This window comes from Candoia aspera, chromosome 1 (assembly GCF_035149785.1).
Source record: "Candoia aspera isolate rCanAsp1 chromosome 1, rCanAsp1.hap2, whole genome shotgun sequence".
Classification (NCBI taxonomy): Eukaryota; Metazoa; Chordata; class Lepidosauria; order Squamata; family Boidae; genus Candoia; species Candoia aspera.
Window position 1 is genome coordinate 16,897,004 of NC_086153.1, and position 144,179 is coordinate 17,041,182.

Consider the following 144,179-nt stretch of genomic DNA (forward strand, 5'->3'; position numbering starts at 1 on the left):
ACCGGGCCAATTGGTGCTTGTGCGACAGACCTTGGCTAAACAAACCTTGGCTTAGCAGGATAGTTAGGCCACCCGGTCGGACTTCACCACACGAGGCATCCCAGCCTCTGAACCGCGGTCTCCTCGAGGGAGGGGGATTCCCCGCGGGGGTGGCCGCGTAAGCCCTGCACTCCACCTATTGCCCTCCGGCCCCCGGCGCGCTTCATTCCGCCCGCCCGCCGGTGGCTTCGCAGAGGAGCCCATTGGCAGGGCCCTCGCCGGGCGGGTCGCCGAGGGCCCTCGCGGATTGGCTGAGGCGTCCTTCCGAAGCGTCGCTCCCTCCTCCTCCTCCACCGCTCTGTGGGAGGGCGCGTCGGAGGGGCTGCCGGTTTCTCACACGGTCGCCATGAACCGCCGGGCCTCGGTCACCGAGTGCCTCCGGGACTGGGAGGAGCTGCAGGACGGCTTCCAGAGCGTGCAGGTGCCCTCCGGAGGGTGGGGGAATGCCACGTCACGGAGAGGGGCGTTGTCGAGTGGGGACAACGGAGCGGGACGGAAGGGTCTGTTGGCGAGCGGGAGCGGGGAAGCCGGGCTCAGACCGCGGCCGCCTCTGGCGGGCTGGCAGGCGGCGTTCCTCAGCCGGGTATCATCTGGAGGAACGGGCTGCAACTTACTGCATACACACAAGCTGATATTGGGCTGCAAAAGCGCCTTTAAAGAGAATACCTCTGGGACTGGCCCGGGCAGACCGTTTTCTCCTCCTCGCTTGGGTGAAGGAGAGAGCATCCTTAAGCATGTGCAGATTGCCTGGGCCCAAAGCGGGGCACGAGCCGAGCGGGGACGAACTCGGGTTTCTCTAGCCGGCAGCTAGAAGTCCAACCACTGTATTAAAACAGAAAAGAGAGAAGAGAGTGTTTTTATATCTTCTCGTGCGTGCAGGAAGTAACAGCATCGCTGAGCATATGAAGAGTGCCTTCCCCTTGCGCTTTCAATTTGTATGAAGGTGGAAGCCTTTCTGAGTGTGCTGCATCTCTGTTACTGTATCTGAAGAGGGCATTTGCAGAGTAGATGACCTTATTCCTTCCTTTGTGAGTGGAAATGTAGGCTGTCCTCTGCAAAATGGGCAGGTTTGGCTGGAGCAGCCTCACTTCCAGCCAAACCTGCTTCCAGCCAAACCTTCCAGGTACACAGAAGACATGGCTATCCTTAGTTACTGCTGTTGTCCTAAGGGTTATAGATTATCAAGATCAAGGGCACTGTGCTGCTGGTACTGGTTGCTGACTAGTAATTATGAGAGATGGCTTTTGCTCTAATCACAAAGTCGAAAAGGATATCTAAAATAATCTAAATTACCTGCTACTAATATAAAAAAACCTACAGTTTATCTGCCAGTTCCTCATCCAGTCTCTGTTTGAAAGCTGTCTATTGAAGGAGAACTGACTACTTTTCCTGGCAGACTTTTCCACTATTAAATTCCATAGGGATTTAATTCTGTATGCTGGCCAGGTTCATAGAACATTATGCTAAGCCATTGTGGGTTTCTGGTTTATGGCATTGTGTGTATGCAGACCCAGCCAGCTGTGCTTATTCAGCAAACCATGGCTTAGTTTCAAACCTTTTCAGGCTGTGGAGTGTGGCTGTCTTTCTCTCTGTCTATCTGAATCCCCTGATCAAGAGAGAAAGCTATGTTCAAGTGAACTTTTCTTTTTGCCTTAGTGTCTCACGGAACCCCAGCAGGTTCTTGTGGGCCCTATGGTTAAAAACCAGGTTCTTTTAAAAAAAACCTGGTTAAATGAGTGGGAACCCTGGCTCTGGGTAGTTATAATCTCCTTTTGAGGAATTTGACCTGATTTTCAGTTTCCTGGAGGTGTCTGGCTGACTCCTTGGAAACAGGATGCTGGACTTCACAGGTATCTGTCTTGATCCAGAATAACTGGATCTTAGTTTTTCAACCAGTTTGCCTTCCAATCCCTTCCTTCTTTTTTCATACATTATTGATGGGAAGAACTGAAGGTGTTTGATGTAAGAGCTCCAGATGCTATGGAGAAATCCTAATACTGTGCAGGTGTGGATGAAGCTAGGCTGTTTTGGTTATGGGGGTTGTGAAAAGATGTGGCATGAAATATGAGGAAGCGTTATCTCCCTGATTCTCCAGCTTCTTTCAGAGAAGTTGGAATTGTTGGTCTACTTACTGAGGAGGAAGGTAAAGAATTTGGGGAAACATGTTTACTAAGAAATAAAAGGACTCTGGCCTGATTCACAGCAGTACTTATTCAAGAAGTTTTATGTGCCTAGAGTTTATTCTGGAGAAATGATAGAAGAATTTGAAGCTAGACCGTATCTATTTTGTGGCTTGCAGGAAAGCAGATTTAAGGCTGGAAACACAAGGAAGTTTGATAAAGGTAGAAGAATTTAAGGACATCAGGCAATATTTGTTTTTGGGATTAGTTGTATTTTCATTCAATTTAAAGATTACGAATGTGAATGTCTAAAATACAGTGATTGTGAGGCAGGCCTTTTTAGGTATTTCACACATACAGTAAGTTATAGTGGGTAAAGCAGAAGTTCCCCTTAAGACTGTGCTTGGTAGAAACAGTTTTTGAAAGCACTTTTATTTAAAATAATTCTATACATTCATTCACAAATTTGCTGTCGGACTAATTGGAGGTACTGTATCCCTTTCATCGGTCAAAGTAACTAAAGTAGGAGGCCCAATTTCAAAATCTCTGTTAATCACAGATTTTTGAAAAATACATGGGTTTAAAGTGTTCTGGCCCAAGAACTTGTCCTAGAATGCCAGAGCTAAATTGTGTTTTACATTCCTCTGTTTAGAAATCCATTGCTGATTACTACAAGGTTTCTCGACTTCAGCAGAATACGGTGGGAGAATCACTGACCAAGTTCACTCACTAAGCAAAGCCATGCTTTATTTAATCTTTTTGATGTGGCACCCATTCTGTAGAGCAGTGTTTCTCAACCTTGGCAACTTTAAGATGTGTGGACTTCAACTCCCACAATTCTGGGAGTTGAAGTTCACACATCTTAAAGTTGTCAAGGTTGAGGAACACTGCTGTAGAGCAAATGAAAAACAGTTGGTGTATGCTTTATGCATGCTAAAAACACTTTATTCACCATAACACTTTATATTTAATAACAGGATGGTTCATGATTTATATCGAATTGTATGATTTGTATGGATTTATAAATTTATTGGGTTTCAAATTGTATAAGAGGTATATTATGTTTCATACCACCTGTATGGTATGACAGGTGTTATTGAAATGTTTTCAATAATAAATATATCAAACAATATTTATTGACATATAAAATACATAGAATAAACCACAGTTGGCAGCCAGTTTGGTCTAGTGGTTAAGGCAACAGGCTAGAAACCAGGAGGCTGTGAGTTCTTGTCCTGCCTTCGGCAAGAAAGCTGGCTGGGTGACCTTGGGCCAGTCGCACACACTCAGCCCAACTCACCTCACAGGGTTGTGGGGGAAACAGGAGGAGGAAGGAGCATTTGGTATGTTCACCGCCTTGAGTTATTCATTAAAAAAAAGGTGGGATATAAATTAAATTAAATAAATTCAAAGCCATAAACTCTGATTTACCAATAGTGGCTAGGCTCATACAACATGCTCAGCCCAAACCATCAAACCACATTATGACTTAGCATGAAGTGGGACCATTTTGTTGCTATTATTAAAACATTAGGAGTCAGGATCCTTGATAATTTCCCAGAGATCTACAAGCCGTATCTTCTGCCTTTTCCTCCTCTAGGGGTGCTTGTCTGTATATCCCAGCTAAGAGCATGGGAAGTGGGGTTATTGACCAAGGTCGATCTGGGAGGCACACAGTGGGGTACGGCATCCCGAGGATGCTGTGTGCCTTGTATTTTCAGATTAAAGGCTTGGAGAGAAGTTGGTGGGGAGTCTGACAGAAAAAAGGCTTTGAGATGTGACCGTGCAGTGGTAACCTTAGAGATGTTCAGTGTTCATAAACCTTGAAACCTAGAAATTAAATGAAACAGAACTTTGGGGAGGGGCAGAAAACAAAACCACAGCTGTTTCTGGAAACTGTCTAGCATTTTTTTTCTCCTGGAAGCTAATAAATTATGGATGGTGTTTGGAGAAGCTATGACAATGTGGATGGGTTTGTACAACATACTTAGGGCTACTGGTTTAACTCTGTTTTCTGGAATTGTGCAATATATTGTGCATTCACCAAAGAGACTAAGTTCATGCAACAGCTAAGACAGAAAGACACTAATTGAGAATGAAACTGATTAGGCTTGGTAGATGACGCATATGCAGACATTTAGTGGACCTGGTTGTACAGATTTAGCTTCTGGTGAATTTATTTATTTACTAGATTTATATCCCACCTTTCATCAGGAGCTCAAGGCAGTTTGCACAGGAATTTTACCCCTGTGAAGTTGGTTGGGCTGCGGGAAAATTATTGGTCCCAAACTACCCAATGAGCTACAAGGGGTTGAGGCTGGACTTGAAATAGGATCTCCCTGATCCTAGTCCAGATGTCACAGCAGGTGGCAGCGTTTAGCTGACCATGGCTGCTCTTAAAAATATTAGGCAGGATCAGAGTTGATTAGTGCTTGGATGGGAGACCAGCAAGGCTGTAGACTAGACTGGGAAGTAGAAAAAATATCCTCAAAAAAGCAGTGACAACGCACTTCTATATTATTGTCAGGGAACCTACAGAGATGGAAGTCAAGCTTGACTTGAAGAAGTCTTAATTTAAGAACAACTTAATTAAAGAGAAAGAGGTCTGCGCACCTGGAAATAGTGGAGATACAGAGAGGAACATTGCAATGATACTTGAATGTGTACATGGTGGTTCTTCCTTTGTTGATAATCCAACTTACCAAGAGAATATTCTGTCTCCCAAGAATGGGAGTGGAGGGAATTCTCTGGGCTTTTGGCTTGGGACTCCTCCTGCCCTTTTCTAGCAGTTTTAATGTGCCAGCTTCCAATTTGATGGATACTTGCCAAGTTTCTGATTGTTAAAGGACAACAGTGGAAACAAGGGAACATCTGATACCACTGCACTTAGCCTTTGGCATATTTTCTACTGACCTTTGAATATAGATGTCTTCTACATCTACATACAAAGCCCAAATTCCGTGTCACTCTGTAATAGTAGTGGCACACCTCTTCAGATAGCACTGGAACTTGAGTAATGAGGGAGTTCACTTTATCATCATTCTGACTTGCATTTGCATCATGTGTCCTAGTTGAAAGGATGTTCCTCACCCTTGCAAAGTACAACAGATTGAGCAACATCTCCCAGTAGTGTGGGGCTCTTGAAGCTACGCCAAGCAAGCATAGATGTTCCCGCATTGATGCCAAAGTACAGTCTTGCTTAGTGATATTACACCACCAGTGTACAGGGCCCTTTCAGAAGAGGGTCAGTTCCTGGGTTACATCTTCTCCCTTTCCCCCATTTTCCACATGCAGAGAAACATTAGAAGCTTCTGGTCATAGTTTTCCACAAACTTTGGTTGGCTTAGAGCTGCCTAATGCCAGCTGGATTCATGAACCATGTAAAGTTGTTATGGGAGTTGTTTCCTTTGGGCTTAGCTTAATATGTTGTGTGAACTTAGCCACTGTGATTTCTAAATCAGGGTCTGTGGCTTAACATTTTTGTAACAAAAGCTAGTTGTAGTTTACTCAACAAACCATTGTTAAGCAAAGCATGGTTTAGCCCATTTTATGAACCTAGTCACAGACTCTTGGCTCATCTTCTGTAGATGGGGGTATTTTAGGCCATAAAGTGGCGCACAGCCCCATCTGAAGTCCCAGAGTTCACATCACAAAAATTCAGCAGGAAATTGCTATTTTCAGCAGCATAAACTATTATTCCTATTTGTAGAAATAAATAGTAAAATGGGCCATTAGTTTCCAGTAGGCTTAACAAATATCTTGCTTAAACTAACCTAGTGCACATTAAAGAGGCTGAAAATATCAACCAGATGACCTCTAATAAAGTCCCATGGCACTACCATCATGGCCTTAGAAGGTTGAATCATATTTATTTTAAAATATATTCAGGTTGTTTCTTTATTAAATTTATATGCCCCCCATCACACTGTATAAGTGACTCTAGGTGGCTTACAAGTAAAAAACAGAATAATTTTTTTTACAAAAATGTACGAAGTTGAAAAGACGGAGAGAGGATACTCAACCCACCAGCCATACCCAGGGATGCGTACAGCCACCGGATCCCCATAGTAGGTGGCAGAGCCAGGTCTTAACACTCTTCTGGAAGGCTTGAAGAATGGCGGCCAACCTCACCTCTTGGGGCAAGATGTTCCACAGGGTGGGGGCAATGGTAAAAAAGGCTCTCCTCCTGGACCCCGCCAGTCAGAATTCTTTAGCCAACGGGGTTCATAACATACCTCCGTTTGCCATCCAAAGGACCTTATGGTGGGTTATGATCTAGAAAACCAAAATATAACAAAGTTAGATTATTAAAACACATACAGCAGAGAGGAACTCTTTAAAGGCATGGTCAACTGGTGGTCATTAAGGTCCAAATGTGAGTGAAAAGCCAGGTCTTTGCCTGACTCAAATAAACAGATAACAGTGCTGTCAAGCATCTAGGAAAGGGTATTCCAAGGCCAGGATGCCATAATAGTGAAGGCTTTCTTCTGCACCCTGAACTAGCACATCTCTTCCAGCTGTGGGATACTAAGGAGGGCTCTGCTACAGTACAGGTCTTCAGGATCAGGTAGGTATATATGGGAAGAGGTTCTTCACGTCCCACAATCCTAAACTGTTCCAGGCTTAAAATGTGATTACGAGAACCTTGAAGTCCAACCAGTAATGTACCAGTAGACAATGAACTTTTTAAAGTATCTGTGGTTTCAGAAGGATGTGATTAATTTTTGGCTTAAAACAATATGTGGCCCCATGTATTGTGGCTTACATAACAAATTATGGTTTAATGTTATGTGTTTATAAATCATGGTTTGTAACAGCTTTCCCCAGCTTGGGCACTTGCTAGCTGTGTGAACCAGAACCGAGAATTCTGCAGTTGACAACTCTGGTGGTTGAAGTACAGACATTTGGCAAGTACTCAAGTTTGGAAAAACTGGTGTATAACTTAGCATTATCGATGAACTACATGACTATGGCTTGCTCAACAGATCTTGGCTTGAGGTGATTTTTGAAAGAACACTCGGGTCGGCTTAGATAAGTGGATGTACTGGCTACCTTTCTGCCCATGTCTATTATTAACGATGAAGCTCTCCAACTTTTTATTTTACCAGGTGTACTAACCTTCATTGTAGAGAACTGTCTGTCCTAAGCTGTGTTGTTACATTTGTTTTTTGGTTAGGAAACTCACAAGCTCTACAAACAGAAGCTGGAGGAGCTGACAAAGCTCCAAGATGGCATCTCCAGCTCCATCTCACGACAGAAGAAGCAACTGAAGGAACTCTCTCTGGTTCTTAAGAAGTATGTTTATAGTCATTATTCCATATTGTTTTCAACACATGGGTGGAGGTGTTTGGGCAGGTCATATGTGTTAACCACTGAGCAAGGAGATCCCTTTTGTATTACTCCTAAACACCAAAATTTGAATTATGAACCATGAGATTGAGTTGACTCTCTTTTCTTCAATTGCCACAGCTCCCTCACCTAGTCTAGCCTTTCTCAACCTTTTGACCTTGGAGGAACCCTTGAAATATTTTTCAGTCCTCAGGGAACCCCTGCACGTTTAGGCTCAAATATAGGCCTGAACTTTGAAGTTACAAAATTATTATATTTGTTTCATGGGTAGCCCTGTATGTATGCATTAACCGTGTTCTTAAACTGACAGTAAAGAATGAAACTTCTTTAATGTAAAGTTGCCTGAGTTTGAAATAAGTTTTAAAATAAATCGTGATCTTCCAGGGAACCCCTAGTGACCTCTTGTGGAACCTTAGGATTCCATGGAACCCTGGTTGAGAAACCCTGACCTGGTCTTTTTCCTTCCCCCTTCTTTTAAAGAAGACCCCAAAGCAACTAGGCTTGAAAATTGTTTAGCAGTTTATATTCTACCCTTCCTTTGTTAGTCCCCTTTAAGAGTGGAAAGGCTAGTGAAAATTCTTGCCCCACTTTGCTTCTATCTGGGTACTTCTGTCTCAGCACAGGAGTAGGAGAAGCTGGTAGAAACAGAAATTAAACCAGGGGTTGTCAATCTATTTAAGTGATGGGTGGGATAGAGTCGTGCTGAAAATTAACAACTAACATTATGTGAGTTTTTAGCATTTTGACCTGCATTTTGTGAGAGTTCATGTGAGAACATGGAAAGCTTGAGAGTTTGACCATTTTAATTTTAAACAAGTATTTAATTTCGGGGTTGGGGGTACTATGTTGCTGGCTCCTGAGTTAAGCTCACCAACCTTCTGCTTGCCTGTTCAACTTGCTGGCGGCATGTGCCCCGCTGCAAAAATGCAGCCTCATTGAGAAACTTTTCACTTAACGTCTTTGCTTGAGTTCAGGGAAGACCTGGGCCATGTATAACTTGCTTATCACATTCTGAAGTTTAGTGCTAAAATGATTTTAAATTTTGTTTGGATAAAATGCTGTTAAAAGTTTGGACATGTCTAAACATATCCCTTTTACTAAGAATTATGGGGAAACAGAGCTAAAATTGGTTTTGTTTCAGAGTGGATTTAAACAAGCTTGTGCCATTAGATATTGTACAATTTACATTATGCTTTGCAATGCTTCTGTGGTTAAGCCAGAAATTTGGGGTGTTTCTCCTGAATAAATCCACACATCAGCTGGCAGAAAGGTTTTAAATGGAGTAGGATTATAAAAGATTGAGCCTTTAGCTTTGAGGTTGAAGGGTTGATCTGTTTATGGGAACCAGGGAAAAGAAAGATAAAATGACTGAGTGTTGAGATGGCAGTGTTAACTATTATTAAAATTAAATTAATGATAATTGCAATAAGCTATATTGCTCTCCTTCAGCAAAGGATCATTACCTTGCCATGGTGCTCGAGCTTGAGCACCTCAATGATGCCATGAGCTAAACCGTGAAGGGCCACCCAAGACGGGAAGGTCATGACAGAGAGGTCAGACTAAATGCGATCCCTGGGGAAGGTAATGGCAACCCACCCCAGTATTCTTGCCGTGAAAACTAAATGGATCAGTACAACCAGAGATATGTCGGTATACCATCGGAAGATGAGACCCCCAGGTCGGAAGATGGTCAAAATGCTACTGGGGAGGAACAGAGGATGAGTTCAACTAGCCCCAGACGTGATGACGCAGCTAGCTCAAAGCCGAAAGGACAGCTAGCGGCCGACGGTGCTGGTGGTGAACGGCGAATCCGACGTTCTAAAGATCAACACACCTTGGAACCTGGAATGTAAGATCTATGAGCCAGGGCAAACTGGATGTGGTTATTGGTGAGATGCCAAGATTAAAGATAGACATTTTGGGCATCAGTGAACTGAAATGAAATGGGCCACTTCACATCAAATGATCACCAGATCTACTACTGTGGACAAGAGGACCACAGAAGAAATGGAGTAGCCTTCATAATTAATAGTAAAGTGGCTAAAGCAGTGCTTGGATACAATCCAAAAAATGATAGAATGATCTCAGTTTGAATTCAGGGCAAGCCATCTAACATCACAGTGATCAGGTGGGCAGTCAGATGACACCTGGAATGACAGGTAAGCATGGCCTGGGAGAACAAAACGAAGCAGGACATAGGCTGATAGAATTTTGCCAAGACAACTCACTCTGCATAACAAACACTCTCTTCCAACAACCTAAGAGACGGCTTTATACATGGACTTCACCAGATGGACAACACTGAAATCAGATTGACTACATCCTTTGCAGCCAAAGGTGGCAGACATCTATACAGTTGGTAAAAACAAGACCTGGAGCTGACTGTAGTTCCAAACATGAACTTCTTATTGCACAATTTAGGATCAGACTAAAGAGATTAGGGAAGACCCACAGATCAGCTAGATATGAGCTCACTAATATTCCTAAGGAATATGCAGTGAAGGTGAAGAATTGATTTAAGGGACTGGACTTAGTAGATAGGGTCCCAGAAGAACTCTGGACAGAAGTTCGCAACATTGTTCAGGAGGCGGCAACAAAATACATCCCAAAGAAAGAGAAAACCAAGAAGGCAAAATGGCTGTCTGCTGAGACACTAGAAGTAGCCCAAGAAAGAAGGAAAGCAAAAGGCAACAGCAATAGGGGGAGATATGCCCAATTAAATGCAAAATTCCAGAGGTTAGCCAGAAGAGATAAGGAATTATTTTTAAACAAGCAATGCGCGGAAGTGGAAGAAGACAATAGAATAGGAAGGACAAGAGACCTCTTCCAGAAAATTGGAAACATTGGCGGTAACTTTCAGGCCAAAATGGGTATGATCAAAAACAAAGATGGCAAGGACCTATCAGAAGAAGAAGAAGAGATCAAGAAGAGATGGCAAGAATATACGGAAGACCTGTATAGGAAGGATAACAATATCGGGGATAGCTTTGACCGTGTGGTCAGTGAGCTAGAGCCAGACATCCTGAAGAGTGAGGTTGAATGGGCCTTAAGAAGCATTGCTAATAACAAGGCAGCAGGAGACGACGGCATCCCAGCTGAACTGTTCAAAATCTTGCAAGATGATGCTGTCAAGGTAATGCATGCTATATGCCAGCAAATTTGGAAAACACAAGAATGGCCATCAGATTGGAAAAAATCAACTTATATCCCCATACCAAAAAAGGGGAACACTAAAGAATGTTCAAACTATCGAACAGTGGCACTCATTTCACATGCCAGTAAGGTAATGCTCAAGATCCTGCAAGGTAGACTTCAGCAGTTCATGGAGCGAGAATTGCCAGATGTATAAGCTGGGTTTAGAAAAGGCAGAGGAACTCGGGACCAAATTGCCAATATCCGCTGGATAATGGAAAAAGCCAGGGAGTTTCAGAAAAACATCTATTTCTGTTTTATTGACTATTCTAAAGCCTTTGACTGTGTGGACCATAACAAGTTGTGGCAAGTTCTTAGTGGTAGGGGGATACCAAGTCATCTTGTCTGCCTCCTGAAGAATCTGTATAACAACCAAGTAGCAACAGTAAGAACAGACCACGGAACAACGGACTGGTTTAAGATTGGGAAAGGAGTACGGCAGGGCTGTATACTCTCACCCTACCTATTCAACTTGTACGCAGAACACATCATGCGACATGCTGGGCTTGAGGAATCCAAGGCTGGGGTTAAAATTGCTGGAAGAAACATTAACAATCTCAGATATGCAGATGATACCACTTTGATGGCTGAAAGCGAAGAGGAACTGAGGAGCCTTATGATGAAGGTGAAAGAAGAAAGTGCAAAAGCTGGCTTGCAGCTAAACCTCAAAAAAACCAAGATTATGGCAACCAGCTTGATTGATAACTGGCAAATAGAGGGAGAAAATGTAGAAGCAGTGAAAGACTTTGTATTTCTAGGTGCGAAGATTACTGCAGATGCTGACTGCAGTCAGGAAATCAGAAAACACTTAATCCTTGGGAGAAGAGCAATGACAAATCTCGATAAAATAGTTAAGAGCAGAGACATCACGCTGACAACAAAGGTCCGCATAGTTAAAGCAATGGTGTTCCCCGTAGTAACATATGGCTGCGAGAGCTGGACCATAAGGAAGGCTGAGAGAAGGAAGATCGATGCTTTTGAACTGTGGTGTTGGAGGAAAATTCTGAGAGTGCCTTGGACTGCAAGAAGATCAAACCAGTCCATCCTCCAGGAAATAAAGCCAGACTGCTCACTTGAGGGAACGATATTGTCATGCGCTGCCTACTACTGAGTAAAACACAGACACTGATTCAGGGAAGAGCAGGTTCAGGTTTATTTCAGCATAGTGCATAGCTAGAAAAAGCTGAGAGTGAAGGGAGCGCGCCAGTGTGGGGTTTAAATAGCCCGCGCCGGTCAGCGCCCCCCCCACCTTGGGTTGTGTCATCCCCCCAAGTCCTGTATGCTTCGTTGCCGGTAGGTGAGGGGTCGCGGGGCCCCTGCTGGTGCCCCGGGCTTCACTCATAATCGTTTTCTTCCTCCGGCCGGTGATTGCTGTCAGCTGGGCGATATCCGTTGCGTTCCTGCTGACAGCTTCAGGTGTGCCTCGTGATCCACCCTGTCTTTGTCGTTCTTTCTTCCCCCTTTGTGTTCTAATGACTGGTTCTTCCGGCCGGGGTCGTTCCCTTCTCCTCGGGGTCTGTGTCTGTTGTTGTGCGTGCTTTGCTTATCTTTAAATCCCTTCCTCTAGTTTCCGAGGTATTGTCATGTGTGCCGTTGTGCTGATGCATTCAGCTCAACGGTGCTCATGACAGATATTAAAGGCAAAACTGAAATACGTTGGCCACATAATGAGAAGACAGGACACCCTGGAGAAGATGCTGATGCTACGGAGAGTGGAAGGCAAAAGGAAGAGGGGCCGACCAAGGGTAAGATGGATGGATGATATTCTAGAGATGACGGACTCATCCCTGGGGGAGCTGGGGGTGTTGACGACCGACAGGAAGCTCTGGCGTGGGCTGGTCCATGAAGTCACGAAGAGTCGGAAGTGACTAAATGAATAAACAACAACATATTGCTCTCCAAATATTTATTTCTACATACCTTGCATTTGCTTATCTACTAAAACTATATTGGTTTGTAAATAATCCTTGCGTGATTTATAATAATAATAATTAGGTTGGCACTTTGATGTTCGTGGCCTCTTATATAAAGTATTTTGCAATTTGATGTAACGAAAGACTTTCAAAGGAAACTTTTATTGTAGGCTCCAATAGCTTTCCATCTGTGTGTATTTCTTGCCTCTCATGGGGAAGAGGCAAATTTTCTGTCCTGACATTACATTCAGAACACCCTTCTGTTGCCAAATATTAGTTTGAGATGAGTGGGCTGGAGCTCAGAAACATGCAATGCGAAGGGCTTACAGCTACTGCATGGATATGGCAGGCTCCCTTTGTGACTTACCCCAGTGGTTCGCTTAAAATGGGAGCAGAAGATGTCTTGTTGTTGGGTTTTCTTCTTCTCCAACCTTGATTCTCCTCTGCTTCCACCACCTCCACCTGCAGCCGGGAGAAAAATACCTGTGGGAAACTTTTTGGGGAGCCATCTCAAGGCTGGGGTTCTGGGGCTTTGAAGCAGGGTCTGAAAGCTTAGGATGCTGGATTTGAAAGTTTAAAGGGAGATGTCTGCTGCTTATCAATCACTTGCTGCTTTCTCAAAAATGTGTTCCTTCTTCCCGGCCTCGTACAGGTGCAAGTCTTCTCTTCCTGACAAGGTGCAGAAAGAGGATGCCCTCAAGGAACTCCAGAATATGATCAAAGAGAGACAGAATGTCTTTTTTGAAATGGAGGCTTACTTGCCAAAGAAGAATGGGTAAGGGGTCATATTGAACTCAGAATTCCCCAAAAGTGGGAGTGGAATAAGGCTGATTTTGTTCTTAACAGTTTGATTGATTGATTGATTGATTGATTGCTTTAGTCACCTATCTCTTGTAAGTGACTCTAGGCAGCTTACAATAAAATAGATAAAATGCATAGTATAAATTATAAAACACATAGCAGCCAAGCATCATCCAGGCAACTATCAACATAGTCAGGAGATGGGCTCTGTTACACACCCAGGGTCCCAGGCTCAGGCACAAAATCAGATTTTCAAGGACTCATGGAAGACCAGCAGGGATGGGGCTAATCCGATCTCAGAGGGGCTGATGTTCCAATGGGTGGGTGCCACAGCAGAAAAGTCAACACTCCTTAGCTGACGGTATACTGTGAGCCATACTGCTCCTATAAAGGGAGATTCCATTTAGTTACTTTTAGCCAATAGCTGTTGAAAGTATAAGCAGATATTTCATCTCACAGAATTGCAGTGTGATTCTATACCCAAAGGTGTCTGTAGTTAGTTTGGTGCCACCAGCTCCTGGTAACTCTGAAAACAGATGCTAGTTGTGTGCTAATTATAGCAAAATCACATGTTGTACCCTGTTAATGCAGTGTTCTCACAGCTGCTGTCAAAAGGAACCAGGGAGCTCATCAATGTATTTTATTATGACTCCTTGCAGGCCAATTTGAGATGCTGAGTATGCCTGGAATGTGAGAGCAGTATGACTCAGGGTGTTGTTATGGAGGTGTACTTTTTCTCTCTCTCTGTTGTGATCCAGGTTGTACCTGAGTCTCGTGCTGGGGAATGTGAACGTCACTCTGCTAAGCAAACAAGCTAAGTAGGTGATAATTGATTATAGTTTATCTCATTGCTGATGTGTTTTACAGTCATACAGATTAGGAACCCTGTTTTAAATTTAAGAATATGCAAGTGAAGTTTCCCAGGGTGCTAAGCCACAAAACCAATCAAACAAACCAAGGTTAAAACTAACTGGGTGTTGTATGTTATATGAATGTGTCTTTTACTTTACAGGTAGTCCTTCACTTACAACAGCAATTGGGACCGGAACTGCAGTCACTAAGTGCGATGTCACATGACTGCATTGCTTAGTGATGGCAATTCCAGCAGTCCCGGTTGCTGTCATTAAGAGAGGACCTCACATGACCGAGACTTCCTGCCAGCTTCCCCATTGACTTTGCTTCTGGGCAGCTGGCAGGGAACATCGGAAATTGCGATCACTTGACTGTGGGGATGCTGCAACAGCCGGAACTATGAGGATCTGAAATGGAATATGTCTCTGAGGAGGGAGGTGGTGCAATGGAGGTCACAGGAGAGAAAGGAGGGGGTGCATTCTGGGGGAGAAACGATCTTACAGTGTGGAGGACCTTGGGCAGCCGGCCAAGAAGCTGAGACAGGGCCTGCCTCAGATTGCCTGGAGTATTTCTCCCTAGCACCTTTTGGCTTTGCTCAGTTTGGCAAGATTCTGTGTATGGTAGAAACAATAAAGACTACAGCTGAATTCCTGGCTCAGCGTTGTTGCTTCGCCTCAGCCCTGACAAGTACCATTTGTTCAGCACCGTTCGACTTTGAATGGTCACAAACAAATGGTCATAACCGAAGGACTACCTATGCAGAATCAGATTAATCTTAAACGGGTACAAACTAATGCTTGGTGAGACACAGGTGTATTCCTTTTTAAAAACAAACAAATTATACTTTCAGAACTGTACTCTCCCAGGTAAAATTAAATTGATTTAAGTAATACCTCCCGGGAGGGTATTTCATTCCATGCCATACTAACAACTCATGTTCCTGCTTTCCCTTAATAAAGTCAGAAGACCCGTAGAGAAGGCCCTCTGGTGCTCATCGCTAGGCAGGCTCGTGTAAGAGTAAAGTGCTCCTTAAGACATCAGAGTCCCAAGCTCCAGAGGGCTTTCAAATCAAACCAGTCATTATTATGGTCATGGACTGCCATAGATAAAGAGCTTGAAAAGTTAGTTCTTCCCCAGCTGCCATCCTTCAGGTTATGTTGGAATTCCAGCTCCTGGGGTTGGGGATTTGGGGCATTACAGTTGCAAGGTGCTTGGAAGATAGCAGGTTTGGAAAGGCGGAACCAGCGCTGCAAGCGGGTACCAGACCTGGCTCATTCCCTCCTCCGCCTCCCCCTCTTAGGTTTGCGTATAAGGATGAGTATGAGAAGTTCAAGCTCTACCTCACCATCATTTTGCTCATCATCTCCTTCACCTGCCGCTTCCTCCTCAACTCCAGGTGAGTGTGCAATCCTGAAACACGGCAGCCTCTCCCCTTCCTCTCAGCCACCAGAAGCTGCCACCCCCATTCCTCAGAGGACTTTGGGGAGCTGGCGAGACAGAGACAGCTTCCTTTTTTTGGAAATGCAATCAGGTGTTGAAGGAAACAGCATTTGAGGGCAGTGCGATTAATTTTACTGGACCTCTAAATATAAAAATGCTACAAATTTTTAAGCTGCCCACCTTAACTATTTGACAGTGTTGGGAGGTAGAAGCAATGACACCCCCACCCCTTTCCTGCCCCACTGTGCTCACACCCAACTCCGTATTGCCATCTCCCATGCAGATGAGAATGATTTTGGAAAGCCAAGTCAACAAAGCCTCCACTGTAATTAAAAGGGAGGATTATTCAGATGGCAGAATCTTCCCATCACTGGAGCAGAGTTTAACAGACTGGGGCCATTAGAAATTTCTTGGAGGGAAGTGGGAGGGAAGCATACAGCAAGGCTCCCTTATTCTGGGTTGTGAAAGATGACTTAGATTCACCACAGATGTAACAATGGGGGAAGAGGAGTTTCTCTTATCCGTCTTTTTTTGTGTGCATGGTGGGGGACCTCTTAAAATTGGGATTGTCGTGCCGTTGATGAAATAACTAAAATGACTAACAGTTTAGGAAGCACTTCAGGGAAGCAGTGAAGACTTTTTCCCCTAGGCAATAGGGGAATTGTTGTTGTTGTTGTTGATGGAGCTGGCATGGAACGGTGGATTGATGATTGTGCATTTTATCAGGGCCTCAGCACTGTTTATTGTTTTAGATTGTCATTTTGTTTTTAGTTAGACAAAATGATAAACGTTTAAATGTTTTCATTAAAACATTTTGTTCGAAAGCCATGGTTCCTTCAGGTAGCTAAATAAGTTTGTTTGATAAGGAAATAATAAAGAAATAAACACAGGACATAAAATGTTAACCCTCGGTAGTGTTAATCCTTCTCCTGATGCACAGTCCCTGTCCATATGGCACTTGACAATACTGCACACACTATAAATAGTTGATCAACCTATTTGATAGATTTATATCCCACCCTTTGTAACTTCAGGAGCTCAGGAATGTGTACATAGCACACCCATTCTAGCCCCACAACAACATGATGTGGCAGGTTGGGCTGAGAGAAATGGATTGGCTCAAAGTCCCCCAGTGAGTTTCTGTGGCCGAGCATGGATTAGAACCCAAGCCTCCCTGATCCTCACCCATACTTCAAAGCATTTAGCTGACCGTGGCTGATCTTGAAAGCTAAGCGGAATCTGACCTGGTTAGTGTTTGGAGGAGAGACCTCCAGGCTGTAGACTAGACCGGGAAGTAAAACGATCTCCCAGCTCCTAATCCAACACCTTAACCCAGTGTCTCTCAACCATGGAAACTTCAAGTTGTGTGGACTTCAACTCCCAGAATTCCCCAGCCAGCATGGCTGGCTTGGGAATTCTAGGAGTTGAAGTCCACACAGCTTGAAGTTACCAAGGTTGAGAAACACCGCCTTAACCATTCCACCATACTCTCTTCCATATTAATTTTGAAGAAGGCAACAGAATCTGTAATCTGAGCCTGGCTATGCCCTCTGGAAGTTCATCCCTCTAAGCCTTTGCAAAGGTGGCTGCCTCTTTGTAACATTTTATCACAAGGAAAAATCCCCAACTACTTGGATAATATTGTGTAATTTAAATTAAATGCCATTATTTTAGTTTTTCTCTTCTCTCTCTCCCCTCTCCCATTTCTAGAGGGTAGCTGTCCTCCAGCATGCTTTTATGAGGACATCTTTAGCCCTCTGCTTCTCTGTCCCAGAAACAGAAACTGGCATTTACTTCACCAGACAATTATATTACCACTGTTGACCCATCACTTTCTCACTTTTTATGACAGGGTAACTGATGCTGTCTTCAATTTTCTCCTGGTCTGGTATTACTGCACACTGACCATTCGGGAGAGCATCTTGATCAACAATGGTTCTAAGTAAGTAGTGCTTCTGTTCAGAATTACTCTTTAAGCTAAGGAGGTCACATGCATATTTAGCCAGCACTCGGATGTTCCCTATGAAATCTTTCCTCGTCCTGCTTGTAGAATTCTGGGAACTGAACATGGGAGTGTCTCCCTAGAAAACCAGGCTTGTATATGGAATCAGAGCGGGTCCATCTAGCACAGCACTTCCTGTTCTGATTGCAGGGGTTCTTCAGCATTTCACGTGGAGAAAACTGTTCCTGGATGTTCCTTGCAATCTTGAACTAGACCTGTCACCCACAAATTTGGGAGATTGTTACAAACTAAGCTGAGCAGACCCTGGTTCTGACCTCTCCTTTGTGTAATGGTTGCCTATTCTAAAACACTATCAGACTCATGAGCAGGAATTCAAAGATATCTGATTTATTAAAGAATAGTATGCAGGATCACAGAGAAAGCTGAGAATGATAAAAACGCGCCAAATGCAAACTAAAAACCCTCGGTGTAAATGAGATCCCTCCCCCTGTAGAATCTTCCCAAGTTCACAATCCCAGGTGCTCCTAACGGTTTCTGATGGTCTGTGGGAAAAGGCCTTGAACAGAGAACATAACCCAAACACATTCCATTGTAATGAGCACAGATACAGAGCTTGGTACAAGGTTTCACAGCAGCTCCCTCCCAGCCAGAAACGCACATCAGCGCCATGGCATGTGAAATGTTACGATGTATACTATACATTGAAACAGGGAACATGACATACTGCCCCCCCAAAAGAAAGAAAACACTAAGCAGCAGGCTTCAAAGGGTAAGCAAGGTGGAAACGGTGAACTAAATCAGGAGCATTAACATGGTGAGCAGATACCCATTCAGGATGAGGAAAGTGTTTCCATCGGACTAGATACTGGAGGGTGCCTTGAAGCTTGCGAGAATCAACGACCTCCTTGACCTCAAAGTGCTGTTGACCGTCAATTATGATCGGAGCAGGAGGAGGTTGGGGATGCCAGCGGGAGGAGTGGTGGACAGGCTTGAGCAAGCTGCAATGGAAAACAGGGTGCAAGCGTTTCAAATTGTGAGGCAAATCCAATTTAACAGTAACTGGATTGATAAGACCAACAATAGGGAAAGGACCAATGAACATGGGAGCAAGTTTTTTAGAAGGTTGTGGTGACTTGATAAATTTGGTAGATAGATACACCTGATCCCCAATCTTGAAGTCGTGTTGCAAGGAACGATACTTATCGGCTTGAAACTTGTAAGCAGCCTGGGCATCAGCCAAAGCTTGTTGAATCACCGGCCAGGAATCAGCCAGCTTAACAGCCCAGTCAGAGGCAGAACATGTTTGGGAAGGGGGTTGTGGCAGTTCAGGGATGGGAACAAAGTCGTGACCAGAAACCACACGAAAAGGGGTTTGCCCAGTACTTTGATGGACAGCATTGTTGTAAGCCATTTCAGCAAAAGGTAGTAACTCCACCCAATCGTCCTGATGGTAGTTAATGTATGCTCTAAGAAATTGTTCAAGAGTGGAGTTCAAAATCTCAGTAGAACCGTCAGTCTCAGGATGGGAAGACGTGGATAGTGCTTGTTTGGTGCCAATCAATTTTAAAAATGATTTCCAAAACTGGGAAGTAAACTGTGTCCTGCGGTCACTGACCAAACGGGAGGGGCTACTGTGGAGGCGATAGATGTGGATGAGAAATAGGCATGCCAATTGCAGGGCTGATGGGATGGATGCACATGGAATGAAATGTGCTTGTTTGGAAAAAAAATCTTTTACAACCCAAATGACAGTTTTCTTCTGACTGGGAGGAAGATCCACAATAAAATCCATAGAAATCTCATCCTAGGGACGGGACGGGCTGGCCACGGGCTGTAGAAGCCGCTGTGGTTTCCGCCCCCCCTTACGTTTTGACATTGCACAAACAGGACAGGAAGCTACATAGTCTTTTACATCGCGTCTCAAGGTAGGCCACCAGAATTGACGACGAACCAAATGTAATGTTTTGACAAAACCAAAGTGCCCAGCAAGTTTATCATCATGGGAACGCTGTAAAATTTCAGCTCTTAAAGTTTCGGGTACATAAAGGCAGTGTTCCACCCATGCCAGACCGTTTTCAAAAGAAACAGTGTCTTTATTAGCTAGCAACCAAGTGTCAGATTTCAGCGCCTGGAGAAAGTCCTTCTGTAACTGACAAGGAACTTGCACCTTCCGCTTCCCAGACTGGGCTGGGGGTGGGGTTGCTTGCGCGCGGGTCTGGCTCCGAGTGACAGCAACCAAACCCAGTTGTGATTCAGTGAGAACAGTCCCAACCACATCTGCCCCCTGGTCAAAATCCTGAGGTAAATGCGACAAAGCATCGGCCAGAAAGTTTTTCTTTCCTGGGATAAATTTTAACTGGAAGTTGAAACGACTGAAAAACTGAGCCCAGCGAATTTGTTTAGGACACCTGGGGGTGCAGAGGGCTTCCAAATTCCTGTGATCGGTCCAAACCTCGAAAGGGCATTTAGCACCTTCAAGGAGGTGACGCCAGGCTTCCAAAGCAGCTTTTACAGCAAACACCTCCTTTTCCCAAACATGCCACTGGCGTTCGGTTTCAGAAAATTTTCTGGACAGATAAGTGCAGGGTTTTAAGTGATTTTCAGAATCTCTCTGTAACAATATAGCCCCAACTGAGGAGTCAGAAGCATCAACATGGACCACAAAGGGGCATTCAGGATCGGGGTGCTGTAGAATAGGTTCAGCAATGAAAAAGGTTTTTAATTTCTCAAATGCTGCCTGGCATTCAGGCGTCCAATTCAGCACTGCCCCAGGGTTTTGTACTTTGTGTGTCTCCCTCAAGCCCTTGGTACGGAGTAAATCAGTGAGGGGCAAAGCAATCTCAGCGAACCCCTGGATAAATTGGTGATAGTAATTACTGAACCCGAGGAAACTTTGCAATTGCCTCCGGGTGCGGGGACATTCCCAACTTAAAATCGCCTGAATTTTTGCAGGGTCCATTTCAATGCCCTTGTCAGACACCCTATAGCCCAGATAGTCAAGCTGGGTCTTGTGGAATTCACATTTGGAAAGTTTGGCATAGAGTCTGGCATTTCTAAGCTTGTGTAACACCTGTTTGAGGAGGCGTTCGTGTTCCTCCTCGGTTTCAGTGTAAATGAGAACATCATATAAATAAACCAGGACCCCTTTAAACAAATGATCATGTAATACTTCATTAATCAATTGCATGAAGACTCCGGGCGCCCCTGCCAACCCAAAAGGGAGGACTTTGTACTGAAATGAACCCAGTGGGCAATTAAAAGCAGTTTTCCACTCATCTCCAGCTCGTATGCGGATGCAGAAATAGGCTTCACAAAGATCAAGCTTGGAGAAAATCTTGCCCTTAGACAAATGAGCTAACATGTCCTTCATGAGCGGAAGAGGGTACTTGTTGAAAATTGAGATGGAATTTAACCCTCGATAGTCCATACAGAGTCGGAGCGTGCCATCTTTCTTTTCCCGGAATAGCACAGGGGCCCCAACTGGGGAATTTGCAGGTTCAATAAACCCCCTTGACAGATTTTTGTCAATAAAGTCCCGTAATGCCTCAAGCTCCTTCTGAGTCATTGGATAAATTTTTGGCTTGGGCAATTGAGCATTGGGAACCAACTCTATCGCACAGTCAGTTTTCCGATGGGGGGTAGCTGATCTGCTTCCATTTCCCCAAATACGTCTGCAAAGTCTTGGTATCGATCGGGCAAGCCTTCTAAATGTGCCAAGGTAGGGTGCAGCGAGGCGATCGCAGCCCTTCCAACCCCCGCACGTGCAGCTCTCTCCGCTGCAGGAGCTTGGTGAAACCCATCTTTAAAAGTCACAGTTCTATGTCCCCAGTTTATATATGGGCTTTGATAGGTCAACCAGGGGATCCCCAGAATTACCAAGGGATTGCCAACAGGTGCTACTACAAATTTTAAAGTCTCACGGTGGCTGCCCATTTGCATCGCAACAGTTCCAGTGAAATGGGTTGCTGGCCCACCCCCCCGCCGTTGAACCATCCAACTGTGTGAAGATCAAAGGCTGCTGGAGGGGGAAGCTAGGCAGGTCCAAAGCAGCAACCAGATCAGGGTGAATTAAACACCTGGAACACCGAGAGTCAACCAAAGCCCATACCTCTGTAGTTTTTGTGCGGGAGCCCAATTTCACTTTTACTGCTAAAATGGGACAGTCAGCACTCACCATAGCATCCTCACGCCCATCCTCCTCCACCTGCCTGCAGGCGCTCTTCATGGCAGGTGGCTGGCCTTTCCCGCCGGCTCCTTAGAGTCGTCTTCAGCCTCTCCTCACTTCCTCAGCATCGGCTGCGCCCTTGGCTGCTGTCATCCGCCGCGAGGAGGGGGGTGATTTGGCTGGCGGCTTGCCCGCTCGATCTCCAGCCTTGGCTTTTGGGCAATCAGCTGCTCAATGCCCTTCCTTTCCGCATCGGAGACACTGACCCCTCGCGTAGCACCGATCTCTCTCCTCATCCCAGGCTCTATAGCCTGGCTGGGCAGCAGTCACAGCACTTTGGGGTCCCCTCATGGTGGCTGGTGGTTTTTCAGGTTTTCTGGTTTGCATGAAGGTATGCTGAGCATGCTCAGCCTTGCCTGCCAGACAGATCCATTCGTACAATGACTCTGGGTCTTCCCTACACCACGCCCACCGTAGGACGTCCTGGTTGAGTCCCTCTTTAAACCATTCTATTAAAGTTGACTGAGACCAGTCGGGGATTTTCCCAGCTAGAGCCTTAAACTCCAGGGCATAATCAGCTATAGACAGTTGGCCCTGGGTAAGATCCTTCAGTGCCTTCTTAGCTCTTGCCTTGGCCAGAGGATCCTCAAAATGCAGCTTTAATGCCCACAAGAAGTCCTCGAAATAATCAAGTGCAGGGGAGTCAGCCTCACTTAATTGAACATACCAGTCAGCCGCTTCAACTTGGCGGCAATGGCAGTTATCTTAGCCTCTTCGGAAGGGAAGTATGTTCCAAACTGCCTCGTGTAACTTTTAGCATTAGTTAGAAAGAAAGATAACTTGGTTGGATCCCCATCAAACTTGACAGAAAAGTCTCTCACCCCCACTCCTGTTGGAGCAGAATTGGCGGCTGCTTGAGTGGTTGGGCCCCAGGTTACAGTAGCTCTCCCTCTTCGGGGTGGGGAGACTGGTGGTCGAGCCCTGCAGGGTGGAGATTCATCCTGGAGCCGTCTCTGGCCCTGCTCCGCCGGCGGTCCAGATGGGAGGATGGGGGATGGTTGCGTGAAGCTGGGATCTCCTCCCCTGCCCCCACAATGACAGAGACAGGTTTCTTAGCATGTACTCCATCGATTCTATTTTGGCCTCCATCACTCTTAGCCTTTCAGGGGTTTGAGATTCCTCCCTCCCTTGCATGTTAGGCTGTCTCTCTGTTGATACCGTGGTAGATTCTACATCTGGGGTCAGCGGGAACCCCTGGCTGGGGTTCTCCCACTTCATCCGAGGTGATCAACTCTGCGGGCGATTCGCTGGGTGCCAGTTCTCCCCCATCGTCAGATTCCTCTACCTCAGGACTGGAAATCTGAAGGTTCTGGGGTGAGGCTCAGTTCTCCGCTCTTGACCGTCGACTCGGGCATCAAGCTAGCCATCTCCTCAAGTCCCCCGGTCGTGAGCTTGGACTCGGCCATTGTTAACTATTTTCCCTCACAAGAAACTAATCTTGGTAGGAGCTAACGGTACAACTTTGGTGATTCTCAGCTTTATGTAATGGTTGCCTATTCTAAAACACTATCAGACTCATGAGCAGGAATTCAAAGATATCTGATTTATTAAAGAATAGTATGCAGGATCACAGAGAAAGCTGAGAATGATAAAAGCGCACCAAATGCAAACTAAAAACCCTCGGTGTAAATGAGATCCCTCCCCCCGTAGAATCTTCCCAAGTTCACAATCCCAGGTGCTCCTAACGGTTTCTGATGGTCTGTGGGAAAAGGCCTTGTACAGGTAAAATAACCCAAACACATTCCATTGTAATGAACACAGATACAGAGCTTGGTACAAGGTCTCACAGCAGCTCCCTCCCAAACAGAAACACGCATCAGCAGCATGGCATGTGAAACGTTACGATGCATACTGTACATTGAAACAGGGAACATGACACTTTGTCTTACAGCGCTGCCTTATCTTAATTTTTGACTAACCTCATCCAGGGGCTTTCTGTAGTTCTTAGAGGATTTGGCCAAGATCTTTTCTTCCCTATCTGAAATCCTCTTAACTGGAGATGTGATGGACTAAATTGAGACATTTCTGCATACAAACTACTGTTCTTCCACTGAGCACTTCCCCAACTGCAAAATCTGTCGATACACACCCACATTCCTAGCTCTGGGGATCAAACCTTAGATTTTCTTTCCTACAAAACGGAAAGTTGGTTGCCTTAGGCTCTTGTCTGTTAGGCTGCTGTATCTCAGCCCACAGACTGTTCCTTTGATGTCCATGCTCAAAACCAGAGAAACATCCAGTGAGAAACACCCAAAACAAGAGAAACACCCAACAATGAGTGATTCCCATGCAGTGTCTTCTATGTTCTCCTTTCTTTGCCCTCCCAAGTTTCCTTAGCCCCAGACTGGCAAGCAAAATAATTGTTTTTCCTTTAATTGTGCTACTTCAGGGAAGAGAGTGGAATGGGGGATATGTCTCCTCAAGAGGCAACCCAGGTGTTTTCCCTAAGCTTATGGCCATTTACATTGTGTTTGGTGCTCACTGCAGTGGATCCCAGCTGCTACTGTCCTGGTGGCCCTCTCACCTTCCAAAAGAAGAGCCCCCAAGCATTGCTGAAGTATACTGGGCTGTCATGATTAAAAGCGAAACTCTACTGAAAATGGTTGCATTTGCTCTTCCAGGATTAAAGGCTGGTGGGTGTTTCATCACTACATTTCCACCTTCCTCTCAGGTGTCATGCTGACTTGGTGAGTCTTTATCTCAGCTTTTCTCTCCAGTTGTCTTGGTGACTTCAAGAAAAAACCGAGCATAATGCCTGTGGTTTCAGTCAGTTAATAGCCCAGGGGTTTGCTTAATACCTTTCTGGAGCCTTCTGCAAGAATGGCAATTGTCCCTCACATGCCAGTGGATTCTGATTACATGTATGTTTCTATACTCCCTGTCCTAACAGTCAGGAACCACGCTGAGACAAGGAATAGGTCTCTAGTGCTTTATTACTGCTACATTAGACAGAAAATCCTAACAAACTGAAGAAGTGTGGGAAAAACCCAGACAGATAAACCCCAAAAGTTAAGGCGGGTCTGATCTGTGTCTCTTTGAATGGCTGCTTAACTCCTCAGTACTACGCATGCGTTTTCCCCCTGGATAGAGGCCCCCTCCTGCTCACCATCAGTACTCATGACACTCCCTCTATCTTTGCAGGCCAGACGGCCTTATGTACCAGAAGTTCCGAAACCAGTTCCTCACATTCTCCATGTATCAGAGTAAGTGGGGCTACATTAAAGAAGAGGGAGGAGGGAAGCGGTTGAAGACCCGCGAGTATCGGGGGGTCAGTAAAACGATGAATTCCAGCCTTTACTTTCATAGCTACATTGCCGAGATTCCACAGCACAGAACATAGTATGTCTTTTTGTGGGGAAGCTCCTGTTTTCACTGTCTGAGTGTAATGATTGCCCAGCCCAAATACTCAGACTCACAAGAGGCTGCTAAATGAAATCTGATTAGGGAACTTATGGCAAATACAGAGAAAGCTGAGAATGAGCAAAAGCGCGCCAAATACAAACTTAAAACCCTCGGTGCGAACGTATCCCGCCTCCCTGGCAACAGCCCCGCCCGTCCCAGGTGCTAGCAATCGTCAGACCTGCTAGCCTGGGAAAGTAACCTTGAACATAGCAGATAAAGCAAACACATTCCAAAGCACAGCCAAGAGATAACTACTGCCATCCTCCCGTGAAAGATGAAACACGTATCCAGCTAATGACATGCGAAATGTTACGATGTATCAAATACATTGAAACGGCGAACATGACACTGAGTGTTTGAATGAGAGTAAGGGGCAGTCAACCAGTAATATGAAAATGTGAGGATTTCCTCATGGGGTGAAATTGAGATGAAAGGGCAGTGGCCCAGGAGCTGGTGCTAAGGGAAAGGGCAAATTACTATAGGCTCCATCTTCCAGACTGGCTGAAGCATCTCAGACATATTCAAGCTTTTTTCCCCGTTATTGTAAGAACTAGATTTTTTGTTTTTTAAGAAAAGAAAAACCACACCTCCACCAAAGGTAATGGATGAAGGGGTTTAAAACTAGGTCTTTGCTTTTAAGGGACACTGTAGTAACAATGAGGGATGGATAATTTAAGTATCTCAGTGTATGCTACACCCCTGAGTTTTGATTTCTCTTGCTGAAATTTGACAGGCTTCGTCCAGTTTCTTCAATATTATTACCAGAGTGGTTGCCTGTACCGGTTGAGAGCTTTGGGCGAACGACACACCATGGATCTCACTGTGGGTAGGTGGCATTTCTGCCCTCTCTTTCTCCTTCGCTGAGGCAAACTGTCCTGGATGAGGGATGGGGACCTTCCTTCACTAATGGCTGTGAAATCATCCCTACAGAAAATGCTCTGCTGGTCACTGGTTTTGAAAGGAGGAGGAGGGGACTCTTAGTGGCCATGAGGGTGGGATCGTTGTGAGACACAAGGGCTGGGAAGCCACAGCAGGCCAATGTCTTGTGGACTTCCAAAAGCTTCTGTTTCACTATTGTGGTAAAGAGAATGTTGGACCTGCAAGGATGCTCATATGGTCCATAATTCCTCCAAATTGCAATTTTCCCCCAGCCTTGGATACTGGAATTATTGCATAGGCTTGCTTCATCTCTTTAGGTGGCTAAGCAAGATCAGGCCTGGTTCATATTTGGATGGGAGATCTCAAGGGAATCCCAGGACTGTAGCCTACATTAGGAAGTAGAAAAAAACATCCCATAATAATGCAACGGCTTACTATTTCATGCCACGGCCAAGAAGATTACAGAGGAGTGTCCCTGAAGTCACCAGGAGAGCTTGATACAAAGGGACTTTTTTTTTATCATGCATCATATGATGTTTCTGGCTAGAGATATTAACATTTTTAGTGTCCTCATCTAGGTATAGTTTTTAAAAAGCAGAAAATAGCTAATAACCATGGTACATATAGTTGCAAAAAAAACCCTGAATCTGTCCAGAGGGTAGGTCTGCTTTTCAAACCATCTTACCCTGCCTGCTTCCTTTCTCAAAGAGACGAGAGCCTTTTATTCTTGGGGAGGCAGACTTTTACAATGTTCTGTGTCTCTCCAAGCTTCTGTATTTCCTATTCTGGCAATGCTAGCTTAGCAGAGGTGAGAGATCTGTGGTAGCATTCAGGTCACCCAAATATTGCCACCTCCAGTCAATCTGCAGTTGGGACTGCTGGTCACCGGGCTGATTCTTCAGCTCTGTGTTTTTCCTTGCAGAGGGTTTCCAGTCGTGGATGTGGAGAGGGCTCACTTTCCTGCTTCCGTTCCTCTTCTTCGGCCAAGTAAGCATGTCACAACGTCTTCGGGGAGTATCTTTAGCGTAGGCAAGGTGAAACCAGGTTTATTTGATTTGAAGGGGTGTAGTTTCTTCTGAGCTTCTTGTGTGGAAAAATAAAGGTCAATGTAGAGTTCTTATACATATTTTCTCTTTTCTCTTACTAGCTCTTTTTCAGGGGAGATATATCATATACTCTGTTTATATACAACTGAGTAAATGAGAATTAAACCTTTATTTCATAATAATAATAATATTATATGAAGATTTATGTGAGATGCTCAAAGGAACAAACACCCCTCCCCTCCAAGCCTATTTACATTATGAGAATTTATTTTGCCACAAGGGACTATAATACTCTTATGACCAGTGTGGGCATGGCAGTGATGCCGAGTTACCATAGAACCTGGCAGGTACAAGGAATTCTGACATATTTTGGTGTTTGGGAAAATATATCTGATTTCTCTGGTTTGTTCCGTGTTCATGTTTTAAACCTATTACGCTCCTTAAAGAGTGATTATATTTATTTCCCTTCTGAAATGGCAGAAAAACACTGACAGCTTTTAGGGGGGAAACTGCCTAATTTCCTCACTCTGCTTGGCAGAGAGCTTGGGGGGGATCCAGAAAAAGATTGAGGCCAAGAGTGATTTAGACTTAGAATCCTGGATTGCTCTTCCTTATTTATGCATGATAATTTGATATATTGACTGTTGTTCCACGTGTCTTCTTCCTTTTACATGGGATGCAGCTACTGATTAACTCATATGAATAATCTGGATTTGAAATGTATTTTGTGCCCAAATAAGTTCTTGTCTCTTTTTTGTGGGGAAGGAGATAATTAAGCTGCAAGCAGCCTGCATTTCTAGGTTGAAATCCCAGTGGGTGGCATGGGGCAGGGGGCAGGGATACTCATCTGAGCACAGAGTTCTCAATTGCTTTGAAAGAGAGTGTTTTGAATTTTATCTTGACAAAAACCCTAAAAAAATTCTACTGCCAAAACCCAGTGGTGTGATCTCACAGTGATGTGTGGTTTGTACATTTGAGGGTGGGGTCTGAGATAAAATAAAACAGTACCTTCTCTCTCTAGTTCTGGCAACTGTTCAATGCCATCACACTCTTCCAGCTGGCCAGGCATCCAGAATGCAAAGAATGGCAGGTAAGAGTGAATTTGTGGGCACAGGAGAGAGGCAACACTCTGTTCCTTTCCCACTCTTTCAAAATTATGGTCCAGTTGAGGAGATTGCAAGCTTTGGCATTGCTCACAGAAATTATCAGATATCTTCTAAATGCAGCCATTGTGATACTTGTTGTAAAATATTTATAACTCTCTCAGTGACCCTCCCAAACTCCTTTGCCCTTTATATCAGCATTTCTCATAGTGAGGGTTACAACCCTTAAAGGGATTACAGGCAATGGTCGGAAGGTTACCAAAAAGTGGCTTACATCCAGGCTTACCAGTTTGACAGAAAAAATATGCTGAATGTCAAGCAAAAGATGATTCCAAAGCCCAGTATCCATGCCTGAGTGCTTTTTTTAATGTATATATATTTTAAAAATCCCCTTCTGACCCCTAGGGGTGGTGTGTATCTTTCTCATCCTCGGGTCCTCTTCTCTACCAGAGGCCTGGGAGTTTGAGGGTTCTGCGCAGGATCTTAGCTGTTCCTAGCACTGCACTCTTCTGAGCAGAGCGCTCTGATGTTGCTCCTGGGATCTGTTGGAGCCACTCTCCCAGCTTGGGAGGCACAGCCCCGAGTGCTCCTACCACCACTGGGACCATGTTGGCCTTCACTTTCCACATCCTCCCTAGCTCCTCCTTCATGCCCTGGTACTTCTCCAGCTTGTCATATAAGCTGGCAGAGTGGCTCCAACAGATCCCAGGAACATCATCAGAGCTCTCTGTCCAGAAGAGTGCTGTGCTAGGAACAGCTAAGATCCTGCATAGAACCCTCAAACTCCCAGGCCTCTGGCAGAGGACCCAGGGTTGAGGGAGACACACACCACACTTAGGAGTGAGGGGGGATTTTTTATTGTGTTTGCCTTTCAAAGGCAGAATATTATGCCTGTTGTTCTGACCCACCCCCTGCAGAGGAAATTGCAACTGAGCGGAAGGGAAGAGGGGCTGACTGTTAGCATGGCTGTAGGAGAGCGCGCCAAAGCAGCTTACAGCGTGCTAGAATTTGCATGCTACAGCATGTCAAGAGAAGTTGATTTAAGGCTTTATTGTAAACTGCCCAGAGTCCCCCTTTTTGGGGGGGAGATGGGCGGTAATAGTAATTTGAAAAATAAATAAGGCAAGGAAACACCTTTTTTGTGTTCTTGACTTTGGCGAATGAGAGTGGGTGTCCTCTAAATGAAACCCAGATTTCAGATATTATACAAAGTAATCAAGTTCATCCTACCTGCTAAAAATGTGGTTTTAAAAGAGGGAAGGTGCTTATTTCCAATGAATCCATTTTTCGTCATAAAGTTTTCAGGTTCTAGTATTTTATATATACATCTTAATCAATGTATGTTAAATTATTTAAAGTAAGCCATATTTTTGTATTTTCTCCAGTGAAATCATTTGTTTTATACCATGGGGAGAAGGGGCGCACAAATTCGTATTTTAAGATTCAGAGTATTGCAAAGGTTGGGAACTCCTGCCATAAATGGTAAACATCATGGCTCAATGGCAGAGTGTGTGCTTTTCATCAAATCATAGAATCCTTCCAGTTTAAAGTGGTGATAAATCACATACATTAAAATGCCACCTGTGCAAAAGGTAGCATGGCTGGGAAATCCCTCTGTCCAGGCAGAGTAAAACTGTGTGTTCCCACTGCTTGATTGTAAAGCTGTTTCTTACTTAGCCATTTCCTTTGCTGTCTGTCAGATGGGCTCCTGTGTATAAAGGGAGTGTTTTGCTCTGTAAACACGTATGAACTAAACCTAAAATCAACACTGAAGGGCAGTGCAAGGCAGGAGGAGGAGCTTTTAGAAGACTAACAAAGCAAATAAAAAGCACAGAGTGGATTTCAAGAACTGGAAATGCCATGTAACATGAAAAAAGAGCCAGTTTGGTCTAGTGGTGAAGGCACCAGGCTAGAAACCAGGACTTCTAGTCCCGCCTTAGGCACAAAAGCCGGCTGGGCGACCTTGGGCCAGTCCCTATCTCTCAGCCCAACCCATCTCACAGGGTGGTTGTTGTGGGGAAAATAGGAGGAGGAAGGAGTATTAGGTATGTTCCTGCCTTATTTATAAAAATAATAGGGACAGGATAAAAAAAAATGCAAGCAAGGTTCCCTCAAAAGAGGATCCAGTGTTGTCCATGCAGCCTGTCTGCTAAAAAGGAGAAGCGCTAGTGAATCCATTGTTCTGTCTTCTTGGGATGGAATAAGTAAAGGGAGGTACAGTGCAGAAACGAAGTGTAGGCCAATGTCATTGGGCTGCTGCCTTCAGATGATGCTACATGATGGGGTGGGGAACTTGTGATCTTCCGGCTGTTGCTAAATCCCCAGCAGGCTTAGCCACCATAGCCATGAATTAGGCGTTCTGAAAATCTGCACTACGAAACAAGAACTACTTGCATTAGGATTCACAGTTCTTTCTAAAACATGGTTTAGTCAGCTGGCTTTCATTTGTGACCCTCACGTGACAAGTGACGGGACTTGAAAGTGGAAACTTGTAAAAAGCCAGTGTTTGGGCTTATGCAAAACATTTGAAAGAGGTACTTCACGAAGAATGTTTGTGTGGGCAAAGCTGCCATCTTTGAAGCATTAAAGCAGCCACCTCCTTTAAGAGGCTTCTAAGCTGCTTCCACAGCTGTTCCCAGTCACCTGTGTGGGTGCAGACAACACTTTCTCTAAAAGCATCGAAGTTGCTGTACATCTACACGTACAGACAGCTAGCAACAGCCTTTTAAGTAGCTATATACACCTCACAAAAGACATAGCTGCTTTAACACTTTGAACTAACATCCATGGTGAAACGCCTCCTTCTGATGCTTTGCATTGCCCTCCCTGTTCTGCTCTAGATAGAATTCCTGTCAGTTTTGTTAAATTTACTTCTCTCCCCAGCAACCCAGTCCTTTTGAGAACGGCTGGGTGTCTCTCTCTCTTCCTCTTAAAGCAGTCAACTCTGACCATGTCAATTTCACTGGCAGGTCCTGATGTGCGCTCTCCCCTTCTTCACCCTCTTTCTTGGCAACTTCTTCACCACATTGCGAGTTGTCCACCAGAAATTCCAGGATAAGGCCAAGACGGAATGAGCCCTTCCCAACTAGCCTGCCATCTCTCTGTTCGAGGGAGCACTGGTCTTCTGCTGACCGAATGATCTGCGGCACACTGGGCATTCTCCTCCTCTTCCTGCCCTCCCTGTGATCCTCTTGCAAACAGACGTAAATGAAGCCAGGTATGAATAGCGCTTTGGCCACCAGCGTGAGGCCTTCCTGCTGCCAAAAGGAACTCTTAGACTTCATCAGGTGTGAGATTCAAGGATTAGAATAAAATACTGTATGAGGAACTCAAGTGACTTGGATACAACTCCCAGCTGACACCTGCATGGTTTTCGTACCCTTCCCCCAAAGCAGGGGCCTGCTGAGTCCCAGAGCCTGTCTACCCAAACAGACGTGGGAGAAGGAAGGGAGCAGGCTCAACCTAGGCCATCTAATGTTTGGTACTGAGGATATTAACAGTGTATTATTGGAAGCAGATTTAATGGGTAAAGAGCATTGTCTGCATCATCCTGAGGCATCATTCCTCCTGGGCTGCTTCTTTCCTCCCCATCTCCAGAAATGTTACCCTCTCCTTGATTTCTTCCTTACTATGAATGGGGGGAGGGGACAGTTCCCCAGCTACACTTTCAATACAGAACCTGCTTTTCCTCCTCTGTGTATACTTTCCGAAAGTCTGACACGATGACCAGTGGCTGGCAGATGATTTGCAACCCCTTCGTCGCGGTTCCCCTCCTGGGGTTGCCTTCTCAGCTGTTGAGAGGCCAAAGACCCAGGGCTCCTGCACCGTGCTGCTTTTTTGGAACATGGATTCACAAGCACCTAAGGACCGCACCTTGCCAGAAAAGCTGAAGATAGCCTTTATTTAACGATAGCTGGCCGAGCAGCGGCACTTGGCTGCCTCCGATTTCAGTCCATATTGTCATTTGTGTGTCTTAAATGTGTAATGGTTCTAAAGCTGGAAAAAGCTGGCCTACATCCAAACATGCATTGTCGTCTTTAAAAATGTATTCTTGTCATATTAAGGAAAAAAAGGTTGGAAAATAAAGAAAACGGAGAAGCCTGGGTCCCTGGCCTTTTTAGGCAAGGGAAAGAGCACTACATTAGGAACTTAAAATCTGGAATCTCAGGGATGTAACTCTTGATTCTCAACTATAGCACATAGATTCACTTGTACAATTCTGGGTTCTATTAAAAGGGGACTGTACACCATCATGTATCTCAGGCTACAACCCCACATTTTAAGAACACTGCTGAATCACACTAAAAACTTAGTTTAGCATTCTGCTCCTGGAATGACCAGCCAGATGCCACAAGTGGGCTACTTGTGGACCTCAGCAAATGGGGTTAAGAGGGTCCACATCCTTTTCAAGGGAACTTCATAGACACTGGAAGCAATTACATTGAAAACACATTTGAGAAAGGTGTGAACACAAAACATGTAGGGCCTAATTAGTACAAAATTTTCTTCGCTGGCCCTTGGAACTTTTTTCTCCCACTTTTTCTTCCATATTTGCATATATACATATATATCGGGCCAGGCTAGGCAATGCACAGCCATCTGCATGTTTTGGATTAAAACTGCCATCATCCCTTCAGCCTTGGTAGTGCTGCCTACACTCCTGAGGATGGAAGGTCGACATCATCTAGAGAACACGATTCCTGTCCCAATTTTAGAAGAGCAGCAGCTAAGGAAAGTCGTATTCTTTATGAAAACGGATACATCCTCCACGATCAAGTATACTGCCGTTGCAGGCGTATTTGTTGGGGTAGGCCGTCTTCAGGATGGTGCAATTTTTTTTTACAACCCAACAATTTTGTGTTTGAAAATTACACTATAGAATATTACTCTTGTTTTCTATAGCATATAGAGAGATTGTTGCTAGATGCTTCCTCAGAGTGTTTTGAGGGATGAGGATTAGCATATTTTGGATGGCTGCTGCAACACACATGTAAATATCAGTGACGTGCATGATTCCACAGTACAGGGGGTAGTTCTACATGTTCCAAATCAGTCTTCCCCAGTTCGATATTCTCAGAATGTGTGGGAGTGCATCTTCCCAAAGGTTGCATTGGGTTGGAATCTTGGGAGTTGTAGTCCTATTACATTTGGTTGGGGAAGGCTGCTGTAAGGGGACTTATAATGGATGAAACACAGGAATTATTCTGAATGTAAAGCATATCCTTTACTGAGTGATTTGGTCCTACCTTAATGAAAGGGGTTAGGTTAGAGTTGCCTGAACCTTTGGTCCCTTCATTTCTCCCCAGCTGTCCTAAATAGTGGCAGGTCATTTTCAAGAAGGCATCTGAACCTCACTCAAGAGTGGTCATTCAGAAGAACATGCAAGGTTGAGCTTAACATAACCGTAAGATAACACCAAATACTGTTTCTGTATTTTCTCCAGAGACCGATCCACATAAAGCCAGTTGTAGCAGTCTAGTTTGGAACTAACACAGCAGAAATAAATAGCTAGATTAAACTATTCCTGTTTAGGGCTACAGTGGCACACAAGCAAGAGTTAGAAGTCAGTCTTGGCCACTGCTATAACCAGTATCACTCCAAGAGAGCAGGGAACCTGGGAGCTCCTCCATGACATTCCCATGTGCTCACGAATATCTTCCTGCAGACTGGTATCTACTATCTCACTGACTCACTCCAGCCTTCCTCCTCGTGCGCGCTTAACAATTGTGCATAAACTCAACAGCTTTCCTGAGATTCTTGAGAAGTAGAAGAGCTACGTATCACCAACCTATCAATGGCAATATTGTCCAAAGCACCAGAATTTATTTCAGCAGTTTTGTATGGATGTTTTAAAGTAATATCATGGGTTTCCTCATCCGTTGAAAAACAGGAGTTGAAGATAGCAAAATATAATCTCCCAGTGGAGGGTGATCATTTCTCCAAATACAGGACATGTTGTGACTGAGGATAGAAACACTGCCTTGTAACCAGCAGAAGCTGGTATTCTGGTGGAAATATACCCTGAAAAAAGTCCCAGGCATGCTGTACTGCAGTAATGGAACTTTTCAGCTGCTTGCTTCATTCATTCATTCATTCATTCTACACAATTTGCCTACCACTTCCATCCTAGTGGACTCTAGGCAGTAAGTAAATTACAACAATAAATATACTACAGAGCAGTGTTTCTCAACCTTGGGAAATTGTGGACTTCAATTCCCAGAATTCCCCAGCCAGCATGCTTCTGAGATTCTGGAATTCTGGGAGTTGAAGTCCAAACATCTTAAGGTTCCCAAGGCTGAGAAACACTGCTATAGAGGAAAAAAGTACACACTGGCTCACGGGCAGCCCTAGAAAGTTAAATTATAACCAAAGGATACATAAATAAAGTTGGTTTTTATGAAGCAAAGCTTCCTCACCTTCTGTTTTAACAGCATGGCTTCAGCTACAAAACCCCTCACCCCTCTTCCCAGCAAAAGTCCACGCAAAGTCAAAAGAGGCAGAACAAAAGAATCGGGGGTTATTTTATTTCGAGAACAAGTTTCCTTAAAATTATGTACGATCAGTGGGCAGACTGCTTGACCAGTTTCCAAATGCACACGTCATTAGGCACCAGGCAGCAGCTTCAACAGGGTGGGTCAAGTGATGGCAAGCAAATTAGAGTCCAGAAGTGCAGCACAGGACTGAAGGTGTCAGAGCCAGGATCAGCCTCAGTCCGCAAGGGAGAGACAGAAGGGGTGGCTTGGAGAGAGATCAGACTCATGTGAAAGGAGCTTCCCCCAGGAGGGGAAGAACAAAGGAAGTGAGATAGCACAAGCAGGTTCTTCTCTGGTCCACACGGAGGCATAGCATCCAGCTCCACCATCACCTTCCACAACTGCCTTCTAACACATAGGAAGGTGAGGGTTTCATTTTACTGGTTCTTCTTGTAAACCACTGCTACTATCCCTTTCCTTCCAAATGATTTCCTTTGCCTCCTTTCCCAGATAATTCTGGATCAGACATTTCCCTGGCAACCACCCGACCATGAATCCCAACAGTGCAGGTCACCAGCTGCTGACAAAAATGCAAACCGTTGCCACTGCATTCTTCAGTGCACCCCAGGAAAGACCCAAGCCGGTTGATCAGGCTAAATGAGAGAGTGTTGAAGGGCCAAGGCCATCTATGCACCATTTCCACTAAAGCACAGATGTCTGTGAGATGAGGCAGGAAGGGCATTCCTTTTCGGAAAAGTTTGTCGTCTAAAGAAGGGACAGGAAACCCACGCTGAGATATATCCGCAGCAGCTACCGGCCAAAAGAAAGGAAGGGCGAGAGAGAGAGACATACTGGTGTTTCTCCACTGCTCTGAGAATCTAGCTCAAGGCAGCTAGACCTTGCCACAGAAAACCAAAGCCTACTAAACTCACCCTGCAGAAGAGTCTAACAGGGAATGGGTAGGAGCCAGGGAAAGCCAAGGTATGCACAGAGGCACAGTTCCCTGGAGGCAGAATGTTGAGTCCTCGCCCTGCTCTTCCACCAGCCACCTGAGAGACCCCTCCTTTCTGCAGTAAGTGCCCGCTAACTCCAAATATCCAAGGAGTAGCGGCCCTTGGTCATCAGTTTCTTGACATAGTCCACGGCCTGCTGCTGGTTCATCTTCCCATATTCAGCTACAATCTCAATAAAGGCGTTCTGCACATCCCGGGCCATGTTGCGTGCATCACTGGAAGGAGGAAAAAAAAGAGGGTAAAGGGTGAGTCAGACAGAGAAAAGCAGTGGCTAGATCTCAAGGCAGGTAACATTCAACAAGCGGGCTTGGAGAAACGGCATCTTGCCGATTTCTGAGGAATCTGGCGCAGACACAAATTCTGCCTCTCAACACTGTGGAGGAAAACAGGACCTGAAGATGGGCAGGTGCAAGCTGAGGATAATAGTATTTCACAGATACAGCTGACAAAAGCATGCTAAACAACCAACTGCATGCAGAAGGTCCCATTTCGGCCCCCCCACTTATTTCCAGGCAGAGCTAGGAAATACTCCTGCCTGAATCCCCAAAGAATTGTGCCACTCTTCCTTTGACTGGGACATGGGAATAGAATTCCTTCAACTAAGCCAGCTTGATAGGAGCTGTAATTCAATGCATGAATAGACACTAGGTCAGCTGGGGGGTTGGAATGGCATAAGAAAGCTTGTTAGATACACAGTTGGCTATCTCTTGAAACAAAATCAAGGAACCTCCTGATGAAGATAAAGGCTTAAGTTTGTGGGGAAGATGGATGGGTGCCTTATTATTATGGGACTGACTGGCGTTCAGTCAACATATTCAGGGAAGTCATCGACTTCACTTACTTGGATTATTTTGAATATTGTTGTGCTTTCTGCAAATTCTTCAGAAAATTCTGCAAATTCATATTGATAATTCACACACTTTGTAAGCTACCTAACCCTTCCTGGTACCCTCAGATATCTTGCATTATTAATACCAGAATTCCCAGCCAGCACTGCAATGCTATTTTTTTTCTTCCAACTGTTCTGCCCCAGGGGCAAAACTACTAATTACTCGTTTCCAAGTCAATTTCTGACCGTTCACTGCTGTAAGAAAACTTGTGAGCAAGAACAGCCCTAGCATCCTCACCCGCACACGTAGATGTGACCGTTGCCTTCGTGGATCAACTTCCAGACATGCTCCTTGTTCTTCTTTAGCAGGTGCTGCACATAAATCTAAAGAGACAAAATTGGGTGTCAATGGAGCCTTAAGAGCTGCGTGTATCCTATGATCTTGTCTCCTTTGGCATAAAAACTGGCATCTGCTTTTAAAAAATGGTAGATATGAGGACTACAAAAGCAATTCTGAAAAAAATAATAAAAAATACCTGGTTCAGAAATCAGGTGAACCAAACTGATAGCAGGGGAGGAGATCGGAAATGAAAAATGTTCTTACCAACATTTTCTGGAATTATGGAAAACACAGGTATATTTCGTTTCGTTTCGTTTTTTTCCTCAATAGAACATGATTATCCAAGCACAAAGCATACAAGCAACCTCAGCCCATTTTTCAAGCAGTCCCAGGCCCAAGATGGTGGAACATCTGGACGGAGCAGGCTTACCTTTTCCGGTTGGTCCCTCGAGAAAGCCACATTGAGTTGAGTAAGGGCCCCATCTTTGACAAATTTGGCAAGTTCTTCTCTATAGATATAGTCCTCCTTCTCGTGCCGGCAGCCGTAATACAACACAGTCTCCCCAACGTCCTTGCCTAGAACACAAGGGCATAGTCCCCAGTCCAGAGCTGCTGAGTGACCAGATGCATCCCTGCAGCAAATAGCAGCTCTAAAACATGCTTCTTCTGATCTCAAGTTCAGAAAATGTAACTGTGCTAGTGATCAGCTGTTTGGGAAAGCCTGGATGAAATCACAGCTGAAGAACTGAAATCATCAAAGATGGACATCTGAAAGCTATTTGCCGGTAACTGCTCTGATGGCGGAGAAAGGGACACTGGGTGGGGGAAGAGGAAGGTAAGAACTAGCAACCTTCTATTTTCTGCAAAGTGAAAGGTGAAGAGAATTACTATAGCAGTGTTTGTCAACCTTGGCCACTTGTAGATGTGTGGACTTCAACTCCCAAACTTCCCAACTCCCAGCATGGCTGGCTAGGGAATTCTGGGAGTTGAAGTCCACACATCTTCAAGTGGCCAAGGTTGAGAAACAGTGTATTACAGGATTATTAAGATGGGGAAGTTCTCTTACTCCGGTTTCTGCTCAAAACAATACACCCAAATGTAGGTGTGTCAAAGCCAGGGCAATGCAGAAGACTTTCACTCCAATTTGGCTATGAGAGAGAGATTATTTGGGTTGCACTGTCAGCACCATTGAACTCCTTCCTTTGAAAAGTCATTTTTCTCCTTCACCGAGTGCTTTTACATAAGGCATGGACTGACTGATTAACCCAAACTACCCAAACTGGGTGCCCCTGGTCACATTATTGGGGCGACAGGAACTGCAGCTCCATTATAACTGGATGGCAACCCACTGGCAGCTGCGATAGATTACACCAAATTGTATGTTTTTGTTTGCAAAGCAGATCAACGTGAACTGTTTTTCAAAAAAGTCAGTCATGGATAAATAAAACATGGACTTTGTAAGCCGCCCAGAGGCTGCTGGAGTGGGCGGTGTCACGTTCCCCGTTTCAATGTTCTGTTAACATCGTAACGTTTCACATGTCAAACCGTTTTCCGTGTATACCCGTCTTGCTCATGGCTGGGTTTTTCCATTCCTCCGCTCTGTTTTGTTTTGGAACTTTGGAATGTATGTTTGGGTTTGTGCTTCTGTTCAAGGTTACTTTCCCAGGCGCGTGTAACGGTTCCTAGCACCTGGGAGGGGGTGCTTGCTGACGGGTGCTTGGGGCGGGACTGGATTGAAGGCAAGGCTTTTAAGTTTGTATTTGGCGCGCTTTTGCTCATTCTCAGCTTTCTCTGTATTTGCATACTATTCCTTTAATAAATCAGTAATCTTTAAGCCCGAGCTTGTGAGACTGAGTATTTGGGATTAGGCAACCATTACATAAAGCTGAGAATCATTTAATTACTTTCCGCTAGCCCCATCCAAAGTTGGGTAGAGAGGAGCGCTAGCGATGATCGAACTTCCGCTTCGCGAGAGTGAGGGGAGCGAAGAAGAGCCGGACTCGACGAAGACTCTGATAGCTCCAACTTCAAGAGCGCAAAGGGCAGCACGTCGGGAGAGGCGAGATGTCCAACTGAATGATCTATTGTTAGCGGTGCAGGGTGCCACAGGGGGTGTACTCCAACCCCAACCCGAGGTGGAAGCAGCACCGGGGAGGGGATCTCCACAGCCATCCTGGGAACCCGAAATCCCCTTATCACCGAGGGTGGTGGTGACCAATAGACCCTTAGAAGAGCCTGTCACCCCTGCCCGCATGAAAGCAATAGAGGACAAAATGGATATGATAGTGACCCTCATAAAAGATGCCACCAGAGGCTCGGGGTCCCTGCAGGAAGACTGGGAAGAGGACCCCTCTCAGCTGGTTCCCCCCCGACGGAGTTCCCTGTCATTCAGGGGAAGAAGTAAGACTCGAGCTCCCTGGCAATTGGGGGGAAGGGAGTCAAGGGCGCCCAGAGATCGGCCACCCCTGGCGGCTCGACGCACGTTGTTGTTTGCAGAGCCACCACAGCCGGTGGAGCCGGTAAGGACCTTCCCACCCTTTGGGGTGAAGTTTGATGGGGACCCTACCACGCTCTCCTTCTTCATTACAAATGCTAGACATTATATGGAGGATTGGGGTTGAAATTTTCGCTCTGAACAAGGCAAGATTAATTTCATTGCCAACAAGCTGAAGGGGAGGGCAGCTGATTGGTATGTACAGCTGTGCCAAGCTGAGGCCACGGAGTTAGAGGACTTTGATGAGTTTCTGTGGGCGCTGAAACAGCACTTTGAAGACCCATTGGCCCAAGAGCGAGCGAAAAACGCCCTAAGAAAACTTTACCAAGGAACCCTCTCTGTCGCAGACTACGCTTTAGAATTTAAAGCCCTGGCGGGAAAGGTGGAAGACTGGTCCCAGTCGACTTTGGTGGAGATGTTCAAGCAAGGGCTGGAGACGGAAATCTTCCGTTGGGCTTTGTGTAGGGACGATCCTAAAACGTTATATGGCTGGATTCAGTTGGCAGGCAGTGCGGAAAGCGCTCTACAAATGTATGCCCAGAGCAAGGAACTGAGACAAACCCGAGCCGCTAAGGGGGCTCGTGCTGCTGGATATTCGAGTCGCCCTAAACCAAAACCCTGGGAGGAAGAAAGGGAACGATGATTTGCAAAAGGGCAGTGCTTAAGATGCGGGAAAGATGGGCATCGTGCTACTTCGTGCCCAAGACGCCGACCAGAGGAACGGCCCGGGAAAGCGCCGGGAAAATCGCCATCCCTGCCGCGCAAGATGAAGGCTGCCTGTGCTGAACTCGACCCTCCAGACCTCCCATTCGGGGATAAGGAAGAGGAATTACAATTTGACCAACCGGCGGGAAACGCCTTCCACCTGCCCTGAAGGGCGCCGTTGGGCAGGTGGAAGAAACCGGGCGCGACCACGATTCGGTGAGTGGGAACTTCCCTACAATGACTGTCAAAGTAAAATTGGGCTCTAGAACCAAGATTGTCGAAGTCTGGGCCATGCTGGACTCGGGTTGTTCTCGTTCGCTGATGCATCCTGATGTCGTAGCTGCCCTAGAACTGCCCACATTCCCTCTGCCACAGCCCATGATCTTCACGCAATTGGATGGGACCATGGCGGGAGGGAAAGCAGTCACTCACTCTACAGGACTGGTGGCTTTACAGATGGGCACCCATTGGGAGAAATTGCCTTTTGTCATAGCTCCGGTGGGGGGCCCTTTGGTGATTTTGGGAATGCCTTGGTTTGTGCAACAAAACCCTTTTATCAATTGGCTGCATAGAACTGTAACGTTTGCTGATGGATTTTATAAAGTACCTGAAAAGGACTTGTTAGAGGACATGGAGGGAGGACGGGTGGCTAACACTACAGTACAAACCCTTTCGCCACTAGAAGGGCTGCCTAGCCAATACCAAGATCTGGCTGATGTGTTTGGGGAGAAGGAAGCAGATCGCTTGCCACCTCACCGGAAAACAGACTGTGCCATTGAGTTCTTACCTAATGTAAAGTTACCTCACCCAAAAATTTATCCCATGTCCCCCAAAGAGCTAACTACGCTGAGGGAGTTCATTGACAAAAACCTGGCTAGGGGTTTCATTGAGCCGGCAAACTCCCCGGTGGGGGCCCCTGTCCTCTTTAGACCAAAAAAGGATGGCTCATTGAGGCTCTGTACCGATTTCCGCAGGCTCAATGCAGTCTCAATATTAAATAAATATCCTTTGCCCCTTATCAAAGATATGTTATCACATCTGGCCAGAGGCAAAATCTTCTCAAAATTGGATCTGAGAGAAGCCTATTTTCGCATTCGCATAAGGGAAGGGGATGAGTGGAAAACAGCATTTAACTGTCCTCTTGGGGCTTTCCAATGCAAAGTCTTGCCCTTTGGTTTATCGGGGGCACCTGGGGTTTTTATGCAACTTATCAATGAGGTCTTGCACGACCACCTATTTAAGGGAGTACTGGTGTATTTGGATGATGTATTGATTTATACTGAAACCATGTCAGAACATATTCACTTGGTGCGTCAAGTGCTTACTAAATTGAGAAAAGCGGAGTTGTATGCTAAACTGTCCAAGTGTGCCTTCCATCAGTCACAAATCGATTATCTAGGATATAGAATTTCCGCTAAGGGCATTGAAATGGACCCTGCCAAGGTGGAAGCGATTGTGGCATGGGAGCCTCCACGTACCAGGAGACAATTACAAAGTTTCCTTGGATTCGCCAATTTCTATAGGGCATTTGCCCAAAATTTTGCGGAAATCGCCCTCCCCCTTACTGAACTTTTGAAAACTAAAGCGCAGGGGGATACGCGATGCTCTAAAAACCCAGGAGCGCTCCTTAAGTGGACTCCAACCTGCCAACAGGCATTCGAGGCGCTCAAACAAATCTTCACTACCGAGCCCATTTTGCAGCATCCAGACCCCACCAAGCCTTTCGTCGTACAGGTGGATGCCTCCGATTTCTCCGTTGGGGCGCTACTGCTCCAGTCAGACCGATCTGGCACCTTAAAACCCTGTGCTTACTTCTCTCGCAAGTTCACCGAAACAGAGAGACGGTGGCATGTTTGGGAAAAGGAGGCTTTTGCTGTAAAAACTGCTTTAGAAACTTGGCGCCACTTATTAGAAGGGGCTTCAAACCCTTTTGAAGTCTGGACTGACCATAAGAACCTGGAAGCATTAAGCACCAGTCAAAAACTCAGCCCCAAACAACTTCGCTGGGCTGAGTTTTTCAGCCGTTTTGACTTCACCCTCAAATTCATACCAGGCAAGAAAAACTTTTTAGCTGATGCGCTGTCACGCAGACCCCAAGATGCTGGCCCAGGGCCAACCGTTCAGGGTACTGTCTGGACGGAAAAACAACTGAGTCTGGCAGCGGTGACACGTAGCCAAGCGCGAGCGCAACAAACCCAGCCTCAAGCCGCTCCGCCTCCCTCCCGGTCACCGCGCTTGCCAATTCCATCAGACTTGCAACAACAGTTGCTACTCCACCTTAAAACCGATACTTGGTTGCAAGCCAACCTACACACAGTAACTTTCACTGACGGTTTCGCCTGGCGCAACAATCGTCTCTATGTGCCTGACGCCTTGCGGAAAACAATCCTCCAGCGTTGCCACGACGACAAGTTAGCTGGACATTTTGGATATCTAAAAACACTTCACCTAGTTCGGCGTCAATTCTGGTGGCCAACTTTGCTAAAAGACCTTAAAGCATATGTCACTGCATGCCCTGTCTGTGCGGCTACAAAGCGCAAGACAGGCAAGCCTCAAGGTCTCCTCCAACCGGTGGCCACCCCATCCTTCCCATGGCAGGACATATCCATGGACTTTATTGTCAACCTACCCCCCAGTCAACGAAAAACGGTCATTTGGGTGGTAAAAGATTTTTTTTCTAAACAAGCGCATTTCATCCCATGCGCCTCTATCCCCACCGCGCAACAGCTGGCACGCCTCTTCCTCGTTCACGTGTACCGCCTTCACGGTATCCCCGCCCGTTTGGTGAGTGACAGGGGCACACAATTTACGTCACAATTTTGGCAGGCATTTTTAAAACTGCTTGGCACCAAACAAGCCCTATCCACCGCTTGGCATCCGGAAATGGATGGATCTACTGAGGCAGTTAATTCCACTCTTGAGCAATACCTTCGGGCTTTTGTCAATTACCAACAGGACAACTGGGTGGACTTACTCCCGTTTGCTGAAGTCACTTACAACAACGCCGTGCATCAGAGCACTGGGCAAGTTCCCTTTAAGGCTGTCTTCGGGCGGGAGTTCGTCCCAATCCCTGAACTCCCGCACCCGCAGCCCCTACCAGCCTCTCTCACTGACTGGGCTGACACTCTCAAAGACTCGTGGCTAAACATTCAACAAGCTCTGCACCATGCCCAAACCACCTACAAACGTCATGCCGATGCTAAACGCTCCCGCGAACCGACGTTTGCTGTGGGGGATAAAGTCTACTTATCCACAAAATTCATCAAGTCACCACAACCCTCAAAGAAACTTGGCCCTAAATTTGTGGGTCCTTTTCCGATTGTTGCACAAATTAACCCGGTTACTTTTAAACTGGATTTACCCCATAACCTCAAACGTTTACATCCTGTTTTCCATTGCAGCTTGCTCAAGCCCTATCTACGCTCGGACCGCTGGCATCCGCATCTGGCTCCACCACCTCCGATCATGATTGACAGCCAACAGCACTTCGAGGTCACTGAAATCCTTGACTCCCGCCGCCTGCGTTCCACCTTGCAGTACCTCGTTCACTGGAAACACTTCCCCCATCCTGAATGGGTTTCTGCTCCTGATGTTCACTCACCCCGCCTCGTTGCTCGTTTTCATTCTGCCTACCCCAACAAACCGGCTCCTTAGCACTGTTCTGGGGGGGGGGGGCAATATGTCATGTTCCCCGTTTCAATGTTCTGTTAACATCGTAACGTTTCACATGTCAAACCGTTTTCCGTGTATACCCGTCTTGCTCATGGCTGGGTTTTTCCATTCCTCCGCTCTGTTTTGTTTTGGAACTTTGGAATGTATGTTTGGGTTTGTGCTTCTGTTCAAGGTTACTTTCCCAGGCGCGTGTAACGGTTCCTAGCACCTGGGAGGGGGTGTGTGCTGACGGGTGCTTGGGGCGGGACTGGATTGAAGGCAAGGCTTTTAAGTTTGTATTTGGCGCGCTTTTGCTCATTCTCAGCTTTCTCTGTATTTGCATACTATTCCTTTAATAAATCAGTAATCTTTAAGCCCGAGCTTGTGAGACTGAGTATTTGGGATTAGGCAACCATTACAGGCGGCCATAATAAATAGGAGGAGGAGGAGGAGACGGAGATTTACGCTCAGCAAGAACACAAGGCGATACCAGCAAGAACGGGCAGAACCTTTACTTAGTTGAGGATCCTGTTTCTCACTGCAACAAGCCAGATGTCAGCCAGCTGTTTTTAGGGAGGCCTTAAAGCAAGGCACAAAAGCAGTTGTGCACACACCTCTAGGGCCACCATAGTGAAGTGAACAAGGTGTTGGATGTGGTGTAGGGAGACGCTAATTCAAGCCTCCACTCAACCACAGGCTCACCAGGTATGGCTCTGGGCCAGTCACTCTATCAGCCCAAACCGCTTCACAGGGGGGTTGTTTTGACGATAGTGAGACAAGACCCTCCCAAAAGCTGCCTTGAGCTCTCAGAGAAAAGTCAGGAGAGGAATGCAGTAACTAAGATAATCAGCATACTGCCTCTGTCGATGGGTGCTCTATTTCACCACCACAGAGAAGAATCCATGGATTTTCCTGGCTTGCTTTCCAAACAATTTAACCTGGGGGCCCCTGTTGCTCAGCACTCACCTTGCTGTTTGAGCCAGCCCCGCTCCTGGATGAAACCGATGAAGGGAGCGATCCCTGTACCAGGTCCAACCATGAGGACAGGAGTGTTAGATTTGAAGGGCAGCCGGAACTGGGATTTCCGGACATACAAGGGCACCAGAGATTTGTGCCCATTCTCGTTGGGCTGCTTGTTCTTCAGCCAATTAGTAGCCACTCCTTTGTTAACTCGGTTCGTCTTGGTGGGGTACTCCACGACAACGGCACAGATATGGATGGAGTCTGGGTGGACCTGGAGAGGGGGTGGAATGCAAGGGAGCCATTAGCAGCTTTTAGAGGTAACAGCCAAGTCCCAGTTGCATTTACACGACACACTTCACTTGGGGACAGAATTAACCTCTTTCCAGAGTTCACACTGAATCATAAACTAACCAAATGAACTGAGGGCACATAACACACTGAGCTACATAAAGCCTTTTTTTTTTTAATCCATTCAATTGTGTCCGATTCTCAGAGACTGCCTGGACAAGACCCTGCAGTTTTCTTGGCAAGGTTTTTCAGAGGTGGTTTGCCATTGCCTTATTCCTAGGGCTGAGAGAAAGTGACTGGCCCAAGGTCACCCAGCTGGCTTTGTGCCTAAGGCAGGACTAGAACTCCCGGTTTCCCAGTTTCTAACCTGAAGCCCTAACCACAACACCAAACTGGCTCTCACATAAAGCCAGGTTAGAACCAACATTCAGACAAGAACTGGGATCTGGGTTTCCTTGGAGCGCAGGGAGGAAGAGAAGCACAGAATTGAGGACTGGATTCCAACGTCAACAGTGAAAGATACTGAGGTTTGACTTACAAGTTTCTAGTTTTCACAAGTAACTGAAAATATGCTCAATATTTATGCAATGTCTCGGTGGATTCTCAGACATTAGGAACCAACGAATAAGAGAGATGGGCAGCCTTGTAAGCCATCCAGTCCGTACCCTTGCTTGATGCAGGAAATCTGGAAATCCAGAATTAACGACACATCCAGAGAGCCATCCAGTCTCTGCCTGAAGACCTCTAACGTAGTAGTATACAGCCCTCAACTTTTCCGATCGATCGCTTGATTTTGAACCATCAGGTTGGTATCAATTCTTAGCAGCCATATAGATAGATTTGCTCCATGACGATCTGTTCCTATTGGTTCCAATTTTCACACTGTACTTACTGGAAACTTAGTATCAGAAGAAGCCTTCTAATATTCAGTTGGCATCAACCTTCCTGCATATGAAGATCCTGAAATCTAGATCTCCCTTTCAAGACAGCAGGGAACAAATATTTGCCTTCTTACAACTCTGGGTTTTGAGGAGCATTTCCTTTTCTTCTCTCTGCATCTGCTCTCCATGCCCCTGACCACCTTTGCTGCCTTTATCTGAACCCATTTTAGTTTGTCTCATTCTTTTTGTAGTGCTCAAAACTTGACACAGGACTCCAGTCCAGCTCTGACCTGGTATGAAATAGAGCAGGACCATTACTTCCTTTGGTGAGAGTAGCATAGGCTAAAATTAGAAGAATCTTTGCAGCTGCATTACAGGTAATCCTTGACTTACGACCATTCGTTTAATGATGGCCTGTAAGACACTTCCGAGTGTTGCGAAACGTTGCACCACCACCCCATGGTTACATGATCGCATTTTGGGCACTTGGCAACTGGCTCACATTTACAGCTGGTTGCAGCATCCCACGGTTACATGATCGTGTTTTGTGACTTTTTTTACCATTTTCCTCAGGTCACGTGGTGACTTGACTTATGACCGCAACAACTTACAATGGAAATTCTGGTCTCAATTGTGGCCGTAAGTCAAGGACTACCTGTACTGGTTTGCTGGAAAAGATTACAAGGGGGCAGGGCCCCCCTCCATGCCTCATTATGTCTTTCCTTGAAGTTAGTGAAATCATTTAACCCCCTTCTTTTTACAAACCACTTTTTTCTAATAAAGCATTTGTAAGAGCTGTAGTCCAACTCCTGACATCTTTAAACTTCTCATCAACAACCGTCCAGGCTGCGGCATTGCAGCAGAATTCTCATTGTTGCTGGAGTCTGGGAGAAGGCTCACATGAAACACCAACAGTCACTGCAGCTGGCATAGGGAAAGTGAAAGGTCATTTTTGACTGGGGCAAAAGCACACGGATCGGGACTGGGTGGACAGAAGAATTAAAGTACACCTATTGTAGTAAAAAAAAGTAAGGGAAAAAAATACATTGGGCTGTGAACCAGGAGAACTCTTGGTATGCCTTCCCAGTGGTGCTCACCTTGGATGTAGAAGCAATGGAGTAATAGCGAGCTTGAAGACGGGGAAGCAGTTCACAAAGGTGGTCAATAGGAGGCCGCAGAGAAGGTGTGTCCTGCAGGATAGCCAGGATATTCCTCCTGGCCTCAACAACCCAGCTGAGGTACGAAGTCTGGATCAAGCAAACATTTATGTTAGGGGAGAAAGAGATCAGTGTGAACTTATTTTCAGAAAAGTCAGTTCTAGACAAATCAAAGATGGTTTGCAGTCAGTGAGAGCGCAAAGTGAAGCCAGTGAGTTTGGACTGAAGATCTGCCTAGCTTAGGATCCTATAGGTCACCACAATCAGCCAGGTGGGCAGCCAGATATATCAATCTATACAGTCGTGTCCGATTCTCAGAGACTGCCTGGACCAATCCCTGCAGTTTTCTTGGTAAGACTTTTCAGAAGTGGTTTGTCTTTGCCTGCTTCCGAGGGCTGAGAGAGAGTGACTGGCCCAAGGTCACCCAGCTGGCTTTGTGCCTAAGGCATGACTAGAACTCCCGGTCTCCTGGTTTCTAGCCTGGTGTCTTCACCACTACACCAAACTGACTCCCACTGTTTTTAGGAAAGCCTTAAAGAGAGGAATAAAAAGACACACCCCATCCCCAACACACACCAGTATATTTGGAGCTGGTGTAGTGACATGATAAATGCATTGGAGCAGAGAGACTTCGATGCAAACTCCCACTTAATCCCGGAGCTCAGCAAATAACACTGGCCACTCGTTCTCTCAGCCCTAACTTGCCTTACGAGGCTGCTGTTAAGGAGTTAAGATTAGGGAAGAATCCCCATTAAGTTGCCTTCACTTCTCAGAGAACAGGCAGGTAGAAATGCAATAAATCAATTATCAACATCCTACCTCTGCAATAGGAGGAGGTATACTATAGAAGTGAATGATCCATAGATTTCTCCGGTTTGTCTTTCCAGCTTATATTAAGGCACCCTAAAATTTGGGAAGAATCTTTGTGGCTACAGCACAAAGTTGTTGCACAAGATTACCAGGAGTCACGGAAGGGCCAACAACTTGCATGTCTTCTTGTAAAAGAGAGCTTCCAAAAAGCACTGTATAGCAGGGAGGGGACAAGGAACATGGACACCTCCATGACACAAGGCCCTTTCAGCATTGGCAACCTGTCATGAAATGCCCTCCCAACAGAGACTCACCTGGCACCTACTCTTTGATCTTTTCAGTGCTAGGTGAAGATTTTCCATTCTCCTAGAGTTTTTTTTAAAGAGTTGATGCCTCTTAGATCCTTGCATTGCTGTTTGCTCTGGTTTTCTTTTGTTACTGCATTTAGTCGGTTTTAGATCTTACTAGACGGACAGTCTCAGCATTTTACGTGATTATGCACTCAAAGAATTTCTATTACTGAGCACAAGGGCAGAAGTGTTTGGTCACTGTTCTACCCCACACAGCAAAACCTGGCCATGTGTGAGTCATGACTGATCTGCATATGACAATCCTCTCTCACCTGGCCTTGGATAACCTAAAGCGGACTTTCCCAGCCTGGCTGTGCTATTTGCAAATGATGGAGCTTGTTTATCCTGCTGGAAGTGCATCCTGTTGGAGGAGGCTGATCTATGTCTTGATTTTTCTCAAGCCTCTTAATGGGCCTTTAATCTGAAGCTAGTTTTCACTCTGGAAGTCCACTGCTCTGTGGAAGAGCACCTGCCTTGAAACCAAGCAACTCAGCTTCTGAGTTCCTGGTATCTCTAGTTAAAAGATCCATGGAACGGAGACCATGGAGAACCACCATCAAGCAGAGTGGAGGGCACTAGACTCAAGTGATCTCATTTCTACAGAAATGGTCAACCTTTGGGGTTGAGAATGCTCATGCCATGATGGAGGCCATTTTCCTTCAAGCAGACAGGACTAGCAAAAGACAAACACTACACTCAGTTTAATTTAAAATCTGAAGCAGTTAACAGCACTAATCCCTATGTATTTAATAACTATTCTCCTTCTGTCACATTAAAATTTACAGTTCAGTGGCAACTTTAGTAAGGGGTGGCAAAGCAGTGTGGATTTTTCATAGGTTGGAACAGCAATCCTGACAACCCAGATGCTGCCCTATTCTATTTCTGCCTTACCAGTAGAACATGCTGGAAAACTCCCAGTGAGATATGGGCTGAGCATGTCTACCTTCCCATCTGGCATTTCTCCACTGAAAACAGCTTCTGTGCTGATTTATTTAGTTATTTATTTTTCAAATTTCTATCACCACCCATCTCACCAAAAAGGGGGGCTCTGGGTGGTTTACAATAAAATTAACAATTAAAACCATAAGACACATAAATTACAGTACAAACGACCAATACAAAGAGAGAATAAAATAGATATAAAATCCAAGTCACGATAAGATCTTGTTGAGTAGGGAGGGCTCTACAGCACCAGCCACCCCCAGGAAGAACTATTGCCCTTCCCATCCCAGATGAGGCGGCCTGGGATTTTGCTTGTCTGAGTCAAAGAAAATTGGAAATCCCCTGTATCCACCAATTCCAACAAAGGAATCCTCCTTCAAAGGATCAATGGAATTTGCTGATCTGGGCTGCAAAAATACAGAGGACCACCAGATGGCAGTGTACAGAGTTTGTGCCTCTGTCTTTGCCATCATCTAGTGGTGGCCTGGATTGCTGCAGCTCAGATCTGGTGGCTGTAATCACAGATGCCATTTTGTTAATCTTAGGGAAAGCAGCAAAAGTAGATCAGTACCCACCTTGCCTTCAGCAGAGGAGGAAGCCATCTTGCGCAGCTGCTCCTGCTCAGTGGCATCTGTGGCATATTGTGCCAACTCATAAAGAACATTAGTGCGTGGTGGGTTAGTGATGTCCAAATAGTAGGTCAGGGCTGTGCGGTATGAAGTTGGGCAAGGGAATGGGTGCTTCTTGTTGGATTCCTCTGCAGAGGAGAGGAGAGAGGAAGAGTTCAGAAATCCAAATAAATGCCTCTGAATCCGGCATAAAGAGTCCAAGCAACAGTCCTGATCTCCGTAAAGGATTGCAACTGCCTGGCTGAGACCGAAAGGGGAGATCAACCACAGCTCTCACAGTGATAACCAATGGCTAACAACCTGGGCTTCCTCCACACAGATGCAAAGACTAAACATCAGCTTTCTAACAGGAACCCAAAGTCCGATCCCAGCCTTCCCCAACCTAGCATGACCACCACTAAGAACTATGGGAGTTTAAGTCCATACGTCTGGACAGCATTCCTATTCGGAAAGGCATCCTACCCAATTCTTGATTCTACAGTCAACCTGCAGGTTTTGCTGCACCAACGTTGTTCTATTGCTTTGATAGTTAATGGAGACCAGAACCATGTGCCCCATTGCACAATGCAGGCTGGTCAGGCTGGTAGAAACAGCATGAAATGATTTCAATAAAGCATCCAATTTCCAAAGTGTGTCATGCCCCGTTCTAAGGCATACATGCCCTACAACGTGATCATGCCTTCCTGTTGGAAGGGAGGGGCAGGAAGCATGCATAGGCTGCCCCCCTCAAGAACAGATTGCACGGGTGGCACGCCCAAGGCCGGGCGGCCATCAACATAATCACCAGCCACTCCAAAGGGCCCCAGGGCATTCACCTGGGGCGCACACAGAAGGAGGATAATGGCAGTTGGACGGCCCCACCCGAATCACCCATCAAGAGGGCCGGGAACGGACACACGGACAGGGGGGGCGGAAAGGGGCAAGGCCTACACACGTGTATATAAAGGGAAGGAGCCCAACACATGCTCATTCCCGTCTTTCTCTAGTGACCGTATCCTTCTCAATAAACCAGATTTCCTTAGCCAGCCTAAGTTCGAGTCTGCGCCTTATTGGGGAGAAGCTACTCATCACAAGTGTGAGATACGGTCACACTGTGAAGGGAAAGATCTTACGTGAAAGGGAGAAGCATACTTGAAATCTGAGAAATAATTGCTTAAGAGCAAACAATGCCGGAGAACAGTTCACTAAGCTGAAATATGAAACACAGAAGGAGCTCTCAATTCAATCAGTGTTTACCACCTCCCTCGCAATCCAAACTGTAACAAGCTTTATACTCACCATCTAAATTGTTTAAGGAGATCACTGTATCCAAATCAGCACCGAGTATTTCACCAAGCTGGTTCACCAGTGAAGTGTCATTGGCTGGATATACAGCAATATGGTCTCCAGATTCATACCTGGGAAAGAAATTGAGAGGTTGAGTTTCTACATCATGTAAGACATGGTTTAACTATGGTCTGCTGAATATACCACTGCTGTCTGCATCGATACAACCCGCTAAACCAAAACAAATCATACCACATTATGGTTTAGTGTAACGTCTGAACCACATCACTGAAGCCCACCTCTGGATTCACAGCCTTTGCTAAGGGTCCCCACAAAGCCTAGGAATTCCTTATCAACGCTATTAATCCGATACTCCTAAAGTTAGGGAAAGCATTTCATCTCTATTACCTTGGATGCCTTTGGATTTAAGGGCTGCATTCACACAACATGATTAAACTGGTTACTGAAGGTAGTCCATACAGGTAGTCCTCACTCAACAACCACAATTGGGACCGGCAACTCTTTCACTATGCGACACGGTTGTTAAGTGAGACATCACGTGACTGCAACTTGCGATTTTACTGCCAGCTTCTCCATTGACTCTGCTTGTTGGAAGCCAGCTGTGAAGAGCGCAAATGGCGATCACATGACTGTGGGATGCTACAACGGTCATAAATGCCTGCCAGTTGCAAAGTGCCTGAATGTCAATTACGTAACTGCGGGGACACTGCAACGGTCGTAAATGCGAGGACTGGTAATAAAGTTACTTTTTCAGCACTTTCATAACTTCGAAAGGTCGCTAAACAGGGCAGTCATTAAGCAAGGTCTGCCTGTATTCGGGATTTGTGCAATACAATGAACTATTAATTAATCAAGTGCACTAATTAATACAACATAATACAATACATGCTAATCCGCACACATACAGAAGAATTAATTTAGGTTATCTGTAACCAAACTTAGCATGTTGTACAAATGCAGCCTCTAACTCTTTAACTGACATGGTTAGCTGTGTTTTGTCAAGATAGCCATGCTACATGTGTTTTAAAGCAAGCTTCTCCAATCCGGTGCCCTGCAGCTGTGCTATTCTAGAACCTTCAAAATTCCCATTTACCTGATTTTGGACCCAGTGATGTCCAGTTCAAGATGCATTAGGTGCCTCTCTCCACCTTGGTTGAGCTTCCGGTTCACAGTAACTGGGGCCAAAAAGGGGTTCTTGGCATCAAATGGTCTGGAAGGAACCCAGGAGACATATCTGGTTAATCTCTTGAATGGTTTATCTCACTGTAATTGGACTTCTGAATATACACTGAAAGAGGTCCTGTCCTTAGTGGATATCGACATGATGTGGGCCCAGAGGCAATCCTTTGCAACGGCACCCGTGCCCCCCCAGTACACCTGGCACCGTCCCTGGTGGATTTCCATAAAGCAGTTCATGCGACACCTTTTGATATCACCTTTGTTTTTATATGCTGTAAATCGCCAGGAGCTGTTTGAGCAAATATATAAAGTTTGCTTCCCCATAGCTCTACGTGGCATCAATTGTCCTTCAAAGTTTTAAAAAACCCAAACAAACAAATGGCTGAAATCTCATAAGGCCCCCGTGTCTTTGTGAGCTCCCACAAGCTTTTGACCAAATGAAAAAATGGCTGAAGCTTTCTACCCTCCCACTATATCCACTGCTCGGTCGGCACACCGGATGGGGAAGCCACCAAGGAAGGGAGCAAGGATGGGACTTCGACGTTGTGGCAACAGCTACCCATCTCCCAGGAGCCTCTTTTTCAGGGATGTTCCGCCTCACTCTTTCTCAAAGGAAAACTTCAGAAAAGCAGAGTGAAGTTCTCTTGAACCTACCATTTTTCACCTGCCCTTGTTAAAGGAAGCAGAAGGAGTTCTCAAAGACTGTATGACCCCCAGCCAGCAGCCACGCCAGGACCTGGCCTACTGGATGCGCTTTCTTAATAGCGGTTTGATGCACAATGGTTCACAAGTGGACATGCTTATTCTCAACTGGATGAGGGCTTCATGCTGCTAAGAATTCTCCTCACATTACTATGTTCCTTTTCGTAGGAAGAGAGACTTCTTTAAATGGGATTTTAAAGAGAAAGGATCATTTCTTCTTGAGTTTTCTTGTTTTTATTGTATGTGTGCACTGCTGATTTCATATATCATTCTCTCTTTACTCCTTTAGGAGTACGAATGGGAAATAATAATAATAATAATGGGGAAGGAGGAAGAGGAACAGAAGACATAATAACAGTAATAAAGGAAGGAGGGGAGGAGGAGGAGGAAATAGTAATAATACTTTTAAAAGGAAGCAGGAAGAGGAGAAGAAGAAACTACAACAGATGAAAAACTGTAACTCCTACTTTACTTCTACAATGATAATGATACATTTTCAGATTTCCTTGCAAGGGAAATTAAAAGAATATTTCAAAATGGTCAAGATTCCACTGTCACGGTTTGGGAAATCCTTACAACTAATTCAGCCCCTACACAGTGCTTGGAGGATTTTGCCCTTCATGCCCATCTCCCCCTCTCTCTCTTTTTTGTAACTTACGGTTTCTGGGTCTCGTAGCTCTTGAGGCGTCCCATTTCACCCATGTAAACCTTGCTTGGGTTGACGTCTTTGTGAACCACCAGCTCGTACTGCCGTATACTAGATAAGAAGGAAAGCAGATTAAGTTTGTGGACAAAACAGCCTGGCTTCAATTTCAGGGGCCAGATGGGGCCAAAGTGGGATGGAGCTCATATTACCACTTGGGGAACTTGGAGGCAGACATTAAGGGATTCCCCCATGACCACAGCAGAGCCCTAAGGCTGGGGTTTCTCTCTCCACCCTCCACATGCCATATTTCCCCAAGAGCTATCTATCAGGGGCTACATGATGGGGGTGGACAGGGCCATCATCTTCTCCCTTTGCCTGACACCATGCAAAATAGCTCTTTCTAGAGCTCAGAATTGCTTGCTTGCAGAACACTTTGGAAATGAAGCGGAGAACCACCTGGGCCCCACCCTGCTCTTTGCAAAAGGCATCCCATCTGTTGGGACCGCAGGAGCTCCCAAGCCCTCTCCTCCTACTAGCTGCTGTTCCACCCTGACCTGGATTCATCTCCTGTGGCTTCCACGCCAAAATGTTCACACACTGCTGGCCAGAACTGTTCACGCCAAGAGATGAAATCTTCTTCCAGGCTGTTGGAAACAGTGAAGAGGGACGTGAGGAAAACCAGAAGCATCATGTTCAACATAAAATATCCAGATCACTATTTCTCAACTTCAGCAACTTGAAGATGTGTGGACTTCAACTCCCCATTGGCTGGGGAATTCTGGCAGTTGAATTCCACACATCTTCAAGTTTCTGAGGTTGAGAAACACTGATCCAGGTCCTCTCACCGGTATCATCCCTTCTGACTTTACATACCATCCAAGCCATATAGAAGAGCTGATCAGTTATGCAGCCCCCCAATCTGTTGCAGAAATGGCAATATCAGTTCTATTGGCATTTATATGGGAGGTCATGGGCCTGATCCAAAAGAAACTCCTGTGGCTTTAAAAACTGCAGAGTCAAGAGGAAGTTCAACTGGTACTACTCTTAAGTAAAAGCACTGCTTTACCTCTTGAGCTGTACCTGGCATTTTACACAACAAATAAGGTTTACAGAAGGGTTCGGCAGGGGCACCAATTTTTCAGCCTGTAGGCGATGCCTGACCTTTTGAATGGTGAAATAAAAACTGCATTCCAAAAAAGCAAGCAGGGCTAAAATTATATCTGATTTCATTTTAATGCAATTACAAATGCATGTTATGAAATGCAGTTGATTAAATGTATAGGGCCTGGTTACTTGAGGGATCACCTATCTTCCAAAGTATCCTCATAGTATCTGCCTGACCAGTTTCATCTGGCAGGGTTGGCGTGCTCTGGGTTCCACCGATTAAAGAATGCCATCTATCATGGCCCTAGAAGTGCGCCTTCTCTGTAGCAGCGCCTGCCCTCTGGAATGAAGTCCCCCCTGTGATTTGAATGGCCCCCACACTGCTGGTGTTTCGAAGGGGACTGAAGGCCTGGGTGAAGAGAGGATGACTGAAGCCTCCTTTTAACCTAGATTGTTTTCTTTCCACCTGGTTTGTTACTCTGCCATCTCTACCCTTGTTACTTGTCTTTACTATTGTATTTTTCATGTTTAAATCCTTTGTAAATCACCCAGAGTTGCTGAGAGTCGTGCAGCATATAGATATTATTATATCATAAATGTAACCAATTTTTTCTCTTCACCATATTAAAAATTATAATTGCACGGTAACTTCAGGAGGGCTCTGCAGGGCCACATCCAAGCTTACTTAGGGTTACATGTGGCTTAGAAGGCTCACATTATTCACCCCTGTCCAGTTCCAGAGAAAGGAGGCATCCAACTCGTTAGTCCTGGCCATGCCTGAGGACCTGCCATCCGCTGTCCTGGCCCACCCACCAATTGGAGCAGAGATTCCAGCAGCCACTCACTTTCCATCATCATCTCCAAGGCCAAGTTCAAATATCCGTTGAGCTCCGAGCTCCTCCAGCCTCTTGTCTACATATTTCCCCATGGCGTTGAAATGCTCATAAGTTTTGTTCCCAAGCCCAAACACCTGGAAAGCACCAGAATATTGGTTCAGTTCAGAGGCAATCAGAAGAGTCCAAGGAATATTTCCTTAAAAATCAGGACGGTTTGAGTTTGACAAAGCTTCTCTCTTGTTTAGATTAGGAGGGTTCTGTGCTACACATCAGTCAAACAATGCGGGTCCTGAGGTGTTCTTCCTCCTTGTAAATTGGACATGGCATACATTTTCGTGGATTCATCCTCAAATGTTTATGCCACAATATGTTTACCCATCTTTAAGGTGATATAAGATGCTTCAATATTGTGTTTCCTGCAACAGGACCAGCACAGCTCCTCTAGAATCTTCTTCACATAGTACCTTTTTAAACATATCAGAATTCTGAGTTAGTAGTTCCTTGATTAGGGATGAACTACCAACTCAGACAAACAATCAAGCAGTAAACAACAGCCTAATCAAGGAACTGCCAAGGAGAAAACCACACCTCCACCAACACTGACAGGGCAAGCTCCTATATATAAACAGAGAGCAGGCCCCACTCCCTTCTAGCATTGAAGATGTTGCCTAGTCAGGTAACGAAACATCTGCAAGAAAACAACCAAGCTCAGAGAACACCAAGGACTCCACAGTGCAATTCCTATACAATTCTTCTGAAGCTAGAGAGACTGCTAAGCACACTTTTCTATGGCTGGGTGGGGCTGTAGCTTTGCATGCATCTCTCCAGTTCCTTGCAAAACTGGATTGATGTGAAAAGAAGAACAGTACAGACAGAAGCAGCTGCAGAACTCAATTCTCAAAGCACAGAACAGGAGAGGTGCAGAATTTCCATGTGCTTTGAACATGAGCACAGAAGACCACAGTTCTGATCAAATAAGATGTTTTTATTTTGCTGGGAGGGAAAACAACTCTTATTCCTACCTCACAGATCGACCGCCCAAACCTAAGGCTACACATTATCAACCTTCTTAATCTGTTCTCCTCCAGATGGGTTGGACTACGGCCATGGACCATGGCTATTTGCCTGGGAGGGGCCACCCTTGGCTCCAGGGAGAAATGGATAGGTGCTGGATTGTTTTCAAGCTTAAGGAATTGTCCAAGAGAGTTTCCATGCCAACAGGTCACAGCTGTTCCCTTCCTCCTCTTTGCTGTTTATTGCTATTTTGATATAAGGATGAGTACCCTGCAGCCTCAGTGAGGCCTTTTATCTAACTCAGAGGTGAGCAATCTAACCTGATCCTCCCCAACCCCATGTGTGTGACTCCTAAAGCACCCCTAGATTGCACCACTGAAATTCAGTGGTTTATGTTTTTTGAATGGCAGGGAGGGAGGGAGGGAGGGAGGGAGGGAAATGAAAGGGCTGAACAGGAACATTACATCCTGTTTCTTATTTAGCCTCCTCCTGTTTCTGTGCTATCACAGTGACACTGGCCATTCTCTTTTAGCTTTCAGAGGCTGGGAAAAAGAAAAAGAAAAAAAATCAAAAGAGACCCCACGATTCTAAAACTATTAACAGCCCTCCTGATATAAATCCATTCCAATTCCATTCCGTTTTGAAAATGATCAGTTCTGATCTCTGGCAAAAGGAATTTGCCTCTTCCTATTCATCCTGCAAGGAACGGAGGAAAAATAAGAGGCCAAAAATCAGAGAACGTAGAGTCCTTGTCCACTTTGGCTCTAGTGCGTTCTATTCGGTATCAGTACACATTGCCCCAGCCTAAAAGGTTAAGAGAGTCTACGACCTTCCAAAAAGAAACACGTAACCCATCTCTGACGTATGTGCTGCCACCAGTGCATACAGCTCTCCTCTAAAATACTTCTGACATAAAATAGGCAGAAAGACAAGAGGAGGAAGAGGAGGTGGAGATAAAATGGAGAAAGTTTACAATTATTTCAAGGACGTGTACTTAGGCTTGGCTACTATGGGTTGCAGATGGTTGGTTTCAAAGCCTTCAGAAAGAAAAGGGGGGAGGATATGAATGGGATAGGAGGCTGTTCCCAAAATTGGAGACAGTGGGGGAGAAAGGACAGAATCATTGGAGAGATTAGATGACCTTTGGAACCAAAGAGGTGACATAACTAGAGAATCAAAGTCCACAGGGAAGGGGACGTTATTAGGACTGGGGAGGGGAGCAAGAATAAAACTTGGTGTTGTATCCAAAGCAGAAAGAACTACCATACAGAGATTTAAGGTATCATATTGTTAAAGTAGCACAAGATGACTTTTTTTGTGGGGGGGAGCAATAAAAGAAGAAACTGCAATGGTCAAAGCAAAAAAAAAAAGAGCTAAGTCTAGCTCAGAGGAAATAATGGTTTTCCATTTTCAAGTCTCTTCTCTTATTAGAATGGGGAAGGAAAGAGAATGAAATCATAGCCACAGACACTGTGATTCATGCCATGCATGTCTGGATTTTATCTGTCTCAAGTTATTAACTGCTGATGCCAGGAACAGGCTATAGCTCTTTGATATGTTTATTGCTGGCCATTAGATGGAAGCATTAGAAAGAGCAACTAATTGGGAGAGCTGGATTTGCAAGGATGGAGGTAAGCAAGGGCTTCTCAACTGGCAGGCACAGAAGGACATGGCTTGAAAAACACTATTTATGGTTACAGAGGAGAGAGAGAAAATTGACTTTTTTCAGTGAAGAAGCCATAAGAAAATAAAGCTGGAGTAGCTAGGAAGGTATTTAAGATCTCGTTAGCTTTTCAGTTGCCAAGGAAAAATTGTGAACTCTGCCATATAGCAGCAACAGTAATGCACAGAGATGGTTAAAAAACGAAGAGCTAACAATGCACTTGAATTGAATATACTGAAAAGAGAAGAACAGGAGATAAAGCAGTCTGATCCCTGGAGCTCCAAAATTCAAGAACAATTCTCAGAGGAATTATGTTTGTGGCTTAATTAGTTTCCTCAACTTTCAGGCTTGGATACACAGGGCACAGAAGCCAACTTGGCCCACGGCAGGATCTGTAATCAACAGCCTCAAGTCTAGAAAAAAAGCAACATAACACTCATGACTTCCTTCTTCTCTCCTTGTCTGAACCAAGACTGATTTAGCGAATGGAGCTAAGCTGACAGCCTGAAGAATTTTGTTCCTTTCGCATGACTAGTTGTGGACAATTTTAACCGCAATACAGCTGGGCAAAACAAAAGACAAAATAGAGAGCTGCACTTTCACTATGCAGCTCTCAAAACAAGTTCCGTTGAACACATACGAAAACTGGCAGCAGGGCAGACTTTACAGTCGCAAAGCTCCATCTGAGATAAGGTAAGGCGGTGGCAACGGGTATGCCGAGCACCTTATGCTAGAGAGGACAAGCAGACATCATCAAGGAAAGCTACAGATGTGATTGTCTGAGTGCCTGGAAGCAGGGAGTGTGTGGATGGTCACCACCCTACCTATGCCTAATCAGTCTCAGCAAACAGAACTGCTGTGACGATCAGAGTTGGGAGTTGGAAACTGTGAGCATTCAACAGCACATCAGGAGGATGGGAAAGGAGGAAGACCTTCATTGAGAGTCTTCAAACAAGGGCTGGATGATCATCCATTAGAGATGCTCTAGTGGATCCCATGCTGAGCAAGGAGTTGGACTAGGTGAGCTCTAAGATACGCTCCGACTCTACGATTCAATGAAAGAACATACATGCACATGCACAACAGATATCCTTCCTCCTTTACCCTTCAGACTTCCCTCTCCGCATAGGACTCTGATTCCTCTCAGAGTAGAATCCGCAAAATGAGCATTCATCTCAGGAACTGGGGATAACCATAATACTTGATCATAATCATCTTTTGGGACTACCTTCTAGCTTTCGTGAAGTACATAAGGGTTCCATCCAGACTGGTTTTGCATATTCAGAATTCATATCCACATTGCAATTAAATGGTCCCAACAACTGGTCAAACACCCTTTAGCTTCTCAAGCATCCTATACTCCGCCGTCTCCCCCGACAAGGGTAGCACTGAGGAGATGAATCAAAGCTCACCGCATATTTTATACCAGACAGGTTGGCATCTGTGTCTTGCAACCAATCGTAGAAATCTTGGGCATTATCGGTGGGATCCCCTTCTCCATAGGTGGCCATGCAGAAGATTGCCAGGGACTTATCAATCTCCGTCAGACGACTCACATCCGACTATATGAGAGAGGGGACAGAAAATAAGGGACTCAGAAATATCAGCTTTTCTTTCTGTCCAGGAGAATTCTAGGCCCACCAAGTTAATAAAAAAGGAGGAGATACTGGGAGATTCACTAAACTTTTCAGGTCCTGAGCAAGACTTCATAACAGCTTCGCTGTTCCCCTTTCTTCTCACAAAACCATCTAAATGTCATACAATTGCAGCCATTCTTTATTTTGGTTGTCATTATTACAATCTTAATTTGGAGGGTTTGTCGGAGCCTTTTGGGGGATGACAAGACATCCCAGTATACAACGCATGCTTTACTAAAAGAGCAAGTGATAATTACACTAAACCATAACTGAGTGCAGTTTTCCCCAACCTGAAGCTATTCAAATGTGCTGATTGCAATTCTCCTTGCAGGGTGAAGACACTGTAACAACAGAAATCTTGAAGGCATGACGTTATATACCCAATCCCTGCTTAAAGAGGAAGGAAAATTAAAATCTTGGTATGGTTCTTTAGCTCCTGGCAAACCCAATGCAGCTAAACTACCACTTCCGTTCTCCTGGAGAAGTTGGAGAGGCATCAGGAAGAAAAAGCTAGTAGACTCTTCTCATCCAATTCTCCCCAACTTGGTTGCCCTCTTAATGTGTTGGGAACTAGAATTTATAGAATTCCCATCCCATCAGACCACACTGACTGGAGAATTCTGCAAGTTGGAGTCCCATCACATAGGGACAGCACCAGGTTGGGAAAGACTGAATTATTTCTTATGCGCGTAAGAATTTCTCACCCTGATGAGCACCATGGGCACTTCCTTGACTGCAATCTTCTGATATTTAGTAAATTCAAATCTCAGCAGATTAAGGCAAGGAAACTAGTGGTGTGCAATATGTGAAATATTTCAAGCTTAAAACAATCATTTTAAGCTCAAAAGAATTTCATGCCAGATGTTTTCCTGTACCTTTCCAGGATGACTGAAGCAGTGTCAGAACACTCCCCAGAAAGCCAGAACAGTCCATTTCAAATATGAAACATTTTGCATACCACTAAAGGAAAAAATGTATACAAAACGGAGTTGGGAAAGACTTTCTTATTGTATCAGTGCACAAGGGAGGCTTTTGAGGGGAATAGGACTATCTAACCTCGGATCTAGGTGACACCAGCAAGGATTGAAAAGGGTGGAATACTGCTGAGAACATACCAAGTCATATTCCTCTGGATCGGCAGACATGCCCCGCATCCCATAACGTTGGGCATCTTTGGCAAGGCGGCCGGCAAATTCTTCAGCAGTCCCTGTCTGAGAGCCATAGAATACCACAATGTTTCTTCCCTGTGAAGGAAAAGAAAATGGGAGACAAGGGAATTTAGCAATGTCTAGAAGACTCTGAGAGCCAGTCTGGTGTAGTGGTCAAGGCATCAGGCTAGAAACCAGGAGACCTTGAATTCTAGTCCCACCTTGGGCCAGTCACTCTCTCTCAGCCCTAGGAAGAAGGCACTGGCAAACCACTTCCAAAAAACCTTGCCAAGAAAACTGCAGGGACTTGTCCAGGCAGTCTCCAAGAATCGGACAAGATTGAATGGATTAAAAAAGAAGACGACTCTAGAACGGCTCAAAGTCAATAAACCTATTCATTCTAGATAGTAAGTTCTACCTCAATCACCAACCAGACCTGAAATCAAAACAGAAATTAACGTATTCCCCCAAAGTCTATCAGGGGAAGCATATTTACTTTTTTGCACACAGCATTCCAGGCAAGCCAAAAATAAGCCGTGATGGCATATGCTGCTTGACCTCATTGCACATACTGTATAATTTGAATCATCTGTGCAATAACATCACGATGCACATGATCTCACTTGCCCTCTCTTGCAGATGCCCATCGGCCAAAACGAGGTATTATCTGAGATGGGTGGGTTGAATTTTTTTTTTCCGTTTAAAATATGTAAAGGGAATTGTACCCCATTGAATTTTTATGCAATTTTCTGAGGAAACTTTTCCATTTCTAAACATGCAATATTTTGTGAGACTAATTAATAACAGAATGCAGAGAGAGTAGACTGGACAAGTTTCCAAGTTGCAGCTAACATTTTACATGTGGTTCTTCCAGGGAAATGCATATTTAATAACCCTTTGCAACTCTCTGGGGAATGCTAAAATTAATATGTTAACTGTTCCCTGTGCCTTCTTTGCCTTAAATTATAAGGAAACTAAGGGAAATGTATACTGCGACGTATCTAACAGCTTATAAACTCCTCCTTGAGAGAGTGGGAGGTCTTGGCTGCTAATAAACAAACTGTGTTCTGGCCACTCCTGAAGAAATTCTGCATACGAAGGATGAAAATAATTACAGAACATCACCAACACTGCCTCAGATGAGTGGTGGTTGATCAACTCCAGGCACATTCTCTAGATCCATTGAAATCCAAACTCCGAGCAGAAAATGCCTTGTCTTCCTATTGGATGACCAGAAAGGGGATGGGGATAGGGATATGTGAAATACCATCTTGGAGGTTCTCTTGAACCTTTTAGCAGCTTCTTTGCCATAGCAAATGGCATCCTAGATGGGCACCCTGGTTTGGATGAGGCCCATTGTTTTAGAGCAGGTCTGCTCCTGCTGGTATGGCCAATTTCAGAGTCAATAAACGTTATGGGTGGAAGGAGGTGGAGGTGGAAGAGGAGTTAAAAATGGCCAAAATCACACTGGGAGTTGCACAAAGACTATTTATAGAGGTTGCAGGAACCATGTTGCTAACCCTATCCTAAAGGATCAGGTGAAGAGCCTGGGGTTTACTTCTTGCCCATAAAGTGGCTCCAAGCATGCTTATGCTGTAAGCCACCATGAGTTTATTTAAATTTGGCACATACACATGCACTCAGTCAGCCAGCCAAACTGACTATTATCCTAGTTGGACAGAGACAGCACTGCAACACTGTCTGGATCACTGTGCTGCATTATACATGGGAACGCTTTCAAAACAGCCCAGAAATGTCAGTTTTAAAACAGTGAAGCCAGAGTGCTCCTAATCGTGAGAGGCCAAGACAATCATATTAAGCTAATGATGTGCCTTGTGCCCTGGCTGCTAGTTTGTTTCTAAGCCCAATTCAAAATGCGAGTTTTCTAGTAAATGGCTTGGAACCCAATAATCTTAAGGAGCGTCTCCTCCTGTATTTACTGACACGGATTCTATATTCTCCATCCAAGATCCTTCTACAGGTAAGGCAAGAGGAGAACAGTTCAAGAGAAAAAATATTTTCATTAGTAGCACCCCATTTCCAAAATACCTTCCCTACCACGGCTTGCCTGGTGCCTCCTTTATGATCTTTCTGTCACCAGGAGCTTTTTAAAAAAAAAAATCACTGGATATTGTTTTACTACTAGTTTTACTGTTATTTTATGTGCTAATTTTATGTGATTTTTATTATTATTATTGCTCTTCATTTTACCTCTTTTATGTTATTTTAATTACAAAATATCATAAAGGAGACAACACATAGCGACAACAGTAACGATCGCATTATTATTAATACCACTACTACCACTAATAATGGATTTGTATGCCACCCAAGAAACATTGGCTCTTGGGCAATCCAAAAAGTTAATGAACGATTTCTTAGAAATGTTTTACGGTAAATATTTATTTTACACACACACGACTTCTCCCAGCACAACGTATTCTCCAGAGCAGGCTTTCCCTAATATTCATCATTCCCAACTAGTATGGCAGATGATGAAGAACAGGAGACCCTGTACTCCAGCCACATCTGGGGAATCCAAGACTGAAAAAAAACTTCCCCCCAAAATCTTCATTACTGCTGCCAACTTGCTCTCATACATAGAAGAGAGGCTGAAATGGCAGAAAAGCCTGGGGAACAAGCCTGTTTAAGTGAGTACCAACCATGAAAAGGATGGAGTGAAACTTACCGTCTTTTTCATTTTTTCAATAAAACTGTTTTCATTTGCTGACTGCCCACTATAAAAGAGAAAGAAAGGAAGGCATGGTTTTGAAACTTTCACCGTTGCAGCAATGTACCAAACCATCACGTTGGTTCCTGCATCGCGATGTTCTCTAACCTGCTACTTATCAATTCTGTCAGGGCTAAAGCCTCTGTCATTTCAGTGACACAAATAACAACATTTTGGGGATAGGATGGTAAGCCATCATAGTTAGCAGGCACCACACTCGGAAAGGCTGAGCTGGCTACATACAGGTAGTCCTTGACTTATGGTCATTCATTCAGTGAACGTTCGAAGTTACGATGGCACTGAGAAAAGCGACTTATGACCAGTCCTTGCACTTACGACCGCTGTGGCATCCCTACGGTCATGCGATCGAAATTGGGGTGCTTAGCAACCAGGATATATTTACAATGGTTACAGCATCCTGGGGTCACAGGGATAGGAATGGGGATGTCACTTTCTCTCTCCTTTAGACACTCCCATTTGCAGTTTGGGAAAAACAGTACGAACCTACTTCACAGAGCTGTTAAGGATTAACAACAATTGTAAGCCACCCAGAGTCACTTGTTGAGATGGGCAGCTATAGAAATTAAACAAACAAACAAACAAACAACATACGCAAGAGTAGCCTGAAGCATCTTAAGTAATTTCCTGTTTTCCAACTTCCTGGTCCCCATCAAATCAGGAGCCTAGTAGCATCTTTTCCAATTAGCACAATGTATTAAAAGGCATAAACTTCCATGAGTTCAATAAAATGTGTTAGCTGGAAAAGATGCTACCAGACTTCTGATTTTTTGCCACTATAGACTAACAAGGATCTCCTCCTCCACAGCAAACCCCTCCCCAGTATCTTGCCAGCAGAAGACTGAGAACTCTTTTCAAAGAGGCAACCAAGAGTTAAGCACAATGCGGCTTAACTCTGGACTGTAATGCAACTTTGGAGGTAACCAGAGAATGAGTAGAGAACAGCTACATAGTCTTTACACTTACACATTAAGTCTAGTACCAAAACAAGTATTCCTCTCCGTTTGAATTATTTGGGAAGTAGCGTGAGGGCGTACTATTGTGTTTTATGTCTTGCTTGCGGGACTCACAGCTGTTATAGGATGAAAAAGATGGGTCTTCAGTTTGATCCAGCACAGCTCTTCTGTTCTTAATGCGCTCCATTTCTGGGCTATCATCCTCTCCTCTGATGTCCTGCACAAGGCAGGTATCTTAAGGAGCTGCTTTCAGTTGAAAAATAACTTTTCCTGCCATGACCTTCTGCTTTATTTCACCCTTTTAGCAGCAAGAGCTCAATTTCATATAAGCAAGTGTGGAGGCTGGAGGAGAGTAAGAGAAACTTCCCAGCAACACCCCCAAAATAGTGGCCTCACATGGCAATATCCTCCTTCGACCCAGACCAGCTTTCCTGAATGGAAGCTGCCACCAAATCAGTTTTTGCATTTAAAAGGTTTGCTCCACCCCTGTCCTGATTCAGCAGACCCCAAATCCACTGAAGGCCATCATGGAAGGCTTCCAAACCTCCCAGTTAACTTACCTCCTAGGAAAAGTCTCCTCCTGCCGTGCTGAATATGCGCAACCCATGATGAATTTGAAACAGCAGAGAGGTATTTCACAATCCTGCAATTTCATACTGACTGCAAGCAGCTAAACTTCACTCTGAAGCAAAGCATCCCCAGAGCTTCTCACACCACCCCTCTCAGATCTTAAAGTCAGCGGCCGGCCTCCTTTTGTTACAGCCCAGCAAAGCTTGCATACCAACCCCTCGCGTCAGACAGCACCAGCAGCCTGATCCTCTGGGATTCATGCTGGCTGCTTTCAGAACTACCCAGAGGGCCCGGCACAAACCCAAGAATGTCAACATCTGGCAGTAGCAAAAAGGAACAAGAAGGAAAAGACTTAAGAATGAAAATTCCCAAGGACCTCTGCACCCTCCCACCCCCCCCCCACTTTTACCATTCAAGAATGAACAGGGCGAGCTTCCCAGTGAGAGACCTTCCATTGCCTTAGCAACTGTTTTACATCATAGGCCCTTTAAAAGTAAATAGAAGCCACTTTTTTTTCCATTCTGAGAACTGCCCTTCACTGCAGAACCTCTTCGGAAGGCTGCATGGAAGTTCAGAAAATAAGATATATAAAAAAGAATGTATGTCCAGTTTGTTTTCATTAGGAGTAGGCAAGAAGAAAGGTTAACACAACTGGGAGGAGTCTAAATACTTACCTATTGAATTCAAAGTCTCCTTAAAGATAATGAAACAGTTCTTCCCACCGTCTGTTAATCCCCACAGGCCTCATTCAGGAAAATAGCACAATTCATTGAGAGGAGCAGTGACAGTTCAGTACCACCCATTAGTACTGTCTTCTTTTCACTTATGGGAAGCCTGAAGCCCTCCAGATGTGTTGGAAGACAGCTCACTATTTCCCAGACTTGTGACTTCCAGATGTGCTGGATAGTTGTATAGGTTTATAGGATCAACTAACTTTTGGGCAGTTGCATTTTAAGAACTTGGGTTTTCAGGATCTCAGCCACTGTGCCAAGAAAATGGTGCAAGAAGGCTGGGCAATCTGCACCCCAAGGCACATGGTACCCAGAGCCAAGTCACTCCCAACAGCTCCACCAACCTTTAGAAGGGCAATTTCCTGCCATTCATAGACCCATAGAACTGGAAAGACCCATTCAAGGCTGTGAATTTAACCCCTATAACTTCAGAGATGACTGAGAATAATGACACCTTTAGCCCAATGCATAGAATCAGAACATTGGAAGGGCCGTTTAGACCACCAAGCCCCATCTATTGCCCAGTGTAGATTTCGAAGTTGAAGCACCCCAGACAATGGCTTGACTTGAACAAATCCAATGAAGGCGAGCCCATAAGCTTGGTAACAGGTTCCACTGGTAAACCATCCTGACTATGAGGAAATTATTCCTAATATTCAACAAAAATCTGGCTTCCTAAAATCAATTTTTCTGTATCTTTTACTTGGGGATAATAATGAACAGATTATGGCCTTCTTCTGTGAGACACAGCTTCAGATATTTGAACAATGCTAATTATTATGTGTGATGCAATGCTTCAGTATCATGCAGGTGCTAAAAAAGCAAAGGCTCTCTTGGGGTGCATTAACAGGAACATGAAGTCGAGATTATAGGAAGTCACTGTTCCATTCCATCCTGCCTTGGTCAGACTCCATTGAAGCCCTGTATCCAGTTCTGGGCAGCTTTCAATTTGAGACAGCTTGACAGTGTCAAACTGGAGCAAGTTCAGAGAACGGCTTCTACAATGGGGAAGGATCTGGAAACTAAGCCCTATTAGGAGCAGTTAAAGGATCTGGGGGTGTTTAGGGTGTCCTTCCTACAGATGGAACAAGTGGAGATAGGATATAGCAGTGTTTTTTCAACCTTGGGAACTTTAAGATGGGTGGACTTCAACTCCCAGAATTCCCCAGCCAGCCATGGGGGTGTTGACGACCAACAGGAAGCTCTGGCGTGGGCTGGTCCATGAAGTCACGAAGAGTCGGAAGTGACTGAACGAATAAACAACAAATGGCTACTAACCATGTTGGCAGTTTTAACCTAATACTCATGGAAGGCAATCTTCATTAAAATTACATTAAAAGGAAAAGCAGAAAAAATAGAGAAATGTTTTAAGAAAAAGTCATAAACTCTGCTACAATTGATCAGGGAAAACATTACTTTTAACTTGCTGGTTTAGCACCAAAGGTTCTGCTGCCAAGATTCTGGTACTCTGTGCCTTTAGACAAGCTGTGCCTTCCCTCCCTCCCTCCATCAAATTTATGTAGCTGCCCATCTCACGAAGGTGACTCTGGGCAGCATACAGTAAACATATTTAAGCTTATGTTATTAAGAATATGAGAGCCAGTTTGGTGTAGTGGTTACGGCATCAGGCTGGGAGACTGTGAGTTCTATTCCTGGCTTAGGCACAAAAGCCAGCTGCGTGACCTTGGGCCAGTCACACTCTCTCAGCCCTAGGAAGAAGGGAATGACAAGCCACTCCCGAAAAACCTTACCAAGAAAACTGCAGGGACTCGTCCAAGCAGTCTCTGAGAATCACACATGATTGAACAGATTAAAAACAAATTAGAGTATGTTTTTAATTAGAATTTTCCAACACAATAAAAAAACAAAGTAGACAAAGCTGATCCAACCAAGTAGGGTATGTGTTCATTAGATGAAATTCATTTTTTCCCTCAAAAGGTTCCAGCCTCTGGTTGATTCCAGCTTTGGAGTAATTACTTGCACGTTAAAACAATGCAGGGACTATTGATATATCATCCTGCAGAAGGTCTCTGATTTGGAGAAATCAGACACCCAACATTTTTTCCCACCTATTTTTAAGGCCATTATCTTTTGTTCATTGGGGATAAATGTAATGGTTGCCTATCCCAAATGTACTCAGACTCACAAGCAGTGGCTTGGAATAGATCTGGTTTATTTAGGAATAGTATGCAAGTACAAAGAAAGCTGAGAATGAGCAGAAGCGTGCCGAACACAAAATAAAAACCCTCAGTGCGAAAGTAAGCCCGTCCCCCGTTCAACCGTTTCAAGCTCCCCATCCCAGGTGCCCCTAACAAGTTCAGCTAATCAACGGGTAAAAGACCTTGGACACCAACGATAACCCCACCACATTCCTCCGGTAAGAAAACAGGCATAGAGCCTGGTACAAGGTCTTCCCAGCAGCTCCCACCCAACTGAACGCGCTTCTGCACCATGGCATGCGAGCCGTTACGATGTAAGTCAGACATTGCAACGGTGAACATGACAATAAAATGATAAGTCTCATCAACCTAGCCATCTGTTCCCAACCACAATGACACCAAAATGACAGGAGGCAGTTCAAACAGAACTACAACTGTCTTCTCCAACCTGGTGATGAACCTCCAGATGAACTGGACAATATACTTCCTAGCCAATCAGACCTTTTTCTAGGACAGGGATGGGCAATAAGTAACTGCAGCGTACAAGTATTATAAAATAAAACACGAAGATATTGCAAGAATACTTTAAGGAGACTGTATTTTCCAGCGTGGGCTAAATCCTTAATGAATCCAAGCTGCTCCAATCCAGTAGTCAATTCTCAGAAGCTAAATAGATGCTAGAAAAACATACCGCATCCATCACACCAGAAACCCAGGTCTCTTTAACTGCCCCTGCGTGCCCAGCCACTTACGTTGTTTCTGTTGGTGTCTGGATTTTTGAAAACTCTGGGATCTCCTCTTTCTTCTTACGGAAGAAAAACCAGTACGTCAGCAGACCAATGACAACGGAGAAGAGGAAGACGTCCATCATGCTGAAGGCGACTGAAGGCTCTGGACTCTTTGCAGAAGAGGAGTCTCCTTTGGATGATGCTGTCCCCATGGTGATGAAAAACTGGATGGAAAAGAAGCAGCAGCAATTGTTATATATCCTGCTACAGCTTCAAAGCTCAGCAAACTGGAACCTTCTGGAGCCAAAAACATGGCAAAAGAAGAAGAGCTTCAGTCTGGGAGTGCCAGGAGACCATCCCAGATTAAGTGGAATAAACTCAGCAGAGACAATTTCTTGAGGGAGGTAGCTATAACTACGTATCTGGAAAGCACAAAATAAATATTTCATTTTGCACTCAGGTTGAAACTTGATAGGAACCATCAGCCCCACCACTCCCATAAATTTCATAATGTTCATGTAGAAGGAGCTTGCCAGCAAACTGATATCTACCCTAGAAGGAAGTTAAATACCACACACCTGTATCCCTCTTTCTTTCCAACACTACCAGTGGAAAAGTTATATAAACTTACTTAAAATATTTCTCACCTGCCTTTCTTATACACTAGTCTAGGCATGCAATTAATTAAACAATAGGACATAGAATACTCTAAACATTGCCAGTTCCTTAAAACAAAGGCCTATTTTCTTGCTGGTTCTTTTTGGAGGGTCTAAGCATGCCAGTGGCGCTGCAATAGATGGAAAACCAGTATAGTGTACCAGATCAAGTGTTGGCAGAGGCCAACATTCACCTGCAATTATGGAGCTCACTGGAGACTTCGAGCCTGTTGCTTTCTTTCAGCTGAACCTGCTTCGCAGAGTTTTTGCTAGAAGAAATTTTGGAAAGACAAGTACTACAAGTAGACAAGAACTGTCTACTACGTAAAACACGTGAGTTCCTGAAGGAAAAGTGGGATCTAAATCCAATGAATAATAAGTTCCAACAAATAGAAGCTACTGTTTTCACCTTCAAAACAGCTACTCTAAGTTCAACTTCTTCCTGAGAGTTTAAAACATCCTTAACATGAGCTACTGACAACCACACAGTTACAACCATATTTTTTGGCAACAATATAGAAGGTATTGCTTTATTCCAGGAGATCTGATTTCTCATTTGAGCTTACTGCCATATCCAGGACCATCCCTGCTTAGCTTCTAAGATCACAGGAGATTGGACAGGTTCTGCCATCTGCTTACACAGCAGGATGTAAAACCTGTAAAGACATTTAGGTTATAATCCTCTGCCACATGTAACTCCTAACTAGTTACTGACTAGTACCAATCGCAGTAAGGCAAAATGTGATTCATTTGGTTTATTGCTTTGCATAAGCACTCAGCCACAGTGATTAATAAACCATGATCAATGCCTTTGCACGCTACATTGATCTAGCCAGATGCAGCTAACAAGTCATGACAAAAACCTGGTTTTCTGTCTATCTGGTCACAGCCTTAACTTTTCCAAACATTCATTTCATCTCAAACTGCAGAAATGAAACAACATTGTTCTTGTATTCAGAAGCAGGCAGACAGGCAGGCAGACAGGCCCGAGACCATTAATGGTGTCAAAGGCCATGTCAGTAAGAGAATGACATTACCAGATGGGGTTTTTTGAGAGGAGGAACTGTTCAGCCTTAAAGAGGCTTAATACTCGTTCTAACCTGATCTCGGGTGATCCTCTCACAAGGCACTTTGGTTTCCCTAAGAGTTGAAATCCAACCCACCAAGTAGATGATGCAAGTGACTGTAAATGCCAAGGAACAAATATTTTAAGTTTACAGTTCTGAAAACTCACCCACTGCATGAGAAATACACAGCTTAATTACAACCCTTACAATGCATTAATGTATTGGGTTTTTGATGTTCTTTGCAGACATCTCATTAGCAGATTAGTTACTGGGAAGAAGAAAATCGAGCACCCAACAGTTCAGCCCTTACTTAGATATATACTCCACTATTGCATTAATTTATAGCTGAAGTGCCCAGACTTTTCCAGGCCCAAGGCAACATCTGGCTTTGGGTGGTATACTACATTCCAGCCATGTACAGGCTCAGGGCAATGGCCAGATGAAGGGCAGAACTCAAGCTGTAGGGAATGCAAAATGGGGCAGCTGTCAAAGATGGGAGAGTAGAGGAGAAATTTTGGCAAACAGGTCAACTGAAGACCCCCATCTCTGTCTCAGAAAACAACCATATTGATTGTGCCACATGAAATATTTCCAGGGACCATAAATACCACATTTATAACACAGGATGTCATTTTCAGACCACACAGACAATAAGAACAAATACTAAGCCAAAGCACAACTTTATCTTGAGCCATCTCAACCTTCCTCTGCAAAAACATCTCCATGGCATCACTCTTCTGCTGACCAGAGCCTACTTTGTCAACAGCAATAGGGTGATGCAGTCAAGGCAACTCTGGATTAGAACATTTTAGTTTCTCCAGCATGATCTCAAAATCCTTCAGTGAGGCTCTGGCCCACCAACCTGGTAACCATAACAACACATGGTTGACAATGGTCACCATGACAACCTTGAATTTCAGTCTAGCAAATCACCTCCAATAGTAAGAAACTGCAATATATTTTGCCTTTCAAGGAGGAAAACAAGAGAGAGAAACCCTATCTGGACTTTAATGCCAGAGAACTAGGCTACAAAATTGGTCTCCAACACCAAATTATTTACACTACCTTGGAATGGGAACCCATCACAGCTTTTTTAACCATCTGTCACAACCTGTTCTTTATCTCAGTCTCCCCACTCTTAAGTCCCGTTCTATCGTTGGATTTTGACTCCTGTAGTACCAACCATGCACCATGACAGCAAACCACCTGCTGGCCTGCATCCATGGCCTTCCTTCTCTTCCATCACCCTGAACTTTCAAGAAAATAAGTCTCAACAGGCAGCCATGATCATATCTGATAACAGCAAATTCCATACTTTGCTCTGTGTAAAGAAATGCTTCCTTTTATTTCTAAGTCTCCCAGTATTTTGCTTCAGTGGAAGATCCTGACTTTTAATATTGTGAGGGGGAAAAAAATCTCTATCCCTATTTTGCATGTCCTAATTTTATCTTGCCTCTCGCCCTCACCTGTTCTCTCCAGATGTTGCAGTATTGTCCTCATAGGGGAGCTGCTCTATCTCAATAATCATTTTGGGGGGGGGGGGAGGTCTCTGTACTTTTTCCAAGTCCTACAATATCCCTTTTGAGAAGAAGTCAACAGAATGCTGCAACAGACAACAGCATGTAGCCAATCTTGACTAATCTTAACTAGGATTAGATATAGGGACTAGTGGTTTGGCATCAGGATTCCATCCTATTTTCTTTCATTGCCCCTTGCTTACCTGCTACACAGAGGTTATTAAGCAGCCTTTGTGCAAGGTAACTTGAGGATTAACTGCCCATAACTAAGATGAGTGGTGAAAATAATAGTGTTTACGTTCCTTTGGAGCAAGCATCAAGCTAGGTGGCAGAAGGAAAGAACACAATATTGTCTGGACAGCAGCCAGAAGTGTCCATGATATATGAAAAGCAGCAGCAAAGGATCTTGGGTCCCCACTTTTCATTCTGCCACTGGACAACCAGCAGAACACATCAAACATTAGGAATAAGTAACATAAATATACAGTAAATGAGAACCAACATCTCTGGTTCCACTGATTCCCGACTGGTTGCCAAGAGTTTATTGTTCTTCAAGCTTTTTAGGGGGAAAAACATGCTTTGGCAATAAAACACTTGCTTTACAAGCAGGCGATTCAAGGCTGAATCTAGCATTTCCAGTCCAAGGTCCTTGAGAATTAGAAGAGAGATATTTCTGAGATACTAGAGGAAGCCCAGTCAGAACCAAGCAGGGACAGCAAATATCTTCCAGAAATTGATGAACTAAACTCCTAGCATCTCTTGTCATTGGCCAGCTGACTAAGGGTAATGGGAGTACCGGCTCAGCAATGTCTGGACGGCCAGAAGCTCACCCCGGAACAGAGACTATTGGGCTAGATCAGAGATCAGCAAATTGCATTGTCCCAGTCTTGAAGCTCCTGAAGATCATTCTGACAAAATCTGACCATAAAGCAGAGAATACTGGCAGTGCAATTCTTGGTGGCAAACTCATTTTGGAAAGAGGGAAATCTTTTGATTGAGCCCAAATATTAAAAAGCATAACTCTTGATCACAAAAATGTCACCCAACCTTGGGCTAGATCGATCAAAGACCTAGCAAACCCATGTGAAAACATGCTGAGTTGGCCTTGTTTGTGTTGGAAGTCCTGGCAAATCCAGCATGCCTCATTAACATGTAAAGTGAGTTGTCCCACAATGCAACTCTGAGGAAGCTGTTTGTTGCCACTCCCACTTCCCTTTTCTCTCTTCCTTCTTCTCCACCAGAAGCAAGCTCAGGGATGTGTGCTGCTCTCCTCCATTCTGGGCAGCATGTAGTGGGCCTGGAATTCCCCTTTCTTCCACACAGCTCTTGACAGCTGTAGGGCTGAGGGTTTAGGGCAAAACTAAGTATTTAGAAAGAAAAGAAGAACAAAGGAACTTCATCTTTTCCACCAAGATGGATGTAGCAGAAGCAACAAAGAATAAAGTCAGTAAGAAATTCTTTTACTTCTTAACCTAATATGTCTAAGCGTTTGATTCTTTAGGCTTGGGAGGGCTGAGTGTGTAAGGTCCATAACATGTATTTCTCTGGCATGCTCATTAAAGCTATCTAAGATATTCTTTTTCTGTGCCAGCTTCTCAGCTGTGTTATAAGCTCTGCTCCATTTCAGTGGTTCTAGCAGGCCACTTAAATGAGCTTCAGTTTGAACCTGGGAGCCCCTCCCCTTTCCCAGCTTAGCACTTAGTGAAAATTGAAACCACATAGTTTATTGCAGAAAGCCACAACACAGATTTATACAATAATCAGGTTAAGCTTAACGTGTAAACACTACTAAAGAATAGTATCTGTTCCAGATAAGACACTAAGTAGGGGAAGTGGACTTCTGCAGGGCAGGGCTATTGTTTTTATGTCCTCGTTGCAAGCTTCCCAGAGTCACCGGCTTTGCTTGGCTCCTCTGATAAACTAAAGGCTCAATTTCTACTTACGTAAAAGGTTTTGCCAGTTCTAGCCAAAAAGACTTCCTATATGTGATTTACATACTGGCCATATAAACAAGAAAGCTCTGGCAGCATGCCTAATGATCTAAACAATGCAAGTACAAAAGGAAAAAAAATGGATGGGGATTCTTCAAAAAGAATTAGTTTAGTTTTAGTAAAGTAAAAAGTAAATTTCCGGATTATATATTAAGAGTCTTAGCCCTGATTCTGATCTGCCGGCCTATTAAGAACGTAGTAAGAATGAGCCAACCTGGCGATTGGCAACCCTGACCCTCATTACCACCACTGCAATCCATCAGTCCATGGGTTGGTGAGTAAAGCTATTACAGCAGTAAAATAACTAAACTGTGGGTGCTGCACTTACTTCCAATGAGCTTCTCAGTACAATTGAAAGGACTGGTTTTAACCTTGAAAGCCATACACAGTTCGGCTCCTATGTACTACACAGCTGCCTTCCTCCAGTACACCAACCTATCCAGTATGCTCATCCCGCTGGGGAAGCTGGGTGTTCCTGGTATATGAGACATGAGATAGGTGGCCGTCCCCATCTCGTTCAATGGCCTCTGCCCCAAAATTACATCAGAGCCAGCCTTTTGTATAGATCCAGTTTCCCAAAGCAGTAAAGACTAAATGATTCCGAAGGGTTTTGAAGGCTGATACCAGTGGGCGCCTCTGATGATCATAATGTCTACTCTTTCATTTGTAATTATTGAAGGGGTTGTTGGTTTTTCTGTATTTCGTTTCTGGGTTTTATACTGTAAACTGCCTTGAGTTGAAAGACTTGGCAGTATACAAACATGACAGAAAGATAGACAGACAGACAGACAGGTGTGACTTAATGACTCAGCCCAACTCCTGCTAGCTGTTTACACCCATGTGCCTTTAGGAGCCACAAGCAAGACATAAGCAGGACAGGTACCCTAAAGTTACGATACTCTGAGGCAGCATGAAGACAAATCAGCAAGTTATAAAGACTACCCAAATTAAAATTTTAAGAATGAGGAACCTTTGCTTCCCAAGAACTGGATGCACCACAGCATTGCAAATCTGTGCACAATGCTTTATTGCAGCCCACACCTTCCCCAAACACAGGGTATTGCTATGGGTCACCTCCACCCTTCTAGGACTTGCGGGTTGCTGTTGCCACATAAATATGTCTTTAATAAGTTCTTTATACTCAGTCTGTTAATACTCAGTTCAAACAAAAGTCTCCAAGTCTGTAAAGTAGCACACAACCTTTGTATTTTTTTCAAAAGTTCTTGCACTAGTTGGGATGAGGTGCTGCCTTACTGTGGTTGTTCCTTTTCTAGTTGCTGCCAAGCTCTGCTCTTAAGCAGTGGTGCTTTTGACCACTCCAGCTGAGCTCCCAAACCAAGCTCCAGGCAGGAATCCCACCAGGATATGCTGTTTACTGTAGCTTGAGATCCTGGCAGTTACCTGATAGTCCTCTTGCCTGCCTGTAATAGCTGTCAATCATCAGACGTCGCCTCCCACTTCCTCGCCTGTTGCCATTTTCCTATTTCCTTTTCTCCTACATGCCCACTTCCCACTTTGTCTTAGCATTTGGTTTTAAAGCTAAGGGTCTGGGTGTGGTGAGGCTGCCTCTGGACATGGTCATCCTTGAAAATGCTAGGGTGTGGCTTAATTATCACAGGCAGCTGGAACACTGGTTTGAATGCTTGTGAATAACATTGTGGGTTAGTGAATGAAGGTGGGAAATGGGTTGAGAGGAACACAACAATAATACAATTAAAACATCACTCTGGAAAAGGATTCTATGTACACTCAAAATAAACAGATTGTGACCTGCAACTGTCAGCTAAGTAACAGTAGGGTGGAACAACCAGTTGTTGTTGTTTATTCGTTTAGTCGCTTCCGACTCTTCGTGACTTCATGGACCAGCCCACGCCAGAGCTTCCTGTCGGTCGTCAACACCCCCAGCTCCCCCAGGGATGAGTCCGTCACCTCTAGAATATCATCCATCCATCTTGCCCTTGGTCGGCCCCTCTTCCTTTTGCCCTCCACTCTCCCTAGCATCAGCATCTTCTCCAGGGTGTCCTGTCTTCTCATGATGTGGCCAAAGTATTTCAGTTTTGCCTTTAATATCATTCCCTCAAGTGAGCAGTCTGGCTTTATTTCCTGGAGGATGGACTGGTTGGATCTTCTTGCAGTCCAAGGCACTCTCAGAATTTTCCTCCAACACCACAGTTCAAAAGCATCGATCTTCCTTCGCTCAGCCTTCCTTATGGTCCAGCTCTCGCAGCCATATGTTACTACAGGGAACACCATTGCTTTAACTATGCGGGCCTTTGTTGTCAGTGTGATGTCTCTGCTCTTAACTATTTTATCGAGATTTGTCATTGCTCTTCTTCCAAGGATTAAGCGTCTTCTGATTTCCTGACTGCAGTCAGCATCTTCAGTAATCTTTGCACCTAGGAATACAAAGTCTTTCACTGCTTCTACATTTTCTCCCTCTATTTGCCAGTTATCAATCAAGCTGGTTGCCATAATCTTGGTTTTTTTGAGGTTTAGCTGCAAACCAGCTTTTGCACTTTCTTCTTTCACCTTCATCATAAGGCTCCTCAGTTCCTCTTCACTTTCAGCCATCAAAGTGGTATCATCTGCATATCTGAGATTGTTAATGTTTCTTCCAGAGATTTTAACTCCAGCCTTGGATTCCTCAAGGCCAGCTTGTCGCATGATGTGTTCTGCATACAAGTTGAATAGGTAGGGTGAGAGTATACAGCCCTGCCGTACTCCTTTCCCAATCTTAAACCAGTCTGTTGTTCCGTGGTCTGTTCTTACTGTTGCTACTTGGTCGTTATACAGATTCTTCAGGAGGCATACAAGATGACTTGGTATCCCCATACCGCTAAGAACTTGCCACAATTTGTTATGGTCCACACAGTCAAAGGCTTTAGAATAGTCAATAAAACAGAAATAGATGTTTTTCTGAAACTCCCTGGCTTTTTCCATTATCCAGCGGATATTGGCAATTTGGTCTCTAGTTCCTCTGCCTTTTCTAAACCCAGCTTGTACGTCTGGCAATTCTCGCTCCATGAACTGCTGAAGTCTACCTTGCAGGATCTTGAGCATTACCTTACTGGCATGTGAAATGAGTGCCACTGTTCGATAGTTTGAACATTCTTTAGTGTTTCCCTTTTTTGGTATGGGGATATAAGTTGATTTTTTCCAGTCTGATGGCCATTCTTGTGTTTTCCAAATTTGCTGGCATATAGCATGCATTACCTTGACAGCATCATCTTGCAAGATTTTGAACAGTTCAGCTGGGATGCCGTCGTCTCCTGTTGCCTTGTTATTAGCAATGCTTCTTAAGGCCCATTCAACCTCACTCTTCAGGATGTCTGGCTCTAGCTCACCGACCACACTGTCGAAGCTATCCCCGATATTGTTATCCTTCCTATACAGGTTTTCTATATATTCTTGCCACCTTTTCTTGATCTCTTCTTCTTCTGTTAGGTCCTTGCCATCTTTGTTTTTGATCATACCCATTTTTGCCTGGAATTTACCTCCAATGTTTCTAATTTTCTGGAAGAGGTCTCTTGTCCTTCCTATTCTATTGTCTTCTTCCACTTCCGCGCATTGCTTGTTTAAAAATAATTCCTTATCTCTTCTGGCTAACCTCTGGAATTTTGCATTTAATTGGGCATATCTCCCCCTATCACTGTTGCCTTTTGCTTTCCTTCTTTCTTGGGCTACTTCTAGTGTCTCAGCAGACAGCCATTTTGCCTTCTTGGTTTTCTCTTTCTTTGGGATGTATTTTGTTGCCGCCTCCTGAACAATGCTGCCAACTTCTGTCCAGAGTTCTTCCGGGACCCTATCTACTAAGTCCAGTCCCTTAAATCGATTCTTCACCTCCACTGCATATTCCTTAGGAATATTAGTGAGCTCATATCTAGCTGATCTGTGGGTCTTCCCTAATCTCTTTAGTCTGATCCTAAATTGTGCAAGAAGAAGTTCGTGATCTGAACTACAGTCAGCTCCAGGCCTTGTTTTTACCGACTGTACAGATGTCCGCCACCTTTGGCTGCAAAGGATGTAATCAATCTGATTTCGGTGTTGTCCATCTGGTGAAGTCCATGTATAAAGCCGTCTCTTAGGTTGTTGGAAGAGAGTGTTTGTTATGCAGAGTGAATTGTCTTGGCAAAATTCTATCAGCCTGTGTCCTGCTTCGTTTTGTTCTCCCAGGCCATACTTACCTGTAATTCGAGGTGTCATTTGACTGCCCACCTTAGCATTCCAGTCTCCTGTGATGAAAATAACATCTCTTTTAGGCGTGTTGTCCAGTAGGTGCTGCAGATCCTCATAGAACTGCTCTACTTCAGCTTCTTCAGCATTTGTGGTTGGGGCGTATATTTGGATCACTGTGATGTTAGATGGCTTGCCCTGAATTCGAATTGAGATCATTCTATCATTTTTTGGGTTGTATCCAAGCACTGCTTTAGCCACTTTACTATTAATTATGAAGGCTACTCCATTTCTTCTGTGGTCCTCTTGTCCGCAGTAGTAGATCTGGTGGTCATTTGATGTGAAGTGGCCCATTCCAGTCCATTTCAGTTCACTGACGCCCAGAATGTCTATCTTTAATCTTGACATCTCACCAATAACCACATCCAATTTGCCCTGGCTCATAGATCTTACATTCCAGGTTCCAATGGTGTGTTGATCCTTAGAACATCGGATTCGCCGTTCACCACCAGCACCGTCGGCCGCTAGCCGTCCTTTCGGCTTTGAGCTAGCTGCGTCATCACGTCTGGGGCTAGTTGAGCTCATCCTCTGTTCCTCCCCAGTAGCATTTTGACCATCTTCCGACCTGGGGGTCTCATCTTCCGATGGTATACCGACATATCTCTGGTTGTACTGATCCATTTAGTTTTCACGGCAAGAATACTGAGGTGGGTTGCCATTACCTTCCCCAGGGATCGCATTTAGTCTGACCTCTCTGTCATGACCTTCCCGTCTTGGGTGGCCCTTCACGGTTTAGCTCATGGCATCATTGAGGTGCTCAAGCTCCAGCACCACGACAAGGTAACGATCCTTTGCTGAAGGGAACAACCAGACCCTATACTAATTCACTCATCAAATAAGCAGGTCTTTAAAAGCCGTAAGATTCCTACAGTGATGAAGAATGGAAGCTGATTCCAAAGTTGGGGCCAGGTCACTAAAGGCCCAGAAACTGGAGACCACCATCCCGAAGCAAGAACCAAAAGAAGGTTGAAAAGAAGAAGAGGGGCGTTTAATCAGCTTTATTTATTGTTCTTAAAAATTGCAAACACGGAGGCTGCATTCACAAAACATGCTCAACTAGATTATGAGACAGTTACGTAGTTTACGTTTCAGTAGGTTCTTTAAGGGGGACCTCAGAGATGGGCCAGCTGCACCTGCACTATGATAAAGTTACTCGGAGTCACTGTAGCCTGACTCCAGGTGGACAGAGTCTTCAGTGGTGACTGGGGCATCATCTTGCCCTGTTATTTGGGACTCCTTTGGGTCTGTGACCTCCAAGGAAGTGGACTGAGTACTGTCTTTGTTATCTTCTGCCATCTGCAGTTGTAGCCTTATCCCTTGGGCTTGGTCTGGGAAACTGTGAGCCTCACTGTGGAAGGGGGATCTGCCAGCAGCTCTAAAAGAGACTGGCGAGGCCTCTCCTGAAAAGGCCATCACTGGACCCAGGGGTGTTACGCAACTACTGACTGGTCTTCAACCTTCTGTTTGGGGGAAAGATTCAGTCAGGATTCAGGCCCAATTTTGAGAGAGACAACACTGGTTGCTCTTTTGGATGATCTATATTGAGACCTGGATGGGGAAAGTGTGCCCCTCCTGTCTTTTTCTATTTTTTGGCAGCTTCTGATGTATCAACCATGGTGTCCTTTTAAATTACCTGCAAGGACAGGGGGTTGGAGGTGTCTTGCAAGAGTTCCACTTCTTCCTTAGTGGTTGACTCCAATCTGTGCTGATGAGGGAGGAGAGGTCAGCCTGGTGGCCCCTGACTTGTGGGCTGCCACAAGGATCAGTCCTGTCTCCTCTACTTTTTAACATTTGTTTGAAGCTGCTGAGAGGGATCATTCAATGGTTTGGGGTGCAGTATCATCAATATGCTGATGATACCAAACTGTACCTCACTGCCCCAGCCTATGGGGGAAATGCTGTCGACTCCCTTTCCCACCATCCTCAGCCATAGGGGCCTTTAATGGGAAAAGTCAACAGCTGCAAGATGGCAGGTATGATGTCATGACTGAAGTCCTGTCCCATTGGTATGTGTACATGTACAGAAGTTGAGGAGCTTCAGTCACAACGCTGCTCCCATCATCTTGCAAATTTGACCACCAAACCTCCTGCAGATACCGCTGCTCAGCCAGCCTGGTCAAAATCCATGCTAGCTGGGAATAACAAAAGCATACACAATACTCTACTTATAAATAGGATATTACAGTGAACAGCTCAGCACCATTGCTCAGGAAATATATTCAATAACATCAGTGGAAAACTTTATTTAAATCTCTTTTCTTAAAAATCTGTTCAGTCATATCTGATTCTCACACTGCTTGGCAAGTCCCTGCAGTTTTCTTGGCCAGGTTTTTTGGAAGTGGTTTGCCATTGCCTCCTTCCTAGGGCTGAGAGAGGGTGACTGGCCCAAGGCCTAACTGGTTTTGTGCCTAAGGCAGGACTAGAACTCATGAACTCCTGGTTTCTAGCCCCGTGCCTTAACCACCACACCAAACTGGCTCTCAAATCTATGACTTAAATATATTTTTTTCCTTGCTTATTTTAATATACTTTTTTTAAAGTTTATTTTTATTATCAATCTTGATTATCCTTATACCTCTGATATCACTTTTTTATATATATAAACACTGAATCTGTACCAGTAGTTTAGCAACCCCAATTGAGACCAGCAACTTGGTCGTTAAGCAAAGCAGTCGCTAAGTGAAACCGTGACTGTGCTTACGATCTTACTTCAGCTTTCCTTTGCTTTCCAGACCTGCAAAGGTCATAAATGTGAGGATTGGTTGTAAAGTTACTTTTTTATCACTGTCACAACAGCAAAAAGTCACTGTAAAAGGCAGTCGCTAAACAAGGACTACCTTTATTGCTTTTGCTTATTTGTAACATATGTAAATCACCTTGGTTTCAATCACCTGGCACCAAAGAGGTTTATTTGGTTGCAACAGATAACTAAATCATAGGCATTCTTGGCATGGTCTCTCCGTTTCACAGCCACATAACACCACCATCCAAGCAGCCCACTCAACTTGCTTTATGAATATGCTTCAACCCTGAGGAGACTCCCCAAAGACTTAAAACAAATAACTGTCTTCTAGTATCTTTGTTATGTTCATACTGCAGATTGGGATGGAGTAGAGACTTGAAGTTGTAATACACAGAGACTTAACTACCTACTGAATTCAAGGCAGAGATAAGAACATTTGGAAGAACCCTGGAAAAGTCCAAGGTTGTAGGCTAGACTGGAAAATTGAAATAAAATCCAGGAGGAACGCAATGGCAAGTCACTTCTGTAACGCTGCCAAGAAACCACACAGAGCTACATAGTTGTTAGTTTTTAGCCAGACTTCAAGGAGACTTTACCTATATTAGCATCTTCTCCCCTGGATCAATCTACATCAAACAGCAACCCATCCATAGTAACAACCCTGCTATATACCACCTAGTCCAGCCTCACAGTGACCAACCACATAGTCTAACATGCTTCTATTACTATTTGCTCCTGCCATCATCTCCACCACAGCCAGTGGAACTGAGAGTTATGCTGGATTTGAACATGGACATTCCATTTAGCAATAGCTATCATGCCCAATTAGCATTTATGCATCTGGTGGGAGTGTATAAAATTTGCTATGAAACATAGGTTCATGTACACATTATGCCTTAACCATTGTTCATAACCCAGGATCCATTCATCTATGTAACATACCAAGTCTTTCCTGGTCCTCACTGCTGGACTGGTCTTGGCCTTCCTTTGTTTGTAATGCCGAGGGACCAAGTTCCATGCCTCTCGTGTGCACGTGTGTGTGTGTGTGTGTAACAGTCCATGAAGTCATGACGAGTCCAAGAAGTCAAGCCATAACATTCATGGGCTTGATCCAGGTTATCTCAAACCTGACACACATTATAGCCATACGTTAAATTTGCTCTTCATCCTGGAGCATTTGTGAGGTGGACTAAAGATGCAAGATGTGATGGTGAATCCTTTGCCATAGTCTAATTACCCTTTGATTCACCTGAGGCTAGTCCCTACCCCAAACCTCTGCTGGTAGTTGAACTTAACTTAGTCTGCCCCAGACATCTTAGTATCCAGCAAGTACTTGAGACGTTTCCCAGTAAAGGCCTAGATGATCTATGGAGTACAGAAGTGGCCAGGGCCTTGATGAAATTGCTCCTGAGTTTCTTCCTCTCCCTGTCCCAGGGTGGGGAGTCACTAAGTTTACTAAGGAACTCTAGGAGATGAAGTGGGCAAAGAGATGCCTAAAGTAAAGGATATATGGAATGAGCTTGACCCAATACAGACTCATGTTCCAGCCTACACTGTGGCAATGGCAACAAAGCCTTCTTACTTCTCCACCCTCATTGCACTGGGTGTCTTAGCAGCCTTGTTTAAAGTGGCTCATTCCTTTTGGGGGATTAAGACTCAGCACTCAAGTCACCGGTCATCCTATGTGGGGTGCTGCAGAGTTCTCTCTCCTCACTGCTGTTCAACATCTACTGTACATGAAACTAATGGGAGGGGTCATCTGTCAGTTGAGGGTGAGGTATCTTCCGTACACAGTCTACACGGGGCTCTCTTTGAAGACTACTCAGAAGCTACAATTGTTACACACTGCAGCAATCTGCATGTTGGCAAGCAAGGGCCAGAACAGGATATCATTCCCACAGAAAGGCTAAACGTACTTTTATTGAGAGTGGCTATAACAGCAGAATCTTGCAAGTCTGATTATGTCGTTCCTCCTCCTCCTCCTCCTTATACTATAGTTCAGTGAATCAGGAAGGTGTCTGCCTGAGCTGCCTCCAAATGTTATCTTGTAGTTTGGGACTTAAAAAATGCTTCAGCCCTTTTTGCCACCTATCTCTGTCAAGTCTTCCTTACTCTCTACACCACTACATGTATGTACATAACACCTGGGTTGCAGGCACTGCATTGGATGACAATATATACCTAGTTTCCAGGTACAATATATACCTAGTTTCCAGGTACAATTCAAGATGCTGGTTATCACCTCTAAAGAAGGGAGCCAGGATACATGTGGGACCACCTGTCTCCAGTGGTTTCTGCCCATCCCACCAGATCTGGCACTCTGAGTATGCTACAGGTCCCTTCTGTGAAACAACGCCATCTTACCGGATCTGTGAGGCTGCCTTCTTTGTAGTGGACCCTGTCTTGTGCACCTTTAGGTTCAGATGGCCTCAACTCTGTTGGTCTTTTGGAACATCTTAAAATACTTGGATCTTTCCTCAGGCTTTAGGGCCAGAAGGTCAGTGAAGCTCAGTTTGTATGGTTTGTCCTACATTGACTGAAGAGGAATATTTTTACCTGGAGTCTTCTATTGTCCTTTTTACTGTTTTTATATCTATGTTTTTGCTTTTACGCCTTTATTAACTGCTCAGAGTTATTTAAGATTCTTTTTTTTTTAATCCGTTCAATTGTGTCCAATTCTCAGAGATTGCCTGGACAAGTCCATGCAGTTTTTTTGGCAAGGTTTTTTGGAAGCGGTTTGCCATTGCCTGCTTCCTAGGGCTGAGAGAGACTGACTGGCCCAAGGTCACCCAGCTGGCTTTGGCCTTAAGGTGGGACTAGAACTCACAGCCTCCTGGATAGGTAGAGAGGTAGACATATAAATTTGCAGAATACATAAATAAATAACATTCTGGGTAAATTCTAAGTGGTGGTTTTATTTATTTATTTAAAAGACTTATGTGGCCACCCATCTCAGGGCATGACTCTAGATGGCTAACAACAATTTAAAATAATTTTGACCTATAAAGCACTGCATGGCACCTGCAGGACCACCTATATCAAGTGGTTCCTACCCATCCTTTGTGGGTATGCTGAGGGTCCTTCCTGAGCAGACAATTTTGGTGGACTAAGAAATAAGCGACGACTGGGGAAGGCAAGGACAAACCACCCCACTACAGCCAAGAAAACGTTGCAAAAGTGGCATCCCCCCAATGGGTCAGACATGACTCGGTGCTTGCACAGGGGACCTTTCACACCTTTCAAGAAATGAGTTTCTCAGCAAAAGCATCCATCCTTTGGAACAACCTCCCTCTGCAGATCCAGAGGTAGTCTTAGTTTTGTGAATTTTAGGAAGGCCTTTAAAACAGAGCTATTCAGAAGGGCACTTGGTAGTTGTGGAATGCCTTTTAACAACAGTTTCAATAATTGGGCTGAAGTTTGATTTTCTTGCCTGTTAAGTTTTGTATATCACGTTGATTTATTAATATTTTGTGGGTTTGATTCAAATTATATGCTGCCAGGTACTCATGAAATGTGGTAAACAAGTTGATTAAGGAAATAAGCAAACCAAAACCAGTTTACAGCTTAGCAAATTGTGTAAACCTGGGTTCTTTGTTCAGCCACTTTCTCCAAGCCAGGTGCTGTGATCCAATACATCTGTAGAAACCAGCTTCACCAACCAGCTGATCACCAGAAGTCACAATATCCTATGTTAGTCACACTGCAAGACTAGGTGCTACAGCAAGGTAACCCTTCCCATACTCTTGTTTGAAGGAGCACAGTTTTTAATACAGCCTGCAAAAAACCTACCCTCTTACAACATTGTCTTTTGTTTGAAGATTAATCTTAGATCCCAGTTCAAATGATCTTCTGTGCCAAGCATCTTATACAACAGGATTAAGTGCTGGCTCTTCTGCTTATTGGCACACCAAAATGTGGGGGAAGTAACTTTTGTTAAAAAAAAAAATGATGAGCAATGAAGAAAACATGGTGCAATTCACAGGAATGGTCTCTAGCAAGTTGACTTGACAGGAAGGGTGCTCACAGTGACCTCTAACTCTAGTGACATTTAACTTGGTAGATATAAGACCTTTGCCCAGGTGTTTCCTGGATAATCATGTCTGTAGACATTCCTTGGCTTCCTTGCAAGAATCATATATGGTGGTAAAGAAAAAGAAAATAAGCTAAAATAACCTGATTTAAAGTGAATACTTTTGAAACCTCTCCAATGATTTTTTAGTGCAAATGTGGGCAAACTCTTCACTAGGGAGTGTTGGAGGGTGTCTTTTAATTAACTGAAGAGCCAATTTGCCTAGTGTTTAGTGGAATGAAAGTAATCCATACTTTCCCGGCAGGGGAGATACCATGATCATGAAAGTGATACAATAGTTAGGTAACACCCAACACACTAGCTGTAGAATTATACATGTGGACAAGTTGTGATTACACTGGGTTCTTCATTTGCACCACACACCTAATTTAATTATTGAAAATGCTTTTGGGGGGTTTGCACAATACATAGAACCAAAAACTAGCCAGATAACCTAGGATTACTTAATATACCAAGCCACAAATACAAATATAAAACCAAGGTTACCTCTAACCAAGCTTGGCAGATTGCCCAAACACAGCCAGTAGATCTTTACTTAAACCTGTTTAAGCATATTTTACAAAACACAGGCTTACTGTCACTTGTAAATAACCTGACCTGATGCAAGTTGTTGTTTCCTCTACTGACAAATGTAAACTTTACTTCAGAACTCTTAAATCAGAAAAGGAGCCATCAAGGACATGGTGTGCAGCCATGGGCTTCATTCTTTATGAAGGGTAGCGCTCATCTTGCTTAAACTCTCATTTTCCCATAGAAATGGGAATATGAAATATCTACTCCCCAAATCCTTTATCCTGCATTAATGCAGACTTTTCCCAACCTGATGCCCTCTATGCATACAGGACTACATCCACCAACAGCCACAGCCAACTTAGCCATAGGCCCTGCTGTCTTTGGGACAATATGAGTTGTAATTCAGCACATCTGAAGGGTATCAGGTTGGGAGATTCAGTTAGGCTGGTTTGTCGATGTAAGCCAGGGTTTGCTCAGACACCAAACCAGCCACAATTACTTGAGTTTAACACGGCAATATGCCCCAAACAAACCTCGTTAGTATAAAGTTTGAAACAAGCCACTGAATGACGTCAACCACTCACTTTCTGGGTCTGCACAAGGAACCAGAATAGGCCAAAACTGAGTTGGGTAGTTTGTGATTCATCCATGCTATGGAATTTAGCCAATTAAGCCATAATAGGGCCTATTACAGTATGTGAATATATTAAGTATTTTGTTTACCTGCGTTTAAGTTTATGTCCCTAAAGGGGCCAACCATCTCCCTGAGCCTAACCATCCAAAGAGAGAAAGAGAGCATTTAATAAGCAAAACCATAGAGCATTAAAGCCTTCCCAGATTGCCCTCATATTATTTCCACTCTAGGAAGCAATTCTAATGCATATGCTCCCAAGGGTTCAAGTTCAGCCAAGGAAGGCTTGGCAACAGAGACAGGTGCAACTGCAGAGCCCATTTCCAATATTCAACAGGGTCAGCACAAACTGCATTCACACATATTCATAATCCTGACTAAGCAGGACACAAGTGAATGTATCATCTGGGGAAAAAACAGTGAATACAGCTGGTCCTTTCTGACTATCCCACCAAAGGTAAAGGTAAAGGTTTCCCTTGACGTAAAGTCCAGTCGTGTCCGACTCTAGGGGGCGGTGCTCATCTCCGTTTCAAAGCCTTGGAGCCGGCGTTGTCATAGACACTTCCGGGTCATGTGGCCAGTATGACTCACGGAACGCCGTTACCTTCCCGCCGAAGCGGTACCAATTAATCTACTCACATTTGCATGTTTTCGAACTGCTTGGTGTGCAGAAGCTGGGACGAGCAACGGGAGCTCACCCCGCCGCGCGGTTTCGAACCGCCGACCTTCCGATCGACAGCTCAGCGGTTTAACCCGCAGCGCCACCGCGTCCCATCCCACCAAAGCCACAATCAAATACTGCTGGCTAAAAGTAACCAGACAATTTGATTATAACCAAGGAGCCTCTAGATCAGCTTCAATTCAGATCAACTGGAAACTCATTCCCAGGGCCAGAATGGGACAGAGGGAAGAGAACATGTCTTCGTAAAAATATGATCTTGGCTCTGTTACAGCCCAGCCATGGAAGAGAGCTTCTCCAGAAGGCAACCCTTTTGTAAATATGATACCTTGGGAAGCTATCAGTGAATCTGAGAAAAAATATTGACATAATACTGCAGAAGAACCAGACCGGTAACCTGAATACTGCTTTGGGATTAACCTGAACAGGGAATTTAAGGTTCTCTGATAATTTAAGACAGTGGCTGGGTTCATAGCCATAGTTTAACTGACAGGTGCTGGGCCATTAACCATAGTTTATAAACTATAATGGTTAGGTTCACATTACACACTAGGTAATTAGGCTACCTAATTACACATTAGGTTCACATGACACACTAAATCAAAACCAAGCAAATGGCTGTGGCATACTGTGTCCACTGCTAAAGGCATGGTTCACATCTCAAATTCATATGGCTCAGGCCATTGTTCAGTGTGTTAACCACAACTGAAGTCAAGGTCTGGACAAGGGATCCACTTTAACCCATATGTGAACCCATGGGTTCGTTTTGAATTGTGGAGGTCTTGGTGCTGTCTGAGCTTGGTTGTTTGCTTGCAGACATTTCATTGCCCAACTAGGTAGCATCATCAGTTTGAGTGAGTGTGAGGTTTGCTGCCTGTATATATGCAGTAGTTTGCCCTGCCAGTTTTTTTTGGGGGGGGGGTAGCTTCCTCCTTGGTGGTTCCTTGATTAGAGTCTTCTTTTCTGCTTGATTGTTTGTCTGGTGCTGATCCCTGCTTATCTATATGTGGGCCGCTGGAGGGGATGTGTGACGGTCTTTTTGTTTTCTTCCTAGGTTTTTATTATTTCTTTTGAATGGTGTGAAAATGTGGTTATTCCTATGTGTCTATTGATGGCTGACTTGTCTGAATGCCAAGCTTCCAGGAATTCGCTAGCATTTTTGGATTTGGCTAGATCGAAAATGCTAATAGTATATATACCATAAATACTGCATATAAACAGGCAGCAAACCACATACTCACTAACACTGGTATTACCTAGTTGCATAATGAAAGGTCTGCAAGCAAACAACCAAGCTCAGAGAGCACCAAGGACTCCACAGTTCAGCCCTGAGCTACAGATATTCTCAACTGGTTTTGAATTGTCTAGTGTAACCATAAACTGGTATGCCCTCTGAATAAGGTATGCTGTTCACTGATCCCTGACCACTTTTTCATCTCCAAAGGCAAGCCAAGGCTTAATTAGGATCCCAAAAGAAATGGGGGCAGGGAAGACCTACCTATCCTGTATCCTGCAATGGTGGCACCAATTAGGTCACCATCCTTTTTTATTTGAATTTCTTTACAGTTAAAGAGAAGACAAGAAAAAGTAGGTAACAAACTATTCTAAAGGTGGTTGGGATATTTGAACTTAGCTGCAGAAGGGGCAGAAGCTAGTTCATTGCATCATATGCAAAACAACTGCTCACATGCTAATTTAAATTGATTACTGTGTGCGCATCAGTTGATCACTAAAAGTGCAATTCTTAGGATATTTTTCTGGAAGTTGGTCTCACAGGGATCAATGTTGATTACATCAGTCTGGGATAACAGGACAAAATATCTTAAACCAACTGACAGTCCCTCTTCTTAGTGAACATTTTCAGTTCACTGGCACATACCAATGAAAACTGTCCATATATAAAGAGAAAATATGCAACTTTGCCAGGACAAATTCTGCCACCCTTATCTACCACAGGTGACTAAGAGAGGGACTCTACCAAGTCTTTATTCTGGAGCAGCATATTAGCCGTGCAGCTTTAACTGACAACATTTTTATAATCAAGAAAACTGTTGAGCTAGCATGCCTAAGGGGAAAATTCATAATACAGTTAATAAAAAAATTGTTGCAGCCACCCAGGCCAACAAGTCCAGGATCTTTGGCTGGATTCTCACAAGAAGTAGACCAAAATGTAGTTGTATGAACTCAGACAGCATGGTTTCTTTATGGTTCTGTGTATTGTGTGAAAAGACACTGCGTTCCTATCCTTTTTCCCTTCAGGATGAAACTTCTACAGCAAAGATAGGAAACCAACAGCACTTCCAATGTATGTAGACCACAACTCCAGTCCTCTCTAACCATGTTAGAGAGTTGCCATGTTGGCTAGGGCTCATGAGACTTGAGAATCTAATCACACCTGTAGCAACTGCAATCTCTCTCCCTCCCAAACTAGTTAATGGTACACAGGATGGCATGACCATTAAGTGGACACAAAGCTGGCTCAAAAATCATACTTGGTGCCCACCATACCAATGTATTTTCATCAGATTGGAGAAGGTATCAAGTGGATGGCACAAGAATCAGTCCTGAGCCCTCTATTCTTCACTGCTTTCCTTAGAGATTGAATTATGAGGTAGAGAAAATGTTTATCAAATTTGCAAATGATACAAAATAAACAACACCCTAGAGAAGTAAAATTCAAAGTAGTCTTAATTCACTAGAGAAATGGGCTGAAAGTAGCCAAATAAAGCATAACAAGAACAAATGCAAAGTTCTTCACACAGGAAACAAAAGCAAATGCACAGGTATACAATGGGAGATACCTGACTTGCTAATAGTTCTTGCAAAAAAGAGAATGGGTCAAAAATGTGATGTGGCTGCAGAGAAGACAAATACAACAATATGCTGTGTTAAAAGAGATGTAAATTTCCAACTACTCAGCATCACTGAGATTCGGGTGGCATATGATTATGATGATGATGATTATTATTATTCTCAATTCTTTGGTCAGATCCCTCTTCAAGTACTGGGTCCAGGTCTCAGCACTACATTTTAGGAAGAATTCAGAAAAATCATAACAGGTTCAAAGATCAGAGCAAAGATGATCAAGGCACTAGAAACCAAGCTTTATGAAGAGAGGTTGGCCTTGAGAAAAGCTAAGAAGAGATACAACTGCACTCTTCAAATACTGAAATAATGTCACACAGGAAAAGATTAAGACTTGTTGTCTCTCCTTCCAGAGTGCAGGACATGGAAGAATGGACATAAGTTACATGAAGTGAGACATCCTAACAGTAAGGATAGTCTGACAGTGGAACCAATTCCTTAGACCAGCTGTTCTGAACTTTTTGACCCTGGAGGAACCCTTGAAATATTTTTCAGGCCTCGGGGAACCACTGCACATTCAGGCTCAATTATAGGCCAGAAGTCACAACATTATTATGTTCATTTCATGTGTAGGCCTGTATATATGCATGAACAGTGTTCTTAAACTAAAAATAAAGAATGAAACTTAACTCTTTAATGTGAAGTTGCCTGAATTTGAATTAATTTTTAATAAATTGTGATCTCCCAGGGAACTCCTGGTGACCTGTCACGGAACCCTAGTTGAGAAACCCTGCGTTACGGCATTGTTTCTCAATCTCAGGAACTTTTAACATGTGTACACTTCAACTCCCAGAATTCCCTAGCCAGCATGCTGACTGGGGAATTCTGGGAGTTGAAGTCCACATATCAGCATTTGAAGCAGAGGCTAGACAGCCATCAGTCTGGAAATCTGGATCCCTGCCATGAGCAAGAGTTGGGCCCCAGAGCCTAAATGGCCCCTTCCTGCTTTAGGATTACTTCTCTGTCCATGCTCACCAGGCAGGGCTTACAAGAAAAGCCCTGAATTAGCACAACAAGACTCTTTTCCTCTCCCTCATTCTTGGATTTCTCCAAACTCTTCCTAAAAAGAATCTCATGAAATCCTGCCGCCTTAACTTGTGGCAGGATTTCATTTCATTCTGGCATTAGATGAACTGGTGTCCCAAAAAGATGAGGTAGGGTGGACGGAGAGGGGGACAGAGACAGAACATAATGTGCTATTCGATTTCAGAAAGCAAATATGAGTTTCTCTCTCTTTTTTTTAAAAGACACCTAGCCAACCAGATGCCAGAGATTCTTCCCACTCCTCATTCCAGGGACGAACTCATCAAATTCTGGGACAGAAACCAAATTTGGTTGCAAAATGAGAAGAGGCGCTATCGCCCAAGAAAAGTTACAGTAATGCTCACAGCAAACATCAATAGAAGTACGTTTAATACAAGAGTGATCACAGTTCAGACTTGTGGGATCTACTCTTCCTGAAGTCCTAAGAATGACTGCTCTTGTGCAAAAGACACTAACTTGTGTTTTTTTTTAAATCTAAGGTCAGGAATCTGTTTTACGTATCTGAACTAAAGGAATTCACTAGTATTCTACACAGAAATCTCTATTATATATATATATATATATATATATATATATATATATATACACACACACACACACACACACACACACACACAGGATTTTATTCATTTTAGCAATGTGGGACATTTTGTTGCCATGGTTAAACTTTTGTTAGTCAGAAATTCAGAGAATCAAGCAGGTAGAAGAGACCTTAAAAGTCATCTAGTCCAACCCGACTGTTGCTATTCAATTGCAAATCTCCATCAATAGACCACTATTTATCTTTTAGCCATCTCTGATCTAAATGAACAGGCCAGCTCCACCATCATGACAAGGAACACTACTATAAGGGAATGGTTTCCACAACCAATAATGCCCAAAAGCCAGCAGGGGGCACGATCTCTAAGCGATACTAGTGCAATCACAAGGAGTCAGTCCCTAAATAAATACTTGAGGCTGTCTTTTGTTCTGTGGTACTGAGTGTTTGGGAAAAAAAAAATTAGAGTCACATATTACATAACAAGGAAAACTGCTGCCAAGGATCACAACAGGTCATTATAACTTTCTACCTGTCACAATCAAAGACTGGAATATATTGAAGCCAAAAGATATGCTTTGGAGAAAGAGAAAGAAACAAGACTAAAACAATTTTGAGGGGAGCATTATTCAGTGGGAAACATGAATCCAGAAAAATGAGCCTATCGTTGAAGAGAGCCATGGAGATGGCCTTGAAGGGAGTATTCAGAAGCTACTACAGAAACAAGGGCAGAAGCATTCTTTAAGGCAGCGTTTCTCAACCTCAGCAGCGTTAAGATGTGTGGACTTCAACTCCCAGAACTCCCCAGCCAGCTTGTTGACTTGCTGGCTGGGGAATTCTGGGAGTTGAAGTCCACACATCTTAACGCTGCTGAGGTTGAGAAACACTGCTTTAAGGCCTGGGAAAGGAGATAGTATTAGGAAGAGACTCAGGCTGGCTCTTCCCTGTCTCAGTGAGGTATATGAGGGAGGGAAGGAAAAACGTAACCAGACTTGCAAGATTCTGTTACTATAGCCTATCTCAATAAAGTTTAGTTCTAGTCTTCCTGGGAGTCGGTTTCTTGATCGGGCCTACCTCATAGGGCTGACAATTGTATTGCATGAGTGTGTAGAGAAACAGATTTGCCAAACTGGGGACCAGCTGGGGTGGTGGTGGAGAGGAAGAACAACAAATGGAAACAGATTCTAAATTACATAGGAAGACCATTCCCATACAAAGAAAACCCAAAGCTCTTTGAACCCAAATATTATTCTTATAAGGCCAAGAAGAAGGGTCAGGACATGGAAAAAAGGGTCGATTTGGGCTTACACATGTCATCTAGAGGCATGAATCAGACTAGCTATACATTCTAAAGATGCGCAAAGATCCAGATTTGAAGGGAAAGGGGATCTGGAAAGCACAGCAACTCTTTTAAGGCACATTTAAGAACATGCCAGTTCTTAAAGAGAGAGAGCCAGTTTGGTATAATGGTTAAGGCATCAGGCTAGAAACTGGGAGACGGTGAGTTTTAGTTCTATCTTGGGCACGAAGCCAGCTGGGTGACCTTGGGCCAGTCACTCTCTCTCAGCCCTAGGAAGGAGGCAATGGCAAGCCACTTCTGAAAAACCTTGCCAAGAAAACTGCAGGGACTTGTCCAGGCAGTCTCCAAGAATCAGACACGATTGCACGGATAAAAAAAAACCAAGCCAACAGGGGCTATGTGCGCACACTCCAATTTGTTTTTTCCAAATCATGCCATGGAATTCAGCTCACTGCATATCCCTAATATTTCAAAAGCTTCATCCTTAATTACTGAAAAATGTGTCCCTTTTAGGTGGCAGTTAGACATCAATTAAAATGGTGCATTCTCTACATACTAATTTCTAAGACATTAATCTGTTAAAAATTGCTATCCGCAAGGCATCCTTGGCTCACATTCCCTGGGGTTCCTCAAAAGGCCCCAGAAGTCCAGAATGTATGACAATTCATCTATCAAAGTAGACCCAAGATACTGGAGGTGTCCTTGAATATAAGTCCTTCACTTGCTTAACAGAACACAAGATTTCCTGCCAGCCTCCATTAGCAAGTTAACAGAAGAGTGTCTTCTGAAACTAAGCATGCTTCTGCTGCATTTAACAGCTCCAGAGTTCAACTGAAGCTCATTTACAACACTCCAAGATTCCTGGCACAATCTCACAATTCAGAGTTTCTCAGTTTAGTACATTCCACTTGACAGGCAGCCCCATCTGAAAAATTGAAGGCTCTTCACCTGCCTGCATTTAAAGTTCATTCTAAGCCACAAACCAAAGAAAGCTAAAGTGTCAAAAGAGATGTTTATGCCAGCATTACGGATCAAAGGCTTTGATTTCATTTTCTTTTTTTACCCATCTTGCCAAGGAAGGTGGCATTGATCTCATCAACTCCTTTCCCAATGAAGTCTGGTGCTCTGCTTTTACAGCCTCCCATCCCCTTCTCTTCCTTTTCAAAGGCAAAAAATCCATCCAGCCCAGGCTGACAGCCAAGGGCCTCGCTGGACCCTATGAACTAAACCTTTTTCAAATAGGAAAACTCAGAAGTCCCTCCTATCCCAGCTTTTCCCTAGGCCCAAAACCCGGGATGCCACACGATGCCACTTGGTTTTTTTGCAACCCCTCCTTATCGCAACATCAACTTTTCCCTACTTCCTACCTCTAGACGGGACTTCCTTTCTCCTTTAAAGCAAGCAAGCAAGCACCCAGGAATCCGGCCTCTATATTCACCTTCGTTTAAAGCGGAAAAAACAGAGGAACCTAGGAGAGGAACCCAGCCCCGGTTCTTCCCCTTAGCACTTGGGGCCCCCACCCGGCTCCTGCGCTCCACCGTCCCGCATTCACTCACCCACCAACGGTCCCGAGTGGAAAGAAAACGACGGCAATCACAGCCGGCAACAACAGCAGCAGGTCTCCACCCGAAGACTAAGAAAGAAAGAAGGGGTGGAGAACGGACTATACCACTGAACGACGTGGGGGATGGACCAAGAACGTGCTCCGGGCAGACTCCTCCCTCTCCAAGGGTTGCTTTTTTCTGTATCTTGCTCCAGGTCCAACCCAGCGGCTCCACCTGCGTCAGTTCCTGGCGAAGTGAATCCTTCCACTACCCTTCAGTTCCCTCCCCACGCACACGAGGAATGGTACGGCCTTCCCGGCTCCAAGCTGAATGGAGACGCATGTCTTAAAGGGCCAACGCATGAATAGAGGAATTAGGGGTTGGTTTAGACCGGTGTTTCTCAACCCTGATAACTTTAAGATGCGTGCACTTCAAAGAGAAATACTAATTACACTTTGATTTTTTTATTCAGTCGAGTTGTTTGCATGCCTTTCTGGAAGAAAACCGCAGGGAGTTCAGTAAGCTTTACTCTCACGAACAGAGGTTGTGTTCCCCTTACTTGGTCAGGGGAATAAGATAAATTCTCTTAACTTGTATGAAGTTAAGCCAGATTTTTTTTTTCTGATTTGTAATACTGGGTGCATGAACTCTCAGCCGTTTTGGTTAGTTTATGGGTCAAGGTGCAAAATGAAGTGAACTCAATTAATGGATTGAGTAACACTCTGTGTGGTGAAAACGACTTGATGGCACATAATCAATCAATTAGTAACCAAGTTAAGTTGAGGGAATGCAAGCAGATTCTGGGGCTATTTCCAAAGAGATGGCCATATTAATCTTTTGCAGCAAAACAGCAGTGTCTTGGGTTAACCTAATATATTAGGATACAGACATCCTTGATCACAGTCTATTTAATTAAATCCATGGAGACTGATTTGTGAGAAAGTATTTAAAACAGCTGTTATAGAAAGAAGTGCTGAGGGAAGAAGTGATGAAGCAGTAGTTCGGAATTCTTGAATTAATGATTAACTCATTAATCCATTGAGCCAGTTTGGTGTAGCGGTTAAGGCACTGGGCTAGAAACCAGGAGACAGTTCTAGTCCCCACTTGAACACAAAGCCAGCTGGGTGACCTTGGGCCAGTCCCTCTCTCTCAGCCCAAGAGCCAATCAGGCATGGTATGAGAGCTCTAGTCCCGCCTTGAACAAAGCCAGCTGGGTGACCTTGGGCCAGTCCCTCTCTCTCAGCCCAAGAGCCAATCAGGCATGGTATGAGAGTTCTAGTCCCGCCTTGAACAAAGCCAGCTGGGTGACCTTGGGCCAGTCACTCTCTCTCAGCTGTAGGAAGGAGGCAATGGCAAACCACTTCTGAAAAACCTTGCCAAGAAAATTGCAGGGATTTGTCCAGGCAGTCTCCAAGAATCAGACATGACTGAATGGATAAAAATAAAACATAAATACATAAACATAAATGATGATCTACTTAACATACGTTTTGGTATAAGAATCCTGGGACTTTGCTGACTCCATGAAAAACAGTCCCAGATCTTTACAGTTGTTAGTCTTTAAGATGTCACAAGATCGTCGGATTGTGATCTTAGTCTAATGATGCTTCCCAGGTAAGTCTTAGGGAAAACACTGTTTCTAGACTGGCTACCTCAGCTGTGAGACAACACCAGCTTATAGGTGGAGGTGTGCAGGCTTGGGAAATGGTTAGTGAGCTGTCGTCACCCTGGCACGAGGAAGCTATGTGGATTTCCCCACAGTTTGGTGGTTGTTGCAAAACTGCAACATGGCATTGCCATGGCAGCTGTACAAAGGGCTGAATGAATTTAAAGATCAACATTCAATTGAAACCAGAACTTTTTTTTTCTGCTGGGATTAATGAACAGCCACTTCAGCAAAGGATCATTACCTTGTCGTGGTGCTGGAGCTTGAGCACCTCAATGATGCCATGAGCTAAACCGTGAAGGGCCACCCAAGACGGGAAGGTCATGACAGAGAGGTCAGACTAAATGTGATCCCTGGGGAAGGTAATGGCAACCCACCCCAGTATTCTTGCCGTGAAAACTAAATGGATCAGTACAACCAGAGATATGTCGGTATACCAACGGAAGATGAGACCCCCAGGTCAGAGGATGGTCAAAATGCTACTGGGGAGGAACAGAGGATGAGTTCAACTAGCCCCAGACGTGATGACGCAGCTAGCTCAAAGCCGAAAGGACGGCTAGCGGCCGACGGTGCTGGTGGTGAACGGCGAATCCGATGTTCTAAGGATCAACACACCATTGGAACCTGGAATGTAAGATCTATGAGCCAGGGCAAATTGGATGTGGTTATTGGTGAGATGTCAAGATTAAAGATAGGCATTTTGGGCATCAGTGAACTGAAATGGACTGGAATGGGCCACTTCATATCAAATGACCACCAGATCTACTACTGTGGACAAGAGGACCACAGAAGAAATGGAGTAGCCTTCATAATTAATAGTAAAGTGGCTAAAGCAGTGCTTGGATACAATCCAAAGAATGATGGAATGATCTTAATTCGAATTCAGGGCAAGCCATGTAACATCACAGTGATCCAAATATACGCCCCAACCACAGATGCTGAAGAAGCTGAAGTAGAGCAGTTCTATGAGGATCTGCAGCACCTACTGGACAATACGCCTAAAAGAGATGTTATTTTCATCACAGGAGACTGGAATGCTAAGGTCTGCAGATGACACCTGGAATTACAGGTAAGCATGGCCTGGGAGAACAAAATGAAGCAGGACAGACTGATAGAATTTTGCCAAGACAACTCACTCTGCATAACAAACACTCTCTTCCAACAACCTAAGAGACGGCTTTATACATGGACTTCACCAGATGGACAACACCGAAACCAGATTGACTACATCCTTTGCAGCCAAAGGTGGCAGACATCTATACAGTCAGTAAAAACAAGACCCAGAGCTGACTGTAGTTCAGATCACAAACTTCTTCTTGCACAATTTAGGATCAGACTAAAGAGATTAGGAAAGACCCACAGATCAACTAGATATGAGCTCACTAATATTCCTAAGGAATAAGCAGTAGAGGTGAAGAATCAATTTAAGGGACTGGACTTAGTAGATAGGGTCCCGGAAGAACTATGGACAGAAGTTCGCAACATTGTCCAGGAGGCGGCAACAAAATACATCCCAAAGAAAAAGAAAACCAAGAAGGCAAAATGGCTGTCTGCTGAGACACTAGAAGTAGCCCAAGAAAGAAGGAAAGCAAAAGGCAACAGTGATAGGGGGAGATATGCCCAATTAAATGCAAAATTCCAGAGGTTAGCCAGAAGAGATAAGGAATTATTTTTAAACAAGCAATGCGCGGAAGTGGAAGAAGCCAATAGAATAGGAAGGACAAGAGACCTCTTCCAGAAAAGTAGAAACATCGGAGGTACATTCCAGGCAAAAATGGGTATGATCAAAAACAAAGATGGCAAGGACCTAACAGAAGAAGAAGAGATCAAGAAAAGGTGACAAGAATATACGGAAGACCTGTATAGGAAGGATAACGATATCAGGGATAGCGAGATGATGCTGTCAAGGTAATGCATCCTTGTTTTTTATTCGTTCAGTTGCTTCCGACTCTTCGTGACTTCATGGACCAGCCCACGCCAGAGCTTCCTGTCAGTCGTCAACACCCACAGCTCCCCCAGGGATGAGTCCATCACCTCTTTACCTCCACTGCATATTCCTTAGGAATATTAGTGAGCTCATATCTAGCTGATCTGTGGGTCTTCCCTAATCTCTTTAGTCTGATCCTAAATTGTGCAATAAGAAGTTCATCAGATTGGAAAAAATTAACTTATATCCCCATACCAAAAAAGGGAAACACTAAAGAATGTTCAAACTATCGAACAGTGGCACTTATTTCACATGTCAGTAAGGTAATGCTCAAGATCCTGCAAGGTAGACTTCAGCAATTCATGGAGCGAGAATTGCCAGATGTACATGCTGGGTTTAGAAAAGGCAGAGGAACTAGGGACCAAATTGCCAATATCTGCTGGATAATGGAAAAAGCCAGGGAGTTTCAGAAAAACATCTCTTTCTGTTTTACTGACTATTCTAAAGCCTTTGACTGTGTGGACCATAACTAATTGTGGCAAGTTCTTAGCGGTATGGGGATACCAAGTCATCTTGTCTGCCTCCTGAGGAATCTGTATAACGACCAAGTAGCAACAGTAAGAACAGACCATGGAACAACGGACTGGTTTAAGGTTGGGAAAGGAGTACGGCAGGGCTGTATACTCTCACCCTACCTATTCAACTTGTACGCAGAACACATCATGCGACATGCTGGGCTTGAGGAATCCAAGGCTGGAGTTAAAACCGCTGGAAGAAACATTAACAATCTCAGATATGCAGATGATACCACTTTGATGGTTGAAAGTGAAGAGGAACTGAGGAGCCTTATGATGAAGGTGAAAGAAGAAAGTGCAAAAGCTGGCTTGCAGCTAAACCTGAAAAAAACCAAGATTATGGCAACCAGCTTGATTGATAACTGGCAAATAGAGGGAGAAAACATAGAGGCAGTGAAAAACTTTGTATTTCTAGGTGTGAAGATTACTGCAGTTGCTGACTGCAGTCAGGAAATCAGAAGACGCTTAATCCTTGGGAGAAGAGCAATGACAAATCTCGATAAAATAGTTAAGAGCAGAGACATCACACTGACAACAAAGATCCGCATAGTTAAAGCAATGGTGTTCCCCGTAGTAACATATGGCTGCAAGAGCTGGACCATAAGGAAGGCTGAGAGAAGGAAGATCGATGCTTTTGAACTGTGGTGTTGGAGGAAAATTCTGAGAGTGCCTTGGACTGCAAGAAGATCAAACCAGTCCATCCTCCAGGAAATAAAGCCAGACTGCTCACTTGAGGGAACGATATAAAAGGCAAAACTGAACTACTTTGGCCACATAATGAGAAGACAGGACACCCTGGAGAAGATGCTGATGCTAGGGAGAGTGGAGGGCAAAAGGAAGAGGGGCCAACCAAGGGCAAGGTGGATGGATGATATTCTAGAGGTGACGGACTTGTCCCTGGGGGAGCTGGGGGTGTTGACGACCGACAGGAAGCTCTGGCATGGGCTGGTCCATGAAGTCACGAAGAGTCAGAAGTGACTGAATGAATAAACAACAATGGACAGCCAATTAGAGAAGAGCCATGGAAGATTATTTTTATTTATGATTACTGCTGCAAGACTATTTTATGTGCAAAAATGGAAAGACAGTGGAGGAATGGTTGGTGAAGATGACAGAACTTGCAGAGATGGCAAAATTAACTTGTTTGATTACAGAAAGATCAACAACTACGTTTAGCAGTGACTGGAAACCCCTTATGGACCTTTTGCTAAAAAAGAGAAAAATGAACTTGTGATTTATGGGTTTGAAGATTATTAAGGGTAACTTATGGAAAGAAGGAAATTATGATGTGACTTGAGAGAGAGAGAGGGCAAAACATAAATGTATTTATAACTGCTGTCAAGAAAATTGAAAGCTGCTTCCTTATAAACTTTTTTGTTTTTTCTTTTCTATTTCTTTTTTCTTTTCTTTTTTCACTATTTGCTATTTTTCTTTATTATCTTATATTTTCTTTCATGATTTTTACTTCGTTAAAAATTTCTTCAATAAAAATTGTATTAAAAACAACAACAAAGGGCTGAATGAAAAGATTTGGATCACCTGGGATTAAAAGCACTTCCTTTCAATGAAAGTGCTTCCCTAGAGCTACCACCTACAAACTGCTGAAATCTGAAGAACTACTAGATAGCAACAAAGGGCTTTGGGTATTTCCTTGCCTGGAATTTTGCAGCCCAGATTATGGTAGCTTTAACACCACCAGTTATGCTAATATGCAATACTACGTGTTTACCCTTGTCTTAGCGATGAGTTAATCTAGCCCTGATGATTATAACTCATCGTTTATGTTTTATTAGTGTTTACTAATCCAGCCAAAGGCTTAGTTGAACCTCGATGAGACTGATTAATTACCCCAAAGAAGACTCCTCCGGCTTTAAGCGTTTGGTGTTTTTATAATTTGGACTGAAAAACTTGAAATAAAAATTGTTCATCCCATCTGCTGGCAGGTTGTAGAAAAGCAAATCATGAGAGGGGAATGGATCCTTTAAGAAATGCTGGACGCAGCCAATTACATAAGGATTCCTTTTTTGTTTGCTTAAAAGGAGAGTATTTGCGGTGCACGTTTTTTACATACATTATTTCCTTATGTCATAATGATTGCTGCGCTCTGGGACATAATGTTAGGATGGATATATACATATTTAAGTCTTTTTTTTTTCCTCTTAGAGTTCCTGAAATTATATCACTGAATTCCTCAAGCATGTAAACAGGAAAACAAAAGGAGAGAGCAAGTGTTTCATGTCTGTTGCCAATAGGATTATTGGCTCTAAATCCTGGGAGCAAAATAAAAACCCTTAGTCAAGAGCTTATAAAAGTCTATGAGATCCATGAAATTTAATTGAGGGGTATCTAATCCAAGGTTTTGTGTCTAATATTAGCCAGCCAAACACCTCTGAGAAAACTTTCCCTGCTTCTCATCAAATGCTATCCAGAGGTATATGAACTCCAACACATCAAAACACCATACAATCCTCAGAGGCCAGCCATTCACAGAGTTACCATCCCTGAATTTAACTAATTAAAGCAATTTAATCAAATCATCACATCTCAAATGAAAATTTCACCCAACAACAACAAAATCTAATTATTTGTGCCTTTGTATCAGTGCAATTGTGTCCAATTCTTGGAGGCTGCCTGGACAGGACCCTGCAGTTTTCTTGGAAAGATTTCAGAAGTGGTTTGCCATTGCCTGCTTCCTAGGGCTGAGAGAGGGGGACTGGCCCAAGGTCACCCAGATGGCTTTGTGCCTAAGGCAGGTGTTGAATTCGCAGTCTCCCAGGTTCTAGCCTAATGCCTTAACCGTTAGACCAAACTGGCTCTCTATATATTGTATTTTGTAGTTATAAGGTTACCTGAAAACTGCAGTCCTTGAGATAATCCCCTTCTGGCTGAGAACACTATGATGTTGCTATTCGCCTTTCCCTGCAGGTCACTCCTAATTGAACTGCAATCGTTCAACCAATTTTTTTCTTTTCTTTCTTGACTCTTTTTTTTGGGGGGGGGGTGACTTTATTCTTCTTTAATCTTCTGCCTAGTACTACAGCCTCTGTCTCTTTCCAGCTTTGCTTTCTCTACTTCCCCAGAAAGGGGAGGTTGGGCCAAGAGTATTCTAACACATCTAGCCAGATCTAGGAGGTCCTCTTCATGGCCCATTAGCCTGAAGCAACTAGGTGGGGCATAGACTAGCCCACAGGTGGCAGGTTTCTTTTAACTTTGCCAGTAACAGGTCTTTCCATAATGTGTCAGAAGTAGGATAATTTGAGCCCGGTCCTTTGTGTCTTGAGTGAGAACTCTGGACACAACTCAAATGATGATCCATCAGTTTGTTTTCTTGGCTATCCATGGTATTCTCTGGAGTCTTCTCCAACACCAAAGTTCAAAGGCGCCAATACTCTTCCTATCCTGCTTCTTTAAAGGCCAACTTCAACTTCCATAGAGTGTCACAGGGAAAATCATGGCCTGCATGATTTTGATCTTTATAGGTAAACACACATCCCAACATCTGAATATCTTTTCCAAGGCCTTTATGGCTATTCTACCAAGTTCCAGTCTGTGGCGTATTTCTTGACTGCTTGTTCCTTTACTGTTAATAGTTGATCCTAAAAGGCAGAAGCTCTCCAGCACTTTGATATCTTCATCGTCAATTCTAAGGCTGGTTGTTGTATCTGTTATTAGTTTGGTCTTCTTTATATTTAATTTTAGTTCCATTTTTTCAGCATGCTCCTTGACTTTTATTACTAGAGCTTGCAATATTCCATTAAAACATTTGCTATGCTCCATATTCTGCCCTGAGCTTTAGCAGTCTTTGAAACTCCAAAGTTTTAAGCTATTGAGTAAAGGTTTTACCGAGACTAAATCAACAAGTCAGTGTTACCAAAACTGTAAAAACATTACCCAAATGAACTTGGATAACATACAAGAAATCTGGGGTAGAAAGTGGAGTATTCTGTATTGCAAATTCAATGGTTTCAGGTCTTTAAAAAAAATGAATTGGTTTTGTATAAACAGATGGAAGGTCTTACTCATGGTGTTACCTGGCAGAGGAAGGAGGATGTAGACCTCTTCTATTTGTAACCCCCAATTGGCTGGATAGTCTACCTTACGTTATGTTTGAAAAAAACTGACTGGTTACCAATTCTTTTGCAGAGTAACAGAAGAAGAGACCCATCTGGAAACATCCTTATGTCCCATAGAAAAAAGACCCCCAGAAATCCAGAATAGTTATACTCAAATGACCATGTTCAGGCAAGAGAGGCAAAGCTACAGGATAGGGGAGAGATGGGCAGTGAATAAATTTATAAAATAAATAAAAATAAATACAGATGGGGATAGCTGTTATACTACTAACCTGCTCAGAAGTTGTAACCACGAAAATTATTTCAGTGAATCCTAATTAATGCTCTTCCCTTTGAACTCTGGGTGGTGCAAGATGGCAAAATTCACAGTGAAAGCAACACTGGACGAATATATTTTTCAGGTACTATTCCCCACTCCTCAAACAAGGAGGCAGTCTCACTGAAAATCCAGCTGAATCACAACTTCACTCTTGAGCTTCTTATTTATTCTAAGACTTAAGCCGGTCGAGTTCACCAGTGCCACATGTCAATTGTGCAAAGGGGTGGAGAGGTAAAGGAGGAGAGGGCAGAACTGCTGGAATTGTTCCAAGAGAAGAGTTCTCTAGAGTTACAAAGGTGACAAAGAGGTACACAGAGGCTGCCGTGGAAATAAACTGAGCTGACCTCTTCCTGGTGTAATGTGCATTGGGCAATCAGGTATGGCATTCTGCCTTAAAAAAGGGTCAATCATCTTTTTGGCTTCACTGTTTCAGAAGGGAGGGATTTTTAAATGATTTTATGAACAATTACTTCAGAACAGAAGGTGGAAGGAATATAGCAGAGATAGTGGGGAGAAGACCTTATGCAAAGCTCCATATAGAGCAGCCTTCCTCAACCTTTTGACCCTGGAGGAACCCCTGAAATATTTTTCAGGCCTCAGGGAACCCCTGGACATTCAGGCTCAAATGTAGGCCAGAAGTTACAAAATTATTATATTCATTTCATGTGTAGGCCCGTATATATGCAATGACAGTGTTCTTGAACTGAAAATAGAGAATGAAACTTTTTTAAAGTGAAGTTGCCTGAATTTGAAATAATTTTTAAATAAATTGTGACCTTCCAGGGAACCCCTAGTGACCTCTTGCAGAACCCTAGAGGCCACAAAACCCTGATTGAGAAACCCTGATATAGAGAGATGATATCAAGAGTAATTTGTAGCATTATTGTGATGCTTTTACCATTACTCGCCTTACTCATGGGCATGTGATACAAATGGATGATGGACTAGAAAAAACAGCTATGTGTTGCAAGTTAGAGGAAAGAAGAAAGGGAGGGCAAAAAACAAGGTAATTGAACAGGATGAAAAAACCTAGAGGATCATCCTTGGAAGAGCTATGTCAGGGTCAGCCTCGCTCCGAATAAGACACGGACTCACTTAATAGGGATTAAGGATTTCCGGTTTATTGGAACGGAATACTCGACAGAACGAAAAACGGGAATGGAGGCGTGGTGGCATGGTGTCCTGTTTTATACCCCCTTGCCGGACCCCGTGCTCCTCCGCCCTCCATTGTCCCCATCCCCTGACCGGATGGGAGATTTAGATGTTGATGGGATTTGTGATGGTGGTTTGGGCGTTTTCCCGGCTGCCGTCTTTGTCCTATGGGTGCAGGTGCGTCCTCCGGGGCACAAGGCGTGAGTCCTTCTGTGTCTTCGATGCTTATCTGAATTACCTTGTGATGTCCTTCTATGAAGCTGTAGATCAGTTCATGGGTGTGGTTGCTTGGGTGATTAGTTGAGCATTGATTTGATTGTATCCTTCCTCTCTTTCCTGATGATCATGATCCACGTTGTGAGGCTCTTGCAACGAGGTCATGACAAGCTATGGGTGGAGAGAAGTCTGGAGAGAAGTCAAGGGAACAAATATTTGTTTATGCTGTCACCGAGAGTCAGCTTCTACTCCATGGCCCCTAAATATCACTACTAACTTGGCGCAATAGGTTTTGATGCCTGGGCACCAATTATTAATAAATAATGTTTTAGAGCTCTTTAATGAACTTACTTTCATAAGAATGCTTTTTTTGTTATTTGGTTTATGGCAATGAATTCCATACCATATTTTTGGATTGTTATGGATCCATTGCCATAAAATGTGACAGCCATTAATATAGGTAGTTTAAAAGGGGGATTAGACAGACAGAATAAGTAGAGAATAAAGTTAAGCTAGGAACTGCTATGTGAACTCTCCAGGAGCAAATGTGCCATATACCAGGATATCAAACCATCTACCCTTCATTTATTCATTCGTTCATTCTTTCACTTTATGTGGCAGCCCATCTTGCAAGAGCAACTCTAAGCTGCTAACCTAGGGTTAAAAACCCACAGTACAATGAACAATAATAGGTTGGTTGGGTTCACAATTTATGCTAACCATGGTTTGTTGATCAAACTACTATGGCCTGGTTCACACATAACATTAAGTTATTAACTGAAGTTTGCTAACTGTAATGGCCAGGTTCATACATCATTCTAAGATAGATAAGTTACATTAAGGCTTAGACTTGGCCCAATGTGTGAACTCCATATTGTTTACCCTTCAAGACCAAAAGCAGAGGAGATTCTTTCATGAATTTCTTAGCTAGCCCAGTGTTTCTCAACCTTGGCCACTTGAAGCTGTGTGGACTTCAGCCAACACGCTAGCTGCGGAATTCTGGGAGCTGAAGTCCACTCAACTTCAAGTGGCCAAGGTTGAGAAACACTGAGCTAGCCCCTTCAAAAGAGAGAAGGGGAAAAAAATCAGGAACTGAACTGTCTGCATGCAAATTACATGCTCTACCAATGACTGAAAACCACTGAGTTACATCCTTTGCGAGTTTAGCATGCCACTGAATCCTACCCTTGGTCTGATTCAGTCAGGCTCTTCTTGAGGTCCCAGGAAGAGGGCCTGTTCTGTTGTGGCACCTGCTGCTTAGAACAGCATTGCCCTGGAAATCAGATTAGCCCCAACCTGGTGACATTTCATAAAGTCTTGAAGACTTGGTTTTATCACCAGGCATGGGTGTTGGGACATAGGGCAGAGCCTGTGGGATGATTGTGCTGATGACTGTGGGAGCTTTTAACCTTGGCCACCAATTTGTAATTATTGTGATCTTGTTCCAATATTGCATTTTTTAACTGTTGTTAGCCTCCCAAAGTCATGCTCAGAAGCACCTCATTAACCACTGTAAGAAACAGGAAGGATGCTTACAAATTAGTTTTAACATCTTTAAAGAGCTCACACATGTGTAGACATTATAATAAGACCGGCTGCTCCTAAGATACCATCATTCAGTGCTCATTCATTATCTTCCGGCATTAATGGATGAAAAGAGCTCACGTTATTTGCCCCTTGTGCCAGCCCAGGTTTTTAGCTTGCATTATAATTATATATTGTATCAATTAATTAAACACCCACATTTGTTGGGCTACTGCAACAGGAACAGATGTGACACATACACATTTATCTGCCCATCCTTGCACTCTGTAACTGGAAAACACAAACAGAGACAGAGCTTTCCCAGTAAGCCCAGGGAAGGGCTCCCCAGGAGCAATGAGTGTTGAGTGGGAAAGCAGATGTCTTCTTGATCTAACTCGAGCATGCTTCCCACAGAGAAAGCTTTTAGAGGATAACACCTTTTAAAAGGTGTTATCCAATTCTGATTTGTAATAGAATTGAAGGAGAAAATTCTTAAAGATACAACTGGCAAATAACCATATTCATTATATTGATTTTAATTATATTTAAGAGTAATTGGCGTTCCGTGAGTCATGCCGGCCACATGACCACGGACGGGTCCTTAGGGACAACGCCGGCTCCAAGGCTTAGAAATGGAGATGAGCACCGCCCCCTAGAGTCGGACACGACTGGACTTTACGTCAAGGGAAACCTTTACCTTTACCTAAGAGTAATTGGAATTAAATAATTGCTTTCTGGGCTCCACCCGCTACCTATCTGAGTATGGCCCTAAGCATGCAATTAAAAGGGAGCATGAGACTCAATTTGGATGCACATGTGCAATCTTTGCTCCTCCTCAAGCTTTTGCCAGCTCTCTTTCACCATTTGTTTCAAGGTGATAGGCAAAGGACTATTTAATTCCCTCTTTCCAAGTGTCATTATGCTCACATGGAATATTTAACCATGTTTTTTTGAACAAACCACAAATAGCTGAGACCATATGAGATCATAAACCATGATTTACAAATCACTGTGTTCATATACCACTGAAGCCACATATAAACCGAGTTATGAGAGTACATCGAAGGATTCCAGTCAAAGTAGGATACCATCACAGGTGTCCACAGCTAGCCAGAGTGACACTAAAAGAATGAGATGTGCAGTATGACATCATGATGCAAGCTCTATCTTTTGTACTTGTGTCACTGTCTTACACAGAAGTATACAAGGGGCAGAATTTGTATCACAATGCACATGTTTTCACATGCCTCCCCATGGATGTCCACGGGTACTATTAGTCCTACAATGGGCTTACAGATCACACAAAAACATTTCTTTAAGTAAGATTTGTTGAATATATATTTGCCTACATTTGCCTACATTCACCTGCCATAATAGCTGGGGTTACAATACACTGAACCAAAACAAACCATATTTTGATTTATCGTATTATGCAAACCAAGTCTTATTCTCCTAGCTCTGGAGGAAAACAACAAGTGTCCTGGAAATCCATGCATAGAGATAAGGTCAGTCCATACCTGCTTGCAAACAAGCGAAAGATGCTCAGTTACATAATTAACAGATGCTTTCTCAAATATCTGTTCACGTATGGGAGGAGAGGATTGAAAAGACTTTTGTTCTGTCTGCATGTGTTTGAGAGTTAGAAGAAAATTGCAGATGTCTTTGTCTCCTAATCTCAGATATAGAGTTTAAAATTAACTTGCTGATGGGAGAAGCATGTGTAATCACTGGATCCCAAAGGCTAGTGTGACCTTGAAAGGCGCCTTCAGAACAAGCACCTTCAGATACTTTATTCAAGCAAGCAAACCAAGCTGTAATCTTTAGAGGATGGATGCTAAAGAGAATATGCCTCATTTACCTTTTCCCTTATCCAATATCTGTGGGGAAAGTCTGTGATACACTGAAAGTAAGTTTGCCTTCACCTTTGAACCTGGGTGATACCTATCTCACTGACAGGAATCTTATAGTGGGATATAGTATGTTTCTCTGTGTAGGCATTGCTCCTTTCCCTAGAAGCCAGCACCATGTATAGATATTTCCACTATATATCCTCAACCAGAATAATGAAAACCTGTTATTTTGCAGTATAGAGAAAGTCTCTCTGGACTGTAATCTATAACCTTAATCTGCCTCCAGGAAGTATAAAATGCAAAAGATCAGGAATTGACTACAGTATTGATGATATCATCACTATATATTAGTTTTAGAAGCAATTTATGTAATATAAAACTATTACATTAGTTTTAGAAGCTTGCAAACCTTCACCCTCCAAGAATTGGTGGCCTGAGAAGGGGTGACAAGTTTCTTATTTATTTAATCAGTTTACATAGCCCCCCAACTCACCAAGGAGACTCTAGGATTAAGATCAAAAACAAATTGACAAAATTAAAAAAACAGCATGAAAAACATAATATTGCTGAGGCCAGCTCACAATAATTCAGTTCACAAACAGGTCATTTCAGCATCCTGGCCCAGTGCTCAGGGGAAAAGCCAGGACTTCAAGGCTTTGTGAAAGGCCAACAGAGTCGGGGCCCTCTGAATCTCAAGGCAGGCACCACAACAGAAGGTACAGTATTTCTCCTGGTCCCACCAGATGACACTGTTTTATAGATCCACCCTGTTGGTTCTCATGAGACAGACAGATTCAACTGGGGATAAGCAATCCCACAAGCTACTCAGCCTTGCGCCATGAAGACCAACCCCTTGATTGTATCCGAAAGCCTCTCAGGAACTAATGCGGCTCTCCCAGGACTTGGGAAGATGGTAAAAACACACCTCTTTCACCAAGCTTTTAACTCTTAGTCATTTTGAACACGTTAAATTTTATTTTCTATTTTAATTATATTAATTATGTTTTATAGTTTGATTGGTTTATAATTGTTGTAAGCCACCTTTAGTTTGAAATAAACAGAAAGGCAGCATATAAATTCAATAATAGAATTAAATTTTTAAAATCCTGTTGAGGTGTTACAAAAAAAGGAATAAAGCTCATTAGGTAATTTGACCGCCTCAAAGAAGAGCTAATCCATCTTTTTTTTTTCAGAACAGTTATCTACGTTTTGTATTTCCTGCCCTTTTGTTTCTTTTCATCAGCATCTGTTCTTCTCAGTGAATATAAGATATTATTTATTTATTTATTCGAATTCTAAGGTGCCCAGTTATTTCTCACTTGCCAAGGGACTTTGGGTGATTTACAAGAGAATTAAAACCATGACAAAAAACCCCACAACAATAAAAGGAGTGTTGTAAGTCCTGGCAAATCCAGCATGCCTCATTAGCATGTGAATTAGCATGTAAATTGAGTTGTCCCACAATGCAACTCTCAGGAAGCTGTTTGTTGCCACTCCCACTTCCTCTTTCTCCTTCTTCCACTGATCAAGCAGGCAGCATGGATGCTGCTCTCTTCATCAGGGCCATGTGCTCGGGCCTTGATGAAGAATTCTGCCCCTTTCTTCCATGCAGCTCTTGGCAGCTGAAGGGCTGAGGGTTTAGGGCAAACTAAGTATTTAGAAAGAAAAGAAGAACAAAGGAACTTCATCTTTTCCACCAAGATGGATGTAACAGAACAAGCAACAATAAAGTCAGTAAGATTCTTCTTACTTCTTAACCTAATATGTCTAAGCATGTGATTCTTTATGTTTATGAGGCTGAATGTGTAAGATCAATAACCTGTATTTCTCTGGCATGCTCATTGAAGCTATCTAAGATAATTTTCTTTTTCTGTGCCAGCTTCTCAACCGTGTTATAAGCTCTGCTCCATTTTAGTGGTTCTAGTAGGCCACTAAATTGGCTTCAAATAGTGTCCTGGGGGCAGAGAGATTCCAAATATACTTTATTAGTCAGGGCCTGAGGGAAGAGCCAAGTCTTCAAGACCCTTCTAAATGCCAGCAGGATTGGAGCCACCTGGATCTTGGGGGGGTGGGGGGAACGCTGTTCCAAATTACAGGGATGGTAACAGAGGAGGGACGCCTCATGGGTCCCAGGCCAATGGTGTTGGATCTTGTGTGACAGACTGAGACAATTGGAAAGAGATGATTCTACAAATATCTAGGCACTGTGCTATGAATGCAGGTAATCCCTTCCTCCAGGGGAAAAAAAATCACTGTCTTCCTACTGGTAAATCCACTAGCTCATTAAAAGACATCCTTAAATAGAATTTCAGTCTTCAGGCCCTGAAGATTGTAGTTACACATGCAGAAAGGTGCATGGACAGAGACCTAACATTAAGGTATATCTGTAACTGTAGGGTACTGGCATGTCAGATGTGATCTTAGAGTTGCTGTTTTCAAAACGCCAACAATCCTCCAAAATCAGATTATCATGTTTGACTTTTCTAAAAAGAGAACACTTTTGAAAGGGAGTTGCTTTATCCAACACATGTATGCATGTATATAAGTTCCTCTCTTTGGACATTTCCATACTAGGAATTTGTAGCATCTCCTAGAGTCATCCAGCCATCATTGTGCCAAATAATAAAAATGTGGGCATGCTTTACATCCCTTCAAGGATGGCTGGGTGATGCTATGAAGACACTATATGTCAGAAAAATTCACAAATGACCCCTCTCTCCCCCTTCGGTCTCTTCCTTAGCACACATTCTGCTTCTCAAGCCATACCACAATACATCCAGCAAAATAAGGCACTTGTAACTGGGGTTGAAATCTAAACCATGTCCAGATAATGAGCTAACTGAGGCACTGTCTGCCATCACTGAATTCATATCTGCCAGGACAAGGAAGCCTGGTGTGAGGCGGGGGCAGGAAGAGGCTGGCTATAAAGCTATTTTAAGCTGAAAAGGCCAGGCAACCGTGTTGTGTGGTATGAGGAGGTACCTATTCTCACCCCAAATTCAGGGACCATGATTCATTGACACTCTGCCTGTCACTGCTCATTTATTGCCCATCCTGAGCAGGGGATAGGGGGGTAGCCTTTGTGACAGGGAGTGATTCCTGGCTGGACTCTGTGAGCAGTAAGTATATTTGCAGGCTGACCCACTTTGACTGCTGACAGCCCATCTTCTCCGCTATATGGACAGACATAACCCAGAGCCTTGATGAATGTTTGCCATAAGGGACTCTGGAGAGGGCAAAAAGAGGCAAATGATGAAACAGGCACTGCAATATTGTGGTGCTGCCCGCATTAGCAGCATCCTTGCATCTGACGTCAGGACACAAAGACCAAGGCCGCAGGCTGCATCATGACATCTCAGCCCGTGTTCTATCATCTTTTTATCTTTGTGATTTGTATTAGACACTACTAGCAGCCAGCCCTCCTAAACAGCTCTTTGCTGTAATTTTGCCCTTGGACTAAGACCTGGCAGAATGCTAGATATCCTTAAATGCCAAATGGCTTTCAAAACCCAGCCTAACAAAGATTTAAAGAGAACATAGCTGGATGTGTCCAGGAAAAAACATATATAAAACTATACATAAAACTCTCCAGGACTGAGCTTCTTAGTTATACCAACTTAGACTTGGGACAGTGAATTCCACCATCCTCGTATTAGATATCAATGAGGTAAAATTCTAAAAATATATTTTTTTAAAAAATGGGGAGCAGGGGAAAGAGAAAAAACTGAGCAGCTTCCTGCCCTGACCAGTATGGCTGTGTTTGCATAATGCACTTAAAACAGTTGGTTAACTGAACTATGGTTAACATTAATCAAACTTTGGGGTTCATCCGACACAACCATCCACTAACCACACAGACTGTTTGCGGGGTTCTGGAACCAGTGGATTGACAGTTCTATCCCACATTCCCAGGTGGGTTTGCTTTGATCTAGAAGGGCTCCCTAGGCATAGTAGGGGGAGTGAGCAAGGGGGAGGTGGGTGGTGAAAAATACACGTTGATGCAAACCCCATACTTTATGGGTTTGTGTCAGAGGTTGGGATTCAAATATGTAAGGGTGGAGTTTGTTCACATTATGAACACATTTTGACATAATCTCACTTTGTTGTGGACGCCCATGCTTTTAAAACACCAAAACTGGCTACCATTACCACAACTGCTGGCAACGAATTCCACACTTTAACTCAAGTGCTGTGTAATAAAAGTATGTCTTTCAGCCAATCATATATCTACCTACATATCATTTCAGTGGGTCATCGAGTTCCAATACTATGAGAGTGGGAGAATAATCTTTCTTGCCCAATTATCTGTTCTATGCATGATTTTATGATATGCTTCTCTCATGTCTCTTCTTCCTCTCCTTTGTTTCAAGCTAAAGGGACACAACTGTTGTACTCTTTCTTTGTGGGAGAGTTGCTGCAGCCCCACGTGGGTTGCACATTCTTGCACATTTTCTGGGTCTGTACTAGCTTAGCATGATGAATAGCACTTAACCACTCCATGCTACCTATTAGCTGCAGATATTTCCATTTTTTTCTCTCTGAGTCAGTTGGACTGACTACTTTTCTGGAAAAGAACTCTTAAGAATGAGATTCTTGGTCAATATCTTTGTTATCCAGAAAGTTAGTTGGAAAGAACTTGTCTGTCTCTTGAGAAGGGTACAGTTCAGGAAAGCAGTTTTATTCATCAGGTTTAATGCAGTATGTGTTAGCTATCTTGCTTTAGCTGTTATATATTTTTACTTTGTAGATTGTAATATTTTAGATTTACACTTGCACAGATAATTAACACACCATTATACAGTAGTAGCGTATGTTACATTTTTATTATAGAGATTCTTCGTTGTCATCCATTTGATTTTGATTTTGTGTTGTATATTTTCAAATTTTGCTGCCCATTGACTGAATAAACAGTATTTCAAGCAGGGATTATCTGAACCACCAAGAAAAGGCATCACAATTCACAGTTAAACACCACAAGTCGAATGCAATTACAACTAGGCTAAGCCAAAACTTAAGCAAATTATATATGGATTAGCATGATGTGGAAATCTAGTCAATTTTGACCTAATCTGCAAATCATCCTGCAGCATGATGTATGAACTAGGTCAGAGACAGGCTAATGATGTTTAATGGTTAGTGCTCAGTTGGAATGGGGATGTAAGTTAGGTACTACGGTGCCCTGCTTTCACTTCCAACATTGTGTTACCGCATACTAGAATTGTCACCTGAGACCATCTCCTCATTTTGTTTAATATTAGTGCATTCAAGTATTAGAGCCCTGATTGTTGGGGAGGTACTCATTATCATGCTGCTTGTCTCTACCTATATCAATATTTTAAATAATACAAATAAAGGTCAGTTTGGTGTAGTGGTTAAAGGCACTGGACTAGAAACTGGGAGATAATGAATGCTAGTTCTGCTTTATGCACAAAGTCAGCTGGGTGACTTTGGGCCAGTCATCTCTCTGTGTCCTAAGAAGAAGCAGGCAATGGCAAACCACTTCCAAAAATGCCACCAAGAAAATTTCATGGACTTGTCCAGGTGGTTGATAGGAGTAAAGGCTGGCTTGAAGGCACATACACACACACACACACGCAAAGTAGTCTCCAGACATTTTTGGAAAAACTAAAGCTCAGAATGATCTGAAGCTAGCAGGAAATACCAAAAACATATTTTAAAAAAGGTTTCCTTGGATATCTTAGAAATAAAAGCAAAGGCATACAGAATGTAGGTCCATTGAAAGGAGAAAGTGGTGAAGAACTTGTGAGTGATGCTGAGAAAACAGAGCTTCTTAACACTATTTTGCATCTGTCTTAGAAGGGAAACTGAACTCTAGCTGGTGATTATTATGTCACTGGGGGAACAAGGGAACTGCAGCTTAGGACAGACAAGGAGAAGGTAAGAGGACTGATTTAGATGCATGCATGTCTTCAGGGTCAGATGGAATACATCAGAAGGAACTAGTGGAGGTGATGGCAGAACCACTCTCTGTAATCTTTGAGAACTCCTGGAGGTAAGTGGAACTCCAGAATGCTGGAAGAAAGTGAATGTCATCCTCCATCTTCAGAAAAGAGGAACAAGGAGGACCCAGGAAACTGTGGGAAACAGGTTTCAGCTATAAATGAGGATAAACGTCTTAAAGCTTGGAGCTGTTTGGCAGTAGAACTAGTTGCCACTGAATAACTCTAGACACCAAGACCACATCAAGAAGCAGGAAGCATAGTCAATCTCCATAAACCTGCTTGAAATCTTCTCATAGCAAGGAGTATCTTCTTAAGGAAAAAGCAAGAGTATTAAGATATAATGCAGCAGAGGTCAAAAGGTTCTGGTCCTAGCAGGGCGTACCTTAATATTAGTAGACAGATCTATGGAAGGGGTCACTTTAACTGGCTCAGGTGTATGTAAGAATTGCCATCTTTCCATTGAACCCCAAGGGAAAACATGAATTTTTTCCCCCTTTCCAGCAATGGCAGAGTTGTTGCTTGGTAATTGTCATCGCTAAGCAGAAGTTCGACAGGCAATTGCCCCTGCTAAGCTTTTGGGAACCTGCTGGAGAATTTCTCCTTCCCCTGGAAAAATTCAGAGAAATCCTCTCATTGAATTTCTCTGCTTTCAAATTTGGTATAGAATTTCAAAAGCCATTTTCTGTTTACTTTCTGCCTAATGGTTCCACTGAAGGGCAGTGCTAGGCTTCAGAGTTTAGTGACCATGGTCTAGACAACAGATTTCTTCAGACCATCTTCCCTCTGAAGATACCAGCCACAGTTGCCAGCAAAATATCAGGAAATCTGTTGTTTACATCATGGTCACTAAATCCTGAAGCCCAACACTGCTCAATACATACTGATCGTGAAAGTGTGCACCATTATATGGCTCTGCTGAAGCTTTATTTTATAAGATAACTTGAGACAAAAAGCTATGAAGATCATTGTTTGGCTTCCTCATATATGCTTGTTCACTGGGCCTGCCAGCATCAGACCCTGGAGCAAATAGTGAATTTTTGCTCTTTGTTTGTTGGGCTCATCCTCTTGAAACTCCTCAACAATGTAACCCTTAATAACAGATCTAGGCCTGGGCCAGAGCCAGAAAGTTTTCCCCCATCCATAATTTTATTTGGCACCTTAAATGTTTTTACAAGAAAGCAAGCAAGTTACTCTATGAAAAAACAAAGAAACTTTTATTGGTCCCCCCTTCCTGAACATTTAGGCTGGTTGCCTGACGATGCCACAGATCCATCTAGGTAAAGGTAAAGGTTTCCCTTGACGTAAAGTCCAGTCGAATCCGACTCTAGGGGGCGGTGCTCATCTCCGTTTCTAAGCCTTGGAGCCGGCGTTGTCATAGACACTTCCGGGTCATGTGGCCAGCATGACGACTCAGAACGCCGTTACCTTCCCGCCGAAGCGGTACCTATTGATCTACTCACATTTGCATGTTTTCGAACTGCTAGGTGAGCAGGAGCTGGGATTAACAACGGGAGCTCACCCCGCCGCGCGGTTTCGAACCGCCGACCTTCTGATCGACAGCTCAGCGGTTTAACCCGCAGCGCCACCGCGTCCCAGATCCATCTACTGTGGCCTAAACTGTCAACTCCATGGACTCAAAAGAAGAAAGACCTTTCCCACTTTGGTTGCTCATGATCTTCTTAATTAGAAGATTTGACTGTTAAGAATCTTCTGTTCACAAAAGATGTGCTTTGCCATTTTGCTGTGGTCCCTCCCTGGTTTAGTTGGCCAACGTGAGTCTTGACCAGAAGGTGACATCTCCAGGTTTAGTTCCATTATTTGCCTTTTTTCATCTCCCAAACGTTTGTTCTTACTCCAGAGACATGCATGCGAAGCATCTGTGAGAAAATAGTGTGTGTAATTCATGATAACAGTTCCCAGTAGCAGGCCACCATCCTTTACCTCAATATGTGTCATGAGTACTGATGGCGAGCTGGAAGGGGCCTCTATCCAGGGGGGAAAACACATGCGTAGTACTGAGGAATTAAGCAGCCATTCAAAGAGATACAGATCAGACCCACCTTAACTTTTGAGGTTTATCTGTCTGGGTTTTTCCCATGCTTCTTCAGTTTGTTAGGATTCTGTTTTATGTAGCAGTAATAAACACTAGAGACCTACTCCTCGCCTCAGCGTGTTTTCTGACTGTTAGGACAATATGCATTCAAGACAGAAGAAACTTCCCCAACCAGTTAGACAGCAGATCAGCGCAAGAGGCTCATTTTACCAACCTCAGAAGGATGGAAGTCTGAGTCGACCTGAGCTGGCTACCCGAGAATCCAGCTTCTGCTGGGATCGAACTCAGGTCATGGGGAGAGTTTCGGTTGTACTCTGCACCACACGAGGCTCTATTCAGCTTGCTAGGGTATTTAAAAAATGCAACCCATCACTCTTTTGTGGCCATTAGAATGTGCCCAGAATGTGGAGTGCCCCCCATAAATCAGCCTTTTTTCCAGCTTTTTGGAAGGCTTAAGGCACCCATTTCACCCCTTAAAACTCCCCCCACCCCAATATCAGGCTTACTTTAAAAGTTCTACCCTCAACATCCTGAGCAAAAACCTTGCGTGGTCCTTGAACTGACAGAAATTGTAAACCTCTGATACAATAAATAGTTTAATGCAGCAAAAGCCATTCTCAGGCAAGGAGTGTAATAAGTAGCCAAGATGTTAAAACACTTCCATTTGGGCTTCTGCAAACACTTTCAGGAAATGTTCTTTAGTTGGACAGTTCAAAGATCATCTTTACAGATTCTTTGAGGAGAAGAATTTCTAATGTCTTTTACAACAACATGATGGAACTGTTTCCATTTTCAAGTTCTTCCTGTTTTACAAGTTTTTAAGATAGAAATGTGTGAAGCTCAAAATGAAATGTTTCATAGTCTGAGCATGGCTGTTTCCAACATCAGGAAGCACATGATTTTTTTCTTCACATCTCAAACTTAATAATATAAAAGTGATGACATATTATTGATTAGCCTGCAACAGCCACAGATTCAAGGAACAGCCATAAACCTATTTTTTCAGCTCCATCGTAACTTTGAATGGTCGCTGAACAAGCAGTCAGTACACAAGGACAGAGAAGAGAGAAGAGAGAACAGAGGCAAATGCAGTGTTTTTCACTTAACAAAAATTAAATATATAGGTATGAATTGGGGTGGGGGATGTTTCCTGGTTTGGTAATTATACTTCTGAAAAAGTTCGTAGAATAGTAATGATTTCAAACTGACTATGAGCCAGCAGTTTGATGTGGCTGCAAATAATACAAATACAGTTTTAATCTTCATTAACAGTATAATATCCAAATCTCAGGAAATAATCATTACACTCTATTCTATTTTGGTCAGACCCCAACTTGAATGCTCTATTCAATTCTAGGCACTACACTTAATGAAGGATTCAAGGAAATTGGAACAGTTTCAGAGAAACGCAACGAAGATAACTAAGGGACTAGAAACTAAGCCCTATGAAAAGAAATGGAAGTTGCTGGGTATGTTCTGCCTTGAGAAGAGATAATTGAGGATTATGTTAACAACTTTCAAATACCTGAAAAGATGTACAGTAGAAGGTTAAGTCATGGTCTTCCTCGCTGAATATTGGAAAAAACTTGGTAACAGTAACCGCAATTCAACAGTGGAACCAATTAGTGAAAGAGATGGAGGTTTCCCTTTCATGGAACATGCTCAGGCAGAGGTTGGACAGGCATCTGTCTGGAATGCTTTAATTTAAATGGATTTTTTGCACTGAGCAGAGGACTAAACTAGGTGTCTAAATGGCCCCACACAACTGTATGGTCCTATGATAAATTGCTGCCAGTTGATGTTGACTAAAGTTCTGCCCTCTAGACATGCTGGAATATTAACTCCCCAAATTATAGTTGGAGGTTCTATGGTGTAGAGTGGGAGTTTTCAAACTTTTTCAGGCTGCAGAACCTATTAATTTAAAAAAATCTCCCAGAATCCCCGATTAAGAGGCAAAGCTTTACTGACAGAAAATTGGTTGTGTATGAGTGAACTTTTTTTTCTTTTTTTCCCTAGCCTCCCAAGGAACCCCATCAATTTCTTATGGAATCCTAGAGTTCTGCAGAACACAGTTTGAAAAACCCTGGTGTAGGCAATGCTCATGTAGATGAACCAACCCTCCACTGAAGGCAGTTTCCCATACCCATCTTAGATAGATTTTTCTTTTCTCTTCTGCCTGCTCCTGTGACTAGTCATACTGCATAGTCACCACGTGTTTCAGCAGATGTATGGGTAAATGCCAAAAGTGATAGAAATCTTATTCTTCAGAAATCAACAAGGAATTTTATCCTAGCAATCACACAACTTCCTGCTCAGGGTACCAGGAACTGACTGGTCAGGTGCACGGCATAGATCAATCTGTTCCTGCGAACAAATTAGGATTACCATATCTAAATAGGGAAATGTGACTGCCTGAGATGATGATGTTCTCTTACATCAGTCTGCAATCACTACCAGTCCCTGCTTCCTTGCTCCTAATCAATATATGTACATCTTACATTCTCAAATTATCCAACTGATAAGGATTGAATAAATGATGGGAAGAAGGAGATTATCTTTAGAACATAAACAATAATAATAAAGTCTTCAGTCACTCCTACTTAGGTGACTAGATTAAGCTGGGTCTTCCTCAACAGGATAACGTAACATGCTTTTTTTAGTATTGATTGATCGATTGATTGATTGAAAAAGAGTCTTATACCAGATGAAAAACTACAAAAAATGTAAAGAAAAGATTGGAAGAAAGAAAAAGATAAAAAAAAGTGAGAAGAGGAAAAAATCAAGGAAAAAAAGGAAAAAGAAAAATATCTAAAGAAGTGACTTCCAATCTTCCTTGCAGCAGTCTGTATATAAGCATTAACAGAGTTCTTAAACTAAAAATAAAGAATGAAACTTGCCTCTTTAATGTGAAGTTGCCTGAATTTGAGATAATTTTTTAAATAAATCGTGATCTCCCAGGGACCCCCTAGTGACCTCTCGCGGAACCCTAGGGTGCCACAGAACCCTGGTTGAGGAACCCTGCATTAGACCTGTTTAGGACGAAACTAACTACTTTTAGTTTAGATGTCTCAGGAAGAGCGTTTGCATGCTATGCTACTGTCCCATAGCCTATCTGAGGATGTTGTGCAAAAAAGGCCTTTGCACTGAGCAGTAGCAGCAAAATAAATAGGAATGGAGGGGAGGAACAATCTAAGTTTTAGTCTCAAAACGTAAGACAAAAGTAGAATTTGGGGTGATTATATCATAATGCACGATTCCTATTTTAGGTGAGCATGCTAATCAAGTTTATAGTATAAATGTTGGGCTTCATTAAAAACACAATAACATCCTTATTTCCACCTGTAAAATATCAGAATGTATGGGACTACCTGGTTATCATTTCTTAAAATCTCTTAATTTATGTAATATCCAGCCTTAGTGCAGCAAAATAAGAATGAGATCAAAAGGCTGGAATTAGTTTCTACTTGGAAACCACTTTTGGACTATTTGCTTGTATCTGAAAAAAATGAAGTTTTGATCTTGGGTTTTGATTATTACTTGGTTTGATTTTACAGAAATAATGTTACTAAAAGTTTAAGTAATGGTAAGAGATTAATTTTGTATAATATGCATCTATATCTGTGTTGGAGAAGGTTGGAAGTCACCTTTTCTTTATGTTTTCTATCTATTTTTGCACCATTACAGTTTTTCTTTTTTCTTTAGTTCTGTACTTTTCTTTAGTTCTGTTCTTTTCTGTATCCTATCTTTTGTATTTTAACTATACTTCGAAAAATTAATAAAGTTCTTAATTTTTTTAAAAAATGCTGGGATTAGGAAATCTATCATTAGAGTCCCCATTAATTAAGATGAATCTAATCACATCACTGGATTATTATCTTCATTGTTGAAAACAAGTACTCTAATAGGTATCAATATCTCTTGTTTTCCCAGACCACCTTTTCAGGTTTTGGAGCAGGATTAACAAATTGGTATAATTATGTATTATATGCACATGTGCTTTTCTTCCTTTTCATAACAGATTCATCCATTTGAAACCAAAAGAGTGAGCAATTCAAGTTATTTCTTGCTCGTAATTATGCTTCCGCAGAAAAATATAAATCTTTCTATTCATTTTGGCGCATGAAAAACCAGCCCTCCATTGTGTCCCTTCCCCCCATGAAATGCAGCTGTAAGTATTTTCTTGATCATAGGAAGCACTTACCTCCATTCTCAATCAACATCTGTGATGTTTCCAAACAGCTAAATCTGTTGGGCTAGGAAAATCATATTCCAGCCATAAAGAAGCTTGCTACTGTATTTTTTTAAAATGACAACCAAGAACAAGTATTTGAGGTGAGGGAATATTTTGGGGGGGAGGGGAGGTGTTCTAAAGCTCCAATTTCCACAGGAAGAGTTTGCTATGAAATGCTTAATTGCCCCAATAATTTTGAATGAAAAAAAATTATCATCATCATCATCCTTATTCTTATTTTTAGAATTTTTATACACTGGACACAAAGACAGATATTTTCAACACTCATCTCTTGCATGGGGTAAGGAAAGGAGGAAAGTCAAGGTTCAGAATATTTAATATACTGAAGTTTAGCTCAGCCAAGTGCATGATAAATTACCAATAGAGGGAAAGGAACCCTTTTGCTTAACTTTCCCAAAACTTTAGCAACGCTGCTTGGGAAGTATGGGAGTTGAAGTCCAAGAGTATTGAGACAGCACCAGGTTGGAGAAGGTGGGTCTAGGCATCCTAGAGGCCCCAGCTGTCCAGTTTGTGATGAGCCATGAACTATGATTTAATCTGAAATATTCAGCTATCACAGGAATTCAGTATACATGCAGAAATATTGTTCCAGAATTTGTAGGCCTGAGTCTAGGCCAGGGTTTCTCAACCTTGGCAACTTTAAGATGTGTGGACTTCAAGTCCCAGAATTCCCAAGCTGGCTGGGAATTCTGGGACTTGAAGTCCACACATCTTAAAGTTGCCAAGGTTGAGAAACCCTGGCCTAGGCATTCAGAACACTTTGCCAAACCACTTATTCCTGGCTCATCAAAACCTTGCTCAGATTTCCTTTCAATCTTCATTTGATCTCAGATTTTGCAATCGTTAAGGCAGAATTACCAACACCCATTCATTTGCTCTCCACATATTCTCAAAGGAGTGTGAGAAAATGTTGGGTGCAGCTTGAAAACAGCCACCTATGCAGCTCTGTGCCACCTTTGCATATTTATATTGTGAAGTCAATAGAACAGTTGTAGAATAAGATGAGATACAAACACAACTGTCAAACATTAGTTCAGCAGATTCTGCATAATGGCAGTATACTGTGTGGTAAGGTGCAACATTGCTCCAAAAGAGTTTTAATCAAGACAATGTAGCCAATTTGTGGAATACTGTTAGGCCTTGTGATTGTGCAAGCCTCTGGCACCTCCATAAAGCTTCATAAATCTACCAGTTGAGCATTCCAACTATTGGCAGTTCTCACAATGCCAACAGCCATCCTGGATTTATGGGTATATACTTCCATCCTATCATCTCCATGAAGGAAGAAAATGTATTCTTAGCTTTACATTTTGCTCCACTGCTGGCATTACCAGTCACCAAGAAGTCAACAGCCATAGCTCTGCACCTGATGAAGATGGCTTGTTTTCCACTGGATGAAATTCTTGCTTTAAAAGGCTTAAGGATGAACTAGGGCCTCTACAGCAGCTGTGAGCATTTTCAGCGTCCTGTGTATGAACGGTTTAGGACTGGCTTTGTTTCACTGGTTATACTAACTGCTTATATAACTGCTTATATAACTGCTTATACCAGGGTTTCTCAACCAGGGCTCTGTGGCACCCTAGGGTTCCACGAGAGGTCAGTAGGGGGTCCTGGGAGATCATGATTTATTTAAAATACTATTTCAAATTCAGGCAACTTCACATTAAAGAGGTAGGTTTCATTCTTTATTTTGAGTTTAACACTCTTAATGCATTTATACAGGCCTACCCATGAAACGAATGTAATAATTCTGTAACTTCCAGCCTGTATTTGAGCCTGAATGTGCAGGGGTTCCCTGAGGCCTGAAAGATATTTCAAGGGTTCCTCCAGGGTCAAAAGGTTGAGAAAGGCTGGGTTATGCTAATCTACAGTCCAAGCCTTTCCAAAAGGGGTTTAAGTGTGCCTCATGTGGCACAGAGTTGTAGGCGGCAGTATTGCAACCAAAACTCTCCCCACGACCCAAGTCCAATCCCAGCGGAAGCTGGATTCTCGGGTAGCCAACTCAGGTCGACTCAGCCTTCTGTCCTTCTGAGGTCAGGAAAGTGAGTGCCCAGCTTGCTGGGGAAGGTGACGACTGGGGAAGGCAATGGCAAACCACCCTGCTCTATAGTCTGCCAAGAAAACATTGCGAAAGCAGCATCCCCCCAAAGGATCAGACATGACTTAGTGCTTGCACAGGTGGCCTATCACTTTCACATCACAATATAACTGTAACCACTGACCCCTTTTTATTCCTAGGGGTTTGGTACTAAGTCACCATGTTGATGGAGCTGCTGCCCTTGCAAGCAGGGAGTTGCTGCTGGCATTATTTTGCATTGCCCCCTCCCTCCCTCATTTGGCAGCCTTGCTACCCATAAAATAAATAGCAAACATTAGAATCCTAAGATGGAGCAACCTAGCAGGTTATTTCATCCCGTTTCACTTTGGCTGAACTGATTTTTGTTACTGGCAAATTTCAGAGCCTCAGGCAAGAGCACTGCATCATTAACATTCTTTTTTTCTGCTCGTTATATCACCATAGATCTGAAAACCAAAGTAAAAACCATTCTGATTTCCTTTTGCTATGGAAGGAAAAGCTTGGAAAGTGGAAGGGCTGGTGAGGCTTCCTATCAAGAGAATAGACAGCAACGAAGATAGAAGTTATTTTGCAAAAGCACTGGGTCTGCTCAACGGTGGACCGAAGCCCAGAGTCCTGGAAATTGCATCTGATTGGCCTGGAAATGTTTGACCTCAAGGATCCCACCCACTGCAGTGTTGTTATTACTTGTTATTATATTTTTAGATACATTGACTACCAGAAGGAACTGCGTGCCCAGTTTCGTCCTTATTCAGTCTCCTCAGATGTGGGTAGCTAGGTATTTCTCTATGACAGCATTTCTCAACGTTGGCAACTTTAAGATGAGTGGACTTCAACTCCCAGAATTCCCTAGCCAGCATGGGAATTCTGGGAGTTGAAGTCCACACTTCTTAAAGTTGTCAACATTGAGAAACACTGCTCTATGAGATTCAGACCATCTACTGGGAACTTTTAGAATAGCTCATACATGCAACTTCACACATACAGATTTACTGTCCTTATTCCCATACATTTGAGAATCTGTGCAGCAGAAGCTGAATCCATTTTTCCTTTAGCCACGATGGTGTCAGGACCCTCTGATAAGAATGACTTAGTTGGAGTAAGCTTGTAAGATCCACACTGTTGGGAGCCTTTCACTTCTACGAGTGGCACAATCAACCATGTACAGTATGACCTTCCAAAAATTCACTAACTATAGCTCTGAGAACCAGTTTGGTGCAGTGGTTAAGGCATCAGGCTAGAAACCGGGAGACCATGTCTAGTCCTCAAAGCCAGCTGGGTGACCCTGTGTCAGTCCCTCTCTCTCAGCCCTAGGAAGAAGAAGGCAAGGGCAAGCTGCTTCTGAAAAAGTCCTGCCAAGAAAACTTCAGGGACTAGTCCAGGCAGTTGCCAGGAGTCAGCACTGACTTGAAGGCAGCAAAAAGAAAAAAAGACAGCATTACAACTTAAGTGAGTTTGATATGCAAAAACTGCTCACTCTCGGAGAAGTGCCCTTTTTAATCAGGGTCAGCAAACAGTTGTATTGGGAAATCACTTCATTGTATTCAGTATGCAGTAACTTTGCTTCTTCAGAATCAAGCTCAGGAAGAAAAGGACCTTTGGCATGGATATTTGATGTCTGAAAGATCCCTTCTCTCATCTTTCCAACCCTGAAGATTTGCATTAAAGTATTTTAGTGTTATTTGCAATAAGGAAAACAAACAGCATATAAATGAAACATTCGTATGAAGCGTTTTAAGAACAGGAGGATTTTTAAAGCATGTAGTTCTGGAAGCAGAGGCTGATGGAAACAGTTGAGAGTGGAGCTAACATTTGTCTAAACAGAATATATTTTATCACACACATTCCAAAGTAGAAATATGAAATAACTTGAATAGGTTCTGTATTCAATGTGCGAATAGGGAAAATATAATTTTCCTTCCTCCTCTGCCGATTTACAGATGCCTATGCTTCCTCTTCAATTCCTTAGGGGGAGGTAGAAGGTATTATTTTTTGCTCCAGATGGCGAATTACATCCTGGGTCCATTGCACTGAGGGATCAGCGCAGATTTTCCTACCTCCCCTAGTGGTAAATCTGCAAAGGAGAAATATAATTTAAATTATAATTTATAATTATATATTAAATATAATATATATTTAATATATATTTATCAAATATATATCAAATATAATTTAATTATAATCTAATTTAAATATAACCACCCAGAGTTGTTGGGAGTGAGACAGCATATAAATTTAATAATAATAATAATAATTGTAAAAAACGAACAAAAATATTTTTTCTTTATGGGGTAGGTCAGGGTCCTTTCCATTCTCTTATGGAATAGACACATAAGCAACACAAATACTACATGGAGATTTATGTGGGTGGTGGGGAAGGCAAATCATGAAAATGACTGAACATCAGAAATGCTTGCAGCACATTTAGAATCTCTAGCACACATGCATGCTGCTTTGCTGCTCAACATTGGGAAAATGCAAAATCTAGCATTTAGCATCAGATTTAAAAAAATAAAAACTTCATACTTACACAACTGCAGGCTTAGGGCATGCTGGAACTGTATATTCATATGATAACAATACAGACGGGGGAATGGGCTTTGATACAAAGGTGAAACAACACAACTCCAATGGGGAGCCAAGACTTGCTGTAACAAATGGAATAAAATCATTTTGTGCTTCCATCTCCCTGTTCAGCAGATCTGTCTCTTCTTTAACCCACCCATCCCATAAAAAGATATAGGAGTCATGACAACTTCAAGCCTGTAAATTGGCTAGACTTTCCAGGGCTAGTGAGAACAAAACAAAGGATTTGGCAGCAAATTTCATGAAGCTTCTCCCGCCTTGTTTATTTGTCTGTTTGTTTGGACTTGGCTCTTTATCTGAGCTCCAGGCTAAAGCTGAGAGATATTTGCTTGACTATTATGGTGTGGGTTTGAAGAATAAGGTATTTCAAAACGCTTTGCTGAGAAATTTGGTTCATTTTTTTCCCATGGATCTACCCTGATTTTAATTCAGATGCTCAGACCCATCAGGAACTAACATGCACAGCTCTTTCAGGCTGCTATTCCTTCTTCACATGACATAACTTAAATAACAGGTACACATTTCCAGGGACCAACCTGCTTTGGTGGGACTGGACTTTCCCACCACAAGAGCACAAATGTAGAAGTAACTACTGTCGTTCATGTAAATTGGCAGGCAATCTTTCTCTGAGTACAAAGGAGTGTTTAAGGAACAACATGAGAATTCACAGTACTCACCTTGAGCCTGGAATAAGACAGCAGCAATGACCAGAAAGGCTGCCAAAGAAGTCTTCATTCTCATAATTCACGATGGATGCAAGGAGCTGGTGGGTTCAAGGCCAAGAGCACACTTCTTTGCTCCAGACTGAACAACAGACCCCTTCGGTCCTTTCTTATACCATCGTTTGTGGCAGGATGTTGAAATTTCTTGAAAGTGAAATATAGCAAACTCAGCCCATATTCTGGAATACAATCACACTTAGCTTGGTATCAGATGAGGAAGTGAAAACTGGAGTGAAATGTTGCAGTTCATTCTAAGCTTCCAGAAGAATGGCCAGGAACAATACAGCCGGCAGGGAAAGGCAGCGAGAGCTCTGCAGTTTCTGAACTAAGAGAAGAAAAGACTCTTCCACTTTGCTATGCAGCCAAAATAAAAAGTAATAGAGCTGATGTCCATTTGGGACAATGATTGGAATCTGATTCCCCCACCCCCATCAGTTGGCCTTAGTGGAGATTCAGCATACTGTAATGTGAAGCATTGTGAAGTTGGCATTTAATACTTACACATCACACAGAGGCCAGCAAGAGGCTTTTTTGTGTAACAGCAGGATGCCAAATAATAAGAATGTTTAAAATATATATTTTTAACAACCCAAGATTTCATTATTTAAAAAAAGCCAAGAAATCTTGCAAAATGTCAGTGTTCTCACCCAAAAGGTCACAAGGTTTCAGCTTGAAGTCTTGCAAGCTTTCAAAGATGTTTAAAACAACATTTTACTGCAGGATCCATGGGTGCCATCTCTCTATATATATCTTCAATATTTTGCTTGTATTTATATTTATTTATGGTATTTTAATGGTTTTATCCTTGTTGTAAACCACCCAGAGTCCCCCCTTTTGGGGGGAGATGGGCGGTGACAAAATTTAATAAATAATATATATATATATATATATATATATATATATATGGGCAATATCAACCTGTATGGCATTTTAAATTATACTCACCCACAGGCTTCTGTCTCAAGGAGTTTACCACCCAACATGTGAGAATAAGAAAACAATAGAGGAAGGAGAGGTAAGGGAAGGAATTAACATGGAAACACTATACAGTTTTATCACTTTGAAAGGTAAGAGCTGTGTTGATATGGGTAAGGAGCCAGAAGTAAATGTTGAGCTATGATACATGTGTTTGTCTTTGAGCCAGTCTTGACTCCTGGCGACTGCCTGGACTATTCCCTGCAGTTTTCTTGGCAAGGTTTTCAGAAGTAGTTTGCCACTGTCTTTCTCCCAGTTGGCTTTGTGCCTAAGGCAGGACTCAGTTTCCTGGTTTCTAGCCTGTTGCCTTAACCACTACACCAAACTGGCTCTCAGAGCTATAATATAGTTAGTGAAGTTTTGGAAGGTCATATGTGGTTGGTTCTGCCACTCGTAGAAGTGAAAGGCTCCCAACAGTGTTGATCTTACTAAGTCATTCTAATCAGGGGGTTGTGGCAGGTGAAGAGGTAGAGAAGCGATGATCTAGGATTGAAAGTTTGAATCTGACAAGCAGGGATAATTTGGTTTGCAGAGAGTTTTGTCTTCCATATACTTCTCCTGATATGGAAACTTTGAAAGTAAATATTATGAGAACACGCTAACTAGATAAGATAGATGAATGAATGAATGAATGAATGAATGAATGAATGAATGAATGAATGCAAATGAGCAAGCAAGAAAGCAAGCCCTACATGGCTTGGCACTGAGGGACTTCCAGGAGTACCAACTCTAACCAGAATTGACTTGCCCAACTTCTAAGTCCTAGGAGAAGCTGCTGGCAATCCCCTCATTTCTACAAAGCCCGTGGTGTAGAAGCCTGTAGACAATACTTTCCAGAATGAAGAATAGCCTTCCAGTAGAAACCAGGATGACCCCTACAGTTTTTCCCAAAATTTTTGAAAAGTGGGCTCTTCTAGAGGCCTTACAGTAAATGATAGGATGCCCAGTATTCGATTTATTTTATGCTTATAGTTTCAGGGTTTTAATTGTAATTTTAGCCATACCATGGATGTTTTTATTGTACAGCAAATGCTTTTGTGTTTATCTGTTTTTAATTATTCTAAGTGCTGACAGTCTTACTGATTGCAGTGGGTAGCAATCTGTTCAATAAAATAAAACAAACACATAAATAACTAGTTTCTCTATGTCAAATCTTATTGGAGATGGCATTGTTGACATGTTACTGACCGAGTGGAGTGGAGAAGAGAGGAGAGGAGACTTGAACCTTCGCCAACTTTTTGGAATGTGGCAAGCTAATTTGCAAAACTTGGATAAAGAAAATCAAGCGAACATATTACAAACCACATGTTTAAAACAAGATAAGAATAAACATTTTTTGTATTTCACTAAAAAAAAAAAACATTGGCACTGGACAAACGTCTTCAGGGAGAAAATTCTACCATAACTTTAAAAAGCCTTCATACTTGTATATACAGATGGTCTCACACTCCTAGGTAAAGGTAAAGGTTTCCTTTGACATTAAGTCCAGTTGTGTCCGACTCTAGGGGGCGGTGCTCATCTCCGTTTCAAAGCCGAAGAGCCGGCGTTTGTCCGTAGACACTTCCGTGGTCATGTGGCCGGCATGACTACATGGAACGCCGTTACCTGCCCGCCGAAGCGGTACCTATTAATCTACTCACATTGGCATGTTTTCGAACTGCTAGGTTGGCAGGAGCTGGGACTAGCAACGGGAGCTCACCCTGCCACGTGGATTCAAACCGCTGACCTTCCGATCAGCAAGCTCAGCAGCTCAGTGGTTTAACCCACAGCATCACCGTGTCCCTCTCATACTCCTAGCTGTGAAGAAATAGTGTTATTTATACTGTGGCCTAATAGCCACAAGAATCTGTTGTACATGGCTCAGAGTCAGTTGATTGCAGTGGCCTATAAGCCCTGTATGTAAGCAAGTAAATTGAAAAAATGACAATGTTATGTTACCAGTGTAGTTTTAAGGTAATTCAGTAGAAAAACATATCTAGAGAAAGTTGTGTCACATTTAGATCATTATTTCATCATCTGTCTCTTTCTCTACATTAGTTTTACCATACAGACTTTTTTCTCCTTCAGAGATGCTGTGACAGACAGTTGATGCAGAAAGATCTCAACAGCAAGGTCAAAGGAAAACTGCAGACTCAAAACGTATTACAAAATTACACCAGAATTTTCACTTCTTCATTTCATGTCACTGCAAAACCCCGTGACAGTACTTTGGATAGAAAATGAGTTTATCATCAATTCTCAGAATGAAATTTCATCTTTTTGCAAAAACATTTATAAAAGGAGTCAGCAATCTTTTCAAGAGTCAAGCAGCATCACGCATTCTTGTGCAATGGAACATGTATCTCTTTCCCTTCCCCCCAATAAAAACAACTCAAATCACATATTTCAGGGATCCCACCTGTGAGACCTCTCAGTTCCATGTAAGGACACTGGAGCTTTGTGAGAAAATTTGGAGAGTTCCGTGGTGCCCTTTCTACTGATTGAACAAAAGAGACTTCAGTTGGGAATAAGTTTTTATGCAGCTTGCTTTACTGAAACTTCTACAATTAATTCTAGTGAATGTGCAAGAATTACAACATATACAGGCAGCCCAAGCAATAATATAAGATCACAGGCATCCTTAATCAATCAATGATAACAATAACCCAATATATTAGGGACTTCTAGTTTGCTTGAAATCTGGTGAAATCTCAAGGCAGAAGGCTAAAAACATAAGCGATATAGGTGGCCCCATGTGGTTTCAACCATTTTTAAAAGCAGTTTTTGCTATATTTTAAATTCACTTTTATTTGATTTTGTGAATGCCCATCTTGGAGTGCTTCAGCAAAGGATCGTTACTTTGTCATGGTGCTGGAGCTTGAGCACCTCAATGATGCCATGAGCTAAACCGTGAAGGGCCACCCAAGATGGGAAGGTCATGACAGAGAGGTCAGACTAAATGCGATCCCTGGGGAAGGTAATGGCAACCCACCCCAGTATTCTTGCCGTGAAAACTAAATGGATCAGTACAACCAGAGGTATGTCGGTATACCATCAGAAGATGAGACCCCCAGGTCGGAAGATGGTCAAAATGCTACTGGGGAGGAACAGAGGATGAGTTCAACTAGCCCCAGACGTGATGACGCAGCTAGCTCAAAGCCGAAAGGACAGATAGTGGCCGACGGTGCTGGTGGTGAATGGCGAATCCGATGTTCTAAGGATCAATACACCATTGGAACCTGGAATGTAAGATCTATGAGCCAGGGCAAATTGGATGTGGTTATTGGTGAGATAGTATCTCCTTGGCCCACACTAATAACAACCTTCAGTTAATAATTCTTACTTTGACCTGTGGAGTGCCGTTGCTAATATTATCTGGGCAGAACATCTGCAACCATATGCTACTATTTAAAAAGTGTGCATGAACAAACATGTGCCAGTTGCAAGCACTCAATAGACATGATTGAGCAAGCAGTAGATAAGTGTAGGTATCCCAGAACTTACATCAAGAGTGCTACATAGGCAGTTGGACTCAAGGCTAAGGATTTCTATATTGGAACACATCTGAGAACAGACAAACATGTTGTATTTTTAAATTAAGTTCATTTTACATTTGTAGATTTAGAGATAATGTGTAATAAAGTGAATAGGCTCAAATTATGGAATGTTTTGCATGAATATGGAGTTAAAGGTTGGTTACTAAATGCAACAAGAGATGCATGGACTTGTAAGAAAGCTAAGACTTATTGGGGCCAGATATGTACTTTAATTCAAAGGATTCTTAAGGTCGATATACAGTTGAAGCAAGAAGTTTTTCTTTTACGTCTGATGGATAAACAGTTTGAAAGAAAATTTGGGATGTGGTTTTTATATAAGATAACAGCAGCAAGACTTTTATATGCGCCAAGGTGGAAGGACTTACAAATTCCTACAGTGGAAGAATGGATGATGAATTTAATGGAGCTGGCAGAGATGGCTAAACTGATTGCATTGAATAAAGAAAATAATTTGTCTAACATTGCTTCTACTTGGAAACCACTTTTGGATTTTTTGCTTGAAACTGAAAAAGATGAAGTTTTGATTTGGGGATTTGATGATTAGGATTGTATAAGAATAGAGAAGTGATGTATTTTATAGTTAAAAATAAAGAGGTTAAGATACTTTTATGTTTTTATCTATACTGAAGGTGGTCGGAAGTCACTCTGTTTTCGATGTCTTTCTTTTTATTTCTGCACTTTTAAGTTTGTTCTTTTTTTGTTCTTTCTTCAATCTCTTTCTGTTCTTATATGTTTTACTTATATTTTGAAATTTAATAAAGTTTCTTTAGAAAAAAAGATGCATATGATGGAAGCAAAGGATGCATGAAAATAAAGGAATGCTCAGCAAATGGTTCAATGCTGAACAGGGAGTAGACAAAGACGTGTGATTCCTTCTGATCCTCCATTGTTGTTTATTCGTTTAGTCACTTCCGACTCTTCGTGACTTCATGGACCAGCCCACACCAGAGCTTCCTGTCAGTCATCAACACCCCCAGCTCCCCCAGGGACGAGTCCGTCACCTCTAGAATATCATCCATCCACCTTGCCCTTGGTTGGCCCCTCTTCCTTTTGCCCTCCACTCTACCTAGCATCAGCATCTTCTCCAGGGTGTCCTGTCTTCTCATTATGTGGCCAAAGTATTTCAGTTTTGCCTTTAATATCATTCCCTCAAGTGAGCAGTCTGGCTTCATTTCCTGGAGGATGGACTGGTTTGATCTCCTTGCAGTCCAAGGCACTCTCAGAATTTTCCTCCAACACCACAGTTCAAAAGCATCTATCTTCCTTCACTCAGCCTTCTTTATGGTCCAGCTCTCGCAGCCATATGTTACTATGGGGAACACCATTGCTTTAACTATGCGGACCTTTGTTGTCAGTGTGATGTCTCTGCTCTTAACTATTTTATCGAGATTTGTCATTGCTCTTCTCCCAAGGATTAAGCGTCTTCTGATTTCCTGACTGCAGTCAGCATCTGCAGTAATCTTTGCACCTAGAAATACAAAGTCCTTCACTGCTTCTACATTTTCTCCCTCTATTTGCCAGTTATCAATCAAGCTGGTTGCCATAATCTTGGTTTTTTTGAGGTTTAGCTGCAAGCCAGCTTTTGCACTTTCTTCTTTCACCTTCATCATAAGGCTCCTCAGCTCCTCTTCGCTTTCAGCCATCAAAGTGGTATCATCTGCATATCTGAGATTGTGAATGTTTCTTCCAGCGATTTTAACTCCAGCCTTGGATTCCTCAAGCCCAGCATGTCGCATGATGTGTTCTGCGTACAAGTTGAATAGGTAGGGTGAGAGTATACAGCCCTGCCATACTCCTTTCCCAATCTTAAACCTGTCCGTTGTTCCGTGGTCTGTTCTTACTGTGATCCTCCATTATTTAATATATTTATGAGTAAATATATGAGAAATGTTTTTTCCAAATAATTTTATTAAGTATTACAATTATACAGATAAAAACTAATACAAACTACAAAAAATAAAGGAATAGAAAGAACTTAAAATTTCTTTAGTTAAGGATTGAAGGAAATTCGCCCAGTGAATGCCATCAAACTTGCCATTCTGAAGGTTCTTAATATTTAAAAAACAGTAAAATAGTAATTCCAAAGGTGATCAAGAAATGAGACTTGGCCAAGCTTTATGTTCATATAGGCTACATTACAGTTCTGGGCCTAGATGGAATACTTTGACTCCCAGCCACTCCGCTCACCAGCCAACCACAAAAACCCTGGTTCCTGCTGTTTACTTGTAAGGAGCAGTTGTCCAGAATACATCTGGGCAACCCCATGATCTCTCCTTTCTTTCTCCGAAGAGATTCCACCGGCCACGATCTGTCCCCTGGCTGCCGATTTCAGCCATAATGCCATCTACGCTCCTTCAGGGACGTCTAGCTTGCCATGTCCTCACCGGAAATCAATATATGTGAAATGTTATGGTATTGTTAGAGATGTGTGGTTTGTTGAGGATGTGAATGTAGGTGTATTTTTTTTTAGACAATGGTGTTCTGTTTGGTGAGTACCTGAACAATTTGCAGCAGATCTTAGATGGATTGTATGATGATTCTAGCCTCACCTGCCTCCCAAGGCTTGACCTTTCAAGGAAAGCAATGTGAAAAGGTTCCCAAGTGTAGAGTTACTAGTAGTAATGGTATGTGGGAATGATCTTGGAAGACAGGAGGAAGAGCTGCAGACTAGAAAACCAAATGCAAAAGGTATCTCAGTCCACAGAAACAAAAGGAGCATGGGAAGCATCTCAGAAGGGACTCTCCCTAGATTTCTGGAAAGTAAAAATAAAAGAGGGGAGAAATATTTTCAGACTTGCAAGATTCTGTTACTGTAACGTTACAATAAAGGTAGTGTTAGTACTCATGGCTTGTGCTTCTTGTCTGAACTACCTCAAATAGCTGACCATAGAATCCAAGCATTATCAGTTAGAGAGCTTTGGAAGGCTACCAAGCTTTGCTGCCATGACTGGGAAACAAGTTGTGATTATTTATTTTATTTATTTATTTTTTATCCCCCCTTTTTTATTTTTATAAATAACTCAAGGCGGCGAACATCCCTAATATTCCTTCCTCCTCCTGTTTCCCCCACAACAGCAACCCTGTGAGGTGAGTTGGGCTGATTGAGAGGGACTGGCCCAAGGTCACCCAGCCAGCTTTCAGGCCTAAGGCGGGACTAGAACTCACAGACTCCCAGTTTCTAGCCCAGCACCTTAACCACTAGACCAAACTAATTTTTAAGTGTGATATCAATTATTGATCTCACTTTTTCCCCAACAAGCAATCACATCACTTCCTCTCAAATTGCCTTTGGAATTTTTTTTTTTTTTGGCAAAGCTGTGGAGAAACGTTCACTGACATATGTACAAAAATATCCACAGTATAGCCGAAGGAGGTCACTAGCAGTGTGTGTGTGTGTGTGTGTGTGTGTGAAGAGAGGGAAGAGCTGCTTTAGCATGGATCCAGGGGAACACGAGATGTTCTTAGTGGAATAAATCCATTTCCCAGAGAGGTGGTGAGTTCTCCTTCAGGGGATGTGCTTAAGTGGGGACTGGATAGACACACTGGGGCTGCTTTAATTTGGATTCCTGCACTGAGCAAGGGTTGGACTTGATGGCCTCGGTGGCCCCTTCCAAGCCTTATGAGCCTTTTGTTAGCGTTGAATTAGCGTGGTCCTTAGATCAGCAGAAAATACTGTATACTGCTATGAAATTTGCTGGTCCATATCCTGCTTCTCTTGACTCTATTCTGACTCACTGCTAAACAGTGCTATCCTGGCTATGTGTGTTGTGTGCAGTCTGCAATAGCAAAGCGATTGGTTGATTCCTCTGGCTCTGCTGCCTGCCCTCTTCAGCATGTCACTAGCTGGTAGGACAAATATTCACCAACCATAGGACTGAATATTGCAAACATGGAGAAGATCTGGTTCTTTTGTTGTGCTTAACATCCGTGCCCAACTTCAACTCATTCTTGATTTTCCAAACAACCTTCCCATAGTTATGGGCTAACTGCCTGAACTATTCCTGGATGATTTGGCCCTCTTTTTATCTCCTACATTTCTCCTTTCAGGTCTTTCCTAGGCTTTCCCAAGATGTCCTTCCATTTTTCACACATTAGAATTGTTTGAAATTGTGTTTTTAGGATCTCCTTTCCTAGGAATTCCTAGGAAAATCCTGAGTTTCTTTTCCCATTAGCTTCTTCTTCCACGGAAACTTAATTACTATTGCCCTGTGTATGATGCTCAGCTTTAATTTCCTTTAAAATCAAAAACTCCAATATTATATTATATGAATACTTTCTTTCACTTTTCTTGCTATTTACACCTCCTCAATTAAGTCTTCCCTGTTCTGAGTATCAAGATAAGGATCCTCTTGCACCTCTTCCTTTCCCTGAAGGAGACAATAATCAGTTCATTTACTTAGATTTCTGAGCAGATAGAGGTACAGTAATTTTAACCCACAGTACAGCTTCTCCTTTTTATTGCTTTTATTGCCCTTAAACAAATGACGCCCATCAATTGCTAAATTCCAGCCATAGCTCAAACTCTACTATATCTGTTTGTGGACTTCTGAGATACATTTGATGGAACACTGGGGAAAAAATGTAGGCCCTTGATCTACTCCAGCACTGGAAATGAAATCATAGAGTTTTTGTCTTCACTTAGACCTGCCCTGGCATGTACAGCATCCTGCTTCCCAGCGGCCAGGGACCCACGTGGAGCCCTCAAGCAAGACATAAAAGAAGTTAATAACCATCATCTCTTGTTACTCCATAGCAACTGGTAATCAATTATATACTGACTCAGATTAGTACAGAGCAGCCTTTCTCAATCTTTTGACCCTGGAGGAACCCTTGAAATATTTTTCAGGCCTCGGGGAACCCCTGCACATTCAGACTCAAGTATAGGCCAGACGTGACAAAATTATTATATTCATTTCATGTGTAGGCCTGTATATATGCATTAACAGTGTCCTTAAACTGAAAATTAAGAATGAAGCTTACCTCTTTGATATGAAGTTGCCGGAATTTGAAATAATTTTTTAATTAATTTATTTATTTATCAAATTTGTCACCGCCCTACTCCTCCGACCGACCATCTCCGATAAATAAATCATGATCTCCCTGAGAACTCCAAGTAACCTCTGGTGGAACCCTAGGGTTCCATGCAACCCTGGTTGAGAAACCCTGGTACAGATGGTTATACAGTATTGGCCTTCTATGTTCTGCTACATGGCCAATGTAACCATCTGTATTAATAGCCAATTAATAATTTTATTCTCCATTAACGTATCACCTATTAGAAACATCCTAGTAATCAGCACATTGTTTAACATCTCTTCACCTTCCAGATACAAAGCAGGTATACATAACACTAGAAAATGAATAAAACTCACTTGGCTTTATTCATGGATCACGTTGTAGAGGACACAGTGCATGTATCTTTATATCTTTATATCTCTGGCTCGAGGTTATATCTGAATTTCAGAGATACATGCATCATCTTTCATTGACATGTTGAAATTACAGGACATAATTAGATATGAGAATAATTATGAAATCCCTTAATTAGCTAGCAAGCCATACCTGTGAGCAAGACACATGTACACCTTAGGTTGATCAAACATTCTTTAAATTACTCTATAGTTCAATGTTGAGGAAACCATCTACTTCATTGAATTTACAAGTAGCAACTTTTAAATGCAATGGGTTGACATGAAAATGAGTCAGTTTTCTCACAAGTGTATATCTGAACAGGTGTGTGTGTGTATAAAAAATTCCCTTCTCACCCCTATAGGTGGTATGTGTCTTCCTCAACCTTGGTCCTCTATCAGAGGCCTGGGAGTTTGAGGGTTCTGCGCCGTATCTTAGCTGTTCCTAGCACTGCACTCTTCTGGACAGAGAGCACTGATGTTGTTCCTGGGATCCATTGGAGCCACTCTCCCAGCTTGGGGGTCACAGCCCCAAGTGCCCCTACCACCACTGGGACCACTTTGACCTTCACTTTCCACATCCTCTCTAGTTCTTCCTTCAGGCCCTGGTACTTCTCCAGCTTCTCATACTCCTTCTTCCTGATGTTGCTGTCACTTGGCACCGCTACATCTGTCACCACCACTGTCTTCTGGTCCTTGTTTACTACCACGTCTGGTTGATTGGCCAGTACCTGCCTGTCTGTCTGGATCTGGAAGTCCCACAGGATCTTAGCCCTGTCATTCTCCACAACCTTCTGTGGAATCTCCCATCTGGACTTGGGAGGGTCTAGCCCATACATTGTACAGATGTTCCTGTACACAATGCCTGCTACTTGGTTGTGCTGTTCAGCGTATGCTGTTCCTGCCTGCATCTTACACCCTGCCTCTCTGTGTTGGACTGTCTCAGAGGCCTCTCTGCGCAGTCTGCACCTCGGGTCCTGTCTAGTGTGGTAGACCCTTGCTTCTATGGATCTGGTGCTTAGTGCCTGTTCTTGTGCTGCTATGATCAGTGCCTCAGTGCTGTCTTTTAGTCCAGCCCTTTCCAGCCACTGGTAGGATTTCCCAATGTCAGCCACCTCAGCTATCTGTCGATGGTACATCCCATACAGGGTCTTGCCTTGCCACGGCACTTTGTCTGCTTGATCTTCCTTCCATGTCTGCTGCTGTCTCAGACATTCTCTCAACAGCTCATCTTTAGGTGCCATCTTACTGATGTATGCCTGGATGCTCTGGGTCTCATCCAGGACATTAGCTTGGATGCTCACCAGACCCTGCCTGCCCTCTTTCCAGCTGGTGTACAGTCTCTGGGTGTTGGACTTGGGGTGGAAGCCTCCATACATTGTGAGGAGCTTCCGGGTCTTCACATCAGCAGACTCCATGTCCTCCTTTGGCCAGCTCACTATACCGGCAGGGTATCTGATGACTGGCAGGGCATACATGTTGATGGCATGGACCTTGTTCTTCCCATTGAGCTGGCTCTTTAGGACCTGCCTTATCCTTTGGTGGTACTTGGATGTTGCTGTCTTCCTTGCCGCCTCATAGTGGTTCCCATGTGTCTGTGGGATACCAAGGTACTTGTAGCTGGTCTGTATGTCTGCTATGTGGCCTGCTGGTAGTTCCACCCCATCAGTCTTGACTACCTTCCCTCTCTTTACTACCATCCGGCCACACTTCTCCAGTCCGAATGACATCTCAAAGTCCTCGCTGTAGATCCATGTCAGGTGGATCAGTGAGTTGATGTCCCGTTCGCTGTTAGCATACAGCTTGATGTCATCCATGTAGAGAGGTGGCTGATGGTAGTTTCACTCTTGAACTATACACACACACACACACACACCTACATACACATACATATACACACACACACATATATACATATACATATATTCATATATACATATACACACATACATACACATATACATATACATATATATATACATATACACACACACACACACATACATACATACACACACACAAGTATATTGTATATACTTTTTTTGTGGGTGTGCCTTCGAGTCAGTGTTGACTCCCGCCAACTGCCTGGATTAGTCCTGCAGTTTCCTTGGCAACGTTCTCGGAAGTGGTTTGCCATTGCCTCCTCCCTATGGCTGAGAGAGAAAGGGACTGGCTCAAGGTCACCCAGTGGCTTTGTGCCTAAGGCAGGACTAGAACTCACAATCTCCTAGTTTCTAGCCTGGTGCCTTAACCACTTCAGTACTCCAAACTGGCTCTCTATATTTATATAAAGTATATTTATATAAAGTAGTATGGTAGGAGGAGAATTTTCTTCCCTACTTTCTCACATTGCTGATGGCTTGACTTTCTGGCTGTTCTATTTATTATTCTTCAGTGTAATTGACTGTTGTCTAATTTCAAAACTGAAAGAATATTTATTTCACAACAGCTGTAACATTAATGAAAGAGTCATCTGGTTCCCACTTCCAGATCATGTTTTCCTTAGACAATAGCTGCATCTGACCGACCTTGGCTGATTTCAAAAGCTAAGAAGGATTTTTTTTTAAAAAAATATTTTATTTATATTAAATTTATATTTAAATAAATTTAATTTAAATGAGGATGCAGATGATTGAGCAAAGTGGCGTTTCAGGATCCGAAAAGCAGACCCCACGATAGCGGGAAAATGCTAGGAAGAAGATTTATATTAAATTTATATGCCACTTGACTCCCAGCAACCTTGGGCAGTTTTCAAATTGTTAAAAACATTTAAAAACAAATAATACAAGACCCACAAAACAAAGAAACAAAGATGGCAGAGAAAACAAACCCAGATGGGAAGAAGGGAAAGGAAGAAAAAGGACGTCAAGTATCAACTGTGGTTAGTATTTGGAGGAGGGACTACCTGGGAAGTCCAAGGCTGTAGGTTAAATCATAATGGATTGGGTTTGCCAGAATAAAAGATCCTGACTATACAGGTAGTCCTCACTTAATGACCATTTGTTTAGTGATGGTTCAGACTTATGATGGTGCTGAAAATACCAACTTACAACCGGTGCTCACACTTATGACAATTGCAGTATCCCCACGGTCATGCGATAATGATTTGGGAGTTTGGCAACCGTTTGCATTTATGACTGTTGCAGCATCCCATGTTCACATGATCGCCATTTTTCACCTTCCCAGCTGGCTTCTGACAAGCAAAATCAATGAGGAACAGCGTGATTCACTTGACAACCACATAGTTCACTTAATGACAGCCACAAAAAGGTTATTAAATCAGGTCAGATTTGCTTAATGACCACTTCACTTAGCAACCAAAATTCTGGTCTCAACCGTGGTCGCTAAGCAAGGATTACCTGTATTACTGGGGAAGATTGTCATGCAAGAGAATGATACACTTGGTTCATTAGGAAAAATAAGATTAATACATCTCAGTGCATGTAGAATGCTATTCTTTCAGAACTTCATAATTATAGCCAGTCTCACCAATCCTTAGTTGAAGTTTGAATCCCAACCTTTTTCTTCCCCTAAAAATCTAACTGATGCCAGACACAGAAGATGGCAGGGCTCTTCTGACAGCAATGGTTGTATAGAAGAGAATTCCCAAAGATGCATCTTGCCATGTTAGAAGGATAAAAGCTCCATCTGCTGGAATTCCTTCATTTCCCCCCCTAATCAATTTGTCCTCCTGAGTGTGGGCTTGCCAAGTTAAACTTAGCTATCTTAACCTCAACCCCAAGGCTAAAGTACAGACTCCTGTGCTTTTCTCCCTAGTACAGGGGTTCTCAATCAGGGTTCCATGAGAGGTCACTAGGGGGTCCCTGGGAGATCATGATGTATTTAAACAATTATTTCAAATTTGGGCAACTTTATATTAAAGAAGTAAGTTTCATTCTTTAGTTTCAGTTTTAAAACACTGTTAGTGCATATATACAGGCTTACACATGAAATGAATATAATAATTTTGTAACTTCTGGCTTATATTTGAGCCTGAATGTGCAGGGGTTCCCCAAGGCCTGAAAAATATTTCAAGGGTTCCTCCAGAGTCAAAAGGTTGAGAAAGGCTGGCTTCCAGTGGGAATATGGTGGACTGAGCAGCTGTGCCCACAAGCTCTGTGGGCAGAACTGGCATCATGGCAGTTTTTCCGGGCTCAGGCTGGTTTCTCCTGTAGCACAGAGCTTTTTTCTGGATTAAGGAAAAAGCTTGGAATCGACCCATTCATCCTCTGGACACCAAGTTGCAGCCAGGAGATCATGGATAGCGTGCGTGATTGACAGGCAAGACTTCACTGGGAGGCTGGTATTTCACCATTTCCAAGCCACGCTGCAGCCCTTAAAGGGACAGTAAGTCCAGCCACCCCATTTCTAAAGCACCCAATTTACTTTTATTTTTTTAAAGTCGTGTACCCTAAGGGAGGCTTTCTACAGTAAGAAGAAGTGGAATCTCTTGGTGTTTATTGTTATTTCTGGATTCATTTTTTAAAAAATTATAAAGTTTTGGCTTGTTTTCCCATTTAAAGATTAAGGAGGACTGAGAATATATAATTGCCTTCCTGTTACTATTTTTGTACTGAATTTGAAGGATTGAAAATTTTCCTATGTGTTGGATTTGCCATTTTAAATCTTCAGTTTTCTGTTCACTTTCCCTGGGACCTGCTTGTTAGTACATTGTTTCCTGATTCAATTTCATTCAGAAGTTTTACATTAATTCACTAACTCCTAACTATTCTAGTCAAGTATTTAGGGGGCACCATAATCTACTGCCTGAAACATGGAAGATTTCAAAGAGGATTTTTCAGAGTTCCGTTGTGAGCGTAAGCAGTCCTTCAAAGAGACCTTTTCAGATTGTTGTCAGGCTATTCTGCAGAATATTCAGGACAGTGTGGAAGAGATTATTTCTAAACTGTGTCATCTGGCTGAAGAGGCTATGGAGGAAGATGAAGATTTTGGCAAAGATGGAGATGTTTCTGTAGTCAGTGAGGTTGAAGAAATGCCAGGCGAAGACTACATTTTGGTGCTGAAGGGGTTAAAGCAGTCTGAGCTGCAGATTAGAGTTGTTTTTCTGGGGAAATGTTATGGCTTTATGAGGGAATGTTATGGGAGAGAAGAGAATGTTTCGTGGGAGTTTTTTTGCTGAGAAGTCTGAGTTTTTAAGGGAGGCAGTTGGGCTGTTTGATTTTTGTTAAGATAACAAAAATCTGTGTAATAGGGAGATATGTAAATGCCCTGGTATATTTCGAGGAGGGGTAAAAAATTAAGAATGTGTAACTGGATTGATAATGAGGCTATTATGATTTTATTTCTTTTTAATGAGTTGGATTATGATTTACTGGACTTTTTTTAAGGTTTGATTGATTTGTAAGATTTATAAGGTATCTATAAGATATAATAATTCTTTGGGTTTTAGGTTTAATAGGGTTAAGATTGTTGTAGTATTATTAATTATTACAGCAGACAATTTATATGTTTTTATTATTTGATTTTTATTATAGTGGAGAGAAATATATAGAATAGTGATAGGAAGGAAATAATTAAACGGATGTTGTTTTATGGGGGAGGGAAGTTGATTTAGAAATGTGTGTGTGTATTAATAGTCGTAGTATTATTTTCCTTTAATTCTTTTCTTTTCTTGATTGTATAGTTTTAGTAAATAACATCACTACTTTATTATTGTTTATTTTCTGATGTTATGTAAATATATTGAGAGCTCTTGCACCAAAGTCAAATTCCTTGTATGTCTAACCATACTTGGCCAATAAAGTATTCTATTCTATTCTTTTATATATAAGGGGAAGGAGCAATTGCATTAGTGATTTGTGTATGTGTTAATGGAAGGATTTATAGAAATAACGTGATTTTGGTTTGATAAAGAGTAAGTAATGGAAATTGTAATGGAAATTAAATTCCAGTAATGGAAATTGCTGTATATTCTTGCTGTTGAAAGTCAGAAGTCAGCTCTGTATGTAATCTTTAAAATTGTTTTTTATTGTGTTTCACATTTAGTTTTTTTTCTTTTAATTTTTTCTTTTTTGTAGTTTTTATCTTTGTTTTAAACTTAATAAAATTCTTTTTAAAAAATTTAAAATATTTTAACATCAATTAAAATAATTACATTTTTAAAATAATTAAAAAGTAATTTTAAAAAAAGGTGGAGAAAGGCTGCCCTACTGTATCAACTCACTTGGCATTTGTAGCTGCATTACATCAGCTGGGGATAAAGTTCCCTGTGCAGAACAAGTTAGGCAAGCGCAAGCGTTTGGAACAAAGGTAGCAGTTCACTGGAGTTTGTAGGGCCCAGGGGCAAATTTCCTGGAAACAATTATATTTATTTGAAAAAAATTATATAGCAGCCTATATTATATAAAGCAAACCTAGTTGGCTTACAACAAACAGACAAGTAAGAAAAACACAAAATGAAAACTCAACACACCGCTAGCGCCATAAGAGTGTTCTCTTGAAAAAGCAAGAAGCTGGGCTTACCTCCCATTCCAGTCCAACTCCTAAGGGAAGAGCCAGGTCTTAATGGCCTTCCGATGGCAAGGCAGGTAGGGGCTCTCCCTACGTCAAAGCTGTTCCATAGGGTAGGCACAACTACCAAAAAGGCTTGCTTCCTAGATACCACCAGATGACAACTTTTAATAGAGGGGACCTGGAATAAGCATACTCTATCCAACCTAGTGGGATGAGTAGATGTCCTCAGGAAGAGGCAGTCCCTCAAATAACCTGCCCTCATGCCATACAGATAGTCCTCATTTAACAACCATTTGTTCAGCAACTGTCCAGAGTTACGACGGTGCTGAAAGAATTGTGGCCATTCCTCAGTGTCCTTGCGGTCACATTATCACCATTTTTGACCTTCCCAGCTGGCTTCTGATAAACAAAATCAATAGGGAACTGTGTGATTCACTTAATGACCACCACAAAAATGGTTGTGAAATCAGAGTCCAGATTCACTTAACAACCACATCACTTAGTGACCTAAATTCCAGGCCCAATTGTGGTTGTTAAGTGAGGACTACTGTCTAAGGTTTTAAAGGTGATAACCAGCCCCTTGAGTTGTACTCAGAAAGAAATTGGAAAGGAGTGCAGCTCTTGTAGCAGTGGTGCAACATGGGCAAACTGCAAGGAACCCAAAGCTGTGCATGCTTGTAGTGGGTGGTCTGCTAGGACAGCCCCATGTAGAGCCCATTGCAGTAGTCCAAACACGAAGTGACTAGAGCGTGAGTGACCATGATCAGAGCCTCCCAGTCCAGGAATGGGCTCAATTGGTGCACAAGATGAAGTTGTGCAAAGGTCCTCCTAGGCACGGCCGCCACCTGCTCCTTGAGCAGGAGCCGCAAGTCAAAGAGGAACCCCAAGTTTCATTTCATCACCTTCCAGAGATTGTTCAGATGTCCTGATAAAAGAGAGCAAACTTCATGCTGGGCCTGTGGTTTTAGGGAACTGATGATGTTACCTAGCTTAGTAATGAAACATCTGTTGGCATAATGCTGGGAAAGCCTTTAGCCCAGGAGAGATCAGAAAAGTCACACACCAGGCATTTCTATAAAAATAATTTATTTACAAAAAGCAAAACATATTTAAAGGACTTAGCTCTCATTCAGAGCTACCTAGCTTGGCTACATATCGGCAGAGAGAAAAAAGAGGAAGAAACAAGTCCGGGCAGGATCCTCCCCCCAGGCGATTTGCATGAAGCACCTGCGAGGAGACAATCAAATACAACCTCTTAACCGGGCCAAAATGATTAGGTACAATAGCAGTCTTAATCGTTAGTAAGAAAACCTCAACAACATCTACAAGAAGAAAAGCAAGGTCAGAGAACACCAAAGACCCAAGAATTGAACCTTAAGCTACATATATTCTCTACTATTGCAGTCTCCATGCTGTATTGATTCCAGGATTTGCAGCCCCAACAAATTCAGCAGATACCAGGTTCTGGAAATCTGCTGCAGAGAGTTTCCAGATGACCATCTGCAGGTGCTATATATGGGGTCCAAGCAGGCAACTGCATGTGGAGGAGGTCCTGTCTAAACTATGGTCCAGTATTTGATAAATGTGACAATATATTCCATGCTACAATAGCAGCTTTCTTGTTTTTTCACCCTTGTTTGTAATTTTGGCATGCTGCAATTTTGTGAAATTTGTTGTCCATTTCTTGATTGGATTATTGCTTTGTTTTGTACACCTTTGTTAGTAACTCTGAATGTCTCATTCTGGAGAGAAACATGCATGTTGTATGTTGAAAAAAGCAAAATCCTATATTTATCTATTCCAAAGTACATTTCCTTGAATTCAGTGGGACTTACTTCCAGGTAGTGTTTATAACCTTGCAACATGAACCAACAAAATGTTTGTTAACTAAATTATTATCTCTGTCCTTTCTTTTTCAGCACAGTGCATTTGCAGAAAGTACCTTAAAACAGCAGCAGTATATTGACACTGGAATAGGTAGAGCAACCATCTTTAAAAAAGAAAAAGAAACTATTAATTTTCCCTTGCATTCCTGTATAAATTGTTTAGAATTTTTCCATTCCATTCAGTCAATAAAAAAATAATCAAAACTGGATCACCATTATAAAGAAATTATCATAAAGAAGCAGCAATCAGAAGATACGGTAATATTTCCTTCAAGTCTAGCTTAATTACTGGCCATTTCATGGACTCGTCCATGTAGTTTTTGGCAGCAAATCAGAAGTGATTTATCACTGCCTTTTTCTAGAATGTTTTTTCTGCTTTCCCAGTCTAGTCTACAGCCTTGGCATTGCTTGGAGCTCTCTTAACACAAGTACTGGTTAGACTTGATGCTGTTTAGTTACTGAGCAAACATATGGCCAGCTAGGTGTTGCCACCCGCTGTACAATCATCAACACACACACACACACGAACTGCACAGAAGGCAAGGCAAAATTTGAAGTCCCCTTTAGGTCATGCAA

General features: G+C 43.1%; 2 protein-coding genes and 1 long non-coding RNA gene across 6 annotated transcripts; 1 reads left to right on the forward strand and 2 right to left on the reverse strand.

The window, feature by feature from the left end:
• The first annotated feature begins 313 nt into the window (after positions 1–313).
• TMEM120A (transmembrane protein 120A) lies at positions 314–31,880 on the forward strand. The gene is made up of 12 exons (XM_063298245.1): positions 314–460; positions 7,336–7,454; positions 13,266–13,388; positions 14,173–14,232; positions 15,567–15,662; positions 17,559–17,648; positions 24,516–24,581; positions 25,036–25,097; positions 26,030–26,122; positions 27,098–27,162; positions 28,243–28,311; positions 31,294–31,880. Exons 1-12 carry the CDS (start codon positions 386–388, stop codon positions 31,396–31,398), a joined length of 1,023 nt encoding a protein of 340 aa, XP_063154315.1. The 5' UTR covers positions 314–385; the 3' UTR covers positions 31,399–31,880.
• Positions 31,881–34,815: 2,935 nt separating this feature from the next.
• Positions 34,816–103,033, reverse strand: LOC134493586 (NADPH--cytochrome P450 reductase). 4 transcript variants are annotated; one of them, XM_063298273.1, is made up of 16 exons: positions 102,883–103,033; positions 68,983–69,182; positions 63,755–63,803; positions 61,033–61,161; positions 59,693–59,842; positions 55,613–55,737; positions 54,218–54,307; positions 53,676–53,774; positions 52,230–52,346; positions 51,128–51,246; positions 49,796–49,977; positions 47,059–47,208; positions 44,796–45,063; positions 37,410–37,555; positions 36,938–37,023; positions 34,816–36,025 (listed from the first exon to the last, which is right to left on the reverse strand). In XM_063298273.1, the coding sequence occupies exons 2-16, from the start codon at positions 69,168–69,170 to the stop codon at positions 35,881–35,883; spliced, it is 2,043 nt and encodes a 680-aa protein (XP_063154343.1). In that variant the 5' UTR covers positions 69,171–69,182; positions 102,883–103,033; the 3' UTR covers positions 34,816–35,880. The 4 variants fall into 4 exon arrangements, with proteins under 4 accessions (XP_063154343.1, XP_063154327.1, XP_063154335.1 ...); XM_063298257.1 differs by lacking the exon at positions 102,883–103,033 and adding an exon at positions 94,386–94,485; XM_063298265.1 differs by lacking the exon at positions 102,883–103,033 and adding an exon at positions 94,382–94,479.
• Positions 103,034–123,459: 20,426 nt separating this feature from the next.
• On the reverse strand, positions 123,460–125,392 carry LOC134492120 (uncharacterized). The gene is made up of 3 exons (XR_010067390.1): positions 125,280–125,392; positions 124,547–124,664; positions 123,460–124,090 (listed from the first exon to the last, which is right to left on the reverse strand). It is a non-coding gene; the product is annotated as an uncharacterized LOC134492120 (long non-coding RNA).
• Positions 125,393–144,179: the final 18,787 nt, after the last annotated feature.

Coding starts and splice junctions, on each gene's coding strand:
- TMEM120A (XM_063298245.1), top strand. CDS start 386: ATGAACCGCCGGGCCTCGGTCACCGAGTGCCTCCGGGACTGGGAGGAG. Junction 17,649..24,515: donor TTGATCAACAATGGTTCTAA/GTAAGTAGTGCT, acceptor TTGCTCTTCCAG/GATTAAAGGCTGGTGGGTGT. Junction 28,312..31,293: donor CAGAATGCAAAGAATGGCAG/GTAAGAGTGAAT, acceptor TTTCACTGGCAG/GTCCTGATGTGCGCTCTCCC.
- LOC134493586 (XM_063298273.1), bottom strand. CDS start 69,170: ATGGGGACAGCATCATCCAAAGGAGACTCCTCTTCTGCAAAGAGTCCA. Junction 61,162..63,754: donor TTGAAAAAATGAAAAAGACG/GTAAGTTTCACT, acceptor TTTCCTTCACAG/GGAAGAAACATTGTGGTATT. Junction 45,064..47,058: donor CCATTGCTTCTACATCCAAG/GTGAGCACCACT, acceptor CCCCCTCTCCAG/GTCCACCCAGACTCCATCCA.